The 144,179-nt window shown below is 42.9% G+C and overlaps 1 protein-coding gene across 2 annotated transcripts; it reads left to right on the plus strand.

The window, feature by feature from the left end:
- Positions 1-6,034: 6,034 nt before the first annotated feature.
- Positions 6,035-69,776, plus strand: LOC126298786 (uncharacterized). 2 transcript variants are annotated; one of them, XM_049990247.1, is made up of 6 exons: positions 6,035-6,320; positions 49,472-49,840; positions 55,100-55,342; positions 56,635-56,741; positions 63,765-63,819; positions 69,524-69,776. In XM_049990247.1, the coding sequence occupies exons 1-6, from the start codon at positions 6,101-6,103 to the stop codon at positions 69,541-69,543; spliced, it is 1,014 nt and encodes a 337-aa protein (XP_049846204.1). In that variant the 5' UTR covers positions 6,035-6,100; the 3' UTR covers positions 69,544-69,776. The 2 variants fall into 2 exon arrangements, with proteins under 2 accessions (XP_049846204.1, XP_049846203.1); XM_049990246.1 differs by lacking the exon at positions 63,765-63,819.
- Positions 69,777-144,179: the final 74,403 nt, after the last annotated feature.

The raw sequence follows: 144,179 nt of genomic DNA on the forward strand, positions 1-144,179 counted from the left end.
CTGAGGCACCCGGATCTGCTTCAGACTGTAGTATCTGTACGTAGTTTGGGAAAGCACAACAATGCGCCCATTTCTGTAGAATGTTCAAAACACGGTCCTGTCGCACTAACTCAGGTCGCTCTGTTTGTACACGGGTTGTAGAAGGTAGGGTATATGGCTTTCTACGACTTCTGCTCAGATCCGACTTAAAGCTGCAGAAATGGCAGCAGTCGAAAGATGCATAGGGACTGACTAAAACCACGCTGGAATTTTACTAGAGCAGACTGGTACAATAAAGGTGACTCGTTTCGAGATATGAGAGGGCCAGAAATATGATATGCCATCGAGACAGAATGCGTTTCAAATACTGGCGGCGGCGAGAGGGGTTGCAAGTACCTGTTTCATACCATGCTCCTTAGCTGAATCACTTTCAAAATTCGGCAATTTTATTACGAGGGTGTACCATCTACATTCCTTCCCGTGCCATACCTCGATCTGTGAAACTAGTATATCTTTTAACATTGATACTAGAGTGCACATGTAGAATTTTTTTTTACATATGAGACGATTACATATCACTTTCTAACACACGGTGGTAGCACTCGCAAGACAAACTTATGTCACATGTCCACATATCGTTGATTTTAGGTCAGTATTATTTCGATTCACTAGCAATCTGTTATTGACTATGTATTATACTTAGTAGTAGGGGGTCCGTGATATGTTCACCTTGAGCATCAGGCTTATAAAGTACGTGTTTGTGTTCCAACATGAGCAAAGGATATGACTGTGTCCTGTTGTATGGAAGGTATGAATTTGATGTGGAGTACTGTGAAGGCAAAGGGAAGAGTGTGTCATACTATAAGGATGGTACCGATATTTCTATTTCCAGAGCCACAGCCGTCAGCAGGGTGTATTTCCAATACTTCGCTCGTTGCCGAATGTCATTCAACTGCGACTGCCATTGTGACATTTATATGTTGGTACAGGGTCTAATACTTATGAGACCAGTTTTTTCCCTAGGACGATTCTATCTATGCTTGCTTGGCTGGCAGCACCGGTGACTTGTGGCAGGAATGGTTCATGTTTCCCATTAACTGTAGGAGTGTCCAAATGCAAAGGACTGTTGGAGTGTAGGAATATAGCTGACTTAACTGTTGTCTTCTAAATGGCTGAATAGCGAACTAATAACAAGTATGTGTTGGATAGCTTTCGTGATGGTGTGGAAATTTGAGAAGATTCAATATGGACGTGTGTTTGTGCTGTACCGTTATTCCTTCCCACGCAAATTGTCGGGTTGACTGCTCCTGCACGTTTCGCGCATTTATATAGCTGATGGAAAATCGACTGTGGTGTGTGCATCTAGCATGTGGAAGACACGTTTACTGGTTCTCTAGACGTGAGAAACACCTTAGTTGAGCTTGTAAACTAACCTAAGAACATCACACACATCCATGCTTGAGGCAGGGTTCGAATATGCGACCGTAGCGGTCACGCGGATCCAGACTGAAGCGCCTAGAACCGCACGGTCACACCGGACGGCTTGAAATACAACGACTCATAGTATTTCCCTAACTGTTATTTCAAAATTAAGATGCTTGTTTTCAGTTATAGTTACTGAGTATTATTCAAGACTAATACTGTGTGTTATCTAAAACTACTCTGCATTCAAAAAGAAATAAAAATCATATATTGTACCATCGGTGTAGCTTCTCACTCAGCATGAACCAGGTGTCTTCCCATTTTACTACAGCATTCCCTCTATCACATCTCCTCATTCCTGTTTCTCTTCTTCCAGCTTACTCCACTATATTTTTTACTTTTTCTACTTCTTTCATCACTTTTGCATGGACCATTCATCAACTTCCTCTCAGGGTTGAACCCTTCTGTACTCTTACCCTACATTATTTCTTTGTACTTCGTTAACACTTGACACCGTGTTAATAAGACTGACATTTCGGAAATGCTATACACATCTAGTATTATTATTTTTGATATTATTGCTATTACTTTGCAATGCTCAAGTACTGTGGATATTGCACTGTAAATCCACTCAGGATGTCTGACCAAGTGTAAAAGACCCACTGAAGACCCTAATTTTGTCAGAAAGAATAAAAGCTTACATGAAATAAATAACATGTAGCTTATCGTCACGTAGTTCCCGCAGAATTTAAGATCTCTAAATCTGCTGACCGAGACTTTTATTTTGTGTAGGTATGTTTCCAGAATGAAGCTTCCACTCTTTGGAGAAGAATGCGAGGAAGATAAACTTTCTTGTAGACTAAATTCCTGTTACGTCGGGCCCCGAAAACATTTCTAATATTTCACCATAAATAACCTATTAGGCCATCTCATGGTTCAGCTCTTCTAAGGCAGGAAAGGCTTATTCTGAAATCAACATTAACGCAGGGCTTAAAACATTGTCCATCTGCATATACACACAGGGGTTGGCCAAAAATGTGAAAAAGCATGCATGACCATAAATGCAGGTGCTAGTAAGGCCTGCAGGTTGCTTTGTCGTATTGGTCAATGAACGGCACTTGTGCAATGTCCTCAACACGTTGCAAATGTCTGCCGTCTTCAGAACAATGATCTGTGAACTTGTGAGTACATTGTGTCGAAGCCAATTGCATTCCAACGTGGTCAAATTGTTAGTGCACGTATGATGTGTTCTTCCGTAACCAAGATGGCTGAAGTGTTTGAAGAAGCACCATATCGGAAATTTATACCGCATGTAGGGAAAGCGAAAATACATCATCTGGTAAGTCACAAAGTGAAGGAAGTGTGTATTGAATGATCGTGACAGCGGTCGCTTAAAAGGACTGTAGCGAAAAATAAGAGGACGACAGCTACAAAAGATACAACAGAATTGAATGTCGCGCTAGGGAACCCTGTCAGTGGCAAACAGCTCGAAGGACGCACCATAAACAGGGAATTTCAGGGCTAGCTAGTACACCGAGACTACACGTCAGTGATTCTAGCGGCCGTAGCAGGAAAACTTGGTGCCGAAGGCATAAAACCTGGACTGTGGAGCAAGGAAGAAACTGATTTGCCCAGATGAGTCTTGTGTGAAACTGTGTCCAACTTCTGGCCGAATTTTCTTCCCAAGATTATAATATGAAGGGGATTTTCGGTGATATAGGCAGCCGGATCGTGTTATTCCATAGGCCCCGCGCGTAATCTGGAAGATCGCACTACTATCAAGGATTACGTTATATCTGCACACCCCTCCTGATCCAGAACATTTTTTTAGCATGAAGATGAAAGGTCGCGTCATCCCTAGCCCCCCACTGTCACCTGATCTTAATATTACTGAACACTTGCGGTAAACTTTTGGGAGAAGTGTGGGTGATCGCTATCCACATTCATCAAAAATGTTCAAATGTGTGTGAATTTTTAAGGGACCAAACTGCTTAGGTCATCGATCCCCAGGCTAACACACTGCTTAAACTAATTAATGCTAAGAACAACACACAAACCCATGCCCGAGGGAGGACTGGACATCCGGCACGAGTGGTCGCACAGACCGCCCATGACGCCTCAAACAGCGCAGCCCACCTTCATCATCGTTACCTAAACTTGCCACAGTTTAGCAGGAAGAATGGTATGAGGGTCCCTTGGAAGCCATACAGGAGGTGTATTTAATCATTTAGAGACGACTGGAAGCTGTTTTGAATGACAAAGGCTTTCCTACACGGCATTAGGCGCGGTAATGCGTTTGCGATGTTTTCATATTTTTATCCACACGCTGCACATACTCCGCAAGCCACCATGTGGTGCGTGACAGAGTGTACCTAGACCCACTACCAGTCTTTCCCTTCCCTGTCCCACTGCGAGGTAAAACAACAGTCTGTATGCGTCCGTACGAGCCCTAATTTCTCTTTTCTTGTCTTTGAGGTCCTTACGCGATTTGTACGTTGGCGGCAATTGAATCGTTCTGCAGTCAGACGCAAATTCCGATTCTGCAAATTTCCTCTGTAGTGTTTCTCTAAAACAACGTTTCAGGGATTCCCATTGGATTTCAAGAAGCATTTCCAGAATATTCGCGTGTTAATCGAAACTGCCGATAACGAATCTGGCAGCACGCCTCTTAATTTGTTCGATTTCTTCCTTTAATCTGATTTGGTGGGGAGCCCAAACACTGCAGCAAAACTCAGGAATTGGTCATTTTAGTGTTTTATACGCGATCTTGTTCGTAAAGGAGCTGCACGTCCCTAAAATTCCCCTACTAAACCAGCGTCTACGATTCGCCTTGGATAGTACCTGCCTTACGTGCCCATTCCATATCACATCGCTTTGCAACGTTAAGACCATTACAGGGTTGTTTTTTCTCGCACTTGCATTAACTTAATTTTTTTACATTTACAGCTATCCATCACTCACCACACCAAACAGACATTCTGTTTAAGTCATCCTGTAACTTTCTACGGTCACGACTTTTTCGCATACTACAGAGGCCTCAGTAAACAGACGGGGATTTGCAGTTCAGCCTGACCATCGGGACATTTATTTAAAAGAAAATACGGTCGGTCGTATCACACTTTTCTGAGGCACCACTGACGACGAAATCCTTGCCTCTGATGAACACTCGCCGTCCAGGACAACGTACTGGGTTCTATTATTTAATAAGTCTCACAACTACTCACTTATCTGTGAAACTATTCAAAATGTCTAACCTCTGTTTACATCGTGGAGTAGGGCACGAGCGATGCTTTCTAAATCCATGCTGATTTGTGGACAGAAGCTTTTCTGTCTCAACAAAATTTATTTTTCGACATTGGAAGATGATCAAAAATTATGCAGCTAGCCGATGCTAAGGATTTTTGTCTGTAATTTTGCGGATCGGTTCTTTTACCTTTGATGCAGGAAAAACTCACCTGTGCATTCTTCCAGTCACTTGGGACTGGAGAGCTAAGCAAGATGCCAGTACTGAAGAGTACTGTGTGTAAAACTGACTTGAGATTCCATCTAAGCCTGTCGACATATTTGTTTTCCATTATTCCAGTTGCTTTCCAGCGCCAGGTATTTCTATGACCTCCATGCGGGAGTCTGTGCAACGGTCAAACGTTGGTCTGTCTGTACGATCCCCGTGCCTTACCCTCAAATACGCTGGTCGATCAAGATACGCAGGACAACCACTCTGGGCTTTATACAAATAGGATGTAGGCAATTGAAAACCAAATCTTTCAATTGGGCGATGAGGCACGAATGGATAGCTCAGTTGGCGTGGTATTAGGTACTTATTGCATATTCTCTAAACAAAAAAAAACTCTCAAACTTGACCTACTTTGATTTACGCACTACTCACAAGGAGGAGTGAATTCAGAGCGGGAGAGGGAAAGTTAGGGAAATGACAGCCTCGCATAGGGCCATATCTCTAGTCATTCTTCCACCGCTACATTCGTGAACAAAAGAATAGAATTGGTAGGAAGTTTAATCGATGATACAATAACAAGTACCCTCTGCTACACACTTAATGGTGATTTGCGAAGAACAGATGGAGATGTCACTGTCACATGACAATGCTTTATCGTTAAAATGGCCAGACTGCTTACTCTATCATCCACCCTGACTTCATCAGTTTGCTTCCTTAGCGATACACACACATTTCAACATTTTTTTTTTTTTTTTTTGTTCCGTCCGTCAGTCCTATATAGGCTAGTAATTGTACCATACTACGCTGCAGTGCCACAGATGTGGATAGATGTAAGTAGTGTAGGCAATCTCTTTAGCAAATATAGTGCACCTTCTAAGTGTTCTGCCAACAAAATACAGTCTTAGGTTCGCCTTCCCCCACAACATATCCTCTGTGATGGCTCCAGTTTTAGTTTTTCGTAAACGTAATCCATAGTTTTTTAATTGACTCGACAACCTTTAACTCTGGCTTTGTCAGGTAAAGATTATGGTCACTGTTTTCTTTTGTAAAGTGTTAAGCCGCATTCGCTTACTCGTTTCGAATTGGCGCCTCGCTGCGTGGAGAGCGCCGAATCCCGCCGAGCGGCGCTGCCGTCGGCAGCACTGGGACCGCGCGGCGGCACCCACACTGCTTGGCAGTATTGTGGGAGGGATCGCAGAAACCGCGCGGTGCTTCTGCCGCTATCATATTGAAGTCTTTTCGCATATGTCACACCCTATGGTTGCGGTTGCGGGGCCCAGCGGCGTGAACCCACGCCGACGAAAGCTAGTCGACCAAGATGTTCCTCCTGAATTGCGCACGAAAAGGGCTAAACGAGCGCGTATTGCTCGTCGCCAGCGCCAGCAGCGTATTATTGAAGAGGAGGAAGAGTACCAACAGCTTGTACTTTTCTGGATAAGAGTCATCCAGTACTTCATCAATAAAGGTGAGTAAACCAGCAAGGCTCCGTCCACATGTACAAGCTTTACCGCGCGGCTACCTGTGCATTCCACTTTATTACGGAAAACCTTTCTGTGTTTCCGTGAAGCTCTCAGAAACTGATGAACGTCTTACATATACATGCACCTGCTGAAGATACTACTTGCGCAAAATCATTTTGCACGTTAAAGCTTGTACTTGCGGACGTGATACCGGTCATGATACGTGTGTATCAATATTTTAGTTTTGTGACTGAGCCTGTTGAATAATTACTATTATGGCTCTGTAAGATAATAGAAGAAGGCAGATAAAAATGATAAAAGTTGGATGGCGTAAAGAGTATTGCAAAATTGCATGTTATTTGAATATTCTTTTTATTCTTAATACCTTTGGTATATACATTATTAACGTTTAAACTCGTAAACTGCTCTGAACTCAAATTTCATCATGTTAACTGTTGCAATAAGTGTTTAATTGTGTTATTTGTTTTTCTCTGTTCTAAGCATTCTAGAATTCAAGAGTCTTTTTATCCAGTCTTTTTTACCTTTTGTTTACTAAGCGTCATCAGTGGTGGTTGTTGCTCATTACTCGATCTGTATACATGTTTTAAAATCGACAGATTGTCCCTTTGTTCTTGGAACAGGTAGCAGTCGAGAACTTTTGCTTGCATTTTCTCCCTTCACGATTTTTCTATTACAGGAATCCGCTTTCTCTTTGCTGCCCTCGCGTCATTTACACTTCCGTTTCGCGAAAGCTCAAGCAATTTACTATGGTTTCATCTTCTTTTCTGGACATGACTACACTGTGCTCACTACAGAACAGGTGAAACCACCATAAAAATGCCTATAATGGCAACGTGTATAACGGAAGACAAATTCAGTGCAAAGAACGAAAATGTATCAAAAGGATACCGAACCCTAAAACCAATCATGAAACGTGAAATTGCAAGCAAGTTTTTTTCTGCCGACAGCCTCAGTTAACCACAAGGGGAAAACCTGTCAACTTCAGAAGCTATAAAAAGGAGTAACTGACACCAACCGCCATTGATGATACTTTTTAAATAAAAGCGAAACGCATTTAGTATAAGACTTTCTTAAACTGCAGTATGCTTAAGACGGACAAAGTAATAACTGACTAATACATTAGCACTGTTTGAAGGGTAATGTTTTCATTTTTGACTGTAAGTTCAATTTCATCTGAAAGTAAAATTACACTCATAGATGAAAATGGTTTTCTTCAACAAGTTCTACATGTCTTCTTCGACAGCTGCTCCAGAAAATATCATCAAATACACTACGGAGGTAATTATAGCACATTTACTGTAATTATACCTGTAAACGGTGCTATTATAACGTATTGTCTACAAAAGAATGTTCAATTGAAACTGATTGCAAATTTCTTATTGCAAAGGAGAAAACTAAATAAGTCATTTGTATTGTGCTGACGCTATGTCTTGGCAGTCAGCCGCGGTGTAAACAAACGGGAGCCTTGAAATTCCGATAGGAGAGGAGCGGAGAGGGACAACGAGCCGCGCCCCCTCTCGCAGCTTACGTCTGTTTTGTGCTCGCCTGATAAAGCAGAACTGCTGGTCATGTGAGGGTCGTACGCGAACCCCATCATGGATTATTGCAAAATACGAAAAGAAATGACGAACGACACAGACGTGGATGTCGGAAGAAATTTATCCAGCTGGAGGAAGAGGGGTGAACATCAGTGAATTGCCCACATTCAAGACGTATCTTACCAAGAAAAGTAAACTCTTTAGGTGACGCAAAAAACTTCCAATCCTCCAGAAAATATAGTCAGTTATCCATTCAGTATATGAATAAAATCTCAGTACTCCAAATTCCGGGGGGAGGGGGGGAGGGCGGGGTAAGTGATCTCCTTATGAAAGCCTATCAATGAACACCACAACAAAGACCGGAATACACAAAGCACTCACTAAAGATTGCAGCGCAATTATTTGCTGACGTGGGAAGTGTCGCAAGCGTGGCACTTCGAGCTCAAATTGTACCAGTATCTTAAGCAGTCATAGATGAAAATAGCCCCACCTAAAACTGCCACGATAAACTGCCAGCATAAATGTACTATCAGATCAGAAATATCTGAACACCTATTAGTGGTCATTAATATGGCCTATGGCTACTATCGCTCCTACAGGGGTTTCCACAATTCGTGTTACACGCTTCTTTGAGGTTGTAGACGAGACGTAGTAGATCAAGTTTTACGGAAGAACCTATGTACGGAAACGTCATCCAACGACGTTATAGGGCGTCTCTGTTATAAGCACAACGGTGCTTCTAAATGTTTGTATAAACAGGATGATTCCGTGACGATGTTAGAAACTGGAATACTTGTTCAACAGAGGATGCATGTTTCAGAGTAGCGAAAATGAAGAAGTGCTCATAGATCCTCAGGTAGGCATTTTAGAGCCTATAATTACAGGACATTCTTTCCTGGTTTTAGTCCATACTACCACCACTGAAAGTTGCCTGCCTTACGGTCTTAGGAACAACAGAACCAGTACATGTAGTTCAATGTTGGAGGAATCACAACGATTTTCGATTATAATTTTCCAATCGTTCGTTTCTGGTAGAGGGACCCTTACCTCAGATTAATACATTTATCCATCTCTAACATCCTACAAAGTTTGTAACATCGCCACGGAATCACAATGCATATACAAACAACGCCATAGCCTGTAAATTTGACTCTCTGTAGCGTCGTTGGAAGACGTTCCCATATATGGATTCCTGTGTAAAATTGGTTGTACTAAGTCCCTTCTAGAATCTCTAGAAGTGTGTAACATGAATTGTGAAACACCTTGTATGACGGATTGAACTTTGCTTGAGACGTTATCAATCACTATTTGAAAGCCTGTGGAGAAAAGCCTGCCCACTATTCATCAAGAGTTGAAAGCATAGAACATAGTGAAGCCTGATGTTGCGATTGGGGCGAAGCCTGTGTCCTGACTCTCCCCAGAGATGTTCCATTGGGTTGATGTCGCCAATCTGAACAGGCCAGTCAGTTTCTGAAATATTGTTGTCTACAAACTATTGCCTGAAAGATGATGCTTAATGACAGAGTGCATTGTCATGCTGATACAGTCATCATCTTTGAGCTATTCCTCTACTGTATACAGTACACAATGCTGTACAATGTGTTCATCTACTTCCCAGTTATCATTTTCTTGAGCTTACTTATGCGAGCCACATCGTTATCATGAAGAACACTTCTATTCCGCCACATCATTTCTTCTGTACTTCACTGATGGTGCTAAACATGATGGCAAAAGCCGTTCTCCAAGCATTCGCCAAACCGAACCCTTCCATCGCATTGTCACAGGTTATAGCGTGATTCATCACTCCATATCATTTCTGTCTTATCATCCACTGTCTATTTGCGTAGCAATTTACAATACCTCAAATGTCGCTTATTACCGACTACAGAAATGTGTGGCTTATGAGGAGCAGCTCGACCATTGTACTCGATTTTTCTTAATTACTGACCCACAGTTACAGTGCTAGGTGCGCTGTTATTAGCACTTTGGAACTAATAAGTGATTTCTTCCTCTGATTTCATGAGATTTTTTATGACCATCCTCTGTGACTCTAGACGGTCCCTGTCTGTCAGGACATGAGAGTAGTGGAACAATGCCAGCGTCGCCCCAGTCTACATTGTTGCCAAATTTATTCAAGATGGTGGATCCCAGTTGGTGGTGGTAAATGGCATCAACATGGGAAGTTCACATTTTGGCGGAAAAATACGTCATTTGGGCTACCTCCGCTAACCTAACTCCCTCTCCTCTCCCCCTCCCCCCCCCCCTTACTGCCCCCCCCCCAGAAGATGGTGATAAGTTCAAATTCCCGCTGGACAATGCAACACACTAACCTAGAAAATAGAGAGAAAAAAGGTCACTTTGACTACCCTCACTAACCTAAGTCTTCCAACTGCCAACTCTTCCCAGTAATTGGTGGGAAAATGAGTCATCCTCTGCTGGATTGGATGGACATAAGACTTTATTTTCAGTCTTTATTTAAAGAATTTGAGGCAGTAGCTCCATCCAGTGTATTCACCATTAGCTCTGGAGTCCAACTGGACCAGTACACAGTACCACCACCAGAGGGTGCCATCGCCCTTCCTGTGATGTAATCCAAGATGGCAGTCTGGAGGGAACAATTTATGTATGGGCGGATTTGATATAGTGTATTTCTTACACTGATACAAAACTCTCACCCTGACGTGATTGAGGTCGCAGTAAATAGTCTACAGACCTGAAAACAACTCGTAAGTAATGCAGTACGCTGATGTGCAGAGACGCAGACAACTCATAATTTACGGAATAATGCAGTATACAACATACAGATGTATAAACTACTCGTAGATCAGTGAAATAATATATGTGTAACGCTTTACAGACACACTAACAGCGCTTAAGCACCCGAAAATAATGCAGTACACAAACACTCAGTGCACGTGAAAAACGCAACGTATCAGTAAAGTCTTCCAACGTGTGCATGTGCCTTGCAAGGCCAGCCGGATGCGAGCCATTGCTGTCACGCTGTTGCCGACGACAGGTGAAAGTCGAGCCTACAATTACAGTTCTTCGAGTGTTATACTGACATCACATGTCTATTTAAATAAGCGCTAAGTCAACCTGCAGGCCGTGCGTGCATGTTTACCATAGATGGCGCTAAACCTCTCTACCTATAGACGCTAATGTCACAGGTCACATTATAGAAATCTGTGCCAATTCTTCCCAGAATGACATCGACTGCTTTCTCCCTCGCAATCATAATGGTACAAACGAACTGCATCTGGCTGTGCATCCATTTACCTGCCTTGTGATGTCTCATCTTGTCTGCATAGAAATTCTTGCTCTAACAGGAGCTGTTTACGAAAATAGCTCAGAATAACACTGAATGCAATCTTCCTGATGGTCCTAATGGGGCACCCTGTCCATCACATGTTACCCTTCCTGGAAATCGATAAGTCCTAATTTCAACAAACATCTCCAAAACACAAACGTTGTCACAGCTATGTAGAGGCTACTATGTCCTAGCACAATGGATCTCTTGTGAATGGATGGAGTCTTATTGTTAGCTGTTATTGAATTTACCCGCCAAACTACTGAGGCCGCCGGTGAGTAAGCAGTGTCCACCTTTTTTTTCTGCAGACGAGAATTTAAATGGCAAAAATCTCATTTGCACATTTCTCCATAATGCATCGAAAATTAAACTCTGCAAAGAGGCCTACAAATCGTAAGATACGGAAAAACTCTTGCTCATTTACACTTATCTGCCACAGAGGATAGAAGCTTGAATATTCGAAGGTGAAAACGATCGCCAACCCGGAAATATATCACCACATGCCATGTCGATTTAGTAAACATACAATTCGAATCCTGCACCATACAAAATCGTCCCTTTTACATAATTCATATAGCTATCGACCATCAAATATTCGTACATACGAGGTGTGACAATAAAGTAATGAGACTGATGTGAAAAAAAATGTTGCTTCCCGTTTTAGTCAGGTTTGTGTCGTCTCCTTCAGAGTAGTTCCCTTCTGATTGCACTCAATTTTTCGAACGCTTCTGAAATTGATGGTAACATTTCTGGAACTCATCTTCTGTAATATCCTCCAAGACCCTCGTCAGAGCTGTTTGGACATTTTGTGTTGTTTGGAAATGGTGTCCCTTGAACGCCGTTTTGACTCTTGGAAATAGAAAAAAGTCGCACTGAGCGATATCTGGTGAATAAGGTGGCTGTGGTAGTACCGACATTTTTTTTAGGTTAAAAATTGCTGTACTGATAGAGCAGTATGGGATGGCGCATTATCATGATGCAGAATCCAATTATTAGCAATGTAGGCATGGACACAAAGAACTCTTTTATGAAGTCGTTCTAAATTTTCTTTGTAGTAATATTGGTTAACTGTTTGTCCAAGAGGCACCCACTCTTTATGAACAATTCTCTTGGAATCAAAGAAGCATACAAGCATGCATTTCACTTCTGACTTTTTTTTGGTCTGGGTGGTCCCTATGTGCACCATGGCGAGCTTGGCGTTTCGTCTGTGGATAGATCTGAAAAAATTTTCTTTCATCATCAGTGATAACATGGCTCAACAATTCTGGATTGATATCCATTTGCTCTAACAGATCAGCTGCCACATTTTTCCGTGTTTCTCGCTGTTGCGGTGTGAGACTTTTGGGGACCATTTTTGCAAAAATCTTTCTCATACCAAGATCTTCAGTTATTATTAGATGAAACGTTTCTCGATTGATGTTCAGTTCTTCTGCAATCATCTTCATGGTCTATCTTCGATCAGATCATATGAGTTCACGCACCCTGGCCAAGTTGACATCCATCTGTGAGGTTGATGGTCGTCAACTGCGATCTTCATCTTCAACTTCCGTTCTGCTTTCACTAAACATTTTATGCCAACTTCAGCTCTTGACATAACCTCCTCTCCGAAAGCCTTCTGAAGCTTAACGTAAGTTGTCGTCGTGCTTTCACCCAATTTAATGCAAAAAATGGCATACTTTTGTGCAATATTATGCAGTTCTATTCCTATAAAGAGAGACACCAACTTGTGTAAACTTATTATAGCACAACTCACGACTGAGCAGTTGCATCGATGTGCCGCCTGGACTGGATGCAGGTTATAGACCAAGGTCAAAGATATTGTTCTTACACAAGCCTGCAGGGTTGCCACATCTTCCAAAGAAAATCAGTCTCATTACTTTATTGTCGCACCTCGTGTACCTCTAAGACAGACAGCATAAGCATATGTATCATATACACTCCTTGCAGTACTAGATATTTTCCAGCAAGGTTAGATGGTCATCCACCATAACCGATAGTGACAAGTCATCCGCCCTCGACACATATCCAGAGCGCCCTCAGCGGACCGAAGTCACTCTCAGATTTGTTGTACAAAGTTAGGCTCGTCTCCCCTCGGCACAAATGCATTACTGTTTCTGGTCCCGACATGCCTGTTTGCTTGCTTTCCACACCCTTCTCCACTCACTGGGATTACAAGAACATATGCCAGAATATCAACAATTTTCGCGATACTTCTCGATATCAAGCACATAGCAATATCGATTGCTTATCAGTATCGCTTACGCAGTGTAATTTCGATGATATAGACCGGAAATTATTTCTCTAGAAATCTGAGACCTTAGCGAGGTGCAGAGTGCTGTAAACCACTGAGTAATTAGAAACTGATCTCATCAACGAAGAACTTTACGTGAAACCTCGAAAAGAATAAAAGAAACTGATATTTCGACTCGCGAATACTGATGCCATGATATAAGAGATTCAAAATCATCCTTATAATTTACAAAGTCAACTAAGGTGTTTCTCATGTCTAGAGAACCAGCAAATGTGTCCTCCACCCGTCTTTCACTTGCTAGATGCACTCAACACCACCACAAACGATATTCTCCCAGCCAAATGAAGACAGGAAATGTGACGACGCAGTCAATGAAATAGTTCAAATGGCTCTGAGCACTATGTGACTTAACTTCTGAGGTCATCAGTCGCCTAGAACTTAGAACTAATTAAACCTAACTAACCTAAGAACATCACACACATCCATGCCCGAGGCAGGATTCGAACCTGCGACCGTACGCAGTCGATCGCACAACTTACGTAGGAGGGAATAACGGCCCAGTGCAAATACATGTCATAATGGATTTTCCCGTCTGCGAAGACCTTTGTGTGAAAACTCGAAAAAAATAGAGGAAACTGATATTTCCACTTGCTAATGTCGATTTCGGTGATATAACAGATCCCAAACCATCCAGATAATTCATAAAGTCAGCTAAGGTGTTTCTCATGTCTAGAGAACCAGCAAACGTGTATTCCACCTGGTTTTCACCTGCTAGATACGCATACCACAGTCGATGTTCTCTCAAGCAAATAAAGATTACGTATTTGAAGAAGCAGGCAACCAGACAAAAAAATGACTCTAAGCATTATGGTACTTCACATCTAAGGTCATCAGTCCCCTAGACTTAGAACTACTTAAAGCTAACGAACTTAAGGACACCACACACATCCATGCCCGAGGCAGGATACGAACCTGCGACGGTATCAGCAGGGCGGTTCCTGACTGAAGCGCCTAGAACCACTTGGCCACAGCGGCAGGCAGTCAACCAGACAATTTAAATTGGAGGGAATAATGTTCCAGCACAAACACACATCTATATTGAATCTTCTCAAATTTCTGCACGACCCCGAAAGCCATCCAAGACATACTAAGTATTAGTTCGCTATTCGGTCGTCTAGAAGAGGACTGGATTAAGTCAACTACATTCCTGCATCCCAAGAGGCCTCTCCATTCGGACAGCTCCTAACGTTAGCTGGAAACTTGAATCATTTCCGCCACAGGCCACCGCCGGCACGCCACACAGCCCTAGACAGAATCGTTCTAGGAATATTTTATCGCTATACTTACAATCACATGTTACGATTGCGGTCTCATATAAACAACTTCAGACAATGAGCGAAATATCAAAAATACTCCCTGCTGACGACTGTGACTCTGGAAATAGAAATATCTGTACCATTCTTATGACTTGACGTACTCTTCCCCATTGCTATCACAGTATTCCACATCAAATCCATACCTTCCTTAAGACTGTACATAGTCATTTCATTTGCACATATCGGAACACAAACACATACTTTATAAGCGTGATGCAAGAGGCGAACCTATCACGCATTCTGTACTACTAAGTATAATACTCAGCCAATAACTGATTGTTGGAGATACAAAATAATACTGAGATAAATTCAACAATGGGCGGACATGTCTCACAAGTCTATCTTTGCGAAATGTACCACTGTGTCTTAGAAAGAGAGGCGTAATCGTCTTACAAACCGCCAGATGTTAAAAAAACACGATCGCAACAACTGCTATACGTTACTGTCACAAGCGGTCTTGGTTCTACAGGTGCAGGCAAGTATCCATGTTAAAAGTTATACATGATTTATAAATTAAGCTATGGTATTATTTGCGAATCTAGTGGCTTTTTCCAGACAATAACACTGAATATAGCCGGTGATCACTGGATTGTACATTATCAGACAAACTGTGCGTAGCCGACGATGCAGCCTCGTAATAAAATCACTGAATTTAGAAAGTGATTCGGCTTCGGAACGTGGTATGTAACCGATATGTCAGAGGTTCTGCGATAAATCCACTGAGTTATAACTGATAGTTGATTGGCAAGAATCACAAACTGTAGATGGTGTGCTGATTGAGGTCGTAAGAAATGTACACTAGCTTTTCAGATCTCTAGTGTTACACTCCCCGGTAGAAATGCTGCCTGGGATTTGGAATCAAGTCTTTCCATTCAAACAAATACCTGCGATGGATCGTATGGAGAAGTTCTTTAATGATTACAGCCACTAGTGAATCAAATTTCTTGAACCCTTGTATCCTGAAACGAGTCACCTTTCCGAACCTATCAGCTGCAGTAAAATTTGAGATAGTTCCTGTGCCTCTAGCAACTGTCACCATTTGTGCAGTTTTGCGCATGTAATCGTTCCAATTTAAGTAGGACCTGAGCAGAATTCGTAGAGAGCTGTATCTACCACCTTCTGCAAACCATGTAGAAACAGAATGACCTGAGTTTGTGTGTGATGACCATGTTTTGACCATTCAGTGGAGATGGGAACATGTCGTAGCCCACACTGTACGATGTGTAATGTCAGCACCAAACGAAACCAGCTCCTGAGGCACGAAGTAGTATAAAAGACCGTATAGGAACTGGGAGTAGGAGGAGGATTTTGCTACTGCTTTGTGGTACGAACCCAAACTACCGGGTGATCAAGAAGTCAGTATAAATTTGAAAACTGAATAAATCATGGAATAATGTAGATAGAGAGGTACAAATTGACACACATGCTTGGAATGACATGGGGTTATGTTAGAACCAAAAAAATACAAACGTTCAAAAAATGTCCGACCGATGGCGCTTCATCTGATCAGCATAGCAATAATTAGCATAACAAAGTAAGACAAAGCAAAGATGATGTTCTTTACAGGAAATCCTCAATATGTCCACCATCATTCGTCAGCAATAGCTGCAGTCGAGGAATAATGTTGTGAACAGCATTGTAAAGCATGTCCAGAGTTACGGTGAGGCATTGGCGTCGGATGTTGTCTATCAGCATCTGTAGAGATATCGGCCGATCACGAATCACTTGCGACTTCAGGTAACCCCGAAGCCAATAATCGCACGGACTGAGGTCTGAGGACCTGGGAGGCCAAGCATGACGAAAGTGGCGGCTGAGCACACGATCATCACCAAACGGACGCGCACAAGAGATCTTCACGCTTCTAGCAATATGGGGTGGAGCGCCATCTTGCATAAACATCGTACGTTCCAGCAGGTGTTTATCAGCCAGGCTGGGCATGATGCGATTCTGTAACATATCGGCGTACCTCTCACCCGTCACAGTTGCAGTTTTGATGTCCAGCACCATCTGTCGGACTTCTGTGAACTTTTTTTTTGGTTCTAATAAAACCCCATCTCATTCCAAGAATGTGTGTCAATTTTTACCTCTCTGTCTACATTATTCCGTGGTTTATTAAGTTTTCAAATTTATACTGACTTTTTGATCACCCTGCACATGTCGGCCGGATGGCTGCTACGGTTGCAGGTTCGAATCCTGCCTGTTTCATTGATGTGTCTTATGTCCTTAGGTTAGTTAGGTTTAAGTAGTTCTAAGTCTAGGGGACTGATGACCTCAGATGATAAGTCCCACAGTGCTTAGATCCATTTTAACCATTTTTGAGGACTCGATAAAATTTTTCCCGCATCTCACTCCTCCCAGATATCGAAAACAATTACCGTCTGCATTCTGGCATCGAGCACAAGTGACGATCCTATTAAACAGACAGCTATTGATCCATTACACAGACTAGTGTAAAGTTGCAACGTCTACACCGTAGAAGGATGACCGTATCCCACAAACCATACTGTAAGTCGAAGAGACTCTCCATGTGGCCCTGTGTCGTAATTTGAAACATTGCTTTTTGTACTGTAACATACTTCATACACTGCCATACGTTTTGTTTTTTCCGCCTCGACTTCAAGGTCTGTGTAAGGATCTAAACTGACATTAATACGTTCTGATCGATTGCTTCCATATTGTTACTACTGCTGCCATAACACACCACACACACTGGATTTTTAAAAATAAAATGCAGTTACAAGATAAGAAAAGTGGAAGGATTTGGCGGTATTGTGGAGAGTTTCCAAACAGCTATCCAAAGGTGACTGACTACGTACGTCCATTCATTGTTAATTCTCGTACACATAGGTCATCAAAGTATACCTAACAGCGCTCTACATATTTCTAGCACCTAGAGTATAGTGCTTTATTAAACGTTCTATCTGTATGCGGATGGGGGTCAAAGAACACTCTCAGAGTCTTCGGATAAAATTAGAGAATGAAAGACCCCTTCGCACTGTCTTTGACCAATCCATCCTGCAGCACTGTTACCGATTTAATCTGCAGCCGACCAGAAGTTGTCCGCTACATTCCACGTCTCATGAATGAATGGAGCTTACCAGGTCCTCACACATCCAACAGCACAAGATTTCTCCAGATGCATCCATGTAGTGGACATTAGCAATCGTTATCGATGTATAGTAAGAGATTTGAAATTGTCGTGACGTGATAGCAGAAAGTTAAGAACAGGATACGGGTGATTTTTATGCATGGTGGAGCTCCAGATGGATGGAGTTCGAAGCATTTTACGTAAATCAACTACGCTAGTAATTTTAAAGTATTGTTCTAGTGCCTGGGATCAGTACCAGGAGGGTGTTGGTAATCCTGAGGCTACACGGTTCTGCACTCAAAACAGACTATAATGTTGCATCGCTTTAGTTACCAACCTATCAGTCATGTGGAATGCAGCGCTATTAACATTCCAATGTGAGCAATATATTCCAATCGCATGGCATACATCCTTCCTGCAGGATTCTCTACGTTAACTATGGTAAGAAACTGTAAAATGAAAAAAAACCACTACCTTAATATATCGATTCTGTGTGATATGTGCTCAATGTAGTTTTTCATTGATGTATAATGTCCACTGCTCACAACCGATCACGGTTCATAAATTATACTACTCTCGCATCAGTCCTATATAAAATGGATGTTAGTAAAGGAGAATAGCTCATACAAGGAGCCAGATAAACGCATAGCAGCGACGTCCGACATGTGAAATTACACGTCGTGAAACCACTAACTCTGTAAAAAGGACATCTGAGATGCAGATGTATACATGGGGATTTCTGTGTCTCACGAACACTTATCACTAACTTAGAATCATCTTAGTTGTCAAAACTTAACTCTCGATTTAAAACACAAGATGCGACATGCGATTGGAGTACATCGCATAAATCTTCGTTCGTTTAGAGGAATGTGTCGAAACAGGATGGCCACGTTTCATCACACATGAAATGGATGTCCTCTGATTACGGAGAGGTTTGACGTTAACAATCACAAGTAGCCAGTGCTCTAAGTCAAATACAGAACATGTTCATGTATACGAGTTGAACTCAGGCTATGTCACGCAACTGATACATTCTGACAGAACAGCGGAAGAAACGGTCAAATGACCTGCGCCAACTTCTCCCTCTATCAAACAATCACGCCGTCCACTCTCTGTTATCCTGTAATGCAGATTAATGTTAATTTTAGAGGCAGATGGTGCTCTGTTTTCCTCGAAAGCGTCAATCACTGTAGTCAAATCGCGTGTATCAACGTTACTCACAAGGAAACCTCCCCATCCCAACCCCCTCAGATTTAGTTATAAGTTGGCACAGAGCACAGGCCTTGAAAAACTGAACACAGATCAATCGAGAAAACAGGAAGAAGTTGTGTGGAACTATGAAAAAATAAGAAAAATAAGCAAACTGAGTAGTCCATGTGCAAGATAAGCAACATGAAGAGTGTTGTCGGCTCGGGAGCACAGCGGTACCGTGGTGAGCGTGAGCGGTTGCGGAACTAGGGGTCCTTGGTTCAAGTCTTTCCTCGAGTGGAAATTTTACTTTCTTTATTTTCGCAAAGTTATGATCTGTCCGTTCGTTCATTGACGTCTCTGTTCACTGTAATAAGTTTAGTGTCTGTGTTTTGCGACCGCACCGCAAAACCGTGCGATTGGTAGACGAAAGGACGTGCCTCTCCAATGGGAACATTTGCAAGGTCATAGGTCAACCGATTCCTCCACAGGAAAACACGTCTGATATATTCTATACGACACTGGTGACAGCATGTGCGTCAGTCACATGACAGGAAGATGTTGTCGACCCACCTAACTTGCACACTTGGCAATGGGTAAAAAGATTCTTCTACCTTGCCTGATTTAGGTTTTCTTGTGGATGTGATAATCACTCCCAAAAAAGTGAAGAAAACATAAGACTTTGTCACATAAACTTGAAAGATTAAACTTTTCACTCGAGGGGAGACTTGAACTAAGGACTTCTCTTACCGCAGCTGCTCACGCTAACCACGGGACCACGGCGCTCCTGAGCTCAGAGAACCCTTGATGTTGCTTATCTTGCACGTGGACTACTCAGTTTGTAAATTTTACTTATTTTTTTCATAGTTCCACACAACTTCTTCCTGTTTTCTGGATTGATCTGTGTTCAGTTTTTTAAGGCCTATCCACTGTGCCAACTTATAATCTGAGGGGAGTGCGATGGGGAGGTTTCCTTGTCAGTAGACGTACAGTGGAATGCTGCCTCAATAGAAAAAAGTAACTGTTTTCCTTCCTCCCTTCTCTTCCATGTCGACGTTTTTTCGGATTCCTCTTGCTGTCGCACCAACCAGAAGAGGTGCAATTACTTCCTCAATTTACCCGCATTTCAGCGTGTTTTCCCGCAATTTGTACATATTTTCCATCTTTTTCGCGATTCTATCGATTTTTTAATGTCAGTTCTACCCATGCAATCATAACATAATATCTCGTTCCGTGTTTTGAAACTGCTTGTAAATGTAGTATAGCTACAAACACCTAGCGCAAATTCACTATTTTTCTGATCGTGACCGGTAGTACAGCACTCTATCGATTGTATCCATTCGCCTCCACCCACATATTCCACATCTGCAGTGCGTTTGCTCTGTTTTCCATATGTCTCTGTGTGTGCATGTATTGTGGATGGCTCGCAGGGCCCATTCCTCCCACTAGTGTGCCCAACTTAGAGCTTAGAACACGTCTTGGGATGTAACGCGTGGTGCATCCACCTTCAAATCCTATCCCAGAAGTGGCATATTGTGGATTTACCTCCAAACATTGCTCTGGATATAGAGCGTGGTAGATCCACACTCGAACGCAAATTCGTGTCTACTGCGGGGTCCTTGGGGCCATCCGCCACACATGCACGTACACAGACATACACAAAACGCAGCAAACCCACTGCAAATGTGGAATATGTGGGTGGAAGCGAGTGGATGCAATCGAGTACAGTGCTATACTACTACTGAAGTGATAATTAAATGGACACCCTAGCTGCAAACAGGCGTTGATGTACTTCATTAGGGACATGTTGAAAATGTGTGCTCCGACCGGGACTCGAACGCGGGATCGAGGACCATTCGCAACCGTCTCCATGAAGCTGGCCTACGGTCCCGCACACCGTTAGGCCGTTTTCCGCTCACGCCCCAACATCGTGCAGCCCGCCTCCAGTGGTGTCGCGACAGGCGTGAATGGAGCCACGAATGGAGACGTGTCGTCTTCAGCGATGAGAGTCGCTTCTGCCATGGTGCCAATGATGGTCGTATGCGTGTTTGGCGCCGTGCAGGTGAGCGCCACAATCAGGACTGCATACGACCGAGGCACACAGGGCCAACACCCGGCATCATGGTGTGGGGAGCGATCTCCTACACTGGCCGTACACCTCTGGTGATCGTCGAGGGGACACTGAATAGTGCACGGTACATCCAAACCGTCATCGAACCCATCGTTCTACCATTCCTAGACCGGCAAGGGAACTTGCTGTTCCAACAGGACAAAGCACGTCCGCATGTATCCCGTGCCACCCAACGTGCTCTAGAAGGTGTAAGTCAACTACGCTGGCCAGCAAGATCTCCGGATCTGTCCCCAATTGAGCATGTTTGGGACTGGATGAAGCGTCGTCTCACGCGGTCTGCACGTCCAGCACGAACGCTGATCCAACTGAGGCGCCAGGTGGAAATGGCATGGTAAGCCGTTCCATAGGACTACATCCAGCATCTCTACGATCGTCTTCATGGGAGAATAGCAGCCTGCATTGCTGCGAAAGGTGGATGTACACAGTACTAGTGCCGGCTTTGTGCGTGCTCTGTTGCCTGTGTCTATGTGCCTGTGGTTCTGTCAGTGTGATCATGTGATGTATCTGACCCCAGGAATGTGTTAATAAAGTTTCCCCTTCCTGGGACAATGAATTCACGGTGTTCTTATTTCAATTTCCAGAAGTGTAGCTTTATTGGGACTTTACCAAGCCTTAGTTTCCAGCTACGCATATCCAGATTTCTCCGGCGTGTTTCCGAACGTCATCTCTTCTACATTCCATTCCTTCACTTCTCGGTCACTTCTCACCTCGTGGACTCTTGCAAAGAATTTTTTGGTCCATCTACTAGCCATTTTCAGGCGCTCAGTCCGGAACCGCGTGACTGCTACGGTCGCAAGTTCGAATCCTGCCTCGGGCATGGATGTGTGTGATGTCCTTAGGTAAGTTTGGCTTAATTAGTTCTCAGTTCTAGGGGACTGATGACCACAGATGTTAAGTCCCATAGTGCTCATAGCCATTTGAACCATATTAGCCACTCAGCTCGTTGCATGTCCCGTCCACCTCATGTGTTTTTCATTACGCGCATAATTACGTTTTCTAACCTAGTCTGTTCACTGATCCATTTGTGTATTTTCCTGTCTTTTCGCGTGATTTCCAAAATACCTGCCTCGATTGCTTGCTGAGAAAAACTCAGTTTTTGAATCGTTTTCGCTTTAAAAACCACTACTTGTATAAAATGATGGTTATGAGCTTTTATTGTCAGACATATGAATATCTTGTTTCGAAAATGCTATTCGTTGTACCAAAAGCACCACAGGTCATTTCTACTCTTCTTCCCGTTCCTTTCACTGCGCATCTAGTGGTTTTCCTCAGTTTCTTAAAAAGAAAAGACCAATCAGATGATTTTATGGCTTCACTGTTAATGGTTTTTAGTTGCACTATTTTTTCGCCATGATAGTTACACTTTATCTTCATCTGAAACTAAATGATTTTCAGTTGTACTCTTACGCTTGCCAAAAGCGTAAAAAATCCCGAAATATTACGTAGGTAAGCGCAGCAAGAGTAGGTGAGTTTGAGATGCCGGCAGAGGCTCGTTTGGCGCCAGCATTCCGACAGCGTCGAAACGTTCTTCCAGGGAGTCCCTGACGTCTCATAAAAACGTTCCGTTCTGCCGTCAGCCGCTGTGGATGCCAACATTTGAGATGTGATTCCGACTTTCAGGAAACCACGAAACACCGTAACGTGGATGCTGGCTGTGGTTTTGAATGCTGGTTCTCCCGTACGCGAAACCAGTGTCAGAAAAAATTCGCCTCTTCGCTATATTGCACGTACGTAGGGTTTACATACTCGCACAGTCATTTTGGTCACGATCAGTTTTCGAATGGGGCAGACAGCGGTCAGACAAACAACTGTGCGTAGTAAGAGCAATCTATAAGCCCAATGACTTGAGAGTATTCATGCAATTGTAGGGATTCCATCGAAAATATTTGCATTGGTTGTAGGACGTGTACACACTTCAGCAACACTGCTCGCCAACCTGAAATGAAAGTATGATTATCTGAAGATGGAAAACCTATATGATCCATACGTATTTCTTTTTAATGTCTAGGATATCTTACAATTTTTTCAACTATAATCTATCACTGACAGAGTTTTGTAGAGAAATAATAAATGGTCATGTGTCCAACTTGCTAAAATGTCTTTCTTTATCATGATGTGATCCTGTGTAAATAATAAGTAAAAACTTTGTTATATTCTTTAAGAAAGGCTTATGAAATAAACGCTCCTGGTTTGTCTGACTTAAAATGGTGTGCTCGACGGAAAATATTGCAGTAATATTTTGCAGTTACAAACACAGACATTACAATTCTGGCAAGATCTACGTCGTAAGGAATACGTAATTCATAGTGGATATCTGAACTATTACGCTATTACTTCAACACTTTTACCTGAGTCCCCGTTACTTTTGGTGCTTGTGAAATTTCGTCTTTTTGTTTCCTCGCTGGCTATGTGGCCTCGTCCATTGATCATCTGTAAATAACATAATATTACTGGTTGCCACATGGTATGGGTGGTTTCTTCCAACTAGCTCAATCTTGTGCAAAAACGTGTAAGTAGTACAGTTGATTGCTGTTAGTCCGTTCAGAGGTCGTAGCGCATTTCCGGAATTAGGCTGCGACTCAATGAAGCGTATGGCCACCTGTTGAATACACAGAGTACCTCTTCAAATTCAGTTCCTGACTGCACAGTGCAAGAGCGGATAAATCTACAACTTCACTTATCGATCAGTATTTATTCTAGGTCGTTAGTCCTTGTGAACACTAAAAGGAACATAAAATACTACCGAATATACTATCCAATGACGTAAGAATGTGCAGCAAAAACTTTTTAACTATTGAAGCTCTTTCCATATTCATATTATTGCGTACTAACCGAGCAGAAAAATATTTTCCATTTGCTTTTCCAACTTAGGACTGCTGATGTTACGTGTAAATAAATAATCTCCCAGGCAAAGTCAGTGGAGGTGGCGCAATGATGAACATATTTAGCTAATTTCGCTCGTTCTGGAAGGGCGGGCTTAGCATAAACATCTGACCATCCAGATTTAGGTTTCCCATAATTTCTCAAATCATAATGGTCAACGTTTAGTACTTTCGACATATTCAGCATTTGTCCAAGACAGACGACTCGTATTCGGAGTGAAATCATCTTCTGACTTCCGAGATTTAGGTTTACAGTTTATATAAATTACTCAGTCAAGTGCTAGGATAGTCCACTCAGCAAAAACAGAGATCATTTCCTCCCTTCTACTTGTGCAGCTGAGCATGTGGCCTCCTTTGCTCCGTGGGGTGGTTGGAGATCCTTCTGATAGTTTGATGTGACCCGACAAGACCTCCTCTCCTGAGGCAGTCTCTCCATCTCAGAGCAGTCCTACACCCACCGTTGTCGACTGTTTGATATGTTTCAATATCGGTCCGCCTCTATCATTTTAGCCCTCTGCTGCTCCTTCCAGCTATTCCCTGATGTCATATACTGAATGGATAACCTCCAATATATGTCCCATCTTCGTGTTCTCTCCTCTAGTCATATTCTGGGAGAACCTCCTCATTTGTTGTCCTATCAGTCTGCTAAATATTCAGCATCGTTCTGCATCACCATATCTCAAACGCGTCTATTCTCATTTCCGGTTGTCTCACAATCCGCAATTCAGTTTAATAGAATGCTGTGACCCAGACATACCTTCTTCTTCTTACGAGTGGACTTCTTTAGAGAGCCATGTTCTCTGTGCCTGTGCTAGCCTGCTGCTTATACCCGTCTTTCTTCGTCAGTCATACTTTATTTCGCTTCCAATTTAGTAGAATTCTTCTACTTCGTCTGCTACATAGTCCTCAGTTTTGATGTTAAGTTTGTCATGATTCTCATTTTTGCTATACCTCTTTACTTTCGTATGTTTTCAGTCCTTATACCGCATTCATTAAACTGATAAACCGATTCAACAAGTCTTGTAATATTTCTTCAGTTTCACTGAGGATAAGTGTCCTCAGCCAAACTTATCATTGATACCATTTCACCCTGAATTTTAACCCCATTCCGGCATCTGTCTTTTATTTCCGTCACTGCTTGTTCGATGTACAAGTAGAACAATAGAGGAAGTTTATTTACAGCATTTTGGCCCGTTTTTTATCCGAGCATTTTGGTGTTGGTCTTCCATTGTGTTTATTCCCTTTTGGTTTTTATATAAATAGTATATTACTCGTCTTCCCCTATAGCTTGTACTTATTTGTCTAAGAATCTAAAATATCTTGTACCAATGTTTGTTTCGGAAAGCTTTTCATGAGAACAGAGACAGTTAAGCATGTTTGTTTCTCTTAAATCTTGCTTCCATTATCAAGAGTAACAGCAGGACTGTCTCTCTGGTTAGGCAAGACTGGCCGTCATTTAATAGCTTCTCAATTTTCTTTTCCATTCTTTTAAATATCATTATTGTCATCAACTTTGAAGCGTCCCTCCAGGGGGTTCACCACTCTTATGCGGGTTCGTTCTTGGCTACGACGGGGCGCCAGCCTTTGCAGCATCTTTCCACTTCCGTGTTGCATGTCTATCCTCTTTCTCTTCTTTTTCCCCTCCCTTCGGGAACATGTCTGGGATGTTATTTTGAATGATCCGCACTGCAGGAAGGATGTATGTCATGCGATCTGTCACTGACATAAGAACAGTCTCACCATTGTTTCTCGTTGCCTTTCGCTTTCTTTGATTCCCATCTCCCCTCGTTCCTCCACTTCGGCGTTTGAGGGTCCTCTTTTTCTTCTTCGTCCCTGTGCGCTTCTGAAGGCCGGCTCATGCGTCTGACGCGCAACAGGTGACTGGGTAATGCGTAATTCCTAGCCCCAGGTCGACAGGTAGGGTGTGCATATACCCCCTGGTACAGGCCACGCCCAGGGAGGGGTTATTGCCTGAGCTTCTACCTTCCAAAATTGTCGATTGGTCCCTCTGTCAGGTGTTCGGGAGGTGTGACCTGAGGTGTGAACAATCACCTAAGGCAGTTGCACCACCTCGAGAAGGGGTCCACCAGTTGGAAGGAGCGCACCATCGGAGTCGCTGGAAACCATGGGGGATTTTCTCACAATGACCCAATCATCTTCACAATCAACGTCTACGAATCGTAAAAGGAATGAGGCCATGATTGAAAGACCCTTTCAGCTGCACCACTGTTCCTCGTTGTCTCACGTACTGAACGCAGTTAGTCCTTCACCATGGTAAATCCGTTTATTAATCAGAAAGGTGTTTGTGCAATTGCCGTCGGTGTGAAATCTTGCTCTCGTTTATGGAATGGCACTTTGATTTTGGAGACTACTTCGGATTCTCAAGCACAACAACTGCTTGCCGCCTCACTTCTCCTAGGCTACCCTGTTCGTGTCAAGGCCCATGGAAGTTTGAATTCTTCCCGTGGTGTTACTTACACTAGGCTGCTCGTTGGTGTGACTGAGGCCAAAATCCAATCTTAGTTCTGTGATCAGGGTGTCACTGCCTTCCATCGGGTGTTGAAAAAGGTAGATTACTCCTTAGTGCCCACACTCTTTATCTCACCTTTGATAGAGTGGTGCTTCTGCCCAAGATTAAAGCAGGCTATGAAATTATCACAGTCCGACCATACATTCCCACCTTAATGCGTTGTTACCAGTATCATCGTTTCAACCACACTAGAACGTCTTGTCGACACAACGTATGGTAGGGATGCGCACAAGGTCGATTATGCGCCTCCTTCTCCCCACTGAATCAACTGCAATGGTGGCCATGCCGCCTCCTCTTGGGACATTCCCATGAATCTAGATGAGTATGTTGTCCAGGAGATCTGGATAAAGGAAAAACTGCCTAACCCAGTCGCTCGCAAGTTACTGGCTAATCGCATACCTTACATACTCCTGTCTGGCACCTATAGTTCTGTTCTTGTTACCACTCGCTCCATGAAGGACATGGCGACGCAGACATGCGACCTCAAATTCAGCCCATTGTCAAGATAGCACCGCCATCCCCCAATCCAGCTGTGCAACAAGCCATCAAACTCTCGCCTCAAGATCCGAAGCCATCCGCTACACAACCGGTAGGCCAGAAAGGATAGAAGGAGTACTCCCTTGAAGACTTCCTACGTCTCTCCTGCCAGACAACACCTGAGTATTCCTCTGCTAGCCGGAAAGGCTCGAAGAAGTCCACCAAAAGCAAATAGTCTTCTCCTTTGCCGACTCGAAGATCCGCTTCACGGTGTTGCCACGTGATACCTTAGCACGGATGGCCTCCGTAACGCCCGTGTGCACTGCCAATAGTTTTTCTGTGTTGTACTCCACAGGACAACAGAACAAGCAAGCCAATGCTTCTGTGGACTTCATGGAGCAGGATCCTCCTGCTTCTGTGCCATGTCACAGCAAGTCCTCGCAGGCTGTCACTCGGCAGCCGCCGAGTTGTCATCCCTTTATCTCTTCCTCATTATGACTCTCCTCCAATAGAACGTTCAGGGTCTTTAGTCCTACAAAGAGGATTTACAGCTGTGACCCTGCAAGCTGCTTTTAACATCGCAGCGTCCCCTTGTACTCTGCCTTCAGGAAACAAAATCGCATTCTCAGGACCACTTCGATCTTCCACTTTTCTTCCCGGTTCGTTTTGACCTTTCTGCTGAGGACGGCATTCCATCTCATGGGCGTGCCACGCTGCTCATATGGGATGATGTTCATAGTCAACCCATCTCCCTGACCACCCATCTTCAAACTGCTGCAGTTCGCCTTTTCCTTCCTCATCTTACTTCCCCCTTCTGTACCATTTATGATCCTCCATCATTCGATGTCATCAGGGCAGACATCGTTTAGCTTACTGGGCTGTTACCTCGCCCATTTCTGCTACTCAGTGACTTTAATGCACATCACCCCCTTTGGGGTTCTCCCAGAAACTGTCAGAGAGGTGCCCTCTTGGCTGATCTTCGTAATCGACTCATTCTCTTCTGCCTTACCACTGGGACACCCACATTCCTTTCCTACTCCTCGCACACCTATCCTTCTGCACTGCCCAGCTTGCCAAACTTTCTATCAGGTGTGTAGTTTCGAGCACTGGGCTTAAGCGATACTACCTCACATCTTTTGCCAAGAGACTAATAACCTCACATCTACGGAAACGTCGACCACTCCTAACAATCACAGCCAACATAATTCTCAAGTTGTACAGACTGACGAACCCAGAAATCTGTGGGCCGTTATGTGTATCATTTCAATAGATTTACACTTATGTGAGAAAAGTCATGGAATACCCCCTGTCGGACATCCTTTTGCCCGGCGTAGCGCAGCAACTCGATGTGGCATGGACTCAACACGTCGTTGCAAGTAAACTACAAAATCATTGAGTCATGCTGTCGTCCATAACTGCGAAAGGGTCGCCGGTGCAGCGTTTTCTGTACGAACTTACCTCCAGACTGTATCCCATACATATCGACGGCATTCATGTCGGTCGACCTGTGTGCCAAACCATTCTATCGAACTGTTCAGAGTGTCCTCCAAACGATTCGATTTCTATTGTGTCCGGGTGACACGACGCATTGTCGTCTACAAAAATTCCATCGTTGTTTAGGGACATCCAGTCCATGAGTGGCTGCAGATTGTCTCCAAGCAGCCGAACATATACTTTTCCAGTGAATGATCGGTTCAATTGCACCAGAGGACCCAATCAATTCCAGGGAAACAAAGCCCACATCATTATGAGGCCACAACCAGCTTGCACATTGCTTTGTTGACAGCTTGAGTCAATGGCGTCGTAGGGCCTGCATCACATTCGAACCCTACCATTAAGTATTATCGAGTGAAATCGATTTGCCAGTCGTCTAGGGCCCAACTGATGTGGTCACAAGCCGAGGAGAGGAGCCCCAGGCAATGTCTTGTTCTTAGAAAAGGCACTCACGTCGATCGACAGCTGCCATATCCCATTAATGTCACATTTCGCCTCCGTGTCCTAAAGGATACGTTCGTCGTAAATCTCACAGTGATCTCTGCAGTTATTTCACGCAGTACTGCTTGACCGTTAGCACTGACAACTCAACGCAAAATGCCGCTGATCTCGGTCGTTTTGTGAAGGCCGTCGTCAACTTCGTTGTCCGAGGTGGAAAGTAATGTCAGTAATCGGTTATTCTCGCCACACTCTTGACACTGCGCATCCCGGAATATCGAATTCCCTAAAGATTTCTGAAAAGGAATGTCCCATGCGTCTAGCTCAAACTAGCACTCCGTGTTCAAACCCTGCAAATTCCCATCTTGTGACCATAAACTCGTCGGAAACCTTTTCACATAAATCACATGAATATAAATAATGACAATCCTGCCAATGTATTTCCCTTTTATACATTATGTACGCGATTCCTTGACTTTGTTACCTCAATGTAGTAACTATATCGGCGAGTGAGTTTTCAGTCCTTAAAAATCTATTTATCGAAGAAACGGCAGTTATTTAGTTCTTCATTTTAGCTGTTTGAATCTGGTGTTAGTCTTACTTTTACAAGTGGTAGAAACGAGACATCTGTTTACTACACAGTGAAAACGAATTTGAAATCTCGTTTTGAACATTTTTCAAATGGCTCTAAGCACTATGGGACTTAACATCTGAGGCCATCAGTCCCCTAGAACTTAGAACTCCTTAAACCTAACTAACCTAAGGACATCACACACATCCATGCCCGAGGCAGGATTCGAACCTGCGACCATAGTGGTCGCGCGATTCCAGACTGAAGCACCTAAAACCGCTCGGCGACTCCGGCCGGCTGACATTTTTCAACAGTGGCCTTATGCATTGTTCTTACGTTATTATTATTACTATAATTATAATCATACTTGTTATTATTACTATTACTATTATTATTATTATTATTATTATTACGATTATTATAATTATTATTACGGTTAAATAACCAAAGGAAACGGTACACCATAGGTATAGCAAGTGAAAAGCGTCTCTAAAGGGAAAAACGACTGAGAGTAGTATGCGGCCAGCCGGAGTGGCCGTGCGGTTCTAGGCGCTACAGTCTGGAACCGAGCTATCGCTCCGGTCGCAGGTTCGAATCCTGCCTCGGGCATGTCCTTGGGTTGCTTAGGTTTAAATAGTTTTAAGTTCTAGGCGGCTGATGACCTCAGAAGTTAAGTCGCTTAGTGCGTAGAGCCATTTGAACCATTTTTTGTTGTACCTTGAATTATCACATCTCACATGATGAGACTGTTACTCTGAATTCGTAGTCATTCACCATCGGTATCTCAGAGGCAAAACATTTATAGTGTATGACATACTCATTCACGTTCATCACACATTGTCCAAGCATTCAGTTTGTCATATTATACACTCTTGAGCAACTGACTACTATAGCACCTCAATTTAAAGATTGCGCGTCAAATGGAATGGTTAGCCCTGTCACGTGGCCAAGGAGTCATCAGGGCATTTACTGACCGTCGTCATCATGGTCGAGAGCAGGCAGTGCGAGAGTCAAGCTGCGAGTTGATATGACCACGTCCTGACATTGGATGCCCGTCACAAGAGAACAGAATCTCCGAGGCGAGGCAGTGCAGGCACTGGGCTCCTTACACGCCACCGTGTCAGGCGTGCACCGTGACTGAACAGCCTCCACCCGACTCAACCGACACTGGCCACAACGTGTTTGTGACAAGGATTGCTGTCTGCTAGTGCGTACTGCTCTAGCGGAAAGACTGACAAATTTGCAGCATATCATCAGACAATCGAACAACAACTGGAGAAAAGTCGTGCAATCTAGAATCACTTCCTCACTGTGGGATGCAGAAACCGTGTCCCACGCGTATTCTGCTTTTTTCTGCACGGTCACCCCCACTGGACATTAGAAGCCCGAAAAGCGATCTCCTGGACTGACAAGTAGTTATACACATTGGTACAAGACCACCGAGTACTTCAAAAACCAAATGAGATGATGTACCCCATTTGATGGCAGATAACCATTCAGGCAGTTGGTGGAGACATTCAAGGGTGACTATGACAATATGGGATTATATGATGCTTCTGATTCTTTTGCCCTCATGTTTCGCCGCACACTGATAGAAGAACCTTCTCTCCAACCACGTGTACTCACTAATTGCCTACAGCACCCTGCAGTCCAACTCAGTGTCCAGCAAGACAATGCATCACCTCTTCGCTCCCGAACTGTGTCTTAATAAATTGAGAAGCCCTCCAAGCGCGTGAAAATACGTCTGTGGTCCACATCTCACTGCTACTGAGCACGCCCAGGATGATACCGTTCAAGATGATACGTTTTGGACGCAGCTCCAAAAAATGGACGTTAATCATCTTGTTGGGATTGGAAGCTATTGTTGACTTTTTCTCCTTGTTTGTGAATGAAGCCTGGACTTTAAACCTTTCCAGTCTGCACAACACGTTGCGTATCTTTTTTCTATTCGTTATCTAAACATGTTTCACATCTGTATGTCATTTTCAATGGGTATCGTTTTATTCCTGTAAAAAAAGACTAAGTTCGTAGTTTGTTTTATGTGTTAGGGCTAAAAAGATAACTTGTGCATTTCTTTAAATATTCAAATAAAACTGCATTATTTGTAAAGATGGAGCTTTACAGTTTATTTTTCTCTTATGCATTGTATAGATTTACAGCGTGTTGGCTGCAAAGTAGTCGGAAGAATTATCTTGGGCTGAACATACCTTCGAAATGATGAAAATATGAAATTCCTTTCTTATAGATTACTGTTGTGGTTGGCAGGAAAGCCAACCAGGGTTACTAAAGGAGGCCGAAAACATGACACGGGAATTAGAATTGAGAAAAACGGACGTAGCTGGTGGAATACTTAACTTCAATCCATTAATGACAAACGTCGCTCTTGTCGGTACATGATTTACAACATCAATTGAAACTGATCATGGCGCGTTGCTAGGTCGTAGCAAATAACGTAGCTGAAGGCTATGCTAACTATCGTCTCGGCAAATGAGAGCGTAATTTGTCAGTGAACCATCGCTAGCAAAGTCGGCTGTACAACCGGCCGAGTGCTAGGAAGTCTCTCTAGACCTGCCGTGTGGCGGCGCTAGGTCTGCAATCACTGATAGTGGCGACACGCGGGTCCGACGTATACTACCGGACCGCGGCCGATTTAAAGTGCACCTAGCAAGTGCAGTGTCTGGCGGTGACACCACATTCCTCCCCCGCAAATCGGCGTACGGTTGTGGCATAAGGCTTCCGCCCGCCGTGGGGAGGACCGTATATTGACGTATGCGACGAGGTGGGGAGCCTAACAACAGGCGAGGCTGTGCCACCCGAACCCTGCCATTCGGACCGCGGGGAGCTAGGAAACGCCTGAAAACCTGCTCCAGGGTGCACGCCAACATGCGGTGTATGCGCACGTAGAGAGACAGGAGGGGCCGAAGGGTCGACCTCCATCGGGCCGGGGCATCCGACGGGCGAAGATGACATATGGTCCGGATCGGGCAAGAGTTCCATGTCAGAGGACAACTGGTCACGGGAAGCGATCGGCGGCGCGTGACCGAGGGAGGCGCCCGGCGGTTGCAGCGACGGGTCCACTGCGGGCGGCGCCGGCGGGAGAACAGACGGCGGCGGCGACGGCGGCGGCGGCGGCGGAGGCGGCGGCACGTCGCCATGGGGCAAAATGGAAGGCAGCGTCGGTAACACCTGGGGCTGAGGCGAGCCAGTAGATGGGTCCCCAGGGCGCTACCGGACGGCACCGTCGCTGAAAACACACGGCGAGCGGCAGATCCCGTGCGACGACAAAGGCGCATCTGATTGAGATGCCGACGCACCTCACCAGAGGCCCCCAAAACCAGATACATAGCGCGACCGAGGCAGCGAAGAATGCGCCCTTCGAGCCAACGCCGTGAACCTCGATAGTGGCGATAGTAGACAACGTCGCCTGGAGCAAAAGCAAGTGTCTGCCGCTGCACAGGAACCTGATGCGGCGGATGTAGCAAAGACATCAAGATTCGATGATGACGACCGTGGAGCAACTCAGCCGGCGAGCGACCATCTCGGGGCTGAGAGCGATACGAGGACAAAAAGTGCAATAAAGCGTCCTCCCGAGAATGCGACTCTTTCAACTTCAAGATCTGTGTCTTGAAAGTCCTGACCAATCGTTCAGCGGCACAGTTTGACTGTGGCGAAAACGGCGCGGACGTCAGATGTTGAATACCATTGGCCTTGCAGAATGACTGAAATTCTACGGACATAAATTGTGGACCACTGTCGGAAACAATAGTCTGTAGAAGACCTGCAATGCAAAAGATAGCGGATAACGCTTGGATGGTGGCAGATGACGTCGTGGAAGACATCCGGACAACAAAAGGAAAATGACTGAATGAATCTACCACAACCAACCATGGAGCATTCCAGAGGGGAACAGCAAAATCGATGTGTAGGCGTTGTCAAGGGGAAGTGCCTTCTGGCCAAGGAAAGAATTTCCGCGGTGGTGCTGATTGTTGTTCGGCACACACCATGCAAGAAGAGCACATATTCGTAATCGCGGCATCGATTCCGAACCAAGTACAGTGCTGACGAGCAAGTTGTTCCGTTCTCACTATACCCCAATGTCTTTGGTGGAGAAGCTGTAAGACAGAGGACTGTAACGAACGTGGTACCACGACCCTGGACTGTTCATTATCAGAACTCAACAGCAAAACACCACGTCGTACAAAAAGTCTCTCCTTGTGAGCAAAAAAATCGGCGAACCAACGGGTCCCCGATCCGTGACTTTGATTAGGGCCATTGCGTAGCAACAAAACGCAGAACGGGAGCAAGGACAGGGTCGGCAGCTGTGGCTGTAGCTACACGACGAAAATCAATCGGAAACGATTCGACCACGTCATCGGTTTCCGCATCAATGAACATGCAAGCAAGTTCGGAGGAATAGAATGCCCTATCCTCAGCAACAGGCAAGCGGGACAACGTATCGGCGTTTCTGTGTTTAGCAGCGGACCGATACAAGATATCGTAGCGGTACTGCGAGAGGAAAATAGACCAGCGAATGAATTTCTGCGCTGTACGTGGTGGTACAGGCTTGGTCGGACGAAAAATCGATGTCAAAGGTTTGTGGTCTGTGATTATGCTAAAGTGACGACCATACAAGAAATCATGAAACTTTGTAACACCAAATACCTGAGCCAATGCTTCTTTCACGATCTGTGAATAATTTCTTTGAGCAGACGAGAGCAATTTGGACGCAAAGGCAATAGGGCGATCGTGCGCTCCATCTTTGTGCGCAAGCACAGCACCGATCCCGAAATCCGATGCATCCACCATCAACAAAAGGGGCTTCTGGCGATCGAATGGCGTAAGGCAAGTATTGGAAAGCAACGCCGATTTCAACTGTCGAAAGGCGCGTTCGCATTCCGTCGTCCAGACGAACGGAACACCCTTATGGCGTAAGCGATGAAGCGGAGCTGAACTGGAAGAGGCATGCGGCACGTAGCGATGGTAATAATTTATTTTTCCCAGCACACTCTGTAGCTGCTTCAAATTCTGAGGCGAAGGCAAATCTTGTATGATACGGAGGTGCGTTGGACTGGGATGTATGCCTTGGGCATTGAGTACATGTCCCAAGTATGGCAAGTCCCGAGCAAACAGCACACATTTGTCCTTCCGCAAGCGAAGACAATTTTGTCGCAAGACCTAAAATAATGTTCGGAGATTGGCCAAATGTTCTTCTTCCGTCTTTCCAGAGACCACAATATCGTCCAGATAATTTGCTGCAGTTGGGACAGACGCACAAACAGTTTGTAGATATTGCTGAAGCAATGTAGGGGCGGATGCACACCCGAGTCGATACAAAACAAGATGCATGTTAACCACCAAAACGCGCTGGGATTCCTCGTCCACCGGTATTTGCAAGTACGCATCTGCTAGGTCCAACTTCGAAAAATATTTACCCGGGCACAGTTTGTCAAAAAGATCTTCCGGGCGGGGTAAAGGAAAAGTTCAAATCACTAGTTGTGGATTCGCTGTTTCCTTGAAGTCCACACAAAGTCTCAATTTGCCGGAAGGTTTTGGCAAAATTACTAAGGGTGATGCCCAGAGAGAAGCCTGCACACGTTAAATTACACCTAACTTCCAAATCATGTAATGTTTTTGAGACCTCATCACGCAATGCGTGGGGAACATTGCGCGCTCTGAAAATTTTCGGTTGCGCGTTTACTGTCAGTTCCAAATGTGCTTCATAGTTCTTAGCGCACCGAGGCCCGGTGCAAAAATGTCTGCAAATTCTTCACATAGACGAGAAACACTGTCTGAAGGCACAGTCTGGTTCACTGATAGGACCTTATTTACTATAGACAAGTTAAACAACTGAAATAAATCGAAACCAAACAAGTTCACTGCAGAAGAAGTACAAAGGACGTAAAATGACACAAGTTTTATTTGTCCTCTGTACGTTGTAAGAAGACTGCACTGTCTTAACACAGGGATATCTTGACCGGAATAGCTAGATAATTTAACATTTGCGGCACGCAACGGAGGTGTGCCCAGCAGTTTGTAAGTGTCTTGATTGATCAGTGAAACTGCAGCTCCTGTATCGAGCTGGAATGGTATCACATTGCCGTTAATGTCCAAGTCTACAAAAAGTTTATTGTCCTGCTGACGACAAGAGCGACTGTCTCGTGCAGCGTGAACTGACACTGGTACATAAACACTTGCGACTTGAAGCAGTTCCGGCGATGTCGACGCACACTATTTTTGGGACGAACACAGTCACTGTTAGAGAGAGTGGCACTGGGCGGAGTGGAATGAAGTACATGAATTTCCATGGGCGAAGTTTCGCTAGCCTGAGTATCCTTGGTTCGAGTCCGATTCCAGCGCGAAGCAAAGGGCCTGGAACGGTTTTGAGCTTCCGATCTGAGCGTTTTCTGGCAAACACTCTGAACATGTCCTTTTTTATTACAATAAAAGCAAATAGCTTGGCGTGACGGCAATTCTCACGCGAATGTTTAGTAGCACACCGCGGGCATGATTTGATCACTGCATTTTCTTGCCGGCGCGGTACACGTGGCCGAGAGCCTGGCGGTAGCGGCGCGGCCGGGCGCAAGGGCTGTTTACTGCTCCGTGTAGCTCGCCCGGCGAGACGGTGAACCTGACACACTGCTGGCGAAGTTTCAAATGATTCCTGAGCAAAGTCAAGTGTGTCTTGCCGATCCAATATGTCCATCACTTGTTGAAGGGAGGGATTTAGTAGTTTCAAAATCTGTTCCCTTATACGAACATCAGAAACGTTCTGTGCAATTGCATCGCGTACCATAGTATCTGAATAAGGGAGTCCACATTGACACTCAAAAACACAATCCCTAGTAAGGCCTTGCAAGGTTGCAACCCACTTCCGATTAGTCTGACCTGCCGCACGTTTTGAACGAAAGAAGGTATACCGTTTGGCAACCACATTGACTGATTCTTTGTAATATGCAGCTAATGCAGACAAAATTTCCTCGTAGGACAGATTTTCTACGTCGCGTCGGGGAAATAATTTGACTATCACACGGTACGTATTCACGCCGACGGATGAAAGGAGAAAAGGCTGCCGCTCGTTACCTTGAATTCTGTAGGCGGCTAGATGGAATCCAAATTGGCGTGACCACTCCGTCCAGCTTACCAGTGCAGCAACAAAAGGTCGAAAAGTCGGTGCAACAGCGTGTTGTGGCCGCGTTAGCGGTGAAGCGGCTGCTGCCGCATCGTTTTGCATCGCACGTTGACCCTGGACGAGCTGTCCAAGGGCATCCAGTAAGGCCTGCATCTGCTGATTCTGTAAGCGATAAAATTCGGACAGTACATCTGGAGATTGTGGCGAAGCCATTACACAAGTAAATCAGGGCAATTTAGATAAGAACACTTTTACTCTCGTCGCCAATGTTGTGGTTGGCAGGAGAGCCAAGAGGGTTACTAAAGGAGGCCGAAATGCACGCGTTTTAGCTCACGCAGGCTGGCGTGAGGTCTGGAACATGACAAGGGAATTAGAATTGAGAAAAACGGACGTAGCTGGTGGAATACTTAACTTCAATCCATTAATGACAAACGTCGCTCTTGTCGGTACATGATTTACAACATCAATTGAAACTGATCATGGCGCGTTGCTAGGTCGTAGCAAATAACGTAGCTGAAGGCTATGCTAACTATCGTCTCGGCAAATGAGAGCGTAATTTGTCAGTGAACCATCGCTAGCAAAGTCGGCTGTACAACCGGCCGAGTGCTAGGAAGTCTCTCTAGACCTGCTGTGTGGCGGAGCTCGGTCTGTAATCACTGATAGTGGCGACACGCGGGTCCGACGTTTACTACCGGACCGCGGCCGATTTAAAGGCCACCACCTAGCAAGTGTGGTGTCTGGCGGTGACGCCACAATGACTATGATAGTTTGCAGTATGCTTTGTGCGAATATAAGTATTTCGGACCAAATCCACACTCAAAAGTCTTAATGTTAGGTTAAACGACAGCTTGCAGAGTGAGACACACCAATTTGTTCTGTGGCTTCTCGACTTTGAATTAATAGTTGTTTTTTATAACAACAACGTAGCATATGAGTTTCTTGTTTCTGCGAAAATAAATGTCGAGTTCGATCTCCAAAGTTTACATAAAAGGGCTAAAGGACGTGGAAGAAATAAAATAGTGAAAATATAATAAAAACAATGTTAGGTTTGTGTAGGGCATGTGTACTAATGGAAAGAAGTTTACCGCAGGGAAAACTTTATGTGCCATTTTCAAGTTACTAAGCTCTCCTACAAAATTTTGAAAATATAATTCTTTACTGCATACTGCTTGCAAATTAGTAGCAGGGAAATCTACACAGATGGGAAAAAAATCGCAACACCAAAAACTTATTAATGTAGAGTAATGAAATTTCGGGAATACATTTGTCTAGGTAGCATATTTAAGTGATTAACATTGCTAGATCACACGTTTAGTATAAGTGCGAGATCAGACACTGCAAATCTGAAACGCTGGTACATTAATAACTGGTGTAACCGCTACACTGTTGAACGCAAGCACGCAAACGTGCGTGTATTGTGTTGTACAGGTGCTGGTTGTCAGTTTGTGGGATAGAGTTCCATGCCTCTTCACATGGACGGGCAATGGAGGGATTGTTAATGCTTTTTGTGGATGACGCTAGAGTTATCGTCCGATTGTGTCCCATATGTGCTCAATTGGAGACAGATCTGGTGATCGAGGAGGCCAAGGCAACATGTCGACACACTGTAGAGCACGTTAAGTTACAACAACGTTGAAAAAAACAGAACCCTGGAATGCAGTTCATGAATGGCAGCACAATAGGTCTGCTCACCAGACTGACGGATGCGTTTGCAGTCAGAGTGCGTGGGATAACCACGAGAGTACTTCTGGTCTCATACGAAACCGCAACCTAGGTCATTACTCCGGATGTAGCTCCAGTGTGTCTAGCACACAGACAGTTTGGTTGCCGGTCCTCAACTGGCCTCCTCCTAACCAACGCACGGCCTTCACTGGCTACGAGGCAGAACCAGCATATATCAGAAAACACAACAACAAGCCCTCTAATGAACTCGCGCTTGATACCACGGAAGTCGCAAATGTTGATGGGATGGAGGCAGTGTAACGCGTGCTACAGGGCGTCTGGCTCGGAGCATTCCTTGAGGTAAACGATTTGTAACAGTTGGTTGTGTCACTGTGGAGTCAACTGCTTTTCGTATTGGTGTTGCAGATGCACTACGATGTGCCAGGGCCATACATCATTTATGATGGCCTTCCCTCAGTCTAGTGCTACGTGGCCGTCCAGACCACAGTCTTCTTGCGGCTGTACATTCTCGTGAACACCACTGTCAACAATCATGTACAGTGGCTAAATTCCTGTTAAGCCTTTGTGCAGTATCGCAGAAGGAACATCCAGCTTCTCGTAGCATAAATACACGACCTAGTTCAAGTTCAGTGAGATGCTGCTAATGGCGTCTTTGCCCGTTAAAGGCATTTTTCTTTAGCTTCCTAGCTATAATATAAAGGGACCCACGACACTTTTATTTCAGAATTTTGCATGAAAAAAGAGGTCATTATTAAAACGGTTTTCAAAATTGTAGTCTTAATGTATTGGTCTTAAAACAATGTCAGCGCTCTTGTAAATATATGAGGGAAAAATTTCAGTGTTCTACTGTTAAAAATTACTGAGAAAAGGTACACTCAAAACGGTCAGTTTAACATGACGGAGGTACCTCCTTCCCTTGACGAGTTATTACAGTGAAGATCCAAAGGAAATGGTACTCCTGCCTAATATTGTGTAGGTCCCTGTGACCACGCAGAGATGCCACAAATGATTTGGCATGAACTTGACTAATGTCTGAAATTGTGATGGAGGGAATTGCTACTCGGCTTTTGGCAAGATCAATATGTATTTTTTTATATAAAGGTAAGGAATATAAATCTTTATTAATATCAAACATTACAATAATAAAACATAATATCTCCTTGTACATTACAATCATTACCCAAGGAACCACCACTCTTACACCATACATATACAGATTCTGAACTTTCAAGTTTACGACAAACCCGACTTCTTAAAACCAGTGGTTCATCACTAGACAGATAACTTCCTCCATAGGTTTTATTAGATTGGTGGAGATCTCTTGCGAACAGCATGTTTCGAGGGAATCCAGATATGCTCAATAATTTTCATATCTTCTGAGGAGTTTGGTGGAAAGGGGAAGTGTTTAAACTCTGATGAGCGTTCCTGGAGACACTCGGTAGCAAGTCTTCACGTGTGGTGTGTCGCATTGTCCTGCTGGAATGCCCAGGTCCGTTGGAATGCATAATGGACATGAATGGATGCAGGAGATCAGACAGGATGCTTACGTATGTTTCAGCTCTCAGAGTCGTACCTAGACGTAGCAGGGGTCCCTTATCACTCCACATCATTACAAGTCTTCACCAGTTTGAACAGTCCCCTGCTGACACGCACTGCCTATAGATTTATGAGATTGGTCCCATACCAGTGAAAGTCCATCTGCTTGACACAGCTTGAAAAGAGACTCGTCCGAACAGGCAACATGTTTTCCGTCATCAACAGTCTTATGTCAATGTTTACGGATCCAGACGAGGCTTAAAGCTTTGTATGGTGCAGTCAACAAGGGTACGCGAGTAGGCCTTCGGCTCCGAAAACCCATATCGATGATCTTTCGTTGAATGGTTCGCATGCTGACACTTGCTGATGGCCGAGCACTGAAATCTGCAGCAATTTGCGGAAGGGTTGCACTTGTGTAACGTTGCACGATTGTCGTTAATCCCGTTCTTGCAGGATCTTTTTCCGGCCGCAACGATGTCGGAGATTTGATGTTTTACCGGATTCCTGAGTTTCACGGCACACTCATGAAATGGTCGTACGGGAAAATCCCCACTTCTTTGCTACCTCGGAGATGCTGTGTCCCATCGCTCGTGCGCCGACTATAACACCACATTCAAACTCACTTGAATATTGATAACCTTTCATTGTAACATCAGTAACCGATCTAACAATTGCGCCAGACACTTGTTGTCTTATATAGGAGTTGCCGACCGCTGCGCCGTATTGTGCCTGTTTACAGCCGGCCGCGGTGGCCGAGCAGTTCTAGGCGCTTCATTCCGGAACCGCGCGATTGCTACGGTCGCAGGTTCGAATCCTGCCTCGGGCATGGATGTGTGTGATGTCCTTAGGTTAGTTAGGTTCAAGTAGTTCTAAGTTCTAGGGGACTGATAACCTCAGATGTTAAATCCCATAGTGCTCAGAGCCATTTGAACCATTTTTTTGCCTGTTTACATATCTCTGTAGTTGAATACGCATGCCTATACCAGTTTCTTTGGTATGTCAGTGTATTTCCCAATGCTGTTTCCGAGAGTAACAGTGATGCAAGTTCTGTACTTCAGTTCTCCGTTTCATTTTACAGCTCTGGTCTGTTTTCTTTATATGTTGTAAATACAATGCCGGAACAAAAATTAGTACAATTAGTACGCATGGAAAGATGTTGTCGATTTTGATCCGATGGCGGCATATGCCAACTGGGGGCTAGTAAATGTACTGATACTGGATTTAATGACGTCCTCCAGCAGATAACGTATTGACTTAGCTAGCAGAGCTTCATCTGTTTCTACCCTTTCCTAGGGATTGCTTTCAGGCAGAAGGCTCTTTGTGGTGCAGACATGTGAAGCAAGCAGGCAACCATACCGCGGAGACACACGCGTTCTTCCTTCAGCCAAATAAGCGAATCAGGAAGGGGTTTAATTGTGGCCTTCCGACTGGCGGCATGCCCACCAAGTTGGACGTGCTGTATCAGCAATACAGCGATGCTCGTATCAGTGGTCACATGAACATTCTGACACCTGTACGTGAGGTTATGTACGTCCACGCACCACAGACTCCAGCCGGGGTCGTCGTACTCCAAGGGCAGCAGTGGAAGATCGTACAGCTACCATAACAGTGATAAGACGCCTTGTAAGCCCAATTGTGTCAGCATGAAGTGTTGCGAACTGGTTATTAGCACTGGGCCTGGGGCACACACAGCTGTAGCCCGACTTCCACTCACGCCACAGTATCGATGTGCACGGCTCGACTGGTACCGTCGGAAGATCGCTTGGGATATGGAATGGCGAGCCGTGGTCTTCAGCGATGAAAGCAGATCTGTCTGCACGCAAGTGGTCGTCGCTATCTCGAGCCTCATGGTCCCAGCTGCGATAAGCTATAACTGCCGCACACCTCAGGTGTTTCTGAAGGGGACGCTAACCAGCGCTCGGTACGTGCAGAATGTTGTTAGACCCGTTCTTTTGGCGTTATTGCAACAGGAAGATGATGTTTTGTTACAACATGATAATGCTTGCCCACACACTGCTCCTGAAGCTGAAAGTGCTCTGCAAAACATGCTGCAACTTCCCTGACCAACACGATCTCCGTACTTGTCTCCAATCGAGCACGTTTGGGATACGATGGGGCGAGAAGTGACTGTTGCGACTCGTCAGCCAACAACTCTTAGAGAATTACGTGAGCAGGTCGGGCAGGTGTGGCATAACGTATGGCAGGTCAGTGTTCGCCATCTGCACTATCATAGTGAGCTCCTCCATTGCCGCCCTTGGAGGCTACACCAGTGTTGCAGCATGGGTCGATATTTGAAACCTCAGAACCGCTTGTGCTACTGATCTGAAAATGTAATTATTTCAGGTACTCCAGATGCACTCATGTGCAACAATAAATCTTGAGTGAATTGAAATCATGTAATAGTGTTTACTAACTTCTTTCCTGCAGTGTACATACACTGGTTTTCCTACATTTCACATTTCACTCTCAACTAGTATCACACGTTTTCACACACGAAAGAGATGACGAATAACCTCATTTCACCATACTAATCGAGAGATGCTATATTACTGTCGCTGGTCACTTGTTCATCGTTTTGGTTTTTTCCTGTGTGGCACTACTTCCAAATATTTAGTGCGAGTTTGTGTGCCGCTTCTGATGGTGCAAATTGTTGGTGTGTGTGTGTGTGTGTGTGTGTGTGTGTGTGTGTGTGTGTGTGTGTGTGTGTGTGTGTGAAAGAGGGAAAGAGAGCTAGAGAGGGAGAAAGAGAAAGATGGAGAGAGATGGGAGGGGGTTGGAAAGACACGTGTTTTTGGAAAGCGGCTTTCTGTAATTCATTAAGTGCAGTAAATAGTGTTTTACTGGATGCGGTTATGTATTTCTCTTTCCATGTACTTCTGATTTTTGTTTATAGAAATTCTCCTCTGCTATTAGTTTCTGGTTTTTATTAGCGCCACACTGGTCCAAAACCCAGTGAGCGGCGGCAATGACGTAGCATCTCTCGATGAGTCTCGCGACATAAGATTTTTCTACGAGTGATACGAGATGAGAATGAAATGAGAAATATGGAGAAAACAGTGTTTATAATTACAGCCAAAAAATAAATACACCAAAGATGTACAACACATCGAAAAACTTAATAACTGTCTATTAAATAGCAACTTAGATACAAACTGACTTTAGACTGATATTATGTTGAAATATTTCTTTACGTGATACATTTTTACGGAATAATTCTGAATATAACTATTTTTCCCGTGTAACACTGTGACAAAATTAACTAATTGCGCAAGTAATTCAAGCTTATAGGATTACAAACATTGAATAATGATACAAGATATTCTCAGGATATCATATTTAGTGAAATCTGTTTCAGATTTCAAGTTTTGTGCTGGTTATAGACTTGAAAACAGACTTCTGTATTCCACGGGCAGTTTGTAATAAATTCCATTATCTCAGAACGCCCACTGATCGACTAGGAGTTTCACCTTATCACTAGTTCCCCTCCATATCTTAAAAACTCCACAGACGTTCTCCAACGACGCTCCAAGCCCAGAGCCATTGAAATGAGTGAGCGAAACTTCAGTTCTCCATTCCTGCCGTACATGTTCACGGAAGAGCAGAGGCCAACATGAATGTAAACTGTCAAGGATTTCATTAATTGTTTTATTGGCACCTGTGACCGAGATTCGTCCTTTCTGAAAACCACAGATTAGTGCTTCCTGTTCAGTCTGAAACACGATAGGAATGTACTACAGTCGCAGTGCACAGCACACCGTATAACATTTCGAAGGACAACCGAAGGCCAGATTACAAATGCAACCTTCACTGAGAACTTCTAACACACTTTACTTCATAGCCATTACTTATAGGCTAAGTAAAACATGCAATGGTTAGTGTCCTGGTCTCTCTTTCGTCGCCGGCAGAGCGGTTCTAAGCGCTACAGTCTGGAACCGCTACGGTCGCAGGTTCGAATCCTGCCTCCGGCATGTGTGTGTGTGATGTCCTTAGGTTAGTTAGGTTTAAGTAGTTCTAAGTTCTAGGGGACTGATAACCTCAGAAGTTAATTCCCATATTGATCAGAGCCATTGGAACCATTTAAACCTTCTGGACACACCTCCCTAAAACAATGTTAGAAGATGACCTTTAAACCTGAAATTACACACTATGTTATGTAGTCGCTTGCAAGAGAATCAGGTAATCGTTGAGGGAGCTTTATCTCCAGAATCTCCTAAAGCTACAACGAATATGCCACGCTAAATTCTATTTCGCCACGTGGAAGGATGGAGGATGGAATTAGCAGAAGGGTACACAAGGACAATAAATTTTACTAGTGTGTGAGAGACTTGGCCTGGGTAAAGGAGGTGCCAAAGTAACTGTAATTAAGTGCTATATAAAACGTACTTTACACCCATATTAACATCTGCAACGGAGACCTGGGGGATGACAAGAAGACAGGAATGTAAAGTCCAATCTTCGGAAATGAAATCCCTGAGCAATATATTCGGGAAAACGAGGAGAGCCACAGTGAGAAATAATATGATAGGAAGGAAATAGGAGTAGAAAAGTTGAGTGATAGACCTGAGAGGACATTTTAAGAGAATTTACGATGGCAGGATCCCAAAACGAATCATGGTAGCCAAGTCTGAGGGTAAGAGGGAAACCCAGAGCGAACTTTATTGATTCGGTCGAGATCAGTTTACCAAGAAGGAATATGGACTGGAAACAGTCACAAAAGAACAATTGGTGAAAGTGTAGAAGTACTATAAACGTCACTACCTGTCCTGAGGCTGGATAATGTTGAACTGAAGACGAAGAGGACTCATTCATACCCTAGGAACGTTGCTCATACAGGTTTTTTTTTCTTTTGTAATTGAACTTATAGCATCCGTTGTCTCTCTAGTGCACAGCGTTCCACGATCGTGTCTCTATTGAGCTGGGTGGTTAAACGTTGCAGTAGGGCTATCCCACTGAGGATATACTGTGTATGGTAGCCGAACGTTATTACTAGATATATCGCATTGTGCGATATCCGAGAAATTAGTTACAGGCAAGTGTGCAGTGAATGTCATGACGGCGTGCTCCTTAACCGACTCTGAACGTGGGCTGATAGTTGGTACTAGACGCTTGAGTCATAGCATATAAAAGATTACACAAGAACTCGGATTTCCCAGATAAAAATTGTGTAGGATGAATCTAAAATATCGAAAAGACAATGTCTCTACATACATTAAGTGGCACACACAACGACCCGAAGTGTCTGTCAAGCGGAATTGGCGCCTCCCCTGCAGTTCCATATGAGCCGATCGACTATTTGCTGAAAGTTGGATTACTGCTGATTTGAACGTGGGGTTTCAAGAATACATTTGTGCCAGAACTGTACTGAGACAAACGCACCCCATACTCTTTAACAGCCGGCTGGGGTGGCCGAGCGGTTCTAGTCGCTACAGTCTGGAACCGCGCGACCGCTACGGTCGCAGGTTCGAATCCTGCCTCGGGCATCGATGTGTGTGATGTCCTTAGGTTAGTTAGGTTCAAGTAGTTCTAAGTTCTAGGGGACTGATGACCTCAGAAGTTAAGTCCCATAGTGCTCAGAGTCATTTTAGCTACTCTTTAGCAGCTGAATACCGACTCGTGTCCCGGTGCTCCCACAACATTTGGCGATATATAGTAGCTGATATTACAGGTACGTAGCTAAACAATTATGGGCCTATTCGCACAGATCATCTCCCCGTTTGGGATCCATGTTTGAGCGCTTTATGTCAACATTTATACTCTTCAACATAGCCCAAAATACGTTCATTGTGCTAGACATTGACACTTCTTACCGTTCCGTTCACGGAAGAACCGTGAAAGATATGATTGTACGAAGCCTATTCGAAAGAAAGAGCCGTTTAGTTACAGTTAAATGTTTGCAGCTCTGAATGAGGTTGCAGGAGTACAGTAACGTGTGTCGTTTTTTAGAATGTCATAAATGTAACTACTGTTACTTAATAATCATCTGGCTTTTAGCGATAGCAGACAACATTGACTTACAAAATCGTTACTCAGAGTGCTCAGGAGTTTTGCCTACTATAAGGGGCTGGTATGCTGTGTTACTGAAATGTCAGACAATGGTATCAAGATTTAACAAGGGGCCGTATGAAGGAGCACGAGAAACAAGTGGATTCGCGGTTTTGCTAGCACTGTTCGAAGAAGTTGTCGTCAACGTCGCTGCCACTGGTTACCTGGTGCCCCCGGTCACCTGGTGCCCGTTTTTGGAAGATATCACCACTGCCAGGCGTAATCTAACCGCCTTAAGACCGTGAAACGCCGCCCCGATGAAGCCGGATAAAGGAATCTCCCCCGTCGCCGTTGTCGTCACCATAGTCGCTACCGCCCGCCTCTGACACATTGTTCCACTCAGACGTGTTACACGAAGAACGACGTGGGCCCGTAGCACCGTCTCATGTACAAGCAGTTCAATCGCAGCCACTGCCCTCACATCGTTGTCGTATTTTGACATCCTCCCATCCCTCTATGTTTTTCTCAGTGTATAAAGCGTTAACTGCTATAGCCGTGTACTTAATACAGTCCTCGATACCAGGCACCGGCACGCTACTCTTCGAATATTCCAGCAGCGGCGACCTGTGGTGGGCCCCATGAGTTGTATTCACGGAGAACTATCTGCCGCGCCGTCTACCGGAGGGCATGTTTACGTGCATGTTCTCAACTATTGTTCACTTGTATGTGGATCAAGATTTATCATTGATTCAGTGTGGCCGTAGTGTTACCGACAGAACTGACTATGAATACGGTTCTCGCTTTCACGTGCTCAGTTTGTTTAGTTCCTTCTTCGGTTCTTCTGTCCATGGAGGCAGTGCTTCAATCTCTCCTCGAGTAGCAGCAGCTGCAAGTTCTGGCGGATGCTACCTCGAACCTGTCGGGAGCATTGACTAGGGAGGCTTTCACGCCGACGGCTTACACGCCGCCATTTCTCCCTTACGTGGATACGGCCGAAGACTAACAGGCTTACGAGAAGCGGCTGTGGTAACACTTAATGTCACTGATACAAACATACGTAACGCTTTGTTTCTTTCTCGTATTTCTGCTCGGATCTACCAATTGTTGTGCCGGCTAGCCCCGGTCCAGGGACCCGCGTCGCTTCCGTTTGAGAGAAACTTGTAAAGTTCTATTGTTGTCCACAAGTACTACCACGCTTGGGCGGTCGAACGCCAGTCGCAGATTGCTACCGATGTTCTTCACGACTCCCGTGCTGATTCTATGGTCAGCGACGTCATCATTCGGTTGGCTCCTAACAAGGAGATGCGTCAACACGCACTAGAAGCCATATTTGGCAGAAGTGTTAAATATTGCTCAATCAAAAAATGGTTCAAATGGCTCTGAGCACTATGCGACTTAACTTCTGAGGTCATCAGTCGCCTAGAACTTAGAACTAATTAAACCTAACTAACGTAAGGACATCATACATATCCATGCCCGAGGCAGGATTCGAACCTGCGTCGGTAGCGGTCGTTCGGTTCCAGACTGTAGCGCCTAGAACCGCATTGCCACTCCGGCCGGCATAGCTCAATCTTTCGAGGTATCTCGTGCTGCTGGTGACTAGACTGAGGCTTGGTGTGACACCGTCTCGGTGGCTCCTGCTGCTGGCCGTCAGACATGGACATGCCAAAAACGACAGCAACGGCAGCGCTCCGCCGAGCGACCGTCTTCCCCATACTGTTTCGCGCAACATGTTTGGGCCGCGTGATCTAAGCACTGAGCGACGTGCAACAACTGTAGGAAAAAAGACATACAGCGTCTGCGGGTCGTCCTCAGCCCCTTCTTGTAGAAATGGTCACGTGTGTCAGTTGTCTCTAATGCTTAAGAATCATGACAAAAAACTATTTATCGTAGTGCGAGTGATGGGCAAATTCCCCCACTACAAGTGGACATGGGTGCAGCCATGATTTTACTGAACTTACAAACTTCTGCGGATTTGGGATCTCCGTCGTAGTCTCCAGTTACTCGATATTTGGTGAGTTACAACAAGTACCATATTCAAATTTTGGGGCAGTTTACGCCGCCCACGTTGTATAAATTGTCGTCCGTTCCTTGACATTTTGGTAGTAGATGATGCTGGTACCTCAGATTTGTTCGGTCTGGATGCTTTCAAAACTTTTGGTTTTTTCATTCGTCCCTTTTGTCGTATGGTTTAGGTTGGGCCACTAATTTTGAAGTCCACATTACTCTGAAATGTACTAGGCGGCCGCGCTTTTCCCTTGCTCGCCGTATTCAAGTGGTTTTGCGTGATCAAGTGAAATTAGAATTGGACAGTCTATTACATCGAGTAAGTTGTTTACGTCTCATGACTGTTAAAAAACCGACTCGTCAGCTTCACCTTTGAGCTGGCTCTAAAGTTTCAGTTAACGCTCAATCTATTATTGACACTCACCCTTTGCTCCATCCGGACGAGTTATTGGCTAAACGCGCTAGCAGAAAGCTTTTCTTCAAAATTGATTTATCTGAAGCCATCTTACAGGTTCCGTTGGATGAGTATTCTAAACAGTTTCTTGTAATTAACGCGAACCGCAGGTTGTAGCTATATCAGCACCTCTCGTTCGGTGTGGCTAGCGCCCCCGGCGATTTTTCAGCGTTTCTTGGAACGACTGATGTTGTCCATTCCGGAGCCCATCAATTACCTAACTTCCTTGTGATGGGTTCATCCCTGGAAGAGTATTTACGTAACTTACTCCCCTTGTTCACGATCTTAAATACTGCAGAGTTGAAATGTAACTGTCCAAGTCAGCTTTTTCAAATATCACCGAGCGAGGTGGCGCATTGGTTAGCACACTGGACTCGCATTCAGGAAGAAGATGGTTCAAACCCGCGTCCGGCCATCCTGATTTAGGTTTTCCGTGATTTCCCTAAATTGCTCCAGACAAATTCTGGGATCTTCCCTTTGAAAATGGACGGCCGATTTCCTTCCGCATCCTTCCCTTATGAGAGCGTGTTTTCCGTCTCTAATGACCTTGTTGTCTGCGGGACGTTAAACATTAATCTCTCCTCAAACATTCGTATTGTAGTTGGAGTTTGAGATTTCTTGGAAAGGTGTTAATCCTTCATGTTATCATATCGCTACAGCCATAGTTCTGCCTCGCACTACAAATGTCAAAGAACCTAAGGAATTTTAGGTAAAATTGCTTACTACTACAAATTTACGCCGGGAGAGGCTGTGTTGACCCATTCCCTCCATGAGTTGTAGCACCTGAACGTTCTTTTTCAATGGACGTCGGTTTGAGAGTGCGTGGTCTCGCTTTTGAGATCTAATTTACATTTTTATCCTTCTCTGGCTACTTTCCATCATGGTCACCTTCTCGTTTTGGCTAGATGCCTCTCATCTTGTGCTCACTGGTCGTCAGTAACTGCTGGTATCAGTACATGACTTGCTTCTGTGTTTGTGTCTATGTTCTCATCTATTGTTCACTTGCATGTTAATTGTGGTTGTGCGGTTGTTTCTCTTACAGCATAATGTAACCAGAACTTTGAAATTTTCAGCCGCAAGAGCAAAAGAAGCAACAGAATCAGCCACAGCGTCAGGGTCCGGCCCATCATCAGGATCTGGCCCATCATCAGGGTCCAGACCATCATCAGGACCTGCAGGATCTGGCCCATCATCAGGGTCCGGCCCATCATCAGGGTCCGGCCCATCATCAGGGTCCAGTCCATCATCAGGACCTGCAGGATCTGGCCCATCATCAGGGTCTGGCCCATCATCAGTGTCCGGCCCATCAACAGGGTCCAGCCCATCGTCAGGGTCCAGTCCATCAGCGTCCGGCCCTTTGTCAGCATCCGGCCCTTCGTCACCGTCCGGTACTTCGACAGTGACATTGCAGCCATCGGTGGCATCACAGGCATCACACAATGGTCTGTATGTCAGAAGAGTTGACCAAAAATAGAAAAAGCTTTAGATTTAAACCCGAATTTTTATATAAGGGTTTTCGAGGTTGCTGATTAGAAACTTCATATTATAATCATCATCCTTTAAGACTGATTCAGACTTTCAGCGTTCAGTCTGGAGCATTGTCCCCCTTATAAAATTCCTCCATGATCCCCTATTCAGTGCTAACATTGCTGCGTCTTCTGATGTTAAGCCTATTACTTCAAAATCATTCTCAACCGAATCCAGGTACCTTCTCCTTGGTCTACCCCGACTCCTCCTACCCTCTAATGCTATACCCATGAGTCTCTTGGGTAACCTTGCTTCTCCCATGCGTGTAACATGATCCCACCATCTAAGCCTGTTCGCCCTGACTGCTACATCTATAGAGTTCATTCCCAGTTTTTTTTTTTTATTTCCTCATTGTGGACACCCTTCTGCCATTGTTCCCATCTACTAGTACCTGCAATCATCCTAGCTACTTTCATATCCGCAACCTCAACCTTGTTGATAAGGTAACTTGAATCCACCCAGCTTTCACTCCCGTACAACAAATTTGGTCGAAAGATTGAACGGTGCACAGATAACTTAGTCTTGGTGCTGACTTCCTTCATGCAGAAGAGAGTAGATCGTAGCTGAGCGCTCACTGCATTAGCTTTGCTACACCTCGCTTCAAGTTCTTTTACTATGTTGCCATCCTGTGAGAATATGCATCCTAAGTACTTGAAACCGTCCACCTGTTCTAACTTTGTTCCTCCTATTTGGCACTCAATCCGTTTATATTTCTTTCCCACTGACATTAATTTCGTTTTGGAGATGCTAATCTTCATACCATAGTCCTTACATTTCTGATCTAGCTCTGAAATATTACTTTGAAAACTTTCAATCGAATCTGCCATCACAACTAAGTCATCCTCATATGCAAGACTGCTTATTTTGTGTTCACATATCTTAATCTCACCCAGCCAGTCCATTGTTTTCAACATATGATCCATAAAATAATATGAACAACAGTTTCAAAATTCAAAATTACAAGTAGTGTTTATAATATTTTGAAAACTGTTAACATACCAGCTATTATGTAATAATGTGTACACTTTAAAAAAATGTAAATCAGAAAACATAATAAAAATCACTCGCTCTCAGTGTCGGAATGGTTATCAAGTTTCAAATCAAAGTCCGTATCATACGTATCAGGAATTTGTAAGAAATTTTTCATACTCATCATCAGGAAAAAGCATAAGCTCTGGGGCGTCCGTTGACAATTTTTTACTCTTTCTGGGTTTAATTTTGCTCACGCTCAAAACAAGTGGATATGAAGATACCGGGAAGCAACGTAACACATCTTCCATTGAATTTGTGCTTGAATTTTTCCTGGATAACCCTGCACGATATTTTGTTTTGGCCTTACTTCCAGTTTCCTGAGAAATTTCATATAACTGACCTTCTTGCAATATTCTTTATTCTGTTGTCTAGGCACCGTGCAGTAGGACTTTATGAACTGTCATATACATGTAATACCAAAGGAACATGTCTACGTACACTTTCACAGTATCACGACAATGGCGTTTTAATTTATTTTTTTTAAGCTCAACTTATAGGCACATCGCATAACCTTCAAGACAACGCGAAACGTGAACGGAATCTTCGTCCAGCCCCAGGATTTGTGCAACACTGATGATTGCTGAAAAGAATGACGAGCAGTATTGCTGTCGTTGGAGTTCCTATACCCAGCCTTTCAGTGATCAACAAGGAGCCCTAGCTGCCTTTGAAACCCCTTGTGAATTGTTTTTTCCCTAATCTCAAAACGATTTTTTGTCTTCCGTTGATCGCAACTGCCAATTTTTTTACTCGCAAGTTTATATCCAAGGTGAAGTAAACACTGAAAGCAACGAATGTAGGCATGTAAGTCTGATAATTCGTAACGTATATTGGAAACATATATCACTATATTTTTTACAAAATCGAGATCATTAAAATGTTTAGATGTTTGCTACACGCTGGTAGAAACGCATGGATGATGTAAAAGTTCGCTGCGAAAACTATTTGATAATGAATTATTATTACTTTACAATCTCAAATGATCTGAAACGAACTAGTGACACAATTTGATCGTCAATATATTTTTTGTCATTTGAAGTATACTCTCTGTTTCCATATTGTAGCCTTGTTGGTCTACGAAAACGAAGTGACAAAGGGTAGGATTTCTCTGCATCACTACCTTTTTTGTAATAGACTGTCTAGATGCAATACAACCAATGATGTAATAAAAAAATTAACGTCCGTATCACTTCCATTCGTGACTTTTGTTTGTGTTCGCTGTGCCGAAGAATTACCTAAATCCTATTTTTAAATCAACCTGACATTGAACATATAAAATACTTTATGATGTGATTTAAGCGAATTTGTTCTTTGACTTAGGAACGAGTTCGATTATGTATATATCTGATAGGTGACACCAAATTCAGCTTCTACAATTTTTTTAAGTGGGTTAGATAAGAGCATTGTGTTTTTTCACTGAATTCCTAATAATCATGTACTAGTATTTACATAACTTTACGTCGACGACTTCGGAAAATGCGTCATCGGCAGACGTTTTACTTCTGTGTGTGTTGCTGATATTTTAACGCTGATTTTTATTTATCAGTGTGCTGTGGTGACTTTGTCAAGGTTTGACTGAGAAACTGGGAACTTTAGTGGCAATGGAGTAACAAAGGCTCATTTGATTAGCCAGCGACAACTCCTGTTATATTAATCAGAGGCTTGTCTTCTTTTGCTTCAATCTGTTTCTTGATTGAACTCCATATTTGGTCAACCATGCTTCTTCCATTCCGTGGATTCTGGTTTCGATGTACTAGTTATCGCTGTATTCAAATTGGCAGATATTTTACAAAAACGATAAAAATTTAAAGACACATTAAAATAAATAATCTGATGTATATACACTATGTGATCAAAAGTATCCGGACACCTGTCTGAAAATGACTTACAAGTTCGTGGCGCCCTCCATCGTTAATGGTGGAATTCGATATGATGTTTTCCCGCCCTTAGCCATGATTACAGTTTCCATTCTCGCAGGCATATGTTCAGTCATGTGCTGGAAGGTTTCTTGGGGAATGGCAGCCCATTCTTCAAGAAGTGCTGCACTGAGGAGATGCTTCGATGTCGGTCGGTGAGGCCTGGCACGAAGTCGGCATTACAAAACATCCCAAAAGTGAAACTTCCTGGCAGATCAAACCGATGACCTCAGGAAGTTTCATACCAGCGCACACTCCGCTGCAGAGTGAAAAATCTCATTCTGGAAACACCCCAAGGGTGTTCTGTGCGATTTAGGTCAGACTCTGTGCGAGCCAGTCCATTACAGGAATGTCGTGTAACCACTCCTCCACAGGCCGTGCATTATGAACAGGTCGAAAGATGCAATCACCGTCTCCGAATTGCTCTTCAACAGTTGGAAGCAAGAAGGGGCTTAAAAGATCATTGTAGGCCTGTGCTGCGACAGTACCACGTAAAACAACAAGGGGTGCAAGCCCCCTTCCATGATAAACACGCCGCGCGGAGTAGACGCGGAGTCTGAGGCGCCATGTCACGGATTGCGCGGCCCCTCCCGCCGGAGGTTCGAGTCCCCCTCGGGCATGGGTGTGTGTGTTGTTCTTAGCATAATTTAGTTTAAGTAGTGAGTAAGGGTAGGGACCGATGACCTCAGCAGTTTGGTCTCTTAGGAATTCACACACATTTGAACACTTTGGAAAACACGACCACACCATAACACCACCGCCTCTGAATTCTGCTGATGGCACAACACACGCTGGCAGATGAGGTTCATCGGGCATTCGCCATACCCACACCCTGCCATCGGATCACGACATTGTTTACCGTGATTTGTCACTCCACACAACGTTTTTCCACTCTTCAATCGTAGAATGATTACATTCCTTACAGCAAGCGAGGCGTCGTTTGGCATTTACGGCGTGATGTGTGGTTTATGAGCAACCGCTCGACCTTGAAAACCAAGTTTTATCACATTCCGCCTCACTGTCATAGCACTTGCATTGCACCCTGATGCAGTTTGGAATTCCTGTGTGATGGTCTGGATAGATGTCTGCCTATTACACATTACAGCCCTCTTCAACTGTCCGGGGTCTCTGTCAGTCAACAGACGAGGTCGGCCTGTATGCTTTTGTGTCCCTTCACGTTTCCACTTCACTATCACATCGGAAACAGTGGACCTAGGAATGTTTAGGAGAGTGGAAATCTCGTGTAGAGACATATGACACAAGTGAACCCAATCACTTGACCACGGTCGAAGTCTGTGAGTTCCACAGAGCACCCAATTCTGCTCTCTTACAATGTGTAATGACTACTGAGGTCGCTGATATTGAGTACCTGGCAATAGGTGGCAGCACAATGCACCTAATATGAAAAACGTATGTTTTTTGGTGTATCCGGATACTTTTGATCAAATAATGTATATTGAAATGATAAAGAAACGCAACAGTGTTCGTAGCATTCGACATATCCTATCGAAACAACTGCCCATTGTGCCTCGTCGTCGTGTATTTGTCACGTCACAAGTAGAGAGACAGAGAAGGTCAGAAATTACTTACACGTTCTACTACAAATCAGTATAAGTTAAAAGCGTCACGACGAAAATTCCTGAATACCGCTGAATACATACCTGTTTTTCTAATTTTAGTTTTACGAGAAAGATCATTTTATAGTCACAAAAAAATGGCTCTGAGCACTATGGGACTTAACATCTATGGTCATCAGGCCCCTAGAACTTAGAACTACTCAAACCTAACTAACCTAAGGACATCACACACATCCATGCCCGAGGCAGGATTCGAACCTGCGAGCGTAGCAGTCACGCGGTTCCGGACTGAACGCCTAGAAAAGCGAGACCACCGCGACAGGCTTATAGTCACATATTTGACATGGATTTCTAACACGCTGTATTGTAAGACAATGAAAACATGATATACGCTAATACGAGTATTCTACATACCTACCCTAATACCCTCAATCAAACAAAACTGAGTAAAAAGTTACACACGCTTCCAATAAGGGTGATATTTATGATTCATTACCTCTCGTTAACGCTGTGCCGAGAACAGTAACTTTGAACTAAGGTAGCGTCTCAGGTATCAAAGGTACGCTGCTTTCCTTTGGAGTAACGTGCACTAGAGCCTCCTCTACAAGATTCTATAATAGTCAGCTTATTCAGTAAGTGTCACTTTTTTCAGATCCAGACCACTGTGCATTGGCGACATTGGCCCCATCAGCGGCGTCGGCACCATTGGCGGCAGCAGCAGCTGAACAGCCCAAGACATCAGATGAGCCACCACTACCGCCAATACCAACACAGCCACCAGCAACTCTGCCAGACACAGCACCATTAGCTCCACTGTCGCCAGCATCTGCACCCTCTACTGCAGTACCAAATGAACAGATCATCATCTCCGCAGTGCCGAAATTGCCGTTTCTAGGTAACATTCGAAAAGATACTTACCTCTTATCTTCCACTGTCCAATAAACCCCATCCCATATCCCTAGTAATCCTCCGAAATGTAAGAGCGGACACGCCCCTTTTTCAAAACGGGTTAAAATCTCAAGCGATAAGGGGTTACAGACTACATGGTCGCAACATCCACCCAGAATACTCCTTCTCAACCGTCCATCAATAATCCACCTACCGATATTTTTAACCATATCTTCCAAACATATAAACCTTTGTTATCCAGAACAGAAGCCAAATTCCTAAACCCAAAAACTTTCCTCTAAGAAATCTATAATTAAACACTCTATTTCAAAAGAATTCCCAGGAGAAACTAAGCTATCATAAAATCCACTGATTTCAATCCCATCAACAATGTACGCCAGAAGGTCTCCTGTTTGTACTCATGCCATCTTCAGCTTGCTGTCTCCTTGCAGGTCAAAACGACATTTGCCTCACTGCCCACCGATCCTCATTGATGTTGTCAGTTCAAATGGTTCAAATGGCTCTGAGCACTATGCGACTTAACATCTGTGGTCATCAGTCGCCTAGAACTTAGAACTAATTAAACCTAACTAACCTAAGGACATCACACACACATCCATGCCCGAGGCAGGATTCGAACCTGCGACCGCAGCAGTCGCGCGGTTCCGGACTGAGCGCCTAGAACCGCGAGACCACCGCGGCCGGCTGTTGTCAGTTAGGTAGACACTGAGACCACCGTAGAAAGGTTGTGTGGGAATTAAATTCCAATCCCTACCTTGAAATTGGCATCATTTTGCACTCATAAGAACCGCAGCCATGCTTATTTAGTCCTTTCACCGAATCAGCAGACACCACATGCCACCTAATCCATACTAATCCATAGCGGAGCCTTCCTATACTTCAAACGCTATGCAACTGAACTGGGATTCGCCAGCCCTAATCCATCCGACGCTCTCATTGCCTACTGTATAGTGATCACTTCACCAGTAAATGTAAGAACCCTCAGTTATTCCCACCTGTCCACACTGACAACTTCACAAAGACTGTTCTAATCTGAAATCTCTTCTCAACTCTAAAACAAGCAACGAATCCTATCCCTTTTGCTCCAACATGTCTACAGCCAAAGCACCTACCAAAATGCGCAAACCAATTGCACGGATCTTATATGTTATAGTCCAATCCATACTAGCAGCTCCAAGTCAGATGTGCGTTAGTTTATAGATTACAGCTTATGTAAGGAACGGACTAAACTTGCAGAATGTTTCTTTATTGGAACATTGTCTCTGTTTCTCCTTTCAGGTGAAGATGCAGCCAGTGCTGATGCGGTGTTAGCACAGGGATCTGACGAAGACCTCATTGTGGAATATAACGATTCCATACCATTGTTCGAGAGCGATACACATGATGTAAGTAACAGCACTGTAGTTGACACAACGTTGATACACTCATAAACACCGTCTTGGTTGCGGTATCGATTGTCATGCGGATTGTGGAATTTTTTTAGAACTATGTCGGGATTCTTTAAGCAGTTATCCACAGTTTCCGAGGTAATGCTTCATTTACTCTTCACAATGTCCATCACATTGCACTTACAACGAAAGAGAAGTTCTTCAGGTGTTTCGGTTACGTAATTTACAAACTGCAGTACTAAATGTAAGGTAGCTGTGCAGCTTCGCATTCAAATATTTTCATGTTTTCAGTGGCCGTCTCTCCGTGTGAGAACAAAATGTGGCTGAGTTAAGGATGTCATTTTATCGGACCTAGTGATTATCAGGCAGCAGATTATAACTTTTATATAATTGTGTTACTGTTCTTTTTCCCCAGCATCTCGTTCCTCACTATAATTACTTCTCCCTTCGACCCCCTCCACCACATTTAGCTTCCATGCTATGTTTTTCATTCTCGAGATTAAATTTCAAAGATCTTGGTTAATGTTCACGACCATCTACAAATCAGTCGGTTATTCATGTATATCATGATATGTAGAATGATGTCACGTATGTTTTCGTACTAAATTACCTTTCATACTCGTCATACCTGCAGTTATCGTTGCGGATAATGGTTTTCATTTGCGGCAACAACTTTCGTAAAGAGAAAGTTGTGTATCTCATCTCATAGTCTTTACCTACCACTGTTCTTGTACAACATGCCCCGGGTTCCGTTGCATCGTCCGGTAAAATGCATACATTTTTACAGTGATGTAGGAATCGGAGGCGGGGTACGTTCTTTTCAGTATCATCTAGTTTGAACAGTTTTTACGTTTGCGTAATGAGTGCATCTCCTATTTTGCACAATTTTCCAGATGTCTGCATTATTTTCTCCTTTTTGTTCATTCAGTATGTTCAAATGTTTCAAATGGCTCTGAGCACTATCGGACTCAACTGCTGTGGTCATCAGTCCCCTAGAACTTAGAACTACTTAAACCTAACTAACCTAAGGACATCACACACATTCATGCCCGAGGCAGGATTCGAACCAGCGACCGTAGCAGTCGCACGGTTCCGGATTGCGCGCCTAGAACCGCGGGACCACCGCGGCCGGCAATTCAGTATATCTCGTGCTGTCCATTACTGCTGGGCTTTAGGTGTTACTACTAGCATCCTATTGCTTAATATACATGTTTTCTCACATTCTTTAAAAATGCTCATTCACTTCTAATACTCAATAACGTCTCGTCCACTGGGAATCGATTAATCAAATCTCACATACTAGTGGAAAATGAAAACGTGAATTGGCGTACCGTGGGCTCTTGTTCAAACTTTTTCAACTTGGGATACCAGCGTCACAAGTTCACCTCATGAGTGTCTACTTCGAGGGATGGACATTTAACGTGGGAGCTGCAAATATCTTGTCCACCGTTCGTCTAATTACTGCAGGCATGCCGCAGGGCTCTGTACTCGTACACCTCAGACGCACCGAAGATCGATCTCGTACAGCTCACTCTTTACGCAGACGATACGACGCTCTACAGCAGAAGTCTGAACGCCCACGTACTGCGCCGTAGATTGCAACTCGCTGTCGACACACTTGCAGCACGGGGCGTCAGTGATGTCTCCAGTTCAACGGCGCAAAAACGCCCTTCCTGTTGGTGGCCAGGCGCATCATCCCTGCACGCGTGTCACGGATTCTCGTCGGTGGAAGTGCCGTCCCATGGCGTCTTACGGCACAATATCTCGGCGTCACCATCGACCGCTGGCTTACATGGCACCCACACGTCCAAGTGGTGAAGAAAAAAGCCAGTACCAGACTCACCAAACGCTAACCCTTACTGATTTCGAACTCGAGGCTTCCCTCGCGGCAGGGCGTTACGCTGTACAAGGCTCTGCTCTGTCCTATACTTGGGTACTCTTTCGTCATTAGGTATTCGCTGCCGACACACACCTGAAAACGCTTCAGACCGTGCAGAGTCGTGCCATTCGGGTGGCTCTGCAACTGCCTTATGATTTTCCTGTCACACCACTTTATGACATGGCAGAACTTCCTGAGCTTCGAGACCGTTTGAAAGTGAACACCTGCACCTAAGAACGTGTTGGACGGTCCCGCAACAGAAAGGTATACAGACTGTGCTGCAAACTGCCGAGCAGCGTCACCACACGACGGCCGCATCTGCTTACTGTTCAGGTAGCGCCGAAGAAACTGCGAATAGGACAACGAGAATACAGTCCAGAACGAAGACGCTCAACACACCACAAGCGTGGAAGTCAAAGCAAGAATTTGCTGCGAACTGCAACATACGTGGGAGAGACAATTGGTTTATCAGTTAAGTCCTTGAACTGGGCACTAATAATGGCAAACGGATCACAACATATCGGTAGAAACACACACCTACATTACGATGAACTACTCCCCTGTACTTGTTCCCTATCGACGATAGGGTACGGTATTCATCATGTGATCCCAGCCGCCAGGTCGTTAACTAGAGAGAACTACATGTCTGCCGAAGACTAAGCCAGACCGTTTCCTAGGCATGGTAGAGAAATTGACACTACTTAAACAATACAGGATGTTCATTTTCACGGAAGACATTGAAATATCTCGAAAAATACACATCAGATCCAGAAGCGTTATAATTCCAATCTGCTTGTGCTCTGTGTCTGGAAGGGGACATCCAACGATACCGAACTCGACCCCACCCCGTGCCTGGGTGGCGGGGGCAATTTTGAAATCTTTAATGGTACCCCCTACTTTTAATTGCAGATAAAGATTCTACGGGAAAGTCTACATACGTTTTGTCCGAAGTATTTTCCTCGTTTTGCCACAGATGACCGAAGGAGTAAAAATGGGTACACAATCGTAATTTACGACACACTCTGCAATGACCCTTCAACATCCAGTGGCACGTGGCACCCCACCTCCATTCAATGAGGGTAGGACATGCCAATATTTCATAACTTCTAATTGGAAAGCAAAATCGCAACGCTGCATTCCTCCGACATGTCGGACAGGGGACTACTCGAAGCGCCACAGTGGCCGTGTAGCGAACTACGATGTATAATAACAGTCAGTCCACTGTGATCGTTGCTCACGTATCGTGCAGACGTAGAACAGATAGCTACTCTAAACATTACAATACTTGCGCATTGTTTATTGCCTGCACACCTACCTACAATTCGGACAACAGATGGGCAAGTGAATGATGAATGTTGCAACCACAGAACGAAAGACTGATATGATCCTTATTAACAGAGAACTTAGGAGAAATGTTGAGGTTGATATTGCCTTGTATGCCAAGCGTTTCCCTGAGAAAGCTCGCTGTCATTCGTTCTTTTACAAGGCTGTGGACGCCTTTATGTCTGATTGCAGCGCACAGACCGGAAAAAGGAAATGAAGCCACGTGTTACAGGAGGTGCTAATGAAATAGCTACACTAGCGGTAGTGCACCACAACCCATGGTTAAGACCCTGCCAATTATACCACGATTCCTGTATGTCAGTAGGTAGCATTGTCACAATACTACATCGTCATAAATCATATCCATACCACGTGTCATTGCTTGGAGAACTTCATGGCGCCGATTTCAATAACCGGGCAGTGTTACGTGAATAGGCGCGTCAGCAAATGCACACGACCCCCACGTTCCTCGCCGAGGTATGATTTTCCGATGAGTCTACATTCACAAACCCTTGGCAGCGTTAACCGACATGACATACATTACTGTAGTGGAGATGATCCTCACTGGTTACGGCAAGCTGACCATCATCGCTTAACGTATGGTGAGGCATCGAGGGGAACAAACGCATTGGTCCGTCCGTATTTTATTGACAGCACGTTGAATCTACGCAGATATCAAACGTTTTTGGGATAGGAAGTACCGGTTTGGCTGCTCTATGTTGTTAGACAAAGTATGTGATTTCAGCATTACGGTTGCCTAGCGCATTACGCAGTTAACGCACGGGAGGTATTACGCCATGTTTAGACTGGTCGGTGGTACGCCAGAGGTGGCTGGAGATATTTAAAAGAAACTGTACTAGCAAGTGCCAAAAGATCGTGAAGACATGGTCGACCGCATCAGAAACATCTGTGCTGACATTCCCGCAGATATGGTACTGTTGTCCTATGTCATTTGAAAAGCGGATAGCTAAGTGTATTGAACACATACTCTAATTGGAAAAGTAGAGTAGCGTTCGCCTCGAGCCAAGGGCACAGTGGCGCGTCGAGTAGTCCCCTGTTCGATATATCGGAGGAATACAACTTTGCGTATGGGGTTTACAATTAGCAGTTATGAAAGACTGGCCTGTCCTACCCTCGCAGCATGGAAGTGGGGTGACACGTGCCACTGGATGTTAAAGAGCCATTGAGTAGCATGTCATGAATTACGATTGTGTACTCATTTCTATTCCTCCAATTACAGTGCCATCTATGGCGAAACAAAGAAAATATTTCGGACAAAAAGTATGTAGAGTTTGCCGTAGAATCGTAATCTGCAATAAAAAGCATGGGTTCCCACTAAAGATTTCAAAGTTGCCCTCGCCACCCGTGCACTGTGTGAGTTGGGATGTCGACTGTGGTATCGTTGGATGTCCTCCTCAGAGACAGACAAATTGGAATTCTAACCTTCTTTGATGCGATGTGTAGTTTCAGTGATATTTCAATGCCTTCAATTGAAATGAACGCCTCCGATGCGTACGACAATTATGGTGGCGCAAATGGCACTCCCTCCCCTTTCTCTCTTGACCAATCAGAATCAAGCTTGACATCCACCACTCTCCTCTCCCAACAATCATGCTCTTGAAACTTGTATGGATGACTCCAGTTACAGCCAGGTAGCTTCCCCAGGTTGAATGAAGCCTAATTACAATGTCTAAGCAAAATAAACCGTGCAATGTTATTGCTATATGCGAGATTGCTATAAGTCTTGTATAGTAATTAAGGACAGTCATGGTATGATCATTGGTATTAATGTAATTGCGACTGATCCAATTTTGACTGAGCCAAAGAAACACGCTTGACAACTAGCACACTGCAATGTTTAAAAAATGGTTGCTGCGTAAACTTAACTGTGATTAATAGTAAGTATGCTTCAAATGTGGGCAGAACTCATATATGACAAGCAATAGTTCTGTGCGACGTCACTACAAGACTCGTAAATAAACTGACGAAAATAAAGCTCAACGCCGGCCGCTGTGGTCGAGTGGTTCTAGGCTCTTCAGTCTGGCGCCGCGCGACTGCTACGGTCGCAGGTTCTAATCCTGCCTTGGGCATGTATGTGTGTGACGTCCTTAGGTTAATTACTTTTAAGTAGTTCTAAGTCTAGGGGACTGATGACCTCAGATGTCAAGTCCCATAGTGCTTACAGTCATTTTTCAAAAAGCCCAACACCAAAATATAATTAATATATACCAATGAATTTTAGGAAACACTTTAGTCTCGGTGGCATATGTAAGTGATTAACATTGCAAGATTTCACATTAGTGTAAACGCGAGATACAATACAGAAAATGTGAAATTCTGATACATTAATAAATGGTATAACCGCCAGAATGTTGAATGGAAGCATGCAAACGTGCGTGTATTGTGTTCTACAGATGCAGCATGTCTGTTTGTGGGATGGGGTCCATGTATGTGGCACTCGGTCGGTCAACACAGGGGCGGTTAATGCTGTTTGTGGATGACACTGGTGCTGTCGTCCGATGATGTCCCACCTGTGTTCGACTGATGACAAATCTGGTGATCGAGCAGCCACATTCTGTAGAGCACGTTGGGTTACAACAGCGTTATGTGAGCGAGCACTATACTGTTGGAAAACACCCACTCGTGTGCTGTTCATGAATGGCAGCACAACAGGACGATGGTTCAAATGGCTCTGAGCACTATGGGTCTTAACATCGATGGTCATCAGTGCCCTAGACCTTAGAACTACTTAAACCTAACTAACCTAAGGACATCACACAACACCCAGACATCACGAGGCAGAGAAAATCCCTGACCCCGCCGGTAATCGAACGCGGGAACCCGGGCGTGGGAAGGAGAACGCTACCGCACGACCACGAGATGCGGGCAAATGCCAACAAGACGAATCACCAGACTGACGTACATATTTACAGTCTGGCCGCCTGGGATAACCACGTGAGTGCTCCCTCTGTGATACCAAACAGCATCCCAGTCGATAGCTCCAGGTGTAGGTCCAGTGTGTCATGCACACATACATGTTGGTTGCAGCCCTCAACTGGCCTCCTTCAAACCAACGCACGGCCATCACTGGCACACAGCCAGAACCAGGTTTCATCAGGAAATACAACAGTTCTGGCATAGGCGGTAAATATACAGGTTGTTTCCTACTGGTGAGGGCCCTCATGAAAACCGAGTGAACCTAGGACAATGAAGCGTTTTGGAAACATTCTCAAGGACATGCGGAAGAGAAATAAATGTTAAGCCATTGAACGAAACACATTTTAATTTTTACGTAAGAGGGTAGCAATTGTTAAATGCATATAATGTAAACGTACGATGTTACAAATGCTGCTCAATGTGACGACCATCAGTACCCGCGACAGCCTCGAACCCCACACGAGATACCGTTTCACTATTGTTTGCAGCACTTTCCCAATGGTGGACCACGGAACGTTCAGCTGTCGTGACACAACTCGTGCACAGCTTGAAGATCGCAGATTGCATGCAGCATTATCAGTCATGGCAGCAGTAACTACTCCAACAATTGGTATAGCAGTTGGTCATGGGCCTCTACCAGCGGCAAATTCCCAAATCGCCGGCTAATTCTAACTTCGCAACCACAATCTTCAATCCCGATGGGGAAAGAGGACCTCTCCGTATTCCTTTAATCCCTCCGTAATTCGTCGATACTCGCGAAGAGCAGCATCATTACTGCTATTGTTTTAGTAAAGTAGCTTCAACAGTGAAGCCCTCCTCAGTGTGTCCAGACTCATGTTGAATGTTTACAACCGTAATGCACACTGATTTTTGTGTTTCAGCCCTTCGTCGCCGTACCAGCACCGTTCGTAACGGCAACTCATGGCATTAACACAGGTACGAACGCAAATCCTGCAGCGCTCAGACTGAACATTATTTCTATAAAGTTTGTCACCCTAACGGTAAATAGTTTTCCGTCTACACTGGCTATTGTAACGAATGTTTAACTGCAAGCAACCCTATAGTTTTGAGCAAATCTCAGTATTCGATTTCTAAGGAGATAAAATAGCAGTGTTGGTGTGACCGGACCGTTAATAGTGCGCGAATTTCGGACGAAGCCGTGTGTGAAAATTGACACGGCACCACGCCACTTCGGTGAATGAATCAAAAGTAAGTTTCATTCTTTCTACGCCGCTAACCCTTATCACATTTATTTTTGGCCTTTCAACTCTTTCTTCAGAGGATGTCGATTTTCCCAAGATGTGAATCTCCAGCATTCCACGTTAATATTAGTAGAATATTCTTTTAATTTACTTGTGGTTTCTAAATGAAGATATTAGTAGACGTAAATGATCGCTTTATTAAACGAAATCTGCAAGACTGTCAAACTTTGAAGTGATTTCACCACTCAACTTAAATATGTCGTTTCAGTGCTTCTGTTCTTCTGAATTACGATGCAATCTTCCTTTGGAGATGCATGCATGTCCAAAGGAAAAGGTACTGCGCCGACTACAACCGTTCTGAAATACAGGAAAGGTATTTGCAATTGGGAATATGGGCAACCATCAGCTGTATAATGGAATGATGACAATGAAAATGCGTGCCGAGCTGGGACTCGAACCCCGATTTCCCTCTTATTCCAAGCGGTCGGTAATCATTAGGATATCCGAGCACGATTAACGGCGAGACACCAACTTCCATATGTTGTCAACTACGTGTCAGCAACCTGTACTCGCACATCTATTGTGTACATTCCCGTACAGGCGGCCAGGAATATTGTATCGCAATTCGAAATAGCACGGGAAATGCAATTTCGATGTTTATCCGCGGACACAGGGCAAGCGACTTTCAAATAAAACGTCACGCCTGCACGGGAATATACATAATGAGAGTAGGGGTACAGGTTGTAGACACATGTTTGACGACATATGGAAGTTTGGGTCTGGCCGTGGGGCGTGCTCGGATAGATTAATGATGAGGCCAACCTCTCGCTGTAAGTGAGAAATCCGGATTCGAGTACCACTCCGGCACAAATTTTCATTATCGCCAATCCATTACAGAGTTGATCGGCGTCCACATACACAACTGCAAATACGTTTCATGTACTCAGATTAAAGAATATGGTGCTTCTCGAAACAGTTTTCAGTGGAGTAGCTGTCAGGACAAGAGGCAGTAGAATACATACTAGGAGTGGATGTCCGGAAATCCGTCCCGAGAGGAGTCGAATGACAGCGCCGCAGAGCGTAGCCAGCCACGGGAGGGATCAACATAGAAATAGCGGCCGAGCTATGACCTGCTGCTACGTCGTCTTAGCAGCAGCTACCTAACGAAAAGCCCAGATGCCTATAGTCGGCCCTTGTGGCCGAGATCAAGAACAGCGACTTTTGCGTAGAGTTGTCAGTGGTAACAGAAAAGCAACAATTCGTGGAAATAACCGCAGAAATCAATATGGGATGTACGACAAACTTTTCCGTTAGAACAGCGAGGCGAAATTTTGCATTAATGGCCTATGGCTGCAGACGACCGACCCAAGTGCCGTTGCTAACAACACAGCATCTCCTGCAGACCTTTCGTGAGTTCGTGACCATATCAGTTGGACCCTAAACGACTGGAAAACCGTGGTCTACTAGGAGACTATTTGGAGCCACTCATGAACTTTATGTTCCAAAACGACGATGGACTTTTAATGGATGCAGTGCGCCATGTCAGAACATTCTGGACAATGTGAGCGAATGATTTGGTCACCAAAATCACCCGACATGTATATCATTGAACATTATGGGACATAATCGAGAGGCCAGTTCGTTCACAAAGTTCTGCACCGGCACACTTCCGTAGATATGAATTGCTATGGAGGTAACACGGCCCAATATTCTACAAGGGACTTCCAGAGACTTGTTTGAGTCCATGCCACAACGACTTGCTGCACTACGCAGTGCCGGAGGAGATCCGGTACGATGTTATGAGGTATCCCATGGCTTGTCAGCAAAGTGGACAGAGTAGGTTTTCACGTGAATGAGGCGTAACTCATTCGTGAAAATGCCTCCTAGCAGCTACCGAGGAACATGATATGCTTAAGTTGCATTTCAGTCAGAAGATGATCAGTAAATGCTTCAAGACATCCATGGTTTAGGGAATTAGATTCCTTCAACACTTGTGACTAGTTCCTGCCATTTCAGTACAATATATCCTTCAGAACAATAAATTTATTCATTGAGTCTGTGCAGATTATAGCTCTAGTAAATGTTCAGAGGACTGGACTTTCATTTCTTGACAAATAAGACAATTACACCGTTGATTATACTTTTTCCTGCATTAATATACATGTAATGTCTCAGTGGGTTCAGCAACACCATGGCGCTCCTAATCTGGAAGTTTACGACATATTCGTCGACCTACGACTGAGGACGTTTAGCTCGGCCTATATTGATTCTTTATCGTGGTATTTCACGGAAGCATGGTGAACCTCTTAATGGTGTATGCACAACTTTCTTAAAATGATTCACTATGCGACGAGCTTTCTTTATTCTCCTCTTCACTGGAGGTCTTTGTTGGCTTGTAGGTAACTATACAACATGCAAACACTTGTACGCAGCTAACGTTACTTTGTGAGTGGTCTCCCTCACAATATCGATTTGTGATCGTATTATCTGGCAGCGCCATTGTCAGCAACACGTTAGTCAGTATACATTACTCACTATGTAGTATACAGCGTATTTCAAACATACTAATCGCATGCCACAAGACTACATCTTCATTTATACAGGAGCCAGATATGGGGTAAATTTTAAGTTACGCATCGAAGAAAAACGTTTACCTTGAGGCCAGATGTTGTTACAGAGGTATGCGATTCTACTTTTTTGTGAAGATTTGTGAAAATCTCCGTGTATGTGCCTACCCTACCAACGTATTTGAGTGAACTGTTACCCGCATACATTGAATGCATCAACTCCAGCCATTCTTTCAAAAGTATGGGACGAATCTGACAATCGTCTGTATGTTTGTCGTTCGTTCGGTGAACAGCATATCGAACAGTTGTGAAAGGTGAACGATAATTTAATTCTAAACGTATCTGCTGATGGTACCAGGGTTACATGTGCATGCATTTAAAAAATACCATTGAAAAATCGAATGGTTCTTTCGATTAAAAACCTTAAAAACCTACACATAAGTTAAAATTCGCCCTGAGTTTTAGTTTTCATTCTGTATAGGATAGAGTGTTACGATTTCGGATGTATCTTTCTCAAACAACCTGCGTTGTATGAGGACCTCAGTTCAAGTACTAAAAGAAAAACCTTTCTTGGTGGAAATATTATTGTTTTCAAATTTTTACCTTTAAAATTTATTTACTGTCGAATGTTATCGAACCAATTCGGGAAACATTTTTCAACTCTGATATTCAACCTCAAAAATTTGTCTTTGGGAGGACTCAAACGTCTTGAGATGAAAAGCGTTATCCAAGCAGATTTGTTTACCATTAAGGAACAAAAACTCGTTAGGCCTTAAGTCAAGTGAATACTGCCAATGATATATTAGTTCTATGTTTTTCTCCATAAGATATTCAGTTGTTTAACATACTGATTTGCATGAGGAGGAATGAGGCGTCGTTTTCGGTTGCATTGCCTAATTTCATCGATGACTTTCGGCACGTGGTATTATTGCATCACATGATACATTGCTGAAAGAATAAAAATACATACAGGAGCAAGCTACAGGTATGCATATAAATACATTAGGCATGTAGAAATACCGACCACATTATGAACCATGGACATCCTGTACTGACAAACAATATATTTCAAAAATATATAAATTAGTTGTTACTTTCGGTGCCTATTTTCATTTTGCTTGGTAAGAATGTCTCAGCCAAAATACCTAGAGATGACAGACATTGTACAGTAAAACTTGTTGAAAATGGAATCGCACGCGACTAAAATAATTTTCCAAATTGGACAAATATCCACATTACATAAAACATTCTAGGCTACATAATATTTGTCAAGTACCATGCACAAAAATATGAATTTGTAACTATGCATGTATTTACTTACCTTTACTCATGTACCGTCGATGTTCACTTAATATATAGTCTACTGTCAAATAGAACACTAGGCTATTTCACTGGCTGATACATAAATTCGGCATGTCCGAATTTTGCTGTAAATTGACATTCGTATGTCGTTGTTCACACATATAATTTCTGTGTTGATTTTATTTACATTTCACTTTTTTTTGCCACATACCAAGGAGAGAAAGCTGTTAAATTACATGTTTAAATTGTTTTCTCTATGTATTTTTTGCACTATACAATAGTTCAAACAGGTTGGGACAATTTTCATGTGTTGAAAATCTAATGACATTGTTTATCCATGCAATTACTTCTTCTGGCGCATTAATTTTTCTAGCTACGTTATTTTGCTCTTCTAATTCTTATTCTTCGTCCTTTTACTCTACCTTCGTCTCCGTCTCATTTTCTGTGTTGCGGATTTCTATCAGATCTGTTGGTCAAGTACTTGTAAAAGTGGAGTGAGTTGACAGAACGAAAGTCATCCCTTCGGATGAAGTCGCCTGGAATAAGTGAAATGCTTTTCATTTGAGTTAATACAGCAATTGCTGTTGCATTTCCTTGAGCTTCGAAAGAGTACAGAAGCGTCTTATTCATCACTTCCAGACCAAGCTTCGTTGATGCACTTATTTACTGTTCCGGCTTTACTTACATTTTTGACAAAATAATTCAGTTTACCGCATCCAGGACGGACCGTGCAATAAAAAATGCACTTTCGGCTTCTTCAACACTGAGAATAAGACGCTGCATCAGTAATCGGCCATAATGATACTTGAATGTGTAAATAACACAATGGACCATGGGTCGTGATAGGCTCGTTGAAGCTGGCCGAAACAAAGCCAATTTCACGTTTGTAAACGTAACTTTTGGGTGGCAAGTTGCACTGTCTAGGTAAATGTGAACTTTGCGATTTCCTTTTCTCATTTTCGCGCTGAAAGAGCCCAGGACGCTTCCGTAAGACAACTTACTGTGCAATCCTTTTTGTTGCTTCGCCTGGAAGCTTACTGACGTCTGTTTTTGCCACAACTGAGTTTTGCCACCTTTCCAATCGCTAGTGGCTTTACTACTTGACCAGTTTCCACACAGCAGTATAACGAGTCTTTCCTTGAACCTTTTTGCGCCGATTCTATTTTCATCTCGAATTGCTAGAGGTTTTGAAGTTAGTGTACGATAAAATAGTTCCGTTTCATCCGTATCTGAATATTTCTTTCCGGTCATAATCGGCATTTAGGTCGTGAATTATTGTCTGCAATTCTTTACTACACTTTCCTACATATCCTTTGCTTCCCCCACATACTTCATTCCACACGATGGTGTCTAATTTGGAAACTGTCCAGCCAGCCTGCGGATATCTTGAACTCCGTATTCACAACTTCTATAGTGACTTTCAGAGCCTCAATCTGCAACATGGGTCCAGACAGTAATAAGTTTGTTTGACCGCGCACTTATGAACCATTCCCATAACATCTCGTTAATTTCATTTCCTCGTCTTGATTTACCTGTTTGTCTAGCTGCAATTTTCTTTCATTGTTTCAGATGTACGTGATCGTGGATGATTCAGATTACACCTTCGAATTGCCCTTCGAGTGTATGGAACGTGAAAGGAATTTCATGGAAGAAATCTACATATAAACTATCCTCATTCTCAGCTGAATATCTTACACCTTACGTGTTTTACTATTATCAATTATTCATAAATATAAACATTTTATTGTCTATCACAATATAGAAATAGCGTCTTGTATAACCTTTCATGTAGTAGTGAGAAATAAAGTACTTTCACCCCCTATTTGTAGTCACTGTAAACTACCAACTGAGACGTGTTACCTTATATGGTGGCTGCGGACTGTGTGACAAAGGGGACGTGCCCGAACCCCCACAACCATTGCCTATCATAATACAGAAATAGTGTCTTGTATAACCTATCATGTAGTAGTGAGAAATAAAGTACTTTCACCCCCTATTTGTAGTCACTGTAAACTACCAACTGAGACGTGTTACCTTATATGGTGGCTGCGGACTGTGTGACAAAGGGGAGGTGCCCGAACCCCCACAACCATTGCCTATCATAATATAGAAATAGTGTCTTGTATAACCTATCATGTAGTAGTGAGAAATAAATTACTTTCACCCCCTATTTGTAGTCACTGTAAACGACCAACTGAGACTTGTGTTACCTTATATGGCGGCTGCGGACTGTGTGACAAAGGGGAGGGACAAGAACCCCCACAACCACTCACTTGTTATTTGTGCTCTGTGGAATGCTGTTGTGTCTGCAATGCGCGATGTGTCCGCGGTTTTGCTCAGCTACTCTTAGAGTTAAGACTCACGTACGAACCGGCAGCAACACGCACGCCGCGTCTACCCAGCCACCAGGTAAGATAACGTTAAGACTCAGCAGGTCTCCTGGCGATTGCACCTGTCCTCTTCTGCAGGCTGTGCACCAATGTGATTAGAAAAAAATTAAACGGCAACCTGCTTTCAATTTATCGCTGTTTTATATATGGTCAAAAGTAAACTGATCTCATACTAACCCTAGCAGTATCAAAGCATTTTCTATTACGCACATTAACAAGGGGGTATGGAGGTTACCTTATGTCCTCCCCCCTCCAGAGGAAGTTACAATAAAAAGTTAGTTAATTCCTATAGACTTGTACTAAAATTCTTTTTAAAGAGGTATTGATGTGTAAGTAGGCTGTAAAACCTGAAAATTGCTGTTAACTCAGTCTTAGCAACAATGAGTTTTCAGTAAATTGCACTACCCTGATGGGGGTACTTAATGATCATCAAAAAATTAAATAATTAAAATTTCAATGACTGTTGTTGACTTTTACTCACAACATACCGCGTAAGCCGATACTGATGTGTAAGTAAGATCCTGAACTTGAAAAAGTTGAATATGACTTTCAATGTACAAAATGTCATCTCTTACTTAACGTGTATGTTTGGCACAAGTAAACTGCAAATTTTAAACATTTAAGGAATCTGATAGAAGAAATCATTAAAACAAATACTAGTTTCGGAGAGGCACGGTGGTGCTCCTTGCACAACTAGTTAAGGATTTTGAGACTGTTGGCAGTGCGATTTGCCTATTCAGTTCGTGAAGATAGTACAGCATTCAGCCTAACTGCTTGTTCTAACTACTGCCAAACTTGTGATGTTCGAAAGAAACCCGGTCGTGGCCCAATAAACGAGTAGTAATAAATATGTAATAACTTTCATTAATCATTAATATTACTGCCAAACACCTGGGGAGCTCGAAACGATCAAGACGATCTTGACAGTACACTATACACAGAAGCCAGAACAGCGAAAAAGAATCCACAAACAAAATACTCTTCAACGTACGAGAACAGCGGAAACAGTAAGATACACTTACGGAAGAATATTGTGACACCAAAAATAATGTGAAATGCTGATACATTAATAACGGTGTAACCACCAAAATGTTGAATGCAAGCATGCAAACGTGCTTGTATTGTTTTCTACAGGCGCTGGATGTCAGTTTGCGGGATGTAGTTCCCTGCCTGTCGCACTCGTCAGTCAATACACTGACGGTTAATGTTGTTTGTGAATGACGCTGGAATTGTCCGATGATGTTCCGTATGTGCTCGATTGGAGACAGATCTGGTCATCGAGCGGGACAAGTCTACATCTACATCTACATCTACATCCATACTCCACAAGCCACCTGACGGTGTGTGGCGGAGGGTACCCTGAGTACCTCTATCGGTTCTCCCTTCTATTCCAGTCTCGTATTGTACGTGGAAAGAAGGATTGTCGGTATGCTTCTGTGTGGGCTCTAATCTCAACACGTCGACACTCTTTAGGGCATGTTCGGTTACAATAGCGTTATGGGGGTGAGCCTTACTCTGTTGGAAAACACTCCCTGTAATGCTGTTCGTGAATGGCAGCACAACCGGTCGAATCACCAGACTGACATACAAATTTGCAGTTAGGTTGCGTGGGGTAGCCACGAGAGTGCTCCTGCTGTCATACAAAATCGTACCTACGATCATCATAACTCCAGGTGTGGGTCCAGTGAGTCTAGCACTTAGAGAGTTTGTTTGCAGATCCTCAACTGGATTCCATCTCACCAGCACTCTGCTATCACTGGCACTGAGGCAAAACCAGCTTTCATCAGAAGACACAACAGATTTCCACCCTGCCCTCCAATGAGCGCCACTGAAATCGTAAATGGCACATGTTTGGGGTCGGTGGAACGCGCACAGTCTTCTTTCTCGGTAGTGCCACGTGGCCGGAAAGTGCGCGATATTCTTGTGACCGTATATTCTCGTAACTATCGCTGCCAGCAGTCATATACAGTGGCTATAATGCTGCCAAGCCTTTATACCGTATCGCAGCAGGAGCATCCAGCTTCTCATAGCCCTATTATACGACCTTGTTCAAACTCAGTCTAGTGCTGATAATGGCTTCTTTGTCGCCCGAAGGCATTGTTGACTATCGTCAGCTCACCACGCCCTATCTCAAACGTAACTAGCGCTCACGACCGTTACAGCGTGTACTTAAAGCAAACCTGCTGCCCCTACTCTTATACGACTGACGCGAAATTTGAAGACTCACCATCTTTCACAAGCAGATACACGCCTATCAACTGTCGTCTAAATGGCACGACTCCCCCTTGGTGCTGCGTGTATGTTGTGAGTGTATACGTGCTGTCAGCTTAAGAAACTATCGGTTGGGTACAGTAGCAAGCACGAGAATTCAGACGTAATGGTATCTACCAATTAAACAATCAGAAGTGCAAGATCTGTATCTGGGAGCGATCGGTATAATTTTTGACATATTTCCCAAAGAACTCATCAAATCACTGAATTATATACATTTCACTTGTCACTCGTGGAACTACTGAAGCAAGTACATCACTCACCAGCAATCACTAAATGGAAACAACTGGAACAGTCAGCAGCAGACATCTTCGTCTTCTGGAAAACTACCACACAAGAAGCAGCATCACCTAACCGAGGGAAGAATGATAAAAGTGATTCCCGTAAACACCGATTATATTGCATATAAAATCAGTCACACACGAATACAGGAACAAAAATACTTATCCCTTAAACAAAGATATAGTACATGCTGTTCGTTATGAGTTAAGTAGGCATGAATGTGACCTTATAAAAGCGGTAACTTCTTGCAGGAAACAGCTCTTTAGTTTCTCCGTTTAGGATATGACTTTCTGAAACTGTAGTGTTCTGTCTTTCTTAACGTGTTAGATTTCACAGTGCCTACTAATAAAACGTTGAAAAATGCTCTGACAATGGATTTTCACAGCTCTATTGGTAAATCACAAGATTTTATCAAAAACATATAATCAGTCATAGCGCAACGAAAAATTGATTTACTTGCTGTTCGAAGCCTAGTAATGGGCCTCCCTTTGGTGAGCTACGAAGACCAGCTAGTAAATTTACTCAATCCAACAGGTTTTTCTACTTCTGACTTTCTTGTTGGTGCATTTATTGTAACACCAATTTTCCAATCTACTGCTGCGTTTAACCAAGTCTATCGCTCACGAAAAACTAGAAATGACAGACCTACAAAAAATTAACTCATAATGCGAATCGAACTTTCACCCATCACATACTTTCTTTAAAAAGAAATTTTCCTGCCATTGGAGGTTTATTGTGAACGTAATTGCCCCTTTTGATAAGAGATATCCTTCACATGCATATCTACATCGAATGATTTGTTTGTAAATGTTATTCTAGTTGTAATTAGTGGCATACCCAGGAACACAATAATTATTCACCTTTCCAAATATTAACACTCTACTGCTAAAAACAGTATTACCACTTATATTGATCTATAACATCTATACTACCCATCTCCCCATTTCGCTCAAATAGTAAAATACAGGGTGTTTCAAAAATGACCGGTATATTTGAAACGGCAATAAAAATTAAACGAGCAGCGATAGAAATACACTGTTATTTGCAATATACTTGGGACAACAGTACATTTTCAGGCGGACAAACTTTCGAAATTACAGTAGTTACAATTTTCAACAACAGATGGCGCTGCGAGTGATGTGAAAGATATTGAAGACAACGCAGTCTGTGGGTGCGCCATTCTGTATGTCGTCTTTCTGCTGTAAGCGTGTGCTGTTCGCAATGTGCAAGTGTGCTGTGGACAACATGGTTTGTTCCTTAGAAGAGAGAATTTTTCTGGTGTTGGAATTCCACCGCCTAGAACACAGTGTTGTTGCGACAAGACGAAGTTTTCAACGGAGGTTTAATGTAACCAAAGGACCGAAAAGCGATACAATAAAGGATCTGTTTGAAAAATTTCAACGGACTGGGAACGTGACGGATGAACATGCTGGAAAGGTAGGGCGACCGCGTACGGCAACCACAGAGGGCAACGTGCAGCTAGTGCAGCAGGTGATCCAACAGCGGCCTCGGGTTTCCGTTCGCCGTGTTGCAGCTGCGGTCCAAATGACGCCAACGTCCACGTATCGTCTCATGCGCCAGAGTTTACACCTCTATCCATACAAAATTCAAACGCGGCAACCCCTCAGCGCCGCTACCATTGCTGCACGAGAGACATTCGCAAACGATATAGTGCACAGGATTGATGACGGCGACATGCATGTTTTCAGCATTTGGTTTACTGACGAAGCTTATTTTTACCTGGACGGCTTCGTCAATAAACAGAACTGGCGCATATGGGGAACCGAAAAGCCCCATGTTGCAGTCCCATCGTCACTGCATCCTCAAAAGTACTGGTCTGGGCCGCCATTTCTTCCAAAGGAATCATTGGCCCATTTTTCAGATCCGAAACGATTACTGCATCACGCTATCTGGACATTCTTCGTGAATTTTTGGCGGTACAAACTGCCTTAGACGACACTGCGAACACCTCGTGGTTTATGCAAGATGGTGCCCGGCCACATCGCACGGCCGACGTCTTTAATTTCCTGAATGAATATTTCCATGATCGTGTGATTGCTTTGGGCTATGCGAAACATACAGAAGGCGGCGTGGATTGGCCTCCCTATTCGCCAGACATGAACCCCTGTGACTTCTTTCTGTGGGGACACTTGTAAGACCAGGTGTACCGCCACAATCCAGAAACAATTGAACAGCTGAAGCAGTACATCTCATCTGCATGTGAAGCCATTCCGCCAGACACGTTGTCAAAGGTTTCAGGTAATTTCATTCAGAGACTACGCCATATTATTGCTACGCATGGTGGATATGTGGAAAATATCGTACTATAGAGTTTCCCAGACCTCAGCGCCATCTGTTGTTGACAATTGTAACTACTGTAATTTCGAAAGTTTGTCTGCCTGAAAATGAACTGTTGTCCCAAGTATATTGCAACAAACGGTGAATTTCTATCGCTGCTCGTTTAGTTTGTATTGCCGTTTCAAATATACCGGTCATTTTTGAAACACCCTGTATATAGGAACATAAATGAAGCGACATAGGACACATACACAAAGCATAGATCAAAAGAACATGTTTATTTAAAGCGTAACCTCTCTAACATAAATCGGAAATACTGCTCGCTCAAAATGCATAGACATAGGTCAGTCAGAGGAGTGTAAAAAGAGATTTCTGTATAATAGTGTTGCAACATTTAGTCGTACTATCCATTATGAAATGTGTAGTGTTGTAAGTGCGTGAGCAGGAAGACGAAAAAGACAATTATAAAGTGCAAGAATGTCTGAAACATGTGCATGCTGACGAGGCTTCCAGAAATCAGCAAAAACAGACGAAATGAGGTAAGTAAAACTAAATGAAACTCACACTTCGGTAGCTTATGAAATGAACTGTTTTTGGATCAGGATCTAGAACTATTGCAGAAATGTAAATATGTTTGATTCCAGACAACTAATCAACTGATGATGTTCTAAAATAATTACAGGAAACGTGATGTTGAAATCAATATACATTTTTAGTTGCTGTGAAGACAGCATTGAAGTACCTCAAGTACTTATATAGTAGCTGTGGACGCCATAACTACAGAAATGAAGAAAGACAGCATTGTTCCACACATAAGTAACAAACAAACCCTCTGATTTATTTCTGAGTAAAAAAAAAACACCACATTATTACTACAGTCATATATTTAGTAGCAATATATAGACAATACCAAAGTATTTTTAACATTTGTTAGAGAATTCTTTGAGAATTTTGACAAACACAGTCTTTGAATTTTTGAATGTAACGGTGATTAAAAAAGGCATAGAGCAAAAAGTTACTGCAGCTTGAACAGAAACAAGTCTCCAGTTATAAGAGTCGAAGGACATGAAATGCAAACAGTAGGTGTGTTGCTCCATCTGTATATAGAGCACGCCACAAAGGAAACCAAAGAGAAATTTCTAACAGGAATTAAAGGTCAGGTCCTGTGCTACAGGAGAACGCCAAGGGCTAGATAAATAGATCGGGTAACAAATGAGAAGGTACCATAAGAAACTAGAAAAAAAATGAAATTTGTGGCACAACTCGAGTAAAAGAAGTGATCGTTTGGTAGAACACAACCTGAGGCATAAACGTATCATCAATTTGGTAAAAGAGAAAAGTGTGCAGTGTGAAATCTGTAAAGAGATATCAAGCCAGGAAAGCCGATCAAATTATTCTTCAGACGGAAGACCACAACGACAAATGTGCATCACGTTCACGCGAATACTGCTGCATGTGGTTTTAGCCATAAAGAATGAGTACCTATACAAAGCAAAAATAGCCAAACACGATATATACATTCAACTGACGCCTGAAATATTACCTCTGTCTTCCAACGATACTGATGTGTCGTGGACTCATAAGGAGGTCGCGGATGCCCTAACTGTTACGTACTCCTCGGCTTTGACAGGGATTTCTAACGCTAACGTCTTAATGTGCCCACAATAGAAGAATAATAGAAAGGAATGAGACTCAGCGCGCGTAATCAGGTGGAAAATCCTGGTGGCAGACAATAAGAATTCTCCGAAAAACACCTATTAAAAGATATACGAATGAGTTTAACATAATTAAAGGTAAGTTTTCCTGCGCACACATTGCAATTAGTTGGATTGCATTGTCACTGCCACTCGACATGTGACGACTATTTTAATAATTTTCAAATTCAATAATAAATATTTACTATGATGAAATAAACACTGCTTACAGAGGAAGTTCAAAAATGATATAGCAAGAGATAACTTGTTCAGCTTTTGGCAGAAATTCTAGTGAATTAAAATCACTGGTGTAAGATAGCCATACTAGAAAAATAGCTAGTTATTTCAGTTATAAGTGCCCGTATGATGAGTCATATAAAATATGCTTACCATTCACAACCAATATGGTTACAATATCTTACTATATCGCATGAGGAAGGAGCTGTTAACTACTCTTGGACTCAACAACACAGTGACTCTAGTTAAATTGCTGATACACAATAAAAGTTTGTTGCAATGGCTGTAGACCACAGTACAAAATATCTGAGGAACTAAATTAGGCATCAAGTTTCCGTAGCAGGTTCGATATTATACCATGCACTGAACAGAGTAATTAGAATTGTCCATAGAATGAAATACCAAGAAGTTCCAGAATTGTCCATGCTGCAATGGGGAATTAACGAAGAACCAGAATCTTCCCCTTGAAAGCTAAGGAAGAAAACATTCGAAAACTACAATTTTAAGCTGATTCGATACTTAATGCATTAGTTGCATTGCATAGTCACTGCCACTCGACATGTGACGACCATTTTAATAATTCTCAAATTCAATAATAAATATTTGCTATGGTGAAATCAACACTGCCTACAGAGGAAGTTCAATAATGATAAAACAATAGATAACTTGTTCAGCTTTTGGCAGAATTAATACAAAACTGTGCTTTACCTTAAAACCAAAAGTTTTAAATTTAATGAAATGTGTAGCATGCACAGCCTTTTTCTGAGTAGCTTCATTTATATAACTGTTAACATGAAAATAACAAGCTCTAATTTTGGTCAACACAGAGCTGTTAACCAAATTAAGAAGCTAGTAAATTGAAATAGCAATAAAACGCTTTTAAAATGGTTGCTTTAATTTGTTGATAGATACATTTATTTCAGTTTACTTCGTAAATATATACACTCATATTTTTTCAATTATTTGTAAAGTCTTGAATGGAGACTTAAAAGCATTTTCTAATGTTTATTTTCAATATAATTTAAAACGACATTAATTCTGAAACAAACACAGTGGGAATAAATATGCCATATCCATATAATTGTATTAAACAATGTATATGAGACTAATAAATCGAAAGTAGTCCAAGGTAAACAGTATGAATGAGATTACACTGTTACAGTAACTCGAAAGCTTACTTAAGGTGCTTAAATGCTCAGTTTTGCGTTTTCTTTAAAACAAAGACTGGTTAAAATGAAGCACATAAGATCTTTTTACAAAAAGTTATTGTGTTTACATTTTTCATTTTAGTTCTCTACTCGTACAGTATACAATTGGCATCTTTCATGCACACCATCATCTGATTTTCACTTTTTTAGTTTTTTTTTAATTTAATATAGCAATCTAAGTTGCTGAATGCCAATTACTTGATCATTTTTACAGCACAGAGGAACAACTGTCTTTCCGCTGTCAGTACTTAAGAAACCACAGTAAGACAAGAAAGGATCAACAATAACGATCTAATTGAAGGGAAAATTTCTGGAGTGTAAAACAGCAAGTACTTGGTATAGCTTGGTGGAAGTGTTCTGTCTGAATCTTCCCTTTTGCATTTATCCAATTACAGTTTGATCTCTGCCTTTAGATTAGAAATTCAGTCACTTTCATGCTCCCAGTTACTGTACAATATTTTGTAACCAGAGTTTTAGCATATACTAATTACTGATTCGATGGGCGTTGTTGAAAATGAATAGATTTTTGGTAGAAGTGTGTTCAAGTTGTAGAGACTGATAACGTCTTTCGAGAATCTGTTTTATATATAGGTGTTTATTGTGTCAAGAATAGGGATAAAGTCATTCGCCCTAAAATAACTTCCCAAACTTGATGAAGTAACGTTATGCCTCTTGACTTGTCGAGATATGTTCTTGGGTGTTTGAATGTTGCTTCCCATGGTATCTGCCAGGTTCTTTTTTTTCTGAACGTTCGGCATTTTCCGGCTTTGTTTTCAAAACTGAGAAAGCATTAGTCAAGATTTTATTTCCTTTGCTAACAACAATAGTCTATTGCTGGAAAGCCTACTGAGAGATAATGTTTGGCTGAGTACACCAGCAAGGCACAAAATAATTACGATGAATTCTCTTTTAGTAACTGCGTATACGAAGGTCGTAGCTGTTAGGCTATAAGTATGACTTGAAAAAATTTTATTCAATGTCAATTTCTTACAAAAGACGCTACAGGCTGATGCCTTTCTACCAACCTAGTTTCACACATGGAGGGTAGATCATTCCATACATGCCTTAAGAGTACAACACTTCTTTTCAGTGAACCTGTAAACAAAGAGACACCCGCTTTAACGATCCCAATTGGGTTTCGCACTAATTGTATGTCAGAGCACTTACAAACAGACTGTTCTAAAGAATAATTAAAACAAAGAGTTCGTCCAGCGTCATTACCTTTTTTCCTTGTTGTCATGACTGCCCCAAACCCTTGGAACTCATGGCAGAGCTCCCACAGGTTGCAATACCAATCATTTTATTAAAATCGATGTTAAGAGTTCTCATAGCGTTTTACATAGCTTTGTGTCATTTTATTCTAGTCATTTGTGGACCCTTATTCTCCTTATCTGCCTAATCTTTATCACAAATGCTGGCATATTTGTCATCTTCAAAGGCTTATGGTTGATCACTGTCACTTTCGGGTGTTGAAGAGAGATATTCGTTTACTCTAAGTTTGCGGTGACCTTTGAGAGTTTATTCTCCACACTTTTTTGGCTCCTACAGACTAAAAAAATCTATGAAATCTTCTCTGATCATATCTTGTTAAATATATCTTAGAAAAATGCTCTTTTACGTTCTGTGACCCATCTCAGAGGTCTCATCATACCCAATACTACCGAGTACTGTTAAACATTTGCGAAATAATTTCTCTGCTACAGCATTCAATAAAGTTATTTTGTACAGTTTTAAGAAGAAGTTTACCTCTTTTACTATCAGAACTATACTGTGCAGCTAATTCAGTATCTCGCATACTCCACACTAAATTTCATGAATTCTTTAAAGTTAACTTTGATTGTCTGGATCCTTTCGAGAAAGCGCAGCAGTCATCATGATGCCCTCTAAAAAGAATCCTCTGCCTCTCAAGAAATATAACAATTTGTAAAGAAAAGACATTTTCGATTACTTTTTGCCCTTTCATTCTGTGTATGTCCACTTGACTTTCACCGGATTTCTCTGGGTTTTTGTAAGAAACTGTAAAGTCGTTAGTACGTATAAAATCCTGCTGATGACACAGCGTTTCGCTGTGTAGCAATCTAAATCATTGTCATTTCCTAGTAACGTAGAGAATTGGGTTTAGGCTGCAAGGCGCCACTGGCGTAAGGCTCTTGTCAATTTGTTTTGCCACTGACATGTACCTAGTACCCTTCTCGAGGTGCAAGTCCTCCACTACAGGCCAAGTGTTTGTAATGGAATTGTTAACACAGAAATGGAAGGAAAGAGTTGGCCTTAACACATGAACTGTAGTTGTACATTAACAATTACTAAGTAGTGATGGAGACTATCAGCCACTGTAATGAAACAATGTTTACAAATTATGTAAATTTGTTGTTATGACTTCAGTGATTGCTCAGAACAAACAACGATCAAATATTCATCACAAGAGAATGAGTGCATACATTGAAAATTCAAAACATTATGACGTCTACACTCCGCGACGTTGGATGCCGCCAGGTGGCCTTGAGGCCGCGTAACGCGGTTACGTATGTGAGCGAAGCAGACGTGGACTGGGGATCACCATCTCGAAGACATGGGTTGCAAGTGGGGAAATCCATTGAGATAAGCGACTATGATAAAATGAGGATCACTATCACACAGAATCTGTGAACGAGTATCTCGAGAACTTCCTGTCCAGCGATCAGATGTCCTTGGGGGGACCCAACAACATCAGAACTGCGTTATGTTGTTACAGAAATCTCATCTCCCTTGCACGGGTGAGACGTTTACCGGCAGCCCTGGCGTCTATCGACTTTAGCCAGGCTTTTGACCGTGTGGACCACTCTTTCCTCCCGACCGTTCTACGGGGCATGGAATACTCCGACCCCTTTATCACAGTGTTGGCACGCCTTCTGCATGGTGCTACTTCTCGAGTTCTTGTTAATGGAAGACTGACGACACCCAAGCCGATCCGCCAATCAGTACGACAGGGATGTCCATTATCAAATTTGTTATTTGCACTGTCCTTAGAACCTTTGTTGTGTGGTCTCCGAGACAGGCTCACTGGGATACAGTTCGGCGGCTCCATCTATCGCTGCACCGCATATGCGGATGATTTGATGATCGTCATACGTGGAGCTGACGATATGGCGGCGGCTTTGGACTGGATTGCAACCTACGGTACAGCTTCTGGTAGCCAAATCAACGTTGACAAGTCTTTAGCCTTGAGCATCGGGATTGGGCTACCGCAGGAACACATTGCACCCTTACGCTTCGGAGATACTGTCCGCTGCTTGGGCTTAGATTTCACGAACGACATCTGACGCGTAACGACGCTCAATTATCGACGCCTTCTTAACCAAATTCGGGCCGGAATTGCAAATCAGCGCTTGCGATCCCTCAACATCGTTCAGCGGTCGTATTATGCCAATGTATACCTTGCGTCCCGCATACCGCATGTCGCTCAAACGCTACCCATTCCGAACCACTTGCCGCGTAGCATTATAGGAGCGCTGGGATACTTCGTCACCGCTGGTATGTTACTGAAGATCAGATATGTATCTCTTACCCTCCCCAGGGAAAAAGGTGGCCTAGTTAACGTCCATGATAGGGCCATTGACCTCTATGTTAGCTCACATTTATGTCTGCTGCGCCGTTGTCCTACGAGCCTCACGAGTCTGCTTCTGACGGCGCTACGACCTGCTTCACTAAGAGCGCCGGTGCCACTACAGGACATCCCAGCGGCCCTCTTTTATATAGGACGTTTCTATTTAGAACAAAGTTATTCCAGTGTAGCGCTCATGATAGCACGACTGGCCACAACTCGACGTCTATATCACGACATGCTGCAACACCGCCCCCTAAATGTGGACGAACTAAAATATCCTGACGTACGGTGGCGCTTGGTATGGAAGACTGTACACAATGCCATGCTTTATTCCGATGTTCTTTCTCAATGGTACGTACTCGTTAATGGAAAGCTGGTGACAGCTGGTGACACAAGAACGTCTCTACTATGTCCACATGGCAGAATCTCCAAATTGTGTGGGTTGTAATATATTAGATTCTGACGAGCACCGCCTCAGCTGTGGAGAGGCGGAACCGGTTTGGCACCTAGTGCGGCAGATGCTGGCTTATCTCTTGCGAGTTACGCCGGAGCATATATCTGCACACACGTTATTGTTTCCAGATGAGACATTTTACACCAAGACTCGGACCAACTCCGTCACTAGGATACGTGGACGTGCGGTCGTGTCGGACACAAGAATTTACTTGACTTCAGGTTCTATTTGCAAGAAAGACATCATGCTATTTTCGGGCATACTAGATATCGACAATGTTTCGCAAACTACCTATGGAGTGCCTTTCACAGCCCGCAGTGTAGCTGGAATGTTCCAGGCAGTGGTAGATGAGGTCAGAACGAACTGCAAACGATCATATATTGAACTATCTTTATCAGTGGGCGCAGTCGCTGGGTAGCATAACTACGAAGTGGTAGCTTTATTTTCATGTTATTTATGTTTACTATCTTCGATGGTGTCTTCATTCTGTTTTAGTTTTCCAGGCTTGATTAACTATGACTAATGGCACAGTGATATCTATATAAATAAAAAATGAACGAAAAAAATAAAAAAATAAAAAAAAACTTCCTTCCACACCCTACTAGAAATACCCTTCCCCCCTTCCTTTCATCATGTTTTGTGGGTTGACGTACACACGTTAGTCCCGTATAGTGTGGTTTCTTCAAATTTTAGATGGGAGGTGGTTACGTATAGTTAGGAAGGCAACGCCTGAAGAGATAAGAGTTCATTTTTGTCTGGCAGGGACGCAAGTGGCGGTGCCCCGTAGAGATAGCTATGATTTTGTTTTATTTATTTTGTTAGGGACAAAAAAAATGTGGCGAAGTAGGACTGAGCAACGGCTGGGAATATTTACTGGCGCTGATAACCGATGAACTGAGTGCCCAACAAACCAAACATCATCATCATCGTCACCAACGACATCGTCAGTCACGACCGCAGTGGGTAGTGGACCATCGGGATTCGACTGCCGATCAATGGAAACGTGTTGGCGCTTTGGATGAATCACATTTTTGCTACACTACGTCGCTGATCGTGGCTTCAAATTCTGTCATCAAGGTGAACAGCAGCTTGAAATCTGCAGCACGCCATTGACGCAGGCTGGTGGGAGTAGTATTATGATGTGAGAGACATTCTCTTGCACTTGCATGGGATCTGTGGTAGTAACCAAAGACCCGCTGACAGCTTCGTACTATCTGCATCCCTTTATGCTTCATATCTTCCCCGACGTCGATGTCATGTTTCAGCAGTATAACTGTCCGTGTCTCGGAGCAGCAACAGTGCTACAGTAGTCTGAGGAGCATTATAGTTAACTGACACTGATGTCTCGGTGACCAGTTTCGCCTAATGTAAATCGTACGGAACCCATCTTGGTCGCTGTCGGCCGGACACATCGCGTACGCAAATCAGCAGGCCGTTATTTAATCTAATTACATGACAAATGCATAGACATGTAATGCCATAGAACTCTACAAATCTAAAAACAAACTGCTGAATCTCTGATACCCAGAATTAGTGACGTATGTCATTCCATAGACTGACAAACAAGCTATTAAGTAGCTGGTCGTAATGTATTGGCTCATCAGTCTATGAACATATAAGCGTGTGATAATTGTGGCTCTTCGTGTGGAAAGGACTGGAAAAGTTCTTATAAAATAGGTCAAACGAGCAAGAAATCTTTTAACTGAATACTAATCGCGAAATTCAAATGTTGATGATGACTGCATCGGTAGGTTGGTGAGTAAAGAGAAATAGAACCGCAAAGCGTCAAATCATGGCTCAAAGGTCCCAGCAGGGTGACTGACTATGGTTCAAATGGCTCTGAGCACTATGGGACTTAAAATCTATGGTCATCAGTCCCCTAGAACTTATAACTGCTTAAACCTAACTAACCTAAGGACAGCACACAACACCCAGCCATCACGAGGCAGAGAAAATCCCTGACTCCGAATCCGGGAACCCGGGCATGGGAAGCGAGAACGCTACCGCACAACCACGAGATGCGGGCGGTGACTGACTGATCAATTTAAACTAACATGCCTATCATCCAGTATGAATTTCACACTCCGTTGCTGCGACACCTCATTTTCACGAGACAGGTTGTGGTGAGGTTGCAGGTGGGGTCGGACGCTAACATGACGTGACCCGACTGCCCGAGAATTGCCTTCTCCTCTTGCAGTGAAGAAGACCGTTCTCCGAGCATCTGGACGTCTTGATGACCAAGTCCATCTCTTATGGCTCCCGGAAAACAAATGTTTTCTGTGGTTTCCACTGAAGAAGTGTTTACTATGGCCCCAGCGAGAAAATGTTTGATACTTTCCTCCTCTGCTCTTTCTCGGAAAGAACCCACCAATACTGCCACTTTGAGCAAATTGAGACCACATACCTCGTGGCTGCTGCACACATGTAGCGATGTTACCGCACGCGACACGCCATTTGCGTAGGTGGCCTGTCGTTCGCAGAAACTTCTGTACTCATATTCGCCACCTGATGAGGACGGGGTGAGTTCGATGAACCCAACACTATAGTGCATTCTTTTTCAAGCGTGGCTAATTTTGTCAGAGACGCACGCCGCCCTCTGTTTGGGGTGAAAGCGACAGCGGGTGGCCGCACACCGGACTCAGATGGCCCACGTTACCCTCCAGCGCGTGTCCAGCAGCCGCCAGGCCAAGGCGAACGGAAACTGTGAGTGCCGTGTTTTCAAATCATGGTAAGTACCAGACTGAATCCAGCATGCACTTTAGAATCAAGACAACGTATGGGGGATCTTCTACAATCATCAGCCCGTTCCCATGGAGAACACTGCTGTTTTGCTTATACACCGTAATTTATTTATTAATTAGACCTGTCTTATAAAAGCATTAAGTGTTCAGAGTAAAAAGCAGAATCAAACGCGAGGCTGGTTACAGCCTGACACTTTTCATCTCCCGACAACCCATTTGTAAGAGTTGCATTGAAGTTGTCTTATGAAGACTTTTCCAAGTACGGTAAACACAAGCTAGTCCTAAAATTTTGTGCGATCATGTCCCTAGCCTGTTGCAGGACGCTAGGTGAGATGAGAAGTGCTGAACTTCGCCTTACGGTTTGGTTTTCTTTATTATTGTTTCTGCTTTAATCACGGACCAAACCATCTCCCTCTGTCATTCGAAGTTGTTTTAGTTTTAACTTTACATACAGATCTGAGCAAGATACCAACACAGCAACACACACAGGTTTCTCCTGGAGCTGGTTTCAAAACAGATTCAACTATGGGATACAAGCGCTCCAACCTAGAGAGCGCACAAAACATGACGAATTCTTTCTAACTCACACTCACTCATTCAAACTAGAGACGGATTTCTCAAGTACACACTCAAATCTCCATAAGATCAAAATATTTACGATAAAATACATCAATAAAGAAACATCATCAATACTTAAACATGTACATAGCGCTAATCCTTTGACATATTTCATCAGTGACGCAAGTGGGTGTCCACATTAACGGAAAGTGTACAAACAGATGTAAGCCACCAGAAAGGCATACTAAACTACACAGAATCAGTCGCGGAAGGGGCAATCAAATTACCTGAGTTACTGTAGATAAGACATCTAAAATCACCACAATATCAGAATGTACCGGGTGATCAAAACGTCTGTATAAATTTGATAACTGATTAAATCACGGAATAATGTAGATATAGAGGTACAAATTGACACACATGTTTGGAATGACATGGGGTTTTACTAGAACCAAAAAAATACCAAAGTTCAAAAAATTACCGACGTATGGCGCTTCATCTGATCAGAATAGCAATAATTAGCATAAAGTAAGACAAAGCAAAAATGATGTTCTGTACAGGAAATGCTCAATATGTCCACCATGATTCCTCAACAATAGCTGTAGTCGAGGAATAATGTTGTGTACAGCACTGTAAAACATATCCGGAATCATGGTGAGGCATTGGCGTCGGGTGTTGTCTTTCAGCATCCCTAGAGATGTCGGTCGATCACGATACACTTGCGACTTCAGGTAATCCCAAAGCCAATAATCGCACGGACTGAGGTCTGGGGACCTGGGAGGCCAAGTATGACGAAAGTGGCAGCTGAGCACACGATCATCACCAAACGTCGAGCGCAAGAGATATTTCACGCGCCATCTGTCGGACATTCGGGAACTTCGCTTTTTTTGGTTCTAATAAAACCCCATGTCATTCCAAGTATGTGTGTCAATTTTTACCTCTTTATCTACATTATTCCGTGTTTTATTAATTTTTCTAATTTATACTGACTTTTTGATCACCCTGTACATCAAATTACACAACGTCAATCTCAGAAACTAATGACCAGAATAATTATCTGAAATTATGTAATATCTCGGAAAACATCACGGTACCAGAAAATAAATTGAACTATGCAGCTTTAAACGCTCAATGCGACGACCAAAATTACTGATTTACCTTTGGCAAGACATCGAAAAATCATTACAATACAAGAGAATACGCTAAATTATCCCATGTCAGTCATAGAGGCCGACCACCAAAATTATTGATTGAGATTAAAGAAGAACGATGGGACGCCTCGTACAAAACATAAAAATCTGTAAGTTTCTTATTGTACACGACGAGGTATTGCTTCTAATAAGCGACCATGACCTGAAGACAAAACTACTGTTGCTAAAACTGTCAAATGAGGCATAGCACTTTCATAATCTTTAGGTAATAACATTAACATGATTAGAGACGAAATGCCCATTTTATGTCACGTGATAAGCGCTTTACAGATTGTGAAAGTAATTATTGTATACGATAGGTACAATTGACCATGGTGGTCTGTTAAATTACGAAGGACAACAACACATTACATAATACATACGAAAATGGTTTAGACCATATAAACACACCTAATTCCTATACAGATGAGGTAACGTCAAACATACGGCGTCCACTACCTTCACGCGGCACTGACACTCGACACTGACACTTGGCGGCAGCTGAGTCTGTGGAGTTCGTTTGGCGGGAAAGGGCGCCTCCTGTTCTGGCAACTACTGCGTCTGCTCCCATGGAACAGAGCGTCGTCATGTTGTAACACTTATATCGATTAGAAGTAGGTTTATTTTATGTGACTGTGTATCTGCAATTTATGGAGTGTGCGTTCTGTGTTGTTTGAACTCCTAGATATATGGCAAGAAAATTAGAGTTTTGTAATGTATATATGAAATTGCAAAAGGATATGTTGAAATTTTAAATTATTATAATATGAAGAGGGGCAGCAGCCTTTTCAGTAGTTGCAGGGGCAACAGTCTGGATGATTGACTGATCTGGCCTTGCAACATTAACCAAAACGGCCTTGCTGTGCTGGTACTGCGAACGGCTGAAAGCAAGGGGAAACTACAGCCGTAATTTTTCCCGAGGACATGCAGCTTTACTGTATGATTAAATGATGATGGCATCCTCTTGGGTAAAATATTCCGGAGGTAAAATAGTCCCCCATTCGGATCTCCGGGCGGGGACTACTCAGGAGGATGTCGTTATCAGGAGAAAGAAAACTGGCGTTCTACGGATCGGAGCGTGGAATGTCAGATCCCTTAATCGGGCAGGTAGGTTAGAAAATTTAAAAAGGGAAATGGATAGGTTAAAGTTAGATATAGTGGGAATTAGTGAAGTTCGGTGGCAGGAGGAACAAGACTTCTGGTCAGGTGACTACAGGGTTATAAACACAAAATCAAATGGTTTAGACCATATAAACACACCTAATTCCTATACAGATGAGGTAACGTCAAACATACGGCGTCCACTACCTTCACGCGGCACTGACACTCGACACTGACACTTGGCGGCAGCTGAGTCTGTGGAGTTCGTTTGGCGGGAAAGGGCGCCTCCTGTTCTGGCAACTACTGCGTCTGCTCCCATGGAACAGAGCGTCGTCATGTTGTAACACTTATATCGATTAGAAGTAGGTTTATTTTATGTGACTGTGTATCTGCAATTTATGGAGTGTGCGTTCTGTGTTGTTTGAACTCCTAGATATATGGCAAGAAAATTAGAGTTTTGTAATGTATATATGAAATTGCAAAAGGATATGTTGAAATTTTAAATTATTATAATATGAAGAGGGGCAGCAGCCTTTTCAGTAGTTGCAGGGGCAACAGTCTGGACGATTGACTGATCTGGCCTTGCAACATTAACCAAAACGGCCTTGCTGTGCTGGTACTGCGAAAATTTAATAGTAATGGGTGACTGGAATTCGAGTGTAGGAAAAGGGAGAGAAGGAAACATAATAGGTGAATATGGATTGGGGCTAAGAAATGAAAGAGGAAGCCGCCTAGTAGAATTTTGCACAGAGCACAACTTAATCATAGCTAACACTTGGTTTAAGAATCATGAAAGAAGGTTGTATACGTGGAAGAACCCTGGAGATACTAAAAGGTATCAGATAGATTATATAATGGTAAGACAGAGATTTAGGAACCAGGTTTTAAGTTGTAAGACATTTCCAGGGGCAGATGTGGACTCTGACCACAATCTATTGGTTATGACCTGTAGATTAAAACTGAAGAAACTGCAAAAATGTGGGAAATTAAGGAGATGGGACCTGGATAAACTGAAAGAACCAGAGGTTGTACAGAGTTTCAGGGAGAGCATAAGGGAACAATTGACAGGAATAGGGGAAAGAAATACAGTAGAAGAAGAATGGGTAGCTCTGAGGGATGTAGTAGTGAAGGCAGCAGAGGATAAAGTAGGTACAAAGACGAGGGCTGCTAGAAATCCTTGGGTAACAGAAGAAATATTGAATTTAATTGATGAAAGGAGAAAATATAAAAATGCAGTAAATGAAGCAGGCAAAAAGGAATACAAACGTCTCAAAAATGAGATCGACAGGAAGTGCAAAATGGCTAAACAGGGATGGCTATAGGACAAATGTAAGGATGTAGAAGCTTATCTCACTAGGGGTAAGATAGATACTGCCTACAGGAAAATTAAAGAGACCTTTGGAGAAAGGAGAACCACGTGTATGAATATCAAGAGCTCAGATGGCAGCCCAGTTCTAAGCAAAGAAGGGAAGGCAGAAAGGTGGAAGGAGTATATAGAAGGTTTATACAAGGGCGATGTACTTGAGGAAAATATTATGGAAATGGAAGAGGATGTAGATGAAGACGAAATGGGAGATACGATACTGCGTGAAGAGTTTGACAGAGCACTGAAAGACCTGAGTCGAAACAAGGCCCCCGGAGTAGACAACATTCCATTAGAACTACTGACGGCCTTGGGACAACCAGTCCTGACAAAACTCTACCAGCTGGTGAGCAAGATGTATGAGACAGACGAAATACCCTCAGACTTCAAGAAGAATATAATAATTCCAATCCCAAAGAAAGCAGGTGCTGACAGATGTGAAAATTACCGAACTATCAGTTTAATAAGCCACGGCTGCAAAATACTAACGCGAATTATTTACAGACCTGGATAAACTGAAAGAACCAGAGGTTGTACAGAGTTTCAGGGAGAGCATAAGGGAACAATTGACAGGAATAGGGGAAAGAAATACAGTAGAAGAAGAATGGGTAGCTCTGAGGGATGTAGTAGTGAAGGCAGCAGAGGATAAAGTAGGTACAAAGACGAGGGCTGCTAGAAATCCTTGGGTAACAGAAGAAATATTGAATTTAATTGATGAAAGGAGAAAATATAAAAATGCAGTAAATGAAGCAGGCAAAAAGGAATACAAACGTCTCAAAAATGAGATCGACAGGAAGTGCAAAATGGCTAAACAGGGATGGCTATAGGACAAATGTAAGGATGTAGAAGCTTATCTCACTAGGGGTAAGATAGATACTGCCTACAGGAAAATTAAAGAGACCTTTGGAGAAAGGAGAACCACGTGTATGAATATCAAGAGCTCAGATGGCAGCCCAGTTCTAAGCAAAGAAGGGAAGGCAGAAAGGTGGAAGGAGTATATAGAAGGTTTATACAAGGGCGATGTACTTGAGGAAAATATTATGGAAATGGAAGAGGATGTAGATGAAGACGAAATGGGAGATACGATACTGCGTGAAGAGTTTGACAGAGCACTGAAAGACCTGAGTCGAAACAAGGCCCCCGGAGTAGACAACATTCCATTAGAACTACTGACGGCCTTGGGACAACCAGTCCTGACAAAACTCTACCAGCTGGTGAGCAAGATGTATGAGACAGACGAAATACCCTCAGACTTCAAGAAGAATATAATAATTCCAATCCCAAAGAAAGCAGGTGCTGACAGATGTGAAAATTACCGAACTATCAGTTTAATAAGCCACGGCTGCAAAATACTAACGCGAATTATTTACAGACGAATGGAAAAACTGGTAGATGCAGACCTCGGGGAGGATCAGTTTGGATTCCGTCGAAATGTTGGAACACGTGAGGCAATACTGACCTTACGACTTATCTTAGAAGAAAGATTAAGAAAAGGCAAACCTACGTTTCTAGCATTTGTAGACTTAGAGAAAGCTTTTGACAATGTTGACTGGAATACTCTTTTTCAAATTCTAAAGGTGGCAGGGGTAAAATACAGGGAGCGAAAGGCTATTTATAATTTGTACAGAAACCAGATGGCAGTCATAAGAGTCGAGGGGCATGAAAGGGAAGCAGTGGTTGGGAAAGGAGTGAGACAGGGTTGTAGCCTCTCCCCGATGTTATTCAATCTGTATATTGAGCAAGCAGTAAAGGAAACAAAAGGAAAATTTGGAGTAGGTATTAAAATTCATGGAGACGAAGTAAAAACTTTGAGGTTCGCCGATGACATTGTAATTCTATCAGAGACGGCAAAGGAATTGGATGATCAGTTGAACGGAATGGACAGTGTCTTGAAAGGAGGATATAAGATGAACATTAACAAAAGCAAAACGAGGATAATGGAATGTAGTCAAATAAAAACGGGTGATGCTGAGGGAATTAGACTAGGAAATGAGACACTTAAAGTAGTAAAGGAGTTTTGCTATTTAGGAAGTAAAATAACTGATGATGGTCGAAGTAGAGAGGATATAAAATGTAGACTGGCAATGGCAAGGAAAGCATTTCTGAAGAAGAGAAATTTGTTAACATCGAATATAGATTTATGTATCAGGAAGTCGTTTCTGAAAGTATTTGTTTGGAGTGTAGCCATGTATGGAAGTGAAACATGGACGATAACTAGTTTGGACAAGAAGAGAATAGAAGCTTTTGAAATGTGGTGCTACAGAAGAATACTGAAGATAAGGTGGATAGAGCACGTAACTAATGAGGAGGTATTGAATAGGATTGGGGAGAAGAGAAGTTTGTGGCACAACTTGACTAGAAGAAGGGATCGGTTGGTAGGACATGTTTTGAGGCATCAAGGGATCACAAATTTAGCATTAGAGGGCAGCGTGGAGGGTAAAAATCGTAGAGGGAGACCGAGAGATGAGTACACTAAGCAGATTCAGAAGGATGTAGGTTGCAGTAGGTACTGGGAGATGAAGCAGCTTGCACAGGATAGAGTAGCATGTAGAGCTGCATCAAACCAGTCTCAGGACTGAAGACAACAACAACAACATAATATGAATATGTTCAAGAATCATGAAAGAAGGTTGTATAAATGGAAGAAGCCTGGAGATACTAGAAGGTATCAGAAAGATTATATAATGGTAAGACCGAGATTTAGGAACCAGGTTTTAAATTATAAGACATTTCCAGGGGCAGATGTGGACTCTGACCACAATCTATTGGTTATGAACCGGATAAACTGACTAAACCAGAGGTTGTACAGAGTTTCAGGGAGAGCATTAGGGAACAATTCACAGGAATGGGAGAAAGAAAAACAGTAGAAGAAGAATCGGTAGCTTTGAGGGATGAAGTAGTGAAGGAAGCAGAGGATCATGTAGGTAAAAAGACAAGGGCTAGTAGAAATCATTGGGTAACAGAAGAAATATTTAATTTAATTGATGAAAGGAGAAAATATAAAAATGCAGTAAATGAAACAGGCAAAAAGGAATACAAACATCTCAAAAATGAAATCGACAGGGAGCGCAAAATGGCTAAGCACGGATGGCTAGAGGTCAAATGTCAGGATGTAGATGCTTATCTCACTAGGGGTAAGATAGATACTGCCTACAGGAAAATTAAAGAGACCTTTGGAGAAAAGAGAACCACTTGTATGAATATCAAGTGCTCTGATGGATACCCAGTTCTAAGCAAAGAAGGAAAGCAGAAAGGTGGAAGGAGTATATAGAGGGTCTATACAAGGGCGATGTACTTCAGGACAATATTTTGGAAATGGAAGAGGATGTAGATGAAGAAGAAATGGGAGATATGATTCTGCGAGAAGAGTTTGACAGAGCACTGAAAGACCTAAGTCGAAACAAAGCCCCGGGAGCAGACAACATTCCATTAGAACTACTGAGAGCCTTGGGAGAGCCAGTCTTGACAAACTCTACCATGTGGTGAGCAAAATGTATGAGACAGGCGAAATACCCTCAGACTTCAAGAAGAATATAATAATTCCAATCCCATAGAAAGCAGGTGTTGACAGATGTGAAAATGACCGAACTATTAGTTTAATAAGTCTCGGATGCAAAATACTAACACGAATTCTTTACAGACGAATGGAAAAACTGATAGAAGCGAACCTCGGGAAAGATCAGTTTGGATTCCGTAGAAATGTTGGAAAACGTGAGGCAATATTGACCCTACGACTTATCTTAGAAAATAGATTAAGGAAAGGCAAAGCTACGTTTCTAGCATTTGTGTACTTAGAGAAAGCTTTTGACAGTGTTCACTGGAAAACTCTCTTTCAAATTCTGAAGGTGGCAGGGGTCAAACACAGGGAGCGAAAGGCTATTTACAATTTGTACAGAAGACAGACGGTATTTTTAAGGTTTGGGGGGGCATGAAAGGGAAGCAGTGGTTGGGAAGGGACTGAGACAGGGTTGTAGCCTCTCCCCGATGTTATTCAATCTGTATATTGAGCAAGCAGTAAAGGAAACAAAAGAAAAATTCGGAGTAGGTATTAAAATCCATGGAGAAGAAATAAAAACTTTGAGGTTCGCCGATGACATTGTAATTCTGTCAGAGACAGCAAAGGACTTGGAAGAGCAGTTGAACGGAATGGACAGTGTCTTGAAAGGAGGATATAAGATGAACATCAACAAAAGCAAAAGTAGGATAATGGAATGTAGTCGAATTAAGTCGAGTGATGCTGAGAGAATTAGATTAGGAAATGAGACACTTAAAGTAGTAAAGGAGTTTTGCTATTTGGGGAACAAAATAACTGATGATGGTCGAAGTAGAGAGTATATAAAACGTAGGCTGGCTATGGCAAGGAAAGCGTTTCTGAAGAAGAGAAATTTGATAACATCGAGTATAGATTTAAGTGTCAGGAAGTCGTTTCTGAAAGTATTTGTACGGAGTGTAGCAACGTATGGAAGTGAAACATGGACGATAAATAGTTTGGACAAGAAGAGAAAAGAAGCCTTCGAAATGTGGTGCTACAGAAGAATGCCGAAGACTAGGTGGGTAGATCACATAACTAATGACGAGGTACTGAAGAGGAGTTTGTGGCACAACTTGACTAGAAGAAGCTGTCGGTTGGTAGGACATGATCTGAGACATCAAGGGATCAGCAATTTAGTATTGGAGGTCACCGTGGAGGAAAAAAATCGTAGAGGGAGACCAAGAGATGAATACATTAAGCAGACCTCAGAAGGATGTAGGTTGTAATAGGTAATGGGAGATGAAGAAGATTGCACAGGGTGGAGTAGCATGGAGAGCTGCATCAAACCAGTCTCAGGACTGAAGAGCACAACAACAACAACATGTTTATGAAAGAAATTTGTTTGTTAAAAGCTGGTTCATTCTTAAGGCACTTGTGTGTGTAACATCTAAACGCTGTAGGGAAGTCCCTCCGCAACGAAAGTGGCATAGCGCCATGTAAAAGGTTGGTTTGGAGGTCGAACTGAGCGGCACTTTGGTGTGAACTGCACACAGCATGTGGCCAGCATGTTTCACGGCACTTTAGTGTTATACGAAGCTTTTCCTGTGACAGAATTAAAGGTTCAGTTATTAGGGAATAATGTTATATTGTCCACCAACCACCACGGTTTCCTCTCAATCTGCAGGTGGCTAGAGTGTTTTGGGCCTCTACTCTTCATGTAGTATGCCGCTGCAGGTTGCCTCAGGAACAAGGATGGCATATTCGCATCCATTGCACCCAGCTTCATTCATGAGGTGTTGCATGTCTTACTCGACCAGGAACCGACAGTACTGTTAGCTGCCGGCCGGGGTGGCCAAGCGGTTCTAGGCGCAGGTTCGAATCCTGCTTCGGGCATGGATGTGTGTGATGTCCTTAGGTTAGTTAGATTTAAGTAGTTCTAAGTTCTAGGGGACTGATGACCTTAGAAATTAAGTCCCATAGTGCTCAGAGCCATTTGAACCATTTGACTGTTAGCTCTGTCAACTGAGTATAAATCAGGTGACCAAGGAATAACAAGATGCAGAAATTGGCGACATCGGTGTGCTTTCCCAACAAAAGAAGGGTATGTGGAACCAGAGACACCTGGTCTGGTTTTCCGACCAAGCATGTACTAAGAATAGCTGGTTGCTCGCGCCATGATGCCTTGGCAGATGAAAGTTGTGACCTCTCACACTGAGAAGACAGTTGACTTGAGCACTGGCCTGAGTCATGTCTTGCGCCATCTGAGTCAGTTATTTTGTTACTGAAGCAAGATATTACTGCTGGAGCCAACAACTCAGGTACTACATCAACATGCGCAGGTATATGTACTAACGTCCATGCTCCACTACACTGACCCGGCAAAAAGTTGGCGGGACTAACAGTTACCCGGGTGCAGCATCTATCCGTCATCTGTGCTGAATCTGTTGGTTCATCTGTCTTCTCGGCGTCCGCAGCTAGTCGCTTGTATAGGATCACATGTCTTTGGGTTGACAGCTAGTGACGTGTGACGTAGCAGCAAGCTGCCTCTGGAGAGCCGCACCTTAGCACCACCACTTGAGCACTTTGAGCCTCTATTCCCCTGTACTCAGCCTATTCCACTGGTCGCACGCCACCCCCCTGCTTGTCACCACGAGTCGCCTCTGCGCGTCCATATGTCAGAATTGCATGTTGTCCACGCAATTCTTATTGACTTCCACGCCCCACACACCAGAGGTGGATCTGTCGCTTAATTCTCAGTACCGGCTCTTCACATACTGGTATTGTAATCGTACATGGCTGAATCTACGACTCAATAAACGAAAGACTACGTCTACACAGGTGTAGAGTGATATCATCTAACTAATCTTCGTTACTTCATTATTGAATAGTGGAGTGGCATCTTGTGCCACGACTGTCCTGAAGGAACTTCAAGAATATATAGATCTACAAGGACGTCCTTAGGGGGCGTGATTAAAATTTTGGTATGATAGCCAGAGAAGTCCAAATTATAAAAATATAGAATAAAAAGAACAATTCGTTGATTTTCGTTCTTGAGGAACAAAGGGGCAGCCACTCGCAAAATTCCTGTAGGGAGACAAAAACATCATTAGTAACGATCAGGCTAATGTCAAATATGTTAATTAAAGGAGGTTAATAAACGCGTTCAAGAAGAATAAGTGCAACTGCTGCAGAAAAATAATTCTGATACTCATACCCATCTCATGCTGCCATCTATACTGCTGAATAAACCAAGTATTATTTTCTTGAGTTTCGCTAGTTTCGTAATTCCCTGGATATCACATCTGACTTACGTCATCCATTACGTCATCTGTAACAATCCAAGAACCAAATAACACGTGCACATCGCAAAGGAAAATAAGCATAAACTCCTAACATCGTAAATTTATTATGGCCATTTAGTGACGTTTTTAAAAAATAAACGACGAGCTACTGCATATTTCCCGAAAACCTTTCATCAGCTTACAATATCCAGTTGTATAATACTACTTGCAATGTTCTTTCAGCGTGAAACCTTAATTGCGTCGCCACATGCCCTGGCTATTTGAGCATATGTAAACGTCTGATGCTGCATATTATGTGGCATTCCTTGCCTGTGCGTAACGTTTTTTAATGGTCTCTTATCTTCTACTTCACCTCCATGCCACGTTATGAATCTTCGTCTTCTGTTATTAGTAAACAAAAAAGTACGTAAAGTCGTTACCAGTATTACGTCTCTAGTCACCGTGATTGGCAGTTGGACGCCACACAGCAACGAGGACTCTCTTACATCTGGAAGCCTGGCCGTTGCCACTTATGTCCTGTCGCCATTCAACGCCAGTGAGAAACTACAATAACCATTGCTCTGCGAAAAGTCGACACCCCCCCCCCCCCCCTTTCTCCTTGGAGCGTGCCACGTAAACTTCACCTCATTATTAAACTGCAAAACGGCTGGAATTCTATTAAAGCGAGCCAACACTCATTCGCACAGGCACAAGAACTTCATTTATGCACTTACTAACCTAAAACAGCAGCAACTCCCGGACAACACGGACTACGTCTGAGTGCCCACATGCACTGTGTAACGACGATTCCGCCAGACATGAGCTACCATGCTCGCAGTACACCATGTTTTCCCTGTATCGAACACTTGTGAACTGTCACTTGCAAAACTACTTAACCACTTCCACAAATAACATTTTGGACCTCACCTAGTGCTCTGTAACCAATATCTCATCTTCATTATATAAGTACATCTGTATGTACCGGTATCATAATATCAAACACTAAATATTACGGATGGTCAAACTCAGTAGCTTTCGCCAATTCCACATGAACAAACAGCAGACTCAATCAAAATGCGCCGTTGTCGTAGGACAGATTCACTTCTTGTACCCCGTAATACACAGTACTCATGACACTTATGAGGCCCTGAAACCAACGGTTGCAAATATACGTAAAGATCAAATTATCCTCACTGCCATATCCATTTTTATCCACAAAATTTATTTTAACGATGGTAATCGCTTAAACCTATTACATTACTCTATGAAGAGTTTCACTATGAGCAAATGGTGCATACCGCGGGATTTACGTGATCGATGGTTTCAGTTTCAGTAACATAGCTGGTGAACAAAACGTCGAATGCACAGCGGCCCACAGCAGAGTGTGAATAATTTCCAATACAAGACCTTTAACTTGTTAAATCGACTGTGAGATTTAATAATCAAAAAGTCCCATTCATACCAGGTCTTCGCTTACGTTTTTGTCAAGCTTCACGAATCCTTTCTATAGATGTGGTAATTATTTCTCTATAGCGGTGACTCTCAGTGGTCGGAAATTGCATTAGCTCCATGATCCTGCCTTCTGACATCTGATTCGTGAGTACGGTGACAGGTGGCATTCCGGTGACAGTATGAGGAAGATTGTTCACTTCTTGGCAGTGTGCAAGGAAGATGTCCTGTGACACGTGCTATTTTCAACATTATAGGTGGGATAGAATGTCCATGTCATGGACGATTCAGCTGGCCCAATCCGAGCTAAGATGTAACGCCGAAATAAAAACTGCACGAATTCTGTGTCTCCTTAGCACCGTTTTTCACACCGAGATGGAAATTTTTGACCATAGGTCGAGACCAGCTTCTTCACTCTTCCCACTTACTGCTGAAATCAACACTGTAGTGCAGTGGACAAGGTTTCACCTGTTACCTTGGATGAAGGAAGCAAAGTTGGATATTTTGACATAAAACAGATGGTGACGAGCACATAACAGTAACTGTTTCTCATTCCCGGAAGAGGCCCTAGGATGTAACCATCGTAAGGTGGCAACAATTTCGTGTCTACAATTTTGCACCTTACAAGCACTCATCTACACGCTTTGCCGTGGTTGACAACCGGAATTAGGTATCATCTGATAGGTTGTACATCGTATATATGAATATTTAAAGAAGACTGGCATTGTCAAGTACACCTTGTAAATAGTTGTTAACGCTTACTGCCTGAAAAGTGATGGACTGTCTTTATTATGAAAAGCGTAATGAATGATTACCTATACTATCAGAGGTTGGAAGGCCAGTGGGAATGAAACGGCAGGCGTAACTCAGACCCTAGGTGGAAACGCCCGCACAGGTGTGTTGGTCTGCTTAAACGGGCCGACTTGGAGCAGGACAGGCATCACAGGACATTTTAGTTTCCAGTGTCTATACTGTTACAAATAAATTGATAAAACTTTGTCAGCATCACCAGGAAGGATTCAGGATTCACACTCATTGCGGTGGAAGTTCGAAAACATAACAAAATAATTTTTTTATACGTGTGAAATTTCATCATTTTTTCACTTACTAATGGCTGCATTTGTTGCTATAGGTTCATTTTTCTTCATAAGTTAGAGAGATTCTTCGATGAATTTTGCACAGCATACATACTATACTTACAGGTGTATTAAACTCTAGAATTTATTTAATTTATGAAAAGATGAATGATCCATTGTATTTTAAACTTCATGTTTAGAAAAAAGACAAAATTTGTAGTTAATTGCCTCAATTTTTTCCTCAGTTTTTAATAGATTTGGAAATTCTAGAGTTTCATACACCTTTAAGTATGGTTTGTTTGCTGTGCTAAATTCATCGAACCATCTCTCTTCCTTGTGAAGAAAAATGTGCCTATAGAAACAAATGCTGTCATTTTTAAGTGGAAAAAATGATGAAATTTCACATGTAAAAAAAAATTACTTCGAACTTCCACTGCTATGAGTGTGAATTCTGAATCCTTCCTGGTCATGCTGACAAAGTTTATGAATTTATATGTAAAAGTATAGACAGTGGAAATTAAAATGTCCTATGGTGCCTCTCCTGCTCCAAGTCGGGCCGTTTGACGTCCTACCCTCCTAAACACAGGAAGTATCCCAACATGGACGATTAGGGAACCTGAGCGCTGAGGCGCAATACAGCGGCGGCTGGCCGGTTTGAGCGGGGCCGGAAAGATAACTGGATAATACTTCGGAAACGCTGAAAATCTCAGATGCCACAGAGAAGAACGAGGAAGCATTACTTCGGAAATCACGCAGGCTCGGTTATTTCTGAGGATTTGAGAAGCGTACCATTGTATGAATTCCTAATTAACGGGTGTAGGTATTTCCTCGAAAACTCTCCGTGCTGGACGACAAAAGTCTAAAATATGGTTGGTCAGCGTTTGCAAGAATCTGTAGAGAGGGAGAATATTCCGTGGTTTCGAGAATATGATTCGCCTGCTGCAGTTACGAGGGAGGGGAGCCGAGCTTTGCTGAGAAGCCAGCGGTGGAGAGAAAGAGGTTTTCCGTTCTGAAAGCCCATGTTTGACAGTTGGTCAGTAAGAGCTTTGTTGCTACAGACACACTTGCTGTCTTTGTTGTCAGGAGATTTTATAGTTAGAACGGTTAGGAACTGTAGTGTTGCGAACTTATACAATTCTGGACTTCACCTCCCGGTAGGGAGTCCTCATTCAGTATGCAGCGTTCAGTGGTTGAGAGCTGTTCTTCTGCCTATACTCACGTTGAGAAATTGTCTGAACTCCATCCTCGTGGCTCGGAGTTGGCATTTCTCGTGTGTAGAACACAGAGAGGAGAAGGCAATCTTAGATTATACTAGTAAGAGGACTTTCTTCTGCCGTCCTAGTGTTTGAATGAGTTTTTTTATATATTTTGTGGCTGGAGTTCTTCTGTCGTCGCAGACGTGTACAAGAACAACACTCCGACGCACCCGACACAGTACATACGGTGATATTGCTAACTGCTTTGGCTTATTAATGCTATAAAACTAATCAACTGTGTTCACGTAAATTTTATTTCCCCTGAGGTTGCACACCACTGTAGATAATCTTTGAAAGTAGTGTTTTCTAGTGTTTGGCATGTAGATGTTGTCAGTCATCTCGCGTTATTTATATTAGATTGCGTAGCCATAAAAAGGGGCAGATTTGGGCAATTGATCAATCATATTAGTTAGGAAGTTCTTTTGTACCTCTTTATGTTCATTGGACTTTAATATATAAACATTTGTAATATATAAAGGGGTTTTAATCTATAATAAATGTATAAGTAGAAAAAGCATTTATCATTAATTTATGTTTATATTGTAATTTATATGTTAAAGAGCAAGAAGGAAGAGATAATATCACCATTAAGAGATCCTAAGATCTGCTTCAGGGGGTAGTCAGACAGGGGCAAATCTTCATTTTCGCATTCAGTATTTCCCATTGCGCACATTAATTTTACACCCGCCTGGAGAAGAGTATTGGAACCTTGCCAGTATAGTACGAAACAGTGGTGGCTGATGGGATGAAATAGCGGGTTAGGCATTTTGACACCGCTTGCACCTTGCCAACACCTCCAGGATTCGACGTTCAATATGCCGAAAATAGCATGTGGCACGAAGCTTAAAAAATATCTGCGTGGCCCAAAACGTGCATGTCTTAAAAGTGTATGCCAAATTGATTTGTTAACAAGCTCTTCTGGCATACCGAGCTACAAAAGTGATTCGTCTATATTTCGATGCCGGAACAAGATGCCTTTCCACAGAAGATAAAACTGCCGGATGTCCGTCTCCTCAACGTCTCGACCTTTATTCTTTAACTTCTTCAGTGCTGGGTCACGGTCCTGTTCTCTCACAATTTCGCGGGGCGAAGACGCCACGAATTTCTCGAATGACGCGTTTTTCACATAAAGGAGGGTAAAATTGTAATCTTCTCTCTTTTCGAGGGCATTTTCTTTTATGCCTACTGGAGATTGTGGAATGGATCAGCTAGAATGTTTACAGAACTGGGGATGTGGGTATCTGTGAAGTTAATTCTTGAAGGTAGAGTACCGAGAGAAGCAAGCGTCTGTGTTATAACTTCTTGGTTAACAGCAATTGCAACGCCTTGTGCTCTGTAAATACTTGGGTCTTACTTCCATACAAGAAATGCTGGAACTTTTTCAAGCCCCACACTATTGCGGTGTTTCTAGTTCAGTAATCGAATAGTTTTTTCTCACACTTCGACAGGACCCTAACCTCCGAATGCAGATGCTTTCCTCAAAATCTGTCCATCTTCCTCGTACTCGTGGAACAGGACCACGCCCAATCCCGTCTTGACGCTATCAGTAATAATGCAAAATTTGTTAGCCAAGTCCGGATGTGCCAGGATTAGCGCCTCTAACGATGCCTTCTTAAGGGACTGAAACTCTTTTTCCACAGCATCGTCCCATATCCATACCGACTCCTTTCCCATCAACTCACATATGTGTGGGGTGTACAACGGTTCCATGTTGGTGAAATACTTAAACTGCTATGCACTTTTACGAGTCCTAAAAACTCACGTAAGTGCTTTTTGAAGTGGGTTTCGGGTACATGCGTACTGCCTGAAATCTGGGTGTATCTGGGGTGTATCTGTATCTGTGTATCTGTAATCACGTCTCAGAAACCTGTGTCACTCCAAAACTCGATTTCTCTACATTGGCCTGACGCTGGTTGATGGATATGAGAAAGCCAAGGAATATTTTGAATGAAGTTCCCACAGGTAGGTAATTGAGATGAGTGACTAAATGTCATTCACTGAACCATAGACCTATAAAGCATGGGCGCAGAAGAGATCCAAGCTCTCACTGCATCGCCCACAAGGATTAACGTTGAAAGGGATGTTGCTTGGTACTGCACACATGAGCTGAAACGATCGTCTACGTCGATTGTGTAACTACAACGGCTTATCGACTGCTTAGCAAAATTTAGTAGTGCAGGGGAGCCTAGGCAGCACAGTAGTAGTAGAAGATCCAGGATCAATTTGAATAACAAATGGACAACGCTGATGACCACCTCCAACGCGAATAAACTATCTATGGGGTACACAACCCTGACGTGGGGGACATCGGGACCATAGACACCTTCATCGTCGTCAGAATCAGAATCTCTGATCCCACTTGGGCATAATCGACATTCATCTCCGTAGACATTCAGCGTACTTCAGCTTTTTGTCCATTTCTGCCACGAAGTAGCTCTGCTGATGACGCTGTTTTACAATAAAGTTACTGCCTTAAGGTACTTGCTGGGTGTGCTATCCATCCACAGCATCTTTGTCAGAGGAGGACTTGACCAATGAAACAGGCTCGCCAGGTTATAGGGCTAACCCGGGGTCCAGCGAGTTGCGTGGGTGTCAAACACGTCAAAATGTGTCCTGCAGAGCATCCAAGGACCTAGTGGACTTCTTAAATGGCCGGATGATGAGAAAGCAAGAAGCTTAATAGGGATGGTTGAGTTTTATGAGGTCAGTCTGGTTTCTGCCTGGGGAGTGGAATAGGTAATATGCATAACCAACGATTCCACGTAAGACTATTTGCACTGATGATAACAACCCTGGAAACGGTAACCTGTAGAAAGACCTTGCAAATGGGCTATCCATTCCTTTTGTGACTGACTTATTTGTTTGTGCTTGCTAAGAAACTTCGGGTGGGCGGCTGCCACTTACACATCAGAATAGCCCAAAAACAGGAGTTTAAATATTTTTAAGGCAAAGCATGAAGTTCGACCTCAGGATTGAGCTACTACAAGAGGTGACAGATTATGTCCCTGTTTAGACCAAAAAATGCTCTGCACCGGATATCAAGTAAGATCCGTTGGGAGATGGAGTGCTGTTCAAGGTGGGAGAGACAGCTGTCACACAGCTCTGTCTTTTTGTTAATGCCTTTAACAGCAGGGGTACCGTCTGGTATCCGTGTACCAATGAGTCTATGCAAGATAATCGTCATGTGGAAATTTCTAGCGATGGCTGTCATCTTCTCCAACATCAGCTCCTGAGCTTGTTCTGTGTTTTGTAGAAGCAGTAATACCATGAGTGGCCACGTCTGTAGATGCAGATGTTCTGGAAAGAACAGCAATTTTAGTCTGCCAGAATCTTGGAAAACACACAAAGAAGCACCGTCTATCTCAGCCGTAATGGGAACGTGCAGACTGAGTCCACAGAATAGCTCATCTCCAATTGAAGTGGGCCATTCTCGGTTCGATGCAGAGCAACCAAATTCCAGACAAATAACTAAGGGCGATGGACATTCTCATTCTTTGTAGATTAATTACAAAGCACAACATACAGTTCACAGCTCACTATCCGTCTTTCAGGTTGTAACCTCCCCATCACTTATCGATGTTAATGACAGTGAAAAATTAAACCGCGTGCACCTAATGGAAATTTGGGAAAAGCAATCGTCACTGAAGGTAATCTGTCGGTAAAGAGGGAGGAAAGGGTTACATCTAAATGAAAGGAAAAATGCAAATGAAACTGGTGTAAATTAATTTTGAAAAGAGGTACAGTTATTAAAGAAAGTAAATGTGCGGTCGTTACGTTAACAGTTAACTGGCGTTAATTAGATATTTGAGATTTGGGGAAAATTACGGTCGCAAGTCTTGTGGACAACTACTATAATAACTGAAAAAGAAAGGTTATTGCACATATAATTAGCACTAAAAGCGTGGCAGCTGAAGGTTGACACATGTTGTGTGAAAACTGAATGTTTGTCAGAAGTAATAAATTTCACTACACTCTGACTAAATTTAGCAGAAGAATTAATAAAACCGGAAAATTGAAAGTTAATTTAGTGACTGAAATTAATGGTGAGCTTTGTTTCTGAAGCACTATGATATTCAGTAAAATAAGGTTAGTCTTGGGCTACCTCAACCATCATTTCAAAAGCTACTTGTATCTACGCAATTTAGAAATAAGAGATTTAACTTTGAACCTGAATTAAATGATTCTGAACAATTAACAATAGTAAAATTTAGTACATACCAAGCTGAGCTGCAGTCACAGGTAAGCTAAAATATGGTAACAAAACTCGCGCTCTTAATTTGTGCATGTGTAATCTAAATATTGTAGCCAGCTATGAATACTTTAACTGAACTTTGAAATTAAATCAGTGAAATGGAATGATATTACTTTATTGCTGGTGTTTTAATTTCAACAATACTCGGGTTCATTTCGGAAAAGGAAGGGACCCTGCTTGCTAATGCAATTGGGACAATGAGCAACAAAGGTTCATGTTACGGTCGGCCGCGGTGGCCGTGCGGTTCTGGCTCTGCAGTCCGGAACAGCGGGACTGCTACGGTCGCAGGTTCGAATCCTGCCTCGGGCATGGATGTTTGTGATGTCCTTAGGTTAGTTAGGTTTAAGTAGTTTTAAGTTCTAGGGGACTTATGACCTAAGATGTTGAGTCCCATAGTGCTCAGAGCCATTTGAACCATTTTTTTTGTTCATGCTACGTTGCTGTAATTTAAAGAGGCAAATAGAACAATTTTAAAAGCTGAGGTCTGCCAGACAGTTCTAAGACTTTACGTGCTTACAGTCTTTCTTGCTGGCTGACTGAAGCTTTGAAGTCGTCGATCGAGGAGGTGGCGACAGTCACTCATTGTTGGCCGTCGCTGTTGCAGAAGCTGGATGTTGGCACACCTTCTTCTCGACACAGTCACCAGGCGAAACGGGCTCTGGACGTGCGCCCGCTAATGCTCCCCATCCGCGACACCGTGTCAGAAACTATCATACCAAGTCAAGTGCAATTACATGCTGCCAAACCCCGAAAGCGCGGCAACTCGCGGGAGCATCACACAACACACCTGCTCCACCACCCTACTCCAGTCACACTCTCCCTGCTCGCGCTCCACGCGGCAGAGTTAACACTACCTAAGATCCTAAACACTTTGGTTCTTCACACGACCTATCGATGTAATCGTTCGACAGCATAATTTTCCCTAGGCCAGACCCAGCGTAAAATTACAAATAATATTTACAAAACAAACCAATTACACATCGACAACTGTCGTCAGATGACAGGCCGTGGGAGGACTCCAGGAGAGTTTGAAAGATAACTCTGGTGAGCTATTCAAATGATTGAGAATGTGGGCAAAATTTAATGTACTAACAATGTTTATTTTTCCAGAACAGACATAAATTATGCTAAAGAAGTTATTGATCGAATACCGTAAACAACTAACTGACGATTTAAGACTACATTGGGTGTATCCTGTGTGGCAGAGACAGTTTAACTAGGTGGACAGTGAGTCAAGTACTCTGGCCCTAAAAATGTGGAAAGCGCAAGCTGAATTGATCTGACGCTGAGTAGACTTTGATTCAACAAATCTACTGAAGTTTCTCTACATAGGTGCAGCTGAGAGCAAGTAGTGATTGAGATCTGTACGCCCTGACAATGTCGGAGCAGCAGTATGTTACCCTGTTTGCTTCGTACGGTGATGTAACCTGCAGCTGGCAAGATGTATGCGGCAGAGGTGAGACATGGAGACGGTACCTGTGAATCGATCGCGGCCAGGAAAGAAATGCAAAAATCTCACGGCCTAGCGATCAGGCAGACGAATCATAATTTACTCTCTACCCAGAGCCCTGATATCACGGTAGATTTCAGTGTGTGACACACCTGTCCGCTGGTCGTACCAAGGATCAATTTGGCTCACTTATACGACAGTGTGCACAAGGGTACCAAACATCAAGACTGGTAAACCAAAAACGAATAAGTGTGCCCTTGGCAAACGAGTAGTCCGGGACGTTTGAAGTCACACTGTCGGTACAGTAAAAACTTCATCGCAGGCGCCCCAGTGTAAACTACTCGCAAGTGAAGTCAGTCTCAGGACAGGTCGTAAGTACCAACCACACATGTAAGAACTTCGACTAGAAGTGCTTACCATACTAAAGTCCCTCACCCGAGTGCTTTCCACATCTATAGGAAAAAAATCCGTTTTTCCTCAAAGTGCACGAACGACACCGCCTTTACACTGTCTTGAGCTAATCACAGGATGTAGGATACTGCGGCGAGATACGGAAATGTGCGCTGAACCTGAGCTTGGAGACAGATCCTTGTTTCAGAGTTTAACTTCAACCAGTACCTCTCTGCTAGCTTTCAAATTTAGCAACAATATCCTGCGTTCTTGTCTGCTTACAACAGGGCAACCTCATTTGTTGTTAATTGTTTTCTGTACTCACACCATCTTCATCTCCCTCCATTCTATCATGAACGAAGTCCCCGTCTGCTACACTTGGGATTCTTGTTTCTAGCAAATACTCCTGCCGTCGTCAAGCCACACCTCCACCATGTGTGAAATCTGATGACGACGTTGTGAGTGAAAGCACACACAAAAGTAGGGAATAGTCTAGAATATTTATTTATTATATCACAAAACTGTTTTCGGCCATTATCAGTTACAAAGATAAGTACATATTTCAATGTAATTTTCTTAGATCAAAGTTTTTAAACTAGTGCATCTACAGAGTATCTCCATTACCAGAGACGAAAATGTTAATACTAAATTTTTGAGCAAAAGAAGAGGGTTTGTTTCAGTTTAAATGCGATGGAAGATTATTTAACTGTAATGAAATATATGACTCGGTAACTAATGGGTTTTACACAAATTACAACAATTGATCATAGAAGGAAATAAATTTAAGAATAAACTTTGGTGACACATCCGAAAGGCCGGACTGAACAAAATAATATCGTGTTTAATAGCATCTAAACTACATAGACGTAAGTTATACTAGTGAGATTAAGCAGGTAAGTGAAGCAGCTAAGACAAGACAAATTAAAGTTGTTTTTAACTCAACAAGACGAATTTCAGTAATTGAAACAATGGAAACTGGGAAATGTGAGTAAGAGGGGCGATTCACAGCATGGCTTGCGTCAAATAGTGAGTAGTATTTGCAGTTAAAATTGGCGAGTAAGGGAACTGTGTCTGGTCATTCAGTACTAAGCTGGGGTTGATGGACATATGTTTATAGGTGGTCTGACATAGTGAAACCTCCATTTCTAATTTTCCAACTTCTGTTTTGTTCCTTCAACCGGGCGCTCATTGCCCTGCCAGAACGACCTATATAAAGTTTGTCACATTTACAAGTGGTTTTGTATATTTCACTCTTTTGCAGAGCTGTCTATACTATCGGGATAAAGTGTTCAACAGCAGCTTTCTGCCTGCATCCAGTGAGACATTTCCTAAATATGAAGTTGTGGACCAATAATTGCATTTTTTAGGTGGTGGATCGAGACGGGGTAATGAAGAGAGTGCACATGTTCTTTGTGCTTTTAGTGCATTATGGGGTCTAACAACGTAGGAGGGTAGCTATTGTTTGAAGCTATTTGTATGATCGTATTTATTTCCAGTTTGGAGATGCCTTCGTTTGATGAAGAGCCTCACATGGCAGCTGCGGTGGAACTCGTGAATAACCAAGTACTGCGCACCGTAAGGTGCCTTAAATGCAGATTAGACATAAATGCATCTATGTTATCGTACAATTGCACAAAGATGGATATGATACCAGTCATTTATTCTGGTGGTTGTTAAACTTGTACACACAGCAGATCCACCATAAATACCTCAGGCAGTCAATATCAGTCGAGTATCAATGTGGAGATCATAGGTTTTTGCATCCTTCAAATCTTCTGCTGGGCCTGCTAGCAAAATTGTTGCATCGTCAGCAATAATTTGTTCCAGAATATTTAGAACGACTTCGTAGATACCTCAACGTTTTACAGTTCCTTTCAGATAAATTTAATATCTTAGCTTGGAACCACTACAACCTGAAAAATGTTAATGTTGATTTTACTGTGTGAAAATAAATAAACATAATACATTCAACTTATATATTTTTTACACCAAAACAAGTTTCTGATATGTCACAAGATGGTGGCGAGAGTGTGACGCGCTTTGGTTTGGCTTCCAAGTTTACCCGAATTTCGTAGGTGTTGTTAAGCAGTTAGGTTCTTCTATATGTTACGAGAAGCGTGTGGCGAGTGTCTACAGTCATATTAGTGTTTGATTCTAAAAGTCTATAACCTGGATAATCGTGGAACAACGCGCAGCAACGCCAGCAGCCAGTGTGGACAGAGTGTTGGGGTCCAGCCCACACAGCCAGCTGCGGCCCCACCGCCCGGGATCCCCGACGTCGCAGCGCTTGTGAAGACAGGTGAGGGCCGCGCTTCGTACACAAGACACGCTCGGGCTCTTTGGACAGACAATCAATGATGCTGTCGGTGAAGTAGTGATGACCAAAGACGGGAGACTCTGAAGACAAATGCGTTCGATGTCCGTGCTCTGAAAAAAACTTTAAAGGAAACTGAGGACCGGGCACTGAAGCACTGATATAGTATGCCATCTACCTACAGAACACGTGGAGGCAAAGTAGCAACCAGTCTAGAGCCCTCTGACAAAGTGGGAGTGCCCTTATAAAATTTAATCAACACTGCTGATAACAGATTTAGCTTTGCCCTTAAATTACGAGCTGTTTGGTATAACTTACGGGCTTATTGGCCCCGTAGATTACAAATCGATTTCACTAACTGCGATTAAATAATATCAAATGAATTTTCCGCTAACATTAAGGAACTTCGTAGGCTTATCAAACAACATGAGTCCCACCTAGTGAAGAGATTGAATTTTTCTGGCGCCTAGTTTAATTAATACAGAATTTGTACAATACGGTGTATTCGCAAAACGCTGAAGTAGCCATGAATCTCAGTTTTTCTTAGCCAGTGGTGGTGGGACACACACCCTGCCCTCCGTTTCTGGGGAAATCCCTGTATTCCAGGTGTCGCTACTGTGACGTTGCCTTCATGTACCGGAACGATTGTGCTAGAGGCGCACCTGTTAGGTTGGTTATCGAGCTCATCTACTTCTAAATCTACATCGATACTCTGCAAATCACATTTAAGTGCCTGGCAGATAGTTCATCGAACCACCTTCACAATTCTCTATTATTCCAATCTCGTATAGCGCGCGAAAAGAATGAACACCTATATCTTTCCGTACGAGCTCTGATTTCCCTTATTTTAGCGTGTTGATCGTTTCACCCTATGTAGGTCGGCGACAAAAAAATATTTTCGCATTCGGAGGAGAAAGTTGGTGATTGGAATTTCGTGAGAAAATTCCGTCGCAACGAGAAACGCCTTTCTTTTAATGATTTCCAGCCCAAATCCTTTATCATTTCTGTGACACTCTCTCCCATATTTCTTGATAATATAAAACGTGTTGCCTTTCTTTGAACTTTTTCGATGTACTCCGTCAGTCATATCTGGGAAGGATCCCACACCGTGCAGCTAAAAGAGGACGGGCAAACGTAGTGTAGGCTGTCTCCTTAGTAGGTCTGTTACATTTTCTAAGTGTCCTGTCAATAAAATGCAGCCTTTGGTTAGCCTTGCCCACAACATTTTATATGTGTTTTTTCCAATTTAAGTTGTTCGCAATTGTAATACCTAGGTATTTATTTGAATTTATGGCATTTAGATTAGACTTATTTATCGCGTAACCGAAGTTTAACGAGTTCCTTTTAGCACTCATGTGCTTCGGTGGAGATAGACAGTGTCGTTGTGTCTTGGACACAAAAATGATGGGAGACGCTCTCGGCATCCCAGTGGAAGCCCGTTTTTAATTGGTGCAAGTTCGTGACCATCGTCCGCGACTGAGTTGCCCCCATTTTGCACAGACGTGCATGCTAGTTACATCGGTAACGGCCATTGATCGCGTGACATAGTACAGCACGCTCAGTTATCAAATTCAAATGGCACTGAACACTATGGGACTTAATATCTGAGGTCATCAGTCCCCCAGAATTAGAACTACTTAAACCTAACTAACCTAAGGACATCACACACATCCATGCCGTAGACAGGATTCGAACCTGCGACCGTAGCGGTCACGCGGCCCCAGGCTGTAGCGCCTAGAACCGCACGGCCACTCCGGCCGGCAGTATTTCAGATGCAACACGTTAACGTATACACGAGGCTGTTGGTGCGGGAGTCGTGTCGTGCTTCCGTAAAAACGACCGTTGCCTGGGCTGGTTCTTACGACTTTCAGCTATCTCTCGATGCACTCTCTCTTAGTGCAGGGGCTGGAACATTAGAGGTTATGTCCCTAGTTTCTACTATATGATTATTATTGTGTCTTGATCTGCAGCAATACGAGTCTTCCCAGTTTCTTAGCCTTGTTGGCGAGCAGTAACAGTTGTTCTCGTTTAGCAGGGTGCCTCTCATTAAATAAGTTGTCTTGACACAACATCGTACCAGATCTGTCTGTTTATTTCCTTCTCTCTCCCTTCCAGATGTTATCTGTTTCTTCATCAGTTAACCACTCAACCCAGCTAGACGTGATGAAACCTGATACTGGCAGCGGTCGGGACGGCAGAAGAATCACAGGTGAGATTTAATATAGGTAGTTGTTAAGGTAACAATGAAAACCCACAGCCAAACTAATTATTCAATCCTTCTTCAAGGAACTTCACAAACCTTCAAGGGCTATCGCACAACTGCTCGAGCAGAAGCTGATCGAGAAATCAGACGAACTTAAGCAATACCAGAGACTCAATTATTTCAGGTTATTCGGGATTCCTGAAAATAACAGAAAGAAAACAGACGAATTAGTAATCAGTCTTGCTTGAGAGAAGCTACGCTTGCAGGTCGTTAACAGAACATAGAATGGAACTTAGAAATCCACGGTCTTCAGAACTCAAACCGATGATAGCGTAAATCAAATAAAAGCTGTCTCGATCACGTTTTCAGATTTTTGTTCCTCAGACCATCTTTAGGCTTTATTCCGCTTAAACCAGTCCTTAACCGTAAGTGTTTTCCCTGACACCTGGAAACTGGGACTAGTTAAGGCACAACCTGAAATGGATGTTGCCAAAACTCCCACTGATTACCGATCTATCTGTTTTCTTCCTACACTGCCCAAGCTCTTGGAATTCATAGTCCACGACCAGCTAACAAAATACTAATAATCAACTAGACGAATAAGAAACAGCGACCCGTAAACATGGCAGCCCAAACCTGCCTTAATAAAGGTAACAGATAACCTGAAGCTTGCCATGGATTCATAAGAGGCAACTCGCATGTCTTTCTTAGAGTTCAGCAAAACCTTCGACACTGTCGACTTCGACATTATACTTGCCAAACTAGGCAGCCTAAATATTTCACCAGCTGCAGTGCAGTGGTTTCTGTCATACCTGGCGTCTCGCCAGCAGTGTAGCACGTCCAGCACCGTAAAATCACACTGCCGTTTTACACTGATGTGACAGAATTCGTGGCATAGCGATATGCACATATACAGACGGCGGTAGCATCGCCTACACAAGGTATAAAAGGACACAGTGCACTGTCAGAGCTGTCATCTGTACTCAGGAAATTTATGTGAAAAGGTTTCCGACTAGATTTTGGCCGCATAGCGGAAATTAACAGATTTTGAACGCTGATTTGTAGTTGGAGCTAGACGCATGGGATATTTAGTATCGGAAATAGTTAGGGATTTCAATATTTTCAACAGCCATATTTTCAAGGGTATACCGAGCAAGCTGGTGGTGGCTCCATAATGGTGTGGGCTGTGTTTCCATAGAATGGAATGAGTTCTTTAGTCCATTTGAACCGATTATTGACTGGGAATATTTATGATCGGCTACTTGGGTACCATTTGCAGCCAGTTATGGACATCATATTCCCGAACAACGATGGAATTATTATTGATGGCAACATGCCATGACGCTAGGCCACAGTTGTTTGCAGTTGGTCTCGAGAACATTCTGGACAGTTCGAGAGAATGATTTGGCCAATCATCGAACATTTACGAGATTTAAACGAGATGTGAGTTAGTGCTCAAAATCTTGCACCGGAAACACTTTCGCTATTATGGACGGCATGGCTCAGTACTTCTGAAAGGAACTTCCAACGACTTGCTGAGTCCATGCTACGGTGATTTTCAGCTCCACACCGGGAAAAAGGAAGTGCGACACGGTATTAGAAGGTATCCGGTGGCTTTTGTCACCTCAGTGTATAACAAATGCGAGTGGTTATCACGACAACCTTCATCAGTTAACATTTCCGAAGTATGTATGGGTAGGCGCTCGCTAGAATTGAAGCAGCAGGTACATTTAAAGTAAAATTTAAAAAAAAACTGGAGAAGTAATCGATTCCCCAGGAACATTACAGCAGAAGATATAGAGCTTTTGCTTAGAGGTATCGCTTTACTGCACAAGAGACTGGTGTGATATAGTCACAACACTGAATGTGACTTCGTGTACTGTGCAACCATTCACGAACTCTAGAGGATTTTGCAAGCATCAGACAATTTCCAACCCAAAGTGCATTAAGAAATTGCAGTCTTTGCTGTATTCAATCGTGAAGAAAGGAGTTCCATAGATTCCTTATGCCAATAGTTACCACACACCGTAGAGAGGCATGTCAAAACACACAAACTGGGATGCCACAAGCAACTATATTAACGTAAAATTATCGGGAACACTAGTTGAGAAATACAGCTGCCTACACACATAAGGTCAACACTGGCTCTCGTAACGTAACAATGCGTATTCGTTGCTGCTGGAAGACTGACACAGCAACTGTGAGAGCATCCCTAGGACATAAGGCAGAGCGCTAAGACTACGAACTGGTGCCGACTGTTACATAAGAAAGTGACCCACAGTACTGAACAAATGCATAGTATGTGTCGAAGTCAGTCGTAGCCAGACTATCAGATTTTTCCGACCCTGTGACAGCACCGACATGTCAAAATCTTTACAACACAGGAAGGACGATACATTTTGTTCATTGCAAGGTAGGCACTAAAATACGATGTGAGTGGATCGATAAAGCGATGGAAACATCTCTAGCTCTTTCAATAGGAAATGAAAACTTACCTGGAACCTACCAAAACATCCTAATATCATCCACCTTTCAGGTCAGACTCACTTAATTTCATATAAATTACTACCTCCCCCTCCCCACATTATTGGGTACGTATTATGTATCACAGCTGCCGCTTTTGCTTGGTGTCTGTTTTTCCGGACATGTCCGAAGGAAAGAACATCACGCATTCATATAAGTAAATTAGATGTCTGAAACTTCAGAAAAATGGCGACCCAATCTTCTGCAGTGTCTCGTACAGCAAACACATCATTTCCACTAAAAAAGAAATAACGGAGGAGGTCAGCAACACCTCTAAGACAATATTTATCACATGTCAGTTTGAATACTCTGAAAATCACTAGCGTCATAACCTTCGTGGACTAGTATTTGGGGAAGAGCGCACCTGAGACTCTTTTGTCACATGAAAAAATGTTTCTTTTGTCTCCTCTAAAGACTCTAAAATTTTGCATACCTAGTATTTTTGCAACCTATGTACAAATCAGAATAACTCTAATGATTATCAGAATTACCCCGTGATTTTTCTCATTCGCTCATAATGTAGGTAGTTAGCTGTGTGATTTACTTAGTAATAGAAGATTTCATTGAAATTTAAGTCCTATACCAAACTGTACGCTCCATTCGAAAACAAATTTTGTTAGAGGAAGAACGATGTAGAATGCAAGATAATTAGATGATTGAAAAAGCCTCGAGATATCATATTTGTTTGTGGAAGTGACTAGAAATTAATTAAGCTGTGCTACAAACATTTTATTACCTCATTTGTAAGAAGACCATTTTTGTTTAGCACTTTTGAAAATTTTTGCTATGTTTTATTTTTAAATCGTGCATCCGTCACCTGCAAAGGCTTTTCTGCGGTTTATTTATACATCTACATCTACATTTACATGACTACTCTGCAATTCACATTTAAGTGCTTGGCAGAGGGTTCATCGAACCACAATCATACTATCTCTCTACTATTCCACTCCCGAACAGCGAGCGGGAAAAACGAACACCTAAACCTTTCTGTTCGAGCTCTGATTTATCTTATTTTATTTTGATGATCATTCCTACCTATGTAGGTTGGGCTCAACAAAATATTTTCGCATTCGGAAGAGAAAGTTGGTGACTGAAATTTCGTAAAAAGCTCTCGCCGCGACGAAAAACGTCTATGCTGTAATGACTTCCATCCCAACTCGTGTATCATATCTGCCACACTCTCTCCCCTATAACGCGATAATACAAAACGAGCTGCCCTTCTTTGCACCCTCTCGATGTCCTCCGTCAATCCCACCTGGTAAGGATCCCACACCGCGCAGCAATATTCTAACAGAGGACGAACGAGTGTAGTGTAAGCTGTCTCTTTAGTGGACTTGTTGCATCTTCTAAGTGTCCTGCCAATGAAACGCAACCTTTGGCCTGCCTTCCCGACAATATTATCTATGTGGTCCTTCCAACTGAAGTTGTTCGTAATTTTAACACCCAGGTACTTAGTTGAATTGACAGCCTTGAGAATTGTACTATTTATCGAGTAATCGAATTCCAACGGATTTCTTTTGGAACTCATGTGGATCATCTCATACTTTTCGTTATTTAGCGTCAACTGCCACCTGACACACCATACAGCAATCTTTTCTAAATCGCTTTGCAGCTGATACTGGTCTTCGGATGACCTTACTAGACGGTAAACTACAGCATCATCTGCGAACAACCTAAGAGAACTGCTCAGATTGTCACCCAGGTCATTTATATAGATCAGGAACAGTAGAGGTCCCAGGACGCTTCCCTGGGGAACACCTGATATCACTTCAGTTTTACTCGATGATTTGTCGTCTATTACTACGAACTGCGACCTTCCTGACAGGAAATCACGAATCCAGTCGCACAACTGAGACGATACCCCATAGCTCCGCAGCTTGATTAGAAGTCGCTTGTGAGGAACGGTGTCAAAAGCTTTCCGGAAATCTAGAAATACGGAATCAACTTGAGATCCCCTGTCGATAGCGGCCATTACTTCGTGCGAATAAAGAGCTAGCTGCGTTGCACAAGAGCGATGTTTTCTGAAGCCATGCTGATTACGTGTCAATAGATCGTTCCCTTCGAGGTGATTCATAATGTTTGAATACAATATATGCTCCAAAACCCTACTGCAAACCGACGTCAATGATATAGGTCTGTAGTTAAATGGATTACTCCTACTACCCTTCTTGAACACTGGTGCGACCTGCGCAATTTTCCAATCTGTAGGTACAGATCTATCGGTGAGCGAGCGGTTGTATATGAGTGCTAAGTAGGGAGCTATAGTATCAGTTCAGAAGAATACCGGAATAGTTCCTTTGAAATGTCATGGCCAATTTCTGTCCCCTTCCGTGTTCAAACACGGAAGATTAGTGTTTAACGCCCCCTCACCGAATCGGTCATTGAGATGAAGTGCAAGCTCGGATTGCGGAACATAAATGTTGTATTGTCGTTCACAAACGAACCGTCCTGGCATTTACCTTAAGCACTTTAGTGAAGTAATGGGAAACCCAAGTAAGGGATTTTGAACCGTTGCCCTGCCGTCTTATGGCTGCGCCACCTCACTCAGTCCTTGCTTGTTCAGTATGACGTTGAGCTCCTCCTTTAATGACCGAGTCGTTGACCGGATATTAAACGCCAGTCTCATTTTAGTCTTTCTAGCTCTTTTTAACTGAAAACGTATGCCCTCCACTCTTCTGAGGGCACAAGATTAGTTGTGTGGAGCCACTGTACAGTTCCGTGCTCGGTTCATACACCATTTAGCCTGATATTTTTATAATACGTTCACAGTTAACGGTAACTTAGTGCCTGCAAATGATGCTGTCTGTCCCCGAACTGTGTGAGTTTCCTGGAAGTTTGGTTTCTGTATTTCTGAAACGGTTGTTCATTGATTTTGTCTCCATCCTTCGTGATCGTGTCCGTGATGTTTGGTACAAGGAAGGGCTAGGGAGAAGAATATGTAATGTTTTGCTGCTGAATAACGCCATGTCCTTAACAGACCATCCAAGAACACCGACGCCCCTCCCCCCCCCCCCCCCCCCCCCCCCCGATGGGCGACGACACAGAGGAGAGTGGAAGGGTGAGGCTTGTAACTTCCTCTGCCTCTCCCAATAAAGAAACAGGTTAGTGCAGATGAGCCATGGGAAAGGCTTTGGTGTGGAAGGGAACACGCAGCTACTGCACATCGCTGCATCTTAATTCCATGCCAGTCTGGATATCCCTGATTTAAATATTCATCACACGGGGAAGCACAGAGTCACAGGCAATATACAGTCTGTAGGATCTACAAATCACCACATGAAAACAATATCCACATAAAACAAATCGGATGTCCACGGATCGGAAACGAGTTATTTCGGTGTATTGGCTAGACTGAAAAGCCAGTATGATAGTGATGTGCATTCACAGTGTTGTAGCTAAATGATACCTACCCACAAGAATTGGGTGAGGGAATGGTACAGTTAGTTTATTTCGCATTGCGTTTGACGCCATTTGTTAATGTCCGTCCTTCGAATAACCAGAAATGTAGATTTGTTTTCCTACGCTTGGGTATGCATATGTCGCGGCGTTCCAATTGTCGAGTACTATGAAGCGCTTGAGGCGCCCCGGACAGGCAGCAATTAAACCAATCGCTACTCACCACCGTCCCCTACATTCTGTTTGCCATGCACTCGCCATCGACAGGTATGAGGTAATTTCTGGAATACCCCAAGGAAAGTTATACGACTATTATTGTTTACAGTATATGTAAATGATACGCTGTATAATGTCAGAAGTTCAATAAGAATTTTTACGGACGATGCTCTTATCTATAAGATGGCTGAGACGCCAAATCTCTGTAGCGGAATGAAGAATGACCTGCAGAGGATCGATAATTGGTACAGGGACTGGCTTTTCTCCCTAAACGTAAATAAATGTAACAAACTGCACGGAAATAGCCACAAGTAGACTAAAAGAAGGGCTCTGTTGAGTGGACACATCTTGGGACATGAAAGAATTCTTAGTCCGATAATTGGTGGTAAGTAGTCGTGACCAGAGAGGGAGATAGAAGGACACCTTAGAGAGCACAGAGGATCTTACCTCAGTTGACAGTCGACAGGAGAAAGTAGAATCGGCTGCTTGTAGTACTTTGACAGCAGCTAGAGTAAAATCTGGAATTATTTCAAAGTACGTAACTTGGTGTCAGTCTCAAAGAAGCAGGATAGAAATCAAAGTCAGAATGGATTCATCATAATGGAACTCTACTCCAGGTACCACTCACAGGATGGGACACTCTTAACCACTTCTAAGTGAACTCGTGCTGAAGTAAGTCGGCTAACTATTTCTGAGAGTCAGTCTCGTTAGCAGCGGTGGTATGCCGAGGTTAACAACTGTTCTAAGTCAGAGACAGGGCGACAAGGGACACAGGGTAGTCCCCATGCTACTGCAGACACGTTCTTCCCTGGGTCGCGGAACCGTGTTTATAATGTTCACAAAGGTCGTTTTCTTGGACCATACCATATCAGAAACCATGAGGTATTTACTTTGTTCACAAATATCGACTCCTTGGACCACACCATATTAGGGAGCATGACGTAGATTTGTGTTTGGTGTGGCTGTAGTCACGCACACAGCACAATTCTTCCTTCATTTGTGTGTGCAAGCCCTGTTAGTCTCTCGATGCTTGGATGTCGGGAGCTTGAACTACCTTGTTCAAACGATGTCATAGTACTACGGCTGGTAACGGCTTTCAGCTACATTTTTTCAGCTACAGAATAGTTTATGAGTTTCATTCTTTTTATCTCCATTGGGATCGTGGTTGCGAGAAGACATTTGGGGTAATAATTATAGAGGTGTGCCAAGAACTGACGACAGGAAGATTATTGAAATGGATGTGGGTTGTACTGATTATGGGGAGGTAAAAACGCATAACAGGATGGGCTGTCACGGGGTTGCTGCATCAACCCAGTCACCGGACTGAAGACTGCAACAAAATTTCTGAAATCGTCTGGTAAGTGATTTTAAAGGTTTTTAATTTATTCATCCATTGTGAACTAGCTGACATCAGCCGCATTGGGTATTGATGTACTACCTATTAGCGACATTTGAAAATTTGTTCTGGACCTGGACACGAACGTGATTTCTCGCCTGTCCTGTGCAGTCGTCTTAACCACTTTTTTTTATAATGTATATCTGGAAGTATTTTATTTTTTGCAATTAAATTTTACAAGAACGGTTTTACAGCAGTACAAATTGCAATATCTCAGTTAGGAATGCTGATAACAAAACAAATATATATATTCAATTTCAAGGATTTGGTAGGTTTCTGACTCATTACGTTCAACATGTCATCAATTAACTTTATCAACTGAGCTGCACAGCGACATGGACTTACAATTTAATTACTGAAATATTATAGCAGCAAGCCAAATGCCCAGCCGAATCGCAAGTTGCACTTTATTCTTAAAGAAGATAGTTAACACATCTTGAGAATACGAAAAATATATCGTTTTATTCCAATACAAATGACGCTATAGCATTTGAGAGCAAAACGCAATAAACCAGAGCAACACAATATTTTTCTTTCCTACATAATATAGCGAGTCATTCATTGTCGTAGAGTAATCCAGTACCACGACCGAAGATGCATTAAATTTATGTGATTTAAATTATTTTAAAGTAATGTTTGAGTTATAACTATTCAGAACGTTACTTATTTAGAGACTTCTTATCTTTAGGCATGCATCTCTGCATGTTTATGCTTGGCATTGCTGCGGATAATAGCTTCTTTCTTGAAGGTAATCCTAAAAGTTCGTTTCTCAAGTCTCGTTTCATTTTCGAAATAGTTAGACTGAATATGAACTGGAAACATACACACAGTTTTCATATACATTTTATCCGCGTGTTTGCATCGTACTGCCTATTCACGTTGCAAGTGCTCATCTTTGGGAAAACCATGATAAATAACATTTTCCATGAAACTTCCTGGCAGATTAAAACTGTGTGCCCGACCGAGGCTCGAACTCGGGACCTTTGCCTTTCGCGGGCGAGTCTCGGTCAGGCACACCGTTTTAATCTGCCAGGAAGTTTCATATCAGTGCACACTCCGCTGCAGAGTGAAAATCTAATTCTGGAAACCTCCACCAGGCTGTGGCTAAGCCATGTCTCCGCAATATCCTTTCTTTCAGGAGTGCTAGTCCTGCAAGGTTCGCAGGAGAGCTTCTGTAAAGTTTGGAAGGTAGGAGACGAGAGACTGGCAGAAGTAAAGCTGTGAGTACCTGGCGTGAGTCTTGCTTCGGTAGCTCAGTTGGTAGAGCACTTGCCCGCGAAAGGAAAAGGTCCCAAGTTCGAGTCTCGGTCGGGCACACAGTTTTAATCTGCCAGGAAGTTTCATACCAGCGCACACTCCGCTGCAGAGTGAAAATCTCATTCTGGGAACATTTTCCATATTTCGAGCCCTATTAATGCATTGTATCACAGCGTAATTACAGTGGTCCTTGCTCACGATTAATACCAAATGACTTATTTTCTTTGGATGCACACGACGCCTTCCGGTTTCTACCGAATGCTCAGCCACGAGTTTCCTCACAGTGACTTCAAGGCTCGCAACTGCGTCTGGGAATTGTTTGCTCACAAGGAGGCGTAATGGCATATCTCAATCTCTATTTACCTTGGTGTAGTCTACCGTGCATGACAGGCATATCGTGTTGTACTGCCTGTTTTATTTACTTGTTTAGCAGAAGCTAAACATGTGGAAAGACACAGGCAGGACAAGGCTAAGATGAATAGAGGAGGGAATGGTGTGTGAGAGAGAGGGGGAGGAAGGAGGAGATGGACTGAGAGAGGTGGTAGTAGTAAATGGACAAAGAGCAGGGGAGAATATGGACAGAGCCAGAGGGAGGAGGACGAGCTGGACAGAGGGAATGGTAGGAGGAGATGGATAGAGAGCAGCTGAGAAGGATATGGACAGTAGGAAAAAATGGTTCAAATGGCTCTGAGCACTATGAGACTCAACTGCTGTGGTCAATAGTCCCCTAGAACTTAGAACTACTTAAACCTAACTAACCTAAGGACATCACACACATCCATGCCCGAGGCAGGATTCGAACCTGCGACCGTAGTAGTCGCACGGTTCCGGACTGCGCGCCTAGAACCCTGAGACCACCGCAGCCGGCTATGGACAGTAGGAGGGCAGAGTCAAATACAATAGGAGAGAAGGCTGGAGGAGATGAACAGAGAGAGAGGTGGAAGGGGGAAAAATAGGTTGATGCCAAAAGGGTGAGGAGGTAATGTCTGTAATAGTGCAATATTTGTATCAAATGTGTACACTAGCGAAGCTCTGGGAAAACGCTAGTACCTACAGGGTGTTTCATGACTCTTGTCAGGTTTATTGATCGTGACCGTGCCAAATATCTCATGAAATAAGCGTCAAACGAAAAAACTACAAATAACGAAACTTGTCTAGCTTGAAGGGGCAAACCAGATGGCGCTGCCATAGGTCAAACGGATATCAACTGCCTTTTTTTAAATAGGAACCCCCATTTTTTATTACGTATTCGTGTAGTACGTAAAGAAATATGAATTTTTTAGTTGGACTACTTTTTTCGCTTTGTGATAGATGGCGCTGTAATAGTCACAAACATATGGCTCACAATTTTAGACGAACAGTTGGTAACAGGTAGGTTTTTTAAATTAAAATACAGAACGTAAGTACTTTTGAAAATTTCATTTCTGTTATTCCAATGTGATGCATGTACCGTTGTGAACTTATCATTTCTGAGAACGCATTCTGTTACAGCGTGATTACCTGTAAATATCACATTAATGCAATAAACGCTCAAAATGATGTCCGTCAACCTCAATGCATTTGGTAATACGTGTAACGACATTCCTCTTAACAGCGAGTAGTTCGCCTTCCGTAATGTTCGCACATGCGTTGACAATGCCGTGACGTATGTTGTCAGGCATCTCGTGGTCGTGCGGTAGCGTTCTCGCTTCCCATCCCCGGGTTCCCGGGTTCGATTCCCGGCGGGGTCAGGGATTTTCTCTGCCTCGTGATGGCTGGGTGTTGTGCGATGTCCTTAGGTTAGTTAGGTTTAAGTAGTTCTAAGTTCTATGGGACTGATGACCATAGATGTTAAGTCCCCTGGTGCTCAGAGCCATTTTTGAACGATAGCAAATATCCTTCAACTTTCCCCACAGAAAGAAATCCGCGGACGTGATATCCGGTGAACGCGTGGGCCATGGTATGGTGCCTTGACGACCAATCCACCTGTCATGAAATATGCTATTCAATACGCTTCAACCGCACGCGATCCAACATCCATCATGTTGGAAGTACATCGCCATTCTGTCATGCAGTGAAACATCTTGTAGTAACATCGGTAGAACATTACGCAGTAAATCAGCATACATTGACCATTCAAGTTGCCATCGATAAAATCGGGGACAATTATCCTTCCTCCCATAACGCCGCACCATACCTTAACCTGCCAAGGTCGCTGATGTTCCACTTGTCGCAGCCATCGTGGATTTTCCGTTGCCCAATAGTGCATATTATGCCGGTTTACGTCACCGCTTTTGGTGAATGACGCTTCGTCGCTTAATAGAACGCATGCAAAAAATCTGTAATCGTCCCGTAATTTCTCTTGTGCCCAGTGGCAGAATTGTACACGACGTTCAAAGTCGTCGCCATGCAATTCCTGGTGCACAGAAATATGGTAAGGGTGCAATCGATGTTGATGTAGCATTCTCAACACCGACGTTTTTGAGAGTACAGATTCTCGCGCAATTTGTTGGCTACTGATGAGCGGATTAGCCGCGACAGCAGTTAAAACACCTACTTAGACATCATCATTTGTTGCACGTCGTGGTTGACGTTTCACATGTGGCTGAACACTTCCTGTTTCCTTAAATAACGTAACTATGCGGCGAACGGTCCGGACACTTGGATAATGCCGTCTAGGATACCGAACAGCATACATAGCACACGCCCGTTGGGCATTTTGTTCACAACAGCCATACATCAACACGATATCGACCTTTTCCGCAATTGGTAAACTGTCCATTTTAACACGGGTAATGTATCACGAAACAAATACCGTCCGCAATGGCGGAATGTTACGTGATACCACGTACTTATACGTTTGTGACTATTACAGCGACATCTATCACAAAGTGAAAAAAGTGGTCCAACTAAAACATTCATATTTCCTTACGTACTACACGAATATGTAATAAAAATGAGGGTTCCTATTTATAAAAACGCAGTTTATATCTGATTGACCAATGGCAGCGCCATCTAGCGGGCCAACAACAGCGCCATCTGGTTTCCCCCTTCAAGATAGATGAGTTTCGTTCTTTGTATTTTTTTTCGTTTGATGCTTATTTCGTGAGATATTTGGCCTGGTCACGATCAATGGACCACCCTGTATACAGGGTAATTCTGTGATTATGTTACAAACCTCCAAGGATGATGTAAATGGATAAATGTATCAATCTGAAGTAAGGGTCCTTGATTCGGAAACGAACAAGTTGAAAGTTACCAGCGGAAATCATTCTGATACCTCTGACACAATAATACATGTACTGGTACTGTTGTTAAGAATGCAGGGTGTGCAACCTACTGAGATGATAGTATGGGCCAAAACAAGGAAAAACATCGATTAATCATGTGCTCGAAAATGCACACCTGATGAGCTATGAAATCTTGTTCATCTTCACTAGTGTGAAACACATTTCGTCTGTTGAATGAGTAGTCGTAGCTGTTAAGCTATGCATTTTAGAGCCCATGTTTACGAGACATTTTTTCTTGTTTTGGTCCACACTAAAACCACTGAATGTTGTTCACCCTAAAAACTTAGTAACAACAATTCCAGTACATGCATTACACTGTCAGAACTATAAGAACGGTTTTTGCTTATAACCTTAGACTGAGAGACCCTTATCTCAAACTTATATTCATATATTTACAGGCGGCACCGGCAAGTGTAACTTTGACAGCCTGTAGCATTATTTTATGACGTTTTTGAACCTGGGTTCCTATGTAAAACATGATCTACTGAGCCCCCTCTGCAACCTCTGTAAGTGTATAACATGAATTGTAAAACACACTGTACGTAAAGTGGACTGTAAGTATGTATGTATGTCCATGATCTCCTCCCAAACCCCTGGATAGATGTCATTCAAATTTGACACTCAAAGCTTCATTAGTATCATCACTAATATGAGGTTTATAACCTTCTAACTTCAATAGGAGTGGAAATACAGGCAATAACATGTTTTCTTTGAGCCCATGCCATATAGGCTGCTCTCCACGATAGGTATGTTGTGTGGGAATAGTTTCAGCCTGATTTAGCGACTTGCCTTACACAGCAGCTTATACATTAGCATCACGAAAAGATTTTCCAGACCCTATATGTAGGCTGCCATGTATGATAGGTTTGTGGTGTTGAAGTGGGATCGACCTGATTTCTTGATCTGCTTTGCTTGGCTCAGAGTATATTGCAGGCAAAAAACGGTTTTCGCGTCCTTGACATGTAGGCTACACTGCACAACAGACCTATTGTGGGTGTAGAATCAGCCTGTTTTATCAACCAGGTTTGAAAAACATGGTGGGGGGAGGGTTGGGATAGATAGAGAAGAGGAAATGAACAGAGAGAAGGGGTTGGAGAAGATAGACAGGGTGAGGGGGGAGTGGAATGGAATGAACAGAGAGAGAGGAGAGAGAAGGGAGTCGCAGAGGGAGCGGGAATAGGAGATCAACAGGTGAGGGTGAGAGGAGATGGATGGGGGAAGGGGAAGGAAAAGATGGACTGAGTGTGGAGGAGAAGGTGGTGGACATAATAGAGAAGTGGCAGAGGAGATGGATAGACAAAAGGGCGATGGGGAGACAGACTGACAGAGGGGAAATGTAGGAGGCTGATGGAAGGTGTAGTGGTGTAGTGGGCTGGTGGAAAAAAAGGAGGAGAGCAGGAGATGAACAGAGAGAGGGGAGGGGATATCTACTGAGGTAGATGGAAGAAGATATGGTCAAAGAGAGGAGGCAGTGGAGATGGTGAAAGAGTGGGGGCTGAGGAGATGAAGGGACAGAGAGAGGGGGAAGAGGAGGGAAAGAGACACCGGCATTGGGGAGCAAGAGGTGGACAAGAAGAAGCTAGAGGATCAGGTGGACAGAGAGACAGCAGAGGAAGAAATATTGTGAATACATAGGGAGAAGGGAAGTGTATGTAATGTATGTAATGTATGTGTAAAATGAATACTCAGGTGAAGCAGCGAAGAAAAATCTAGTATAATAATAGATGAGACACATATCTAGAATAGCAACTGAGGAAGAATGGCAAAAACATTACAACATAATAATAATAATAATAATAATAATACGAGGGTTCCTTGTTTTGGCCGATACTAGTTGCATACCCTGCAGCCTTAACAACAGTACCAGTACATGCATTCTAGTGTTAGAGGTATCAGAACAATTTCCGCTTGTAAATTTCAACTCGTCCGTTTCCGAATCAAAGATGCTTACTTCAAATTGATACATTTATCCACTTACATCATGCTTGGAAGTTTGTAACATAATCACAGAATTACCCTGGATGTATAATATCTTCATAGTCGTTGGCGCCTGTAACTTTTACTCTCTGTAGAGTCGTTGGATGACGTTCCCGGATAGAGGTTCCTATGTAAAACTTGAAACACACTGTAGATACTATCCTTTTCCAAGAGCTTCGCTAGTCTACACATTTGATACAAATATTGCAATATTGCACACATCACCTCCTCACCCTCTTGGCATCCACCACTTTTTCCCCCTCCCACCTCTCTTTGTTCATCTCCTCCAGCCTTCTCTCCTATTGTATTTGACTCTGCCCTCCTACTGTCCATATCCTTCTCAGTTGCTCTCTGTCCATTTACTCCTACCATTCCCTCTGTCCAGCTCGTTCTCCTCCCTCTGACTCTGTCCATCTTCTCCCCTGCTCTCTGTCCATCTACTACTCCCACCTCTCTCAGTCCATCTCCTCCTTCCTCCCTCTGTCTCACACACACCATTCCCTCCTCTATTCATCTTAGCCTTGTCCTGCCTGTGTATTTCCACATGTTTAGCCTCTGGTAAACAAGTAAATAAAACAGGCAGTATGACTCCAACACAGTATGTCTGCCATGCAGGGTAGACTACACCAAGGTGAATAGAGAATGAGATACGCCATTACGGCTCCTAGTGAGCAACCAATTCCCAGACGCAGTTGCGAGCCTTGAAGTCACTTTGAGGAAACTCTTGGCTGTGCATTCGGTATAACACTGAAGGCGTCGTGTGCATCCAAAGAAAATAAGTCGTTTGGTATCAATCGTGAGCAAGGATCACTGAAATTACGCTGTGATACAATGCATTAATAGTGCTCGAATACGGCAAACATTATTTATCATGGTTTTCCCAAAGATGAGCACCTGCAATGTGAGTGGACACGATTATGCAAACGCGCGGATAAAATATGTATGAAAACTGTATGTATGATTTCAGTTCATATTCAGTCTTACGATTTTGAAACGTGTTGCTCTAGTTTATTAGGTTTTGCTCTCAGGTACTATACCGTCATTTGTATCGGAATAAAACGATATATGTTTTGTATTCTGAAGATGTGTTAACTATCTTGGTTAAGCATATAGTGCAACTTGCGACTCAGCTGGGCATTTGGCTTACTACTGTAATATCTCAGTAATTTAATTGTACGTCCCTGCTGCAGTGTAGATCAGTTGATAAAGTCTATTGATGACATGTTGAACGTTATGTGTTCGAAACCTACCAAGTTCTTGAAATTTTGTCGAAGTAAGATATTGTAGCGATTTCTGTCACTGATATTTATCGCTTTTCTCCATTATTTATTTGATTAATAATGAAAAATTAATGTAGCTGTGTAGCACATAATAAATAACTCCAAGAATAATAAAAGCAAATTCATTTCTTAGAGATTACGAAGTAGTGCACAATACTGCGCAGCAACAAATGTGCAATAATGAGTTTTGACATCTTTAGAAACAGTGTCACCAGAAAAAGAGAAAGTCGACTAGACCACAGCTAATGATACCATTCATGAGCTCACGAAAGTAGAAATTAAGGGACTGAGGGCCGAGACTAAACTTTTAATAAAACAAAATTGACAGAAAAAAAGAGCGCCAAAGAGATGTGATGTAATCTTATGAAGTACAGCAAATGCTCTTTGCCGTGTTCTTCGTTAAAGATAGTGAAACGGTCATCTGACGAGAAATGAAATAATAAATTACTCAGAACTGTGAGCAATGTGGTTCAAATATATTTTACACTGCCTCAAATACTCTGTATGTTAAAAGAAAGCAAAAGAGGGCAGAGGAATTTAGAGGATATTTCCGAGGCATTACTCAGTCACGAAAAGCGTATGCTTATTTGCGAAAGCGAAAAATACCTATGCTGTGCAAGGCAACCCTTCAGAACTGGACTAAGGAAATTAAATGCAGGCTAAATCAAACAGTTTCAATACCCAAGAGAGACTAGCCCCTTTGACATTTGGTGGAATGTATACTGCTGTTCACATTTGTTACGATTCGTCGGAGGACATATTAGTCGGTCTACAGTCCAACGTTTAAATTCGCATGATCCATGGGTTGTATAATATGTGGCATCAGCCACTTTATTATGACTTCGACACAGTTACACTTCCAGTTTGATTCATACTATCTTTAAGGCAGTTGAGGCATCTGGTATAAATTTTGCACATGTGACATACGATATGGGTGGAAAAGTATGAAAGTTTGGAAGAACTGTGAGTCGAAACAGATAAATCTTTTTTTGTTCATCCAGTAGACGATACCAGGAATGCATGTATTTTATTCGATGTACCACATCTGTTAAAGTTATTGAGGAACAATTGTATAACATAACCAATTATTAAAACAGCTATACAAGAGCTTTTTAAAGATAAAGAGTGACCTAACGATAACACACCACATTACTGGAGCACAATTAAATGTACCTGGACGAACGCACACCTATTTTCACAACTAAAAAATTAGGCCTTGATTTATGTTGTCCATAAAGACATTGAAAGTAATTTTATTGAAATTGCTAACGACGTCTTTGATGTCTTGAGCACTAGAGTTCCAAAAGATGAATATTCATGTGGATTTGGAATGAATTTCACAGTCCAGAGGAATACACTCAAGAGATTCCTAGACATTTGTTCGGCAGTACTAGTTGTTGAGCGAGACAGGTTGTGGCTTTTCGAAAAAGGGTCCTTGAAGTCGACAAAATATCTCTTTGATGCTTTTAAAAGCCTAAGATATTTGAATGTAGGCTTTATATTAACTCCTCTTCATTTTTTTTCTGTAGGACTAATAGTTTGAGTGCAGCAAGCGAGAGAATATGAAAACCTTTTGCAAGGTATTTGAAGGGGCTGCATAAAACCTATTGGTCGGAGCAGCTGAATCAGCCTGCATATATTTTGCTTACCTTCTTATTCTTACTCTTCTTATTACTACTAAAGTCATTAGTCTCTGTAGCACGTTGGAACTGAGAGTGATGGCAGGTGATTCCTGAGGTTCAGGACAAGAGCCAGTAACGAACTGTGCCGCCCCCTCCCACCTGGACCAAGCCATGGATCCTTGCCAGCTCTTGTCATGTTTTTGCGGCTGATTCTAATATCGACAGTTATCCGAAATGGGCCCACCAAACAAAACACCTGGAAGTGAAACAAAAGCAATGTTGGACGTGCGACGATGGAAGCTAGCCATTTAGTTCGCAAAAGTCGCTAATGCATACATCGTAACTCACAAGGGAGGAGCCCTCTTTCCAGGCTCGGGTCCCAGACTGGCCCTTCTCCCAGGAGAGGCATGTGAAGAAGGAAGTGTCTCACATTTTAATGAAAACTTATTCCTCGAATGGGATATGAGCGCCTACAAGGGTATCAACTAATCTGTAACTTCAGATGCCAAATCGCTACAAAAATGAGATTTGGTCATCCTTAGCAGACCTCATCGGACTTGGGACAGACTCACGAAGCAAGAGCCGAGAACAGTTGGTGTAACAAGCTTTTAACCAGATGCAGTAAATTACACATCACATTTTCAGAGCTGCACCCTTTCAAGTTCTGAAGGCGGCTGGGATAACATGAGGGTGCGATAGGTTATTTACATCTAGTACAAAAACCAGACTGCAGTTATACAAGACGATGGACATGAAAGGGAAGCAGCAGTTGAGAAAGGAGTGAGACAGAAGTGTAACCTATGCCTGATGTTATTGAATCTGTACCTTAAGCAAGCAGTACAGGACACTAAGGACAAATTCGGGAAGAGAATTAAAGTTTCGGGAGAAGAAATATAAAACTTTGCAGTTTGGCGACGACATCGCGATTCTGTCAGAGACGGTGAAGGGCTTGGAAGAGCAGTTGAACGGAATGGTTAGTATCCTGAAAACTGATCATCAGATGATCACAAAATTAAAACAAAAGTAAGGAGATCTGACAGAATTAAATCGTTAAAAACTGAGGAAATGAGATTCCGAAATCACACATTGTTAGTGGTAGATGAGATTTCCTCTTTAGCCAATAAAATAACTGATGGTCACCGAACCAGAGAGGGTGAAAAATGCGAACCAGCAACAGCAAAAAGAGCATTTCTAAAAAGAGCAATATGCTAACATCAGAGTGGCAAAAATCATGGGATAGCGACATGGATATCTACAGATGGCTCTAGTATAGCGTAAACAAAATAAAAAAAGGGCAGTGCATTGGCGCAACTGACATTTGGACTCGTATGATTCATGTGAAAAGGTTGCCGACGTGATTGTTTGCCGAACGATGAGAATCAACAGACTTTGAATGCAGAGCAGCAGTTGGAGTTAGGGCCATGGGAAATTCCATTTCGGAAAACGGCAGGGTATTCAATATTCCTACATCATGTTCAGGTGTGCGAGAAATCTTATGGGACTGCTAAGATCATCAGTCCCTAAGCTTACACACTACTTAACCTAAATTATCCTAAGGACAAACACACACACACATGCCCGAGGGAGGACTCGAACCTCCGCCAGGACTAGCCACACAGATTCCTACATCCACTGAGTGAAGAATGTACTGAGAATACCGAATTTCAGGCATTACCTCTCACTACGGTCAACTCATTGGCCGACGGCCTTTTCTTAGCGACTGAGAGCAGCGGAGTTTGCAAGGAGTTGTCTGTGCTAACAGACAAACAACACTGCGTGAAATAACGGGGACGTACGACCAGAGTATCCGTTGGTACAGTGCCGTGAAATTTGGCTTTAATGATCTATGGCAAAAGAAGACGGACGCGAGTGTCTTTGCTAACAGCACGGCATCGCCTGCTGTGCCTCTTCAGGGCTAGTGACCATATTGGTTGAAACCCAGGTGATTGGAAATCCGTGGCCTGCCCAGATGAGTCCCGATTTCAGGTGGTAAGAGCTGATGATAGGTTTCAGGTGTATCACAGGCCCCACAGAGCCATGGACCCAAGCTATCAACAAGGCAGTGTGCAAGCTGCTGGTAGCCCCATAAAGGTGCGGGCTATTTTTACATGGAACAGACAGGTTTCTCCACTCCAACTGAAACGATCATTGAGAGGAAATGGTTACTTTCAGCTACTTGGAGAACACTTGAAGCCATTCATCGACTTCATGTTCCTAAACAACGATGAAATTTTTGTGGATGACAATGCGCCGTGTTACCAGGCCACAGTTGTACGCGATTCGTTTGAAGAACATACTGGACGATTTGACGGAATGATTTGGCCATGCAGAGCGCCCGACAAGAAACCCATTGTCCATTTATGTGGCACAATCGAGAAGTCAGTTCGAGCAGAAAATCCTGCAACGACAACACTTTCGCGATTATGGCTAGCTATAGACGCAACATGGCTCAGTATTCCTGAAGGGAACTTCCAACGACTTGTTGAGTCCACGCTACATCGAGTTGTTGCACTAAGCCAGTCCGGCAAGATATTAATACGTATCCCATGACTTTTATCACCTCACTGTACAGATGTGGGAAGGGGGGGGGGGGGCAAAAGTTATAGAGCAAGGCCACTGTTGAAACACAGTAAGCAGGTTCAAATGGACATAGGTTATGGTAACTATGCAGAGATGAACAGACTTGCACAGGATCGACTATCGTCTAGAGCTGTGTCAAACTAGTCGTTGGACGCAAGAGTCGGACTTCAATATTTCGATCTGTGTTAACGTGCTTTAATATTTGCTTCCTACAATAAATGAAGACAAATTCGCTATATTCTCTTGAGCTGGGAAAAGAGGCCATAACGATTTGTGGGCCTGTGTTAGCAGAGCTCGCCAATGGCTGCGTCGACAGCGACGTGGATGATACTAACCGGGAGCAGAACTACTCTGCGCGCAGTTGCCGCTGTTGTATGGAACATCACGACTAAATTGACGGAAAACGGTCTTCCGGCTCCTTCATCGTGCGGAGCATTTCGAAATTTTTCAATCCATTCGTAGACACTCCATCGTGGAAAAACACTGTTCCCGAACTGTATCACAAGTCTTCAATTAATTTCAGTCCCTGATACGCCTTCCGACCAGGCCAGCGATAACGAAACTAACGTAGCAGCTTGAAAATTGCAAAGTATAACAACAACAAAATAAAGCATCCGTCATCAACGTAAAACGACAGTACTACCAAAATAACCAAAAATATAATTAAATTGCCGATAATAATAGAATTACCCTCATAGCTCAGAACGAGAACATACGTTAAATACGAACATCACTACTTCTATTTTATCCATAAAATAAATAAGTTTCAGTGGCTGTTTTCGACAACGCATTCGTTCATAAAAGCGACATTAATCACGAAGCCATAAAACGATATATGAAATATTGTTCGATACCATAAGTGGGTACTTTCACGTGTTTTTGCTTCAGATTCAGATTAAGCGTGACAGGTAAAAGTCCTTATTCCACTGGCATGACTTCATATGCAATGAATATTAACAGATAGAACAATTAGTTATCCGCATTTTCTTCTGCCAGTCACTTTTATATGCTTCATGTTTAATTTAACAAATTTGAATGCATTTCGAGATTGTTCTGCTTATCTTCAGGGGTTCATACATACAGCAATTTGGTACTTAAAATCAAACTGTCTTAAACTAAATTAATATAGTACTCTTAGTTTATTGTTCACTACTGGTGTGGCTGTTGCGGTATGTGGAGAGAAGAAGGGTAGTTAGTGGTTGGCCAGAAATTGATGTGCAGTGATGTTTTCCGCTTGAAAAGAGTATGTGTAAATTGGGCGTACACCAATTCCTTCATTTCACTGTACGAGTAAGCAGACAAAAATTAATGTTATTTACAATTATTTTTCTGTAATGTTTCATTAACAAGGCGATATCTATGTGAATACAATCAAGATAATAATAAAGAACGTTTCATGTCTTACAAAGACTAAATCGTGAATAACGGGCTGAAATGAAAGTGTAATAATGACGTCAGTATCGGTGAATTTTCAAAATAACAACAAAGGGAAAGTAGTTCCTACGGATCCAAGAGGATATGCACATGTGACAAAAATTATTTGTCGATTGATTTCACTAGTACTATTCAACATAATATAATGTTACGGCAGTGGGTTCTATGTTACGAAATGTTCTGTAACGAAGCACTGAGGCCATCAAAATTGAGAAGGCATCTCGAAACAAAACATGATGGAAAGACTAAGAAAGGTCATTAGAGACGGAAAGGGGAACGAAGAGGAAAGATGTCTGACGTGTCTTTTTCAAAGGAATAATTTCGGCATTTACCATAAGTGAAATATGGAAGCTATGGTAAACCTAGATCTGTAAGACCGGACGAAGTTTTTAAACGCCGTCCACCCGAAGATGAGTCCTGTGTCTTACAGCCGCGCCTCCTCCCTCAGTATGACATTATAGACATCTTACAGGAAGTTTTTTAAGTTACTATAAGATAATGTTCTGAAAACATGAAAGCCTTTAAAAGAAGGGCATTACAACAACTGTTGTCAGAGACTGTGTTGTGTTTCATCTGCTCAAATGTAACACTGTCAAACCACTTACAATAGCTCATAATCTTGTATAGTATCAAGTTGGAATTGTGACTTAAAAAGTGAAGAACGATAAACCTGTAAATTACAGAGTGTTTATAATCAAACTGTCACTATTTGATAGGACCATCATGAAAGCGAGTGATCGTAGTTCACTGAAACATTGTGAAACATTTCTGACAGAAATAACGAATAAACCATTGAACGAAATACATTTTAAATTAGAAATGCGTACCATGTTTACGTTCCAGGTTGCAAACGTTGCTGAATGTGACGACCAACTTCATCCAAAACAGTGTGGAACCACGCTGAAGGTTACTCTACTGCTGCCCGAAACATCTCAGATGGGATGCAGGCTGATCCCCTCACTACGTTAATCTTCAACCTCAAATGTGTGTTAGTGTCCCATTGATAAACCCTGTCCTTCAAGTAACCCCACAGTCGGAAATCACACAGATTCAAATTTAGTGATAAGCCAATTATTCCTTTTTGGTTAGGATATGTTACGGATCAACCGAGTCACCCCACCAACAATCCGTCGATACTCGCGAAGGGCAGCGGCACTATTGCCGTTATTTCGATAAAAAGGTTTTACGGGTAAAGCCCTGCTCACCTCGTGCAGACTCATGTTGGCTGTCTGCAACTGTAATTCCCACTGATGTTTCTGTTTCAACCCTACGTCGTCGTACCAGTACCGACGCTTAACGGAAAGTCATGACATTAACACTACTAACAAAGCAATGTCTGAACATCACTCCTGTAAAATTGGGTACCCTTACGGCAAATACTTTCCGTCGACGCTGGATCAACTAGCGGATGTTTAATTATATCAACTCTGTACATATCACTGATTCAGCTCTAGCTTAGCTAAAACCACACCTCGATGTATTTGTTCGTTTTTTGGATATAAATGGGGTCGTCCGGCTTAGTTACCTCACCACGTTAACGAATCTCATGGTATATCCAATTTTGGCGTGGGTTCACTTGAGCCACAAAAAACTTAATACTTCCGTTAGACAGTTCTGTTTAATTAAGTGGCACACCATTATCAAGTATTCGTGAGACGTGCGCGGACTGAGTTATGCTTTCATGAATAAAATTGTACCCGATCGCCATAGCACGAGGCCTCCAATCACACTTGAGATTCCATGCCAGCTAGCCCAGGTCGCCAATACTATTCACTATCTCTCGCGAGAATTGCTAATGTGGTATTTTTCTCTGGCGACAAGAAAAGTCACATCCCATTAGTGTATTTCTTTTGCAGCAAAGTACTTTCTTTCCCGTATTTAATGGTCTCCGGAAATTGTAATTTATGTTTGTCTAACACTGTAGCCTAATACGAAGAAACTGTATAAGTAACTTGGGAAGAGAAGGATTCTTTATGTACTTATTTCTCACATTTGACTTCGTTTAACAAGGGGCACTAACTGCCAGGAAAACTCCTGACAGTAGAAGATGAACGTGGTGTCTCCAAGCATGTAGCCTCTGGCAAGGTTAGTGTGCGAGGGAATTTCTGCCAGAATCCCCTTGAAGGCGAGCTGTGCACTTCAGTGTCCTCTCACTCTCCTGGTTACGAGAATTTCTTCCTCGTTTCTGGGCCAGGGCTCTATACAATTATCACTCGGTTAACACCACATTACTCTCTTATGGCCTTACCACTCTGTAATATACAATTTTATCATGAGTACTGTAACAACTTTAATGTTTGAACACTATATTCACAACTGAAACTTTCAAATGTTTAGTTTTCATCAGTATGAGCACTCTAAATTTATTCTGAAAAATGCACCATTGAAGAAAATTAAGGGAAATTAATGTCGTGAATTTAGAAACCGTTGAGTTAAATACAAGAATTTCCATTATGTCGAAAATTCAGTTGGAAATTGCTAGAGATGTAGACACAATCAATTAGGCCAGACGAAACGAAATTTTGAATAGGAAACAACAGTTTATGAAGAACAGAAGCGAATTAAAGTAAACGAAGATTAAGTCTTGTGAGAAATATTCAACTAGCAATGTCATAAAAATACATGCAGGAAGATTTCACAAATGTTGTTGTTGCAGTCATCATTCCGAAGTCTAGTGCGGTGCAGCTGTCCACTACAACCATCCTATGCAATCCTCTTCATCTCTGGGTAATTATCACAATTATTACAACTTATATCCACTTGAATATACTTTTATTAGTCCAGTTTTAGAGCCCCTCTACATTTTTTATCCCCAATACTTACTTCTCATGACCAAACCGAATATTCGTTGATGTTTGAAGATGTGTACCATCAACAGAGCCCTTCTTTTAGTGTAGTTGTGCCGTAGATTTCTCTTCTCCCCTATTTGCTTCAGCATCTCTTCATTAATTATCTGATTTACCTACCTAATCTTCAGAGCTCTCCTGTAGCATGAAATTTCAGAATTTTCATTCCCTTCTTGTATGTGCTGTTCATTGTCCACTTTTCACTTCGCTACAAAGCTACACTTCAGACAAAAACTTCGCAAATGGGTTTGTAACAATTAAATTTGTATTTTTTACAAACGTATTCATTGCTATTTTCAGGCTGCATTTTACATCCCCAACACTTTCGTCATCGACAGTTATTTTGCTATTCAAATAACAAAGTCCATAAACTATGTTCAGCTTATAACCTCTTTTCAAGACACTATGTATTTCGTTCAGCTACTCTTGCAAGTCCTTTGCCATCTCCAACAGAATTACGATGTCATTACCAAACCGGAAACATTTTATTTCTTCTCCCTAAACATCAATTACCTTCTCAAATTTCTTTTTTGGTTCTGCCACTACTTGCTTAATATATTGATTGGGTAACCTGGCTGATAGACTGCAAAACAGTCGCACTCCATTCTCAGTTACAGCCTCTCTTTCATGTACTCAACTGTTTGTAACTGCAATCTGGTTGCTGTTCAAGTTGTAGATAACCTATCACTAGCTGTATTTTATCCGTGTTATCTTCTGAGTTTCGGAGAGAATGCGTCGGTCCACACTATCAAAAGCATTCCCTAAAGTTAAAAATGCTACAAAAGTAGGTTTGCCTTTCTTTAATCAGTAGCATAATCGAACAGAAATGGATCTCTTCGCCTATAAACTAAATTTATAGCAGAACGCAACAACTATGAAGAACAGAATTAAGAGTAAACGAAAATTAAGTATAGTAAGAAACGCTGAACAAAAATTCCTAAAAAACACTTACTTGCATGCATGAAGGAACAGACCATATTGACGATCCTCAGATGTATAAAATAATTCGAAATTTATTCTCTTATTGCTAATTTTTGGCTTCAGGTGTATGATGTGACACTCGAAAATTTGGGACTCGAACCCCGATATGTCGCTTGTAACGAGAAGCACTTCTGCTCTCTGAGCGTGCTCGCCAACATTATTACTTGGGAGTGCTGAAAAGTAATGCCTCCGAATTTGTTATTTTGTTCTCAATATCAGTTTGTTATTACATGTCATGCATATTACTCGGTCGACATTCCCTCTTTTCTGATGCAAGTTGCAACATCTGCCACCAGAGGACTCCCACATTGTAGCGTGTAACGTGGTTGTATGCATAGTAACGTCATCGGTGCGTGAGAAACAGCTCGCTGTAATGGAACTTCTAACTGCAGAAAACGTTCGCCTACACCTGGAGCACCCTCTCCTTCAAAATGATAATGTCAGACCACAGACAAGTGCTGTGAAATCAACAACAATCAGACTTCATGAGTTCACTATCATCAGTCATTCTCCACACAGTCCGACTTGCCCCATCCGATTTTCATATGTTTCCAAAACTGAAAAAGGAACACCTTCGAGGATTTCACTTTGATAGTGATGAAGTAGTGCAAGCAGAAGTGAGATTGTGGCTCCGTCAACAAAGTCACGCACACTACACTGACGGTATCAACAAACAGGGAGAAATATGTTCATCTCCAAGGTGACTATGTTGTGAAGTAAATATGTAGACGCGAAGAATAATGATGTAGAATGTAAGAAAAGATTTACACTGAAAAAGTTTTAAGAGTTTTCACATAAGAAATTCGGCGGCATTACTTTTCAGCACGTCCTCCTAAACGAAATCCTGTATCATAGATAAAGGGAGTACGAGCAATTGAGACAATATTTTTATTTGTTTATTTTACACGTCTAGTTCCGTAGGACAAATTGAAGAGCAAATCTCCAAGGTCAGTACATAAAATTACACCTTATAAGTAACAACAGATTAAATTTAATATTTATGAACCCAAAAAAGACGAGGCGAAAGTTTATATAAACGCAATCAACAACATAACACAGGAATCAGCTTAATGTTTCAATCAACTCCTCGACAGAATAGAAGAAGAGACCCATGATGAAACCGTTCATTTTCGATTTAAAAGCGCGTGGATTACTGCTAAGGTCTTTGAATTCTTGTGGTAGCTTATTGAAAATGGATGCAGCATTATGCTGCACATCTTTCTGCACAGGAGTCAAGAAAGTGCGATCCAAATGAAGATTGGATTTCTGCCTAGTATTAACTGAACGAAAGTTGCTAATTCTTGAGAATAAAAAAAATGGTTCAAATGGCTCTGAGCACTATGAGACTTAACATCGGAGGTCATCAGTCCCTAGAACTTATAACTACTTAAACCTAAGTAACCTAAGGACATCACACACATCCATGCCCGAGATAGAATTCGAACCTGCAACTGTTGCGGTCGGGCGGTTCCAGACTGAACGCCTAGAACCGATCGGCCACTCCGGCAGGCTCTTGAGAATAAGCTGATTTGTTAACAAGAAACGACAGTAAATAATATGTATATTGAGGGGCCAATGTCAGAATACGAAGACTTTTGAACAGGGATCGAGAAGAGTTTTGAGAATGGGAAGAGTTACCCCAAAATATAATACCATACGTCATGAGTGAATGAAATTCTGGAAAGTAGACTACTTTTCGTGTCGAACGATCACTTACTTCAGATGCCGTTCAAATAGTAAAAAATGCAGCATTAAGTCTGTGAACAAGATCTTGAATGGGTGCTTTTCACTACCTATCTGAGCACCTAGAAATCGGAACTACTCAGTTTCACTAATCATATGGCCATTCTGTGAAATTAAAACGTTGGGTTTTGTTGAATTGTGTGTTAGAAATTGTAAAATCTCCAATACATTGAAAACAACATAGCCAACATGACGCTGTTATTTGCAATGTGTAAAATTGGAAATAAATAAGCACTCAGATATCTATAGTAACAATATGAGGACGAAACATGGGAAAGCGAGTCTAAGCATTGTTGTGAGACGACATCGGTCTGCGTGAGTGGAAGTAGTGGTGTGGGTCGAGAGGTCGGAGACAGAAGATGTGTCACGCTGCCCTCACGCCCGTGATGGCAGATCTTACCACACTCATGGTCTTATTTCATTCATATATCCAGAAGAGATTTAGATGGCTTAACTACGCATGAAAACGGAATTCAAAGTAAAATTCGCAGGCATAGCGGAAAGGGCAATTGCAGCGCAAGGCTCGTGATTGTTAGTACGAGTTTGTAATAATCCCATGATTTGCTTGTCAGTTAAAGGAGCATCCTTATCCATCAAATAATAATAATTATTCTAACCCCTAAATAATATGCTGTGGTTATTAAATGTTAATGTAACTTTGAAACTGAAATAATTTGTTAGTCTGACACTCAGTCATTATTGATTCCTGTGTCATTGCGATTGTCATTGTCTATTATTTGTTTCTGAACTTTCTAAATAGACTTGATCTATGAAATTCCTTTTCACAAGATATCTAGTACACTACTGGCCATTAAAATTGCAACACCACGAAGATGACGTGCTACAGACGCGAAATTTAACCGACAGGAACAAGATGCTGTGATGTGCAAATGATTAGCTGTTCAGAGCATTTACAAAAGGTTGTCGCCGGTGGTGACACCTACAACGTGCTGACATGATGAAAGTTTCCAACGGATTTCTCATACACAAACAGCAATTGATCGGCGTTGCCTGGTGAAACGTTGTTGTGATGCCTCGTGTAAGGAGGAAAAATGCGTACCATCACGTTTCCGACTTTAATAAAGGACAGATTGTAGCCTATTGCGATTGCGGTTTATCGTATCGCGACATTGCTGCTCGCGTTGGTCGAGATCCAATGACAGTTAGCAGAATATGGAATCGGTGGATTCATGGGAGTAATACGGATCGCCGTGCTGGATCCTAACGGCCTCGTATCACTAGTAGTCGAGATGACAGGCATCTTATCCTCATGGCTGTAACAGATCGCGCAGCCACGTCTCGATCCCTGAGCCAACAGATGGGGACGTTTGCAAGACAACAACCATCTGCACGAACAGTTCGACGACGCTTGCAGCAGCATGGACTATCAGCTAGGGGACCATGGCTGCTGTTACCCTTGACGCTGCATCACAGACAGAAGCGCCTGCGATGGTGTACTCAACGACGAACCTGGGTGCACGAATGACAAAACGTCATTTTTTCGGCTGAATCCAGGTTCTTTTTACAGCATCATGATGGTCGCATCCGTGTTTGGCGACATCGCGGTGAACGCACATTGGAAGCCTGTATTCGTCATTGCCATACTGGAGTATCATTCGGCGTGATGGTATGGGGTGCCATTATTTACACGTCTCGGTCACCTCTTGTTCGCATTGACGGCACTTTTATCAGTGGACGTTACATTTCAGATGTGTTACGACCCGTGGCTCTACCCTTCATTCGATCCCTGTGAAACCCTACATTTCTGCAGGATAATGCACGACCGCATGTTGCAGGTCCTGTACGGGCCTTTCCGTAGACAGAAATTGTTCGACTGCTGCCCTGGCAAGCACATTCTCCAGATCTCTCACCAATTGAAAACGTCTGGTCAATGGTGGCCGAGCAACTGACTCGTCACAATGCGCCAGTCACTACTCTTGATGAACTGTGGTATCGTGTTGAAGCTGCATGGGCAGCTGTACCTGTACACGCCATCGAATCTCTGTTTGACACAATGCCCAGGCGTATCAAGGCCGTTATTACGTCAAAAGGTGGTTGTTCTGGGTACTGATTTCTCAGGATCAATGCACCCAAATTGCGTGAAAATGTTATCGCATGTCAGTTCCATTATAATATATTTGTCAAATGAATACCCATTTATCATCTGCATTTCTTCTTGGTGTAGCAATTTTAATGGCCAGTAGTGTAGTGAACAGGACCCAAACAAACTACATTTTATTAAATTCATTCTTAGTAACAATAAGTAAAAAGGTGAGTGCAAAACATACGGCAAAAACAGAGACACTGACTGACCACAACATGTCATGTACTCTAATCCAATAAATTCCATTGCACAAGCCTGATTCTTATTCAAATACGCGGTCAGATAGCTTATCGAAATGTTGGTTTTAACGTTTTCCTGAAACGATCTATTGAGCGCTTAAATGACAGCGAAACTGACACTCATATTAAACGCACACAGTTTTATTCATGTTAGATTCTGTTTACTGACAGCTCATGTTGCTTATCGAGTCCATTATCACAGAGGAACATAGGCATATTTGTTGTAGCTGCATTACAGGAGTTACATTAGTTGTAGGTACGTTACATTATGTGAAATAAAATGATGAATTAACCTTACATACACAACCTTTTCAATAAGTTTAGCAAACACTTGTGGCATAGAAATAGGTCTAAAATTGACTGCATGATCTCTTTCACCCTTTCTATAAAGAGGCTTCACTACTGAGTACTTAAATCGTTCAGGAAACTAACCATATTTAAAGGAAAAATTACAAATATGGCTAAGTACAAGACTAACATTTGCAGTACAGTACTTTAATATTCTGCTAGGCACTCCATCATATTCATGAGAGTCCTTAGTAGTCAGTGATTTAATTATTGACTCAATCTCCCTATTGTCAGGTATCACAGAGGAGTATTTCAAACATTAAGCTTGGAAATGCGTTTTCCCTGAGGAAACTAAGTTGTTATTTAATTCACCAACAATGCTCACAAGGGAACCTCCCCATCGCACCCCCCCCCCCCCCCCTCAGATTTAGTTATAAGTTGGCACAGTGGATAGGCCTTGAAAGACTGAACACAGATCAATCGAGAAAACAGGAAGAAGTTGTGTGGAAGTGAAGAAACTAAGCAAAATATACAAACTGAGTAGTCCATGCGAAAGATAGGCAACATCAAAGACAATGTGAGCTCAGAAGCACCGTGGTCCCGTGGTTAGCGTAAACAGCTACAGAGCAAGCGGTCCTTGGTTCGTGTCTTCCCTCATGCGAAAAGTTTGATTTTTTATTTTCAGACAATTATTATCTGTCCGTCCGATGCGAGGTAACTGCGCCGTAGTATGGGGACGCTACACCTAAACAAACATCGAAACACACGACGTCAGTCGACTACAGCGCACGGAAGAGAGAGTATTCCTGCTAACGAGGCTCCCTGGCTGGCAGTTGACTGTTCGCTACTTTGGACGAGAGTGCATTAAATACGTGAGGTGTATTTCGTGGACAATGTGAATATAGCAAATATAGCTCGCGACTTCGATAATAGTTGCACGGTTTTGCGGTGCGGTCGCAAAACACAGACACTAAACTTATTACAGTGAACAGAGACGTCTATGAACGAACGAACAGATCATAACTTTGTGAAAATAAATAAAGTAACCTTTTTGCTCGGAGGAAGACTTGAACCCAGGACCTCTGGTCCCACAGCTGCTCACGCTAACCACGCTCCTGAGCCCACACCATCCTTGATGGTGCCTATGTTGCCCATGAACTACTCAGTTTGTATATTTTGCTTATTTTCTTCATAGTTCCACACAACTTCTTCCTGTTTTCTCGATTGATCGGTGTTCAGTTTTTCAAGGCCTATCCACTGTGGCAACTTATAACTAAATCTGAGGGGGGTGCGATGGGGAGGTTCCCTTGTCAGAATTTGATAGCTATATATATCACTTATTAATAACAGAAATATTTTTTCTACGAACTTACTTTTTATCGTTGACATTGTGCTGCTGACCAGACACTTCCATCACCACTGACCAATTTTATCCTGTGAATTAGTTCTTCTATTTGCGTACCACATACTATTTGCCTTCCTAACAACATTTTTAGGCACCTTACAGTGCCGATTGTAATGGGTTACTGTAGATTGATCGTGACCGCTTCTAACATTTTGATATAATTCTCATTTTGTTCTACATTATATCCTTATCCCACTAGTTAGTAACCCAGGCTGCCTTTCACTGTTAATACCCTTCTAAGAACGTTTTAATGGAAAGTAACTTTCAAAGAGCATACAAATGTGTTAAGGAAAGCGTTATATTTGTCATCTATGTTATCGGCACTATAAAAACCCTGCGACTCTTTTCCCTTTACGAAGATTAAAGAACTCTCTATTGCTGTTGGATTAACTGTTCTACATAGTTTGTAGTTATATATGACATTGGTTTGAGTACAAAAACATTTTGGAGTTAAAATTTGTTGACCGTGGTCTGAAAGGCAATTCACACTTTTACAAACAGAATGCCTATCTAGTCATGAAGAATGAATAAAAATATTGTCTAAGGCTGTGGTACTGTTCCCCTGTGCCCTGGTTGGAAAAATACAGTCTGCGTCAGATCGTACGAATTTAGGACATCTTCCAACATCCTTTTCCTCGTACAGTAACATAAAATTAATACTGAATTTACCACATATAACAATTTTTGGTACTTCCTATAAAGTGAACCAAGAACCCTCTCTAGCTTGAGCAGAAACACTCTGAAATCAGAGTTAGAGGACCTATAAACAACAACAATTAGAGGTTTAGTTTGACTAAATTCCTCTGCCCCTGCATAACATTCACATACCTGTTCAGAGCAGTGTCGTGACACATCTACGGACTCAAAGGGAGTACTGTTTTTTACGAACGTGGCCACCCACACTCCTCAAAGAACTCCTTGATAAACAGCTAGCTAATCTGTATCCTGGTAATTGTCAAATTATTTAAGTGGTAACTTCAGAGTCAGAGTTGGAAAAGAACACAGGTAGTCCCACTCTTCAAGAAGGGTCGTCGAGCAGATGCGCCAAACTATAGACCTACATCTCTGACGTCGATCTGTTGTAGAATATTAGAACATGTTTTTTCCTCGCGTATCATGTCGTTTTTGGAAACCCAGAATCTACTCTGTAGGAATCAACATGGATTCCGGAAACAGCGATCGTGTGAGATCCAACTCGCTTTATTTGTTCATGAGACCCAGAAAATATTAGATACAGGCTCCCAGGTAAATGCTATTTTCCTTGACTTCCGGAAGGCGTTCGATACAGTTCTGCACTGTCGCCTGATAAGCAAAGTAAGAGCCTGCGGAATATCAGACCAGCTGTGTGGCTGGATTGAAGAGTTTTTAGCAAACAGAACACAGCATGTTGTTATAAATGGAGAGACGTCTACAGACGTTAAGGTAACCTCTGGCGTGCCACAGGGGAGTGTTTTAGGACCATTGCTTTTCACAATATATATAAATGACCTAGTAGATAGGAGATAGAGAAGATCCAAAGAAGAGCGGCGCGTTTCGTCACAGGGTTATTTGGTAACCGTGATAGCCTTACGGAGATGTTTAGCAAACTCAGGTGGCAGACTCTGCTAGAGAGGCGCTCTGCATCGCGGTGTAGCTTGCTCGCCAGGTTTCGAGAGGGTGCGTTTCTGGATGATGTACCGAATATATTGCTTCCCCCTAGTTATACCTCCCCAGGAGATCACGAATGTAAAATATGAGAGATTCGAGCGCGCACGGAGGCTTTCAGACAGTCGTACTTCCCGCGAACCATACGCGACTGGAACAGAAAAGGGAGGTAATGACAGTGGCACGTAAAGTGCCCTCCGCCACACACCGTTGGGTGGCTTGCGGAGTATAAATGTAGATGTAGAATGCTGCATGTTTCCTACAACTACAGTTGCAAGAGGCTCCTCTCCACCAAACTCTGACAGTTGGTCAAATCTATTCGTTACACGCGAAGTACAGCTGTCTGAATATCTCCTCCTCCTAGCTGCCTTATTTCCAACTGCCAGTTCCAATTTCACATCGCCATTCACCCTCCTCCACCTACCTAGTTCCCCCTTTGCGTTTTATAACCGCACTTTAAAGGCACAGATCTTACGCTTCGACTTCTCTATCAACTCATTTCTGCTACAAATTCTGCATTTCCAGGAGATGATCTCGCTAGAATGCCCACTGGCTTCCGCACTACATCCCCCCCCCCCCCCCCAATGAATATACTTAGAACAAATTTCACACTGTAAACTACAACTCACAAACAAAAGGCAAATTTTAACAGGTATTGAAAAAATGTGGTAAGCCGGAGACTGTGGCCGAGCGGTTCTAAGCGCTTCAGTCCCGAACCGCGCTGCTGCTACGGACACAGGTTCGAATCCTGTCGCTGGCATGGATGTGTGTGATATCCTCAGGTTAGTTAGGTTTAAGTAGTTCTAAGTGTAGGGGACATGGCGTAATCAATGTCTCCAACCCTGAATTACGCAACTTTGGACCGACGAAGCTTCTCCTCTTCTGACAATGACATTCCTTCCACGCACCGACGTGGCGGCACTGAGACCCGGTGTCCTCCAGACGCCTGCACTCAGACTTCCACACGATCTTTCACAGCCTGCAGAGACTGAACGAAACGACGCCGACCGGCTACAACAACAACCGGCTCCTCCCCGGAGATCCAGGTGCCGGATGAAATCTTGACAGATGTGAAGGTGATATGGCTCTTGAGGCCATGGTTGGGCCTACTGGCGCCTTCGTTCCTGAACGTCGCGACTCTATCCCGGTGTCCAACTCCGAACCATATAAGCGCAAACAAATGTGATCAAAACGACGCAAGAAAAGAAGATGACATAGTCAGCAGAGTCGGAGTCATGCTTCCAAGATGAAACCATAACACGCCCACCTAGCGATTCCCAGAAGGAGGTCACATGCCCATCATGGGCTGGTCATTTTACGGAATGACACCAAATGACAGCAGTGCTCTGAAGATCCTAACGGCGACGTTTCACACGCCGCCAACACGGACATCCTGATGCCAACGGCTATTCGTGCATTAGCGCTGTCTGGACCTGACTGCCCCGTTTCGTGGGTGAACGACGTTGTTCCTGGACCTCCACCAGGCGAAGAAATGCCAGAGGCCACCCC

The sequence above is a fragment of the Schistocerca gregaria genome, chromosome X, assembly GCF_023897955.1.
Source record: "Schistocerca gregaria isolate iqSchGreg1 chromosome X, iqSchGreg1.2, whole genome shotgun sequence".
NCBI classification, from domain to species: Eukaryota; Metazoa; Arthropoda; class Insecta; order Orthoptera; family Acrididae; genus Schistocerca; species Schistocerca gregaria.

Coding starts and splice junctions, on each gene's coding strand:
- LOC126298786 (XM_049990246.1), top strand. CDS start 6,101: ATGTCACACCCTATGGTTGCGGTTGCGGGGCCCAGCGGCGTGAACCCA. Junction 49,841..55,099: donor ATCACAGGCATCACACAATG/GTCTGTATGTCA, acceptor CACTTTTTTCAG/ATCCAGACCACTGTGCATTG. Junction 55,343..56,634: donor GCCGAAATTGCCGTTTCTAG/GTAACATTCGAA, acceptor TTCTCCTTTCAG/GTGAAGATGCAGCCAGTGCT.